This window comes from Alnus glutinosa, chromosome 4 (assembly GCF_958979055.1).
Source record: "Alnus glutinosa chromosome 4, dhAlnGlut1.1, whole genome shotgun sequence".
In the NCBI taxonomy this organism is placed as follows: domain Eukaryota; kingdom Viridiplantae; phylum Streptophyta; class Magnoliopsida; order Fagales; family Betulaceae; genus Alnus; species Alnus glutinosa.
The window spans coordinates 6016522-6157166 of NC_084889.1; the positions used below are offsets into that span (position 1 = coordinate 6016522).

The 140645-nt window shown below is 35.4% G+C and overlaps 14 protein-coding genes and 2 non-coding genes across 23 annotated transcripts; 10 read left to right on the forward strand and 6 right to left on the reverse strand.

Moving 5' to 3' along the window:
• Positions 1-10884: 10884 nt before the first annotated feature.
• On the forward strand, positions 10885-18543 carry LOC133865757 (tubby-like F-box protein 8). Of its 2 annotated transcripts, XM_062302226.1 has the most exons (6): positions 10888-11043; positions 11492-11581; positions 12242-12706; positions 12955-13042; positions 14566-14698; positions 17505-18543. In XM_062302226.1, exons 3-6 carry the CDS (start codon positions 12359-12361, stop codon positions 18205-18207), a joined length of 1272 nt encoding a protein of 423 aa, XP_062158210.1. In that variant the 5' UTR covers positions 10888-11043; positions 11492-11581; positions 12242-12358; the 3' UTR covers positions 18208-18543. The 2 variants fall into 2 exon arrangements, with proteins under 2 accessions (XP_062158209.1, XP_062158210.1); XM_062302225.1 differs by lacking the exon at positions 11492-11581 and having other exon boundaries at positions 10885-11043.
• An 8206-nt stretch (positions 18544-26749) lies between these two features.
• Positions 26750-31694, reverse strand: LOC133866742 (uncharacterized). 6 transcript variants are annotated; one of them, XM_062303367.1, is made up of 3 exons: positions 31557-31694; positions 30096-30194; positions 26750-28141 (listed from the first exon to the last, which is right to left on the reverse strand). In XM_062303367.1, exon 3 carries the CDS (start codon positions 27860-27862, stop codon positions 27233-27235), a length of 630 nt encoding a protein of 209 aa, XP_062159351.1. In that variant the 5' UTR covers positions 27863-28141; positions 30096-30194; positions 31557-31694; the 3' UTR covers positions 26750-27232. The 6 variants fall into 6 exon arrangements, with proteins under 6 accessions (XP_062159351.1, XP_062159352.1, XP_062159349.1 ...); XM_062303368.1 differs by lacking the exon at positions 31557-31694 and adding an exon at positions 31056-31537; XM_062303365.1 differs by lacking the exon at positions 31557-31694 and adding an exon at positions 31056-31537 and having other exon boundaries at positions 30096-30573.
• Positions 29600-29685, reverse strand: LOC133867550 (small nucleolar RNA snoR118). The gene has a single exon (XR_009900105.1). It is a non-coding gene; the product is annotated as a small nucleolar RNA snoR118 (small nucleolar RNA).
• Positions 30814-30899, reverse strand: LOC133867549 (small nucleolar RNA snoR118). The gene has a single exon (XR_009900104.1). It is a non-coding gene; the product is annotated as a small nucleolar RNA snoR118 (small nucleolar RNA).
• An 893-nt stretch (positions 31695-32587) lies between the features above and the next one.
• Positions 32588-41610, forward strand: LOC133866794 (uncharacterized). The gene is made up of 13 exons (XM_062303436.1): positions 32588-32746; positions 32824-32889; positions 33358-33423; positions 33572-33647; positions 35394-35471; positions 36278-36375; positions 37365-37438; positions 37776-37863; positions 37975-38132; positions 38399-38441; positions 39355-39420; positions 40300-40377; positions 41050-41610. The coding sequence occupies exons 1-13, from the start codon at positions 32648-32650 to the stop codon at positions 41167-41169; spliced, it is 1110 nt and encodes a 369-aa protein (XP_062159420.1). The 5' UTR covers positions 32588-32647; the 3' UTR covers positions 41170-41610.
• A 5494-nt stretch (positions 41611-47104) lies between these two features.
• Positions 47105-48864, forward strand: LOC133865417 (protein BYPASS1-LIKE). The gene has a single exon (XM_062301823.1). It carries the CDS (start codon positions 47343-47345, stop codon positions 48549-48551), a length of 1209 nt encoding a protein of 402 aa, XP_062157807.1. The 5' UTR covers positions 47105-47342; the 3' UTR covers positions 48552-48864.
• A 3425-nt stretch (positions 48865-52289) lies between these two features.
• On the reverse strand, positions 52290-54321 carry LOC133865416 (uncharacterized). Its single transcript, XM_062301822.1, has 2 exons — positions 53834-54321; positions 52290-53731 (listed from the first exon to the last, which is right to left on the reverse strand). Exons 1-2 carry the CDS (start codon positions 53979-53981, stop codon positions 52467-52469), a joined length of 1413 nt encoding a protein of 470 aa, XP_062157806.1. The 5' UTR covers positions 53982-54321; the 3' UTR covers positions 52290-52466.
• A 2638-nt stretch (positions 54322-56959) lies between these two features.
• LOC133866569 (classical arabinogalactan protein 9) lies at positions 56960-58802 on the reverse strand. Its single transcript, XM_062303127.1, has 4 exons — positions 58414-58802; positions 58185-58300; positions 57624-58022; positions 56960-57268 (listed from the first exon to the last, which is right to left on the reverse strand). Exons 1-4 carry the CDS (start codon positions 58544-58546, stop codon positions 57203-57205), a joined length of 714 nt encoding a protein of 237 aa, XP_062159111.1. The 5' UTR covers positions 58547-58802; the 3' UTR covers positions 56960-57202.
• A 4475-nt stretch (positions 58803-63277) lies between these two features.
• LOC133866434 (G-box-binding factor 4-like) lies at positions 63278-68858 on the reverse strand. The gene is made up of 4 exons (XM_062302963.1): positions 67742-68858; positions 67582-67653; positions 64507-64536; positions 63278-63752 (listed from the first exon to the last, which is right to left on the reverse strand). Exons 1-4 carry the CDS (start codon positions 68441-68443, stop codon positions 63672-63674), a joined length of 885 nt encoding a protein of 294 aa, XP_062158947.1. The 5' UTR covers positions 68444-68858; the 3' UTR covers positions 63278-63671.
• A 4698-nt stretch (positions 68859-73556) lies between these two features.
• Positions 73557-75110, forward strand: LOC133866069 (UPF0496 protein At1g20180-like). The gene is made up of 2 exons (XM_062302631.1): positions 73557-73593; positions 74071-75110. Exons 1-2 carry the CDS (start codon positions 73557-73559, stop codon positions 75108-75110), a joined length of 1077 nt encoding a protein of 358 aa, XP_062158615.1.
• Positions 75111-76544: 1434 nt separating this feature from the next.
• LOC133865753 (sterol 3-beta-glucosyltransferase UGT80B1) lies at positions 76545-98418 on the forward strand. 2 transcript variants are annotated; one of them, XM_062302217.1, is made up of 14 exons: positions 76545-77717; positions 80341-80489; positions 81034-81276; positions 82204-82315; positions 82862-83032; positions 84026-84089; positions 84654-84711; positions 85413-85590; positions 87369-87499; positions 88638-88740; positions 89929-90005; positions 90567-90614; positions 90891-91040; positions 97953-98418. In XM_062302217.1, exons 1-14 carry the CDS (start codon positions 77468-77470, stop codon positions 98151-98153), a joined length of 1935 nt encoding a protein of 644 aa, XP_062158201.1. In that variant the 5' UTR covers positions 76545-77467; the 3' UTR covers positions 98154-98418. The 2 variants fall into 2 exon arrangements, with proteins under 2 accessions (XP_062158201.1, XP_062158203.1); XM_062302219.1 differs by having other exon boundaries at positions 77582-77717; positions 80420-80489.
• Positions 98419-103164: 4746 nt separating this feature from the next.
• On the forward strand, positions 103165-109124 carry LOC133866624 (disease resistance protein RUN1-like). The gene is made up of 5 exons (XM_062303211.1): positions 103165-103715; positions 104506-105610; positions 106357-106629; positions 106715-107863; positions 107956-109124. Exons 1-5 carry the CDS (start codon positions 103225-103227, stop codon positions 108433-108435), a joined length of 3498 nt encoding a protein of 1165 aa, XP_062159195.1. The 5' UTR covers positions 103165-103224; the 3' UTR covers positions 108436-109124.
• A 4786-nt stretch (positions 109125-113910) lies between these two features.
• Positions 113911-117606, forward strand: LOC133867280 (protein PHLOEM UNLOADING MODULATOR). Its single transcript, XM_062303998.1, has 4 exons — positions 113911-114310; positions 115538-115932; positions 116670-116863; positions 116959-117606. Exons 1-4 carry the CDS (start codon positions 114024-114026, stop codon positions 117355-117357), a joined length of 1275 nt encoding a protein of 424 aa, XP_062159982.1. The 5' UTR covers positions 113911-114023; the 3' UTR covers positions 117358-117606.
• A 748-nt stretch (positions 117607-118354) lies between these two features.
• On the forward strand, positions 118355-121584 carry LOC133865425 (thioredoxin Y1, chloroplastic). Its single transcript, XM_062301833.1, has 5 exons — positions 118355-118690; positions 120039-120127; positions 120493-120670; positions 121115-121185; positions 121325-121584. Exons 1-4 carry the CDS (start codon positions 118502-118504, stop codon positions 121178-121180), a joined length of 522 nt encoding a protein of 173 aa, XP_062157817.1. The 5' UTR covers positions 118355-118501; the 3' UTR covers positions 121181-121185; positions 121325-121584.
• An 841-nt stretch (positions 121585-122425) lies between these two features.
• Positions 122426-127060, forward strand: LOC133867390 (protein SET DOMAIN GROUP 41). The gene is made up of 5 exons (XM_062304132.1): positions 122426-123199; positions 123296-123335; positions 123433-123539; positions 124940-125038; positions 125831-127060. The coding sequence occupies exons 1-5, from the start codon at positions 122477-122479 to the stop codon at positions 126848-126850; spliced, it is 1989 nt and encodes a 662-aa protein (XP_062160116.1). The 5' UTR covers positions 122426-122476; the 3' UTR covers positions 126851-127060.
• A 7704-nt stretch (positions 127061-134764) lies between these two features.
• Positions 134765-135843, forward strand: LOC133865677 (abscisic stress-ripening protein 5-like). The gene is made up of 2 exons (XM_062302107.1): positions 134765-135204; positions 135365-135843. The coding sequence occupies exons 1-2, from the start codon at positions 134845-134847 to the stop codon at positions 135548-135550; spliced, it is 546 nt and encodes a 181-aa protein (XP_062158091.1). The 5' UTR covers positions 134765-134844; the 3' UTR covers positions 135551-135843.
• The last annotated feature ends 4802 nt before the right edge of the window (positions 135844-140645 follow it).

A 140645-nucleotide genomic window follows, 5' to 3' on the forward strand; every position in this document is an offset into this window, starting at 1 on the left:
AAAAACAACTATCCGCATATGCGGATAGCGGTTTTTAGTGTGTGCGGATGTCGTTAATAATGGCATCCGCACACCCTTTATATATAATCTATATAAAAACGTCTTTTTGATTGTTAATACCAAAATGACATTGTTTTGAATTAGGTATAGGTTATGTTTACGTTGATTTGGTTGGTTGTGTTACTTTCTCGTGTAACACGTAGATAAAAAGACAAAAATAATGTAAAATCAATATAATTTCAAAAGATTAGAACTTAAAATAATAATAATAATAATAAAATTAAAACAAGCCAAAAATACTAAAAAATGGACATAAATTATTTTCAAAATCATTTAAAATAGGCCCTAATAGAGACCCAAAAAAGGCCCAAAATGTCCATTACTTAATATGCAAATAGCAGATAATAACCACACTTAATAACTGTAATGACCATGATAATGCGATTAGTAAAACCATTGTGTGGATGTGGCTGCAGATATCTAAAAGTAATATCTGCACTTTACGGATGCGGCTACGGATATTACAAATAACCGCATCTCCATCTGCATGTACACCCTTACTGTTAAAGATGCTACCAATCATGCCAAAGAAAAATGTTTTCCCCATTCCCGATTGTATAATGCAAAAAAGGCTTTGCAATCTTCTTGAGTTTCAGAATTTTCTTCCGACCCCAAGAATTATTAGAAGATTGTTTAGTAGTGCAGAATATCTTTCCTTGAATGTATTTTCTTTAAGGGTTAAACACTTTTTTAGTCCCTGAGTTTTGACAACTTTATTTTTTAGTTCCTGAGTTTCAATTCGCATCACAGATGATACATCAATTTTGGAAAATGACCAAATTAGTACTTCGGTTAACTTCTCCGTCCAAAAACTAACGGTCGGCCACGTGTCAACCTCAGAAGTTGACACGTGGCACTATATAAAAAAATTAAAAATAAAAAATAAAAAATCTTTAAAAATCAATTAAAAAATTAAAAAAAAAAATTGAAAAAACTAAAAAAAAAAGGGGGTGGCTCTCAGCCACCCCCTTGGCGACCCCCATTTTGGCCAGGGAGGTGGCCGGCCTGTCTGGGGTGGCCGAACCACCCCCATGCGGTGGTTCGGCCACCCCCAGACAGAAAGAAAAAAAAAAAAAATTCGGGTTTTCCGTTTTGCCCTTGGGGGTGGCCGAGCCACCCCCAAGGGGCACGGGGGTGGTTCGGCCACCCCAAGGGCAAAACAGAAAAATTCTTTTTAGGGTTTTTTTTTTTTTTTTGGCCCTTGGGGGTGGCCGAACCACCCCTAAGGGAGCCACCCCCAAGGGCAAAACGGAAAACCCGATTTTTTATTTTTTATTTTTTTCTTTCTGTCCAGGGGGTGGCCGAACCACCGCATGGGGGTGGTTCGGCCACCCCAAACCGGCCGGCCACCTCCCTAGCCAAAATGGGGGTGGCCAGCCACCCCCATGGTGGCCAAGGGGGTGGCTGAGAGCCACCCCTTTTTTTTTTTTTTAGTTTTTTCAATTTTTTTTTTAATTTTTTAATTGACTTTTAAAGATTTTTTATTTTTTATTTTTAATTTTTTTATATAGTGCCACGTGTCAACTTCTGAGGTTGACACGTGGCGAACCGTTAGTTTTTAGAAGGATAAGTTAACCGAGGTACTAATTTGGTCATTTTCCAAAATTGATGTATCATCTGTGATGCGAATTGAAACTCAGGGACTAAAAAATAAAGTTGTCAAAACTCAGGGACTAAAAAGGTGTTTAACCCTTTCTTTAATCCAAGCAACTCGCAAAGAACCTGTTTTGAGTTCCGTATGTGATTCAATATGGCTGCTTTATTCTAATCCTCAGTTCTCTTTAACCCTAAACTACTTTCTTTTTTAAGAACACAAATAATTGATTGCCAATGCACCTTTGCTCCTATAGCAAACATATTGGACCCATTTACAAAAAACTACTAAATTTTTGTTAAATCTCCTTGATAATAGTTTTAGTGACCAATAAACTTGAATACTAAAAAGAACGGAAGTTAGCAACTGGGGTCTTCCTGCAAATTATCATTTCTTAGAGGCCCAAGAATTTAGTCGAGTTGTAATTCTATCGAGCAATGCCTTACAAGAGTAAGAGGAACTCTCAAGTATCTAAACGACAATGAACTCTCTAAAGGACAATGATCAACCCACAACGATATAATATTGTTCGTTTTTTGTTTTCATGAACTACCTGTTGGAAGCCACACATGAAGGGCCTAGACAATGAGATCTGCATGCGCTTTCTCAAGTTATGACTCAAATCTGACTTAAGTCATAACTTGACACAACCCCATCAATGCACCAATAAGAACCAAGGTAGTTTACACTAATCAGGTGTGGAGTTCTGATAGGTTCATGATCATCACGACTTTAAAATGCATTGTGTCAAGAAGAGTACAAATATACATATAAGCATACCTACATTTTCATACCCAGACGATGTAGAATGTCACAAAACATTTGTTGTCAGTCTTATTAGCCTTTTAAACCGATCAAGCACTTCAACAATAAAAACTATAAAGTTTACAATTTAAACAAACTTGCTCGATCCGGCCTTTACTGCCTCACTCATCAACTTTGTTAGACCCTCCAATATTGCTATCACAAAGAGATAAGGTGCATGGCAATGAATTACAGTGTCTGAAACCACTATTTTTCCTTTGAAGAAACTACCAAGACTTCCATTAATTACTTTCATATATAATTAGACAAATTACATCTACTTTCACATACTCTTTATCCTTAAATCAAGTCTAGCTAGGCCCAAAATGCTACTAATTAACTAGCCAGTCAGGAGCTCCATTAATTAATTCTACTATCCGTAGTGCTTGTCAACATGCTCTTGTAAAGTGAACAAGATAATTAATCCGCAGGAAAGAAAAAAACAAAGGAAAAAAGACAAACAAAACAAACACGTACAACCTTGTTGGGAGTTTGAGAATTTTAACAAACTAAAGCTGTACGTGCTCTCAATACTAATCATTTTGGAAGGTCAGAATTCAAAGGCAAGATTCCTATTCTTACTTGGCATACAGAAATGCGGAATTTGTGCTCAATTAATCACACCATTTCAACGATCCACCTTTATTCTTTTTACTTTCCAATCTCCATGCTAATTGCTTGCTATCACAATAATTATCGTATATCCCATTAACAGATCGACAATACTATTAATTTATTTGCCTCAATTGCTTCATCCTACCAGTTTGATGTAACACGTCACTTTTTACCCACTCAATCTATCTTTTTCTTTCAAAAATCAATTTCCCAATATCTTTGATTAGAAAAATATAATAATAATAATAATAATTTCCCATCTAGCTTTCTCCTCCTTTTTAATAGTTGTGATTATGTAACAAGTGTAACGAGAGACATGCTATATAATCTTAATTATTATAATTGGCTTTACAAACTATTATAAGATTTTTTTTTTTTTTTTTTTTTTATTTTTTTAGGTGTATCCAGTATCAGAGAGGAAAGTTGGGTGGAACAAAGATTCGATCGATCGAGAGGTTTTTATTTTGAGCAAAAGGGTCCTCTCACAATATAATGCTCTTATTATTGCTTATATATGTTCCCTCTTTTTTCTTTGGGGCAGAAAATTAAATAATAAGAGATTCGAATCAAATTGGGTGCCCCCAATCGATCATGCATGCAATCTCAAGTATTATATACGAAATGAGTGGTGATGATCGATGAATACACGCTTCAACAACTCATTTTTAGTTGACTCCAACTCCAAGCCAGTATATGTCTTAATTAAGAGAGTTCGCTAATTATATCCACTGCATATTCTTTAATTACATGTTAAGCATTGATTGGATAAAATATATATTGGGGAAAAAATAAAAAATAAATAAAATCTTGAGTATAATCTACACCTCAAAGAAGCCACAAATTTTCACCACAGCATGCAAGCTAACTACAGATTGCCACGTACGTACGTTACACCAATTAAATAACAACTAACATCCATGCAGTATGTTTTAAGTAACTAATTAATAGCATTGTTATGTACGTGTCACTTAACTAATTAAGATGCGTTGTAAATCAAATAATGCTACTAGTTTCTTGGAGAACAAAACTCGTAATCTTCCACTTAAATTATGCCACGTGCATGTGATGCTTCATTAACCTCTCACGACCCCACCCCATAAATATAGGTGTCTCAAAAAAAAAAAAATTAAAAACAAAAAACATATACACTTCATTGACCAATTTCTTAACTTTTGTTTATATTTTTGCGCTGTTATATTTCGTTTTGAATTTGTTGTTGGAGAGTCTACTCCTTTTTGGTTTAGAAGATCGATCGCCCGGCCACCTTCTTTAACTTCCTTCTCTGATCATAAATGTGAAGGAATATTCTTCAATGTAACTATTATCCTTATTTAATTATAAAAAGAAAAATAAAAGAAGAAGAAGAAGGGTAAAGAGGGATCAGGATCCCCTCAAATTCTTTGCCCGAATTTGATACAATTCGGGCAGGTTGTTGTGAGTAAGCATTTATGAGATTCACCTGACCGGATAAGCAGTTGGGCAGCCCAACTTTTATTTGGTCAAGTGGGTCTCATAAATGCTAACTCACAACTACCTGCCTGAATTCTATCAAATTCGGACAAAGAATTTGAGGGGATCTTAATTCAGGTAAAGAGAGTGTCGGTACGTATCCTCGATCGTCGTTGTTGCATGTTTTGTAACAATTGGAAAATTATGGTGCTTGGCTTTAATTGAATTATCATGAGAACTACCACGAGATGTAAAAGGTTTCCAGATGTGGATGGCCATGAGCATGAAGGTTATAATTACGTGAAAACGATCGATGCTGGAAAAGTATGTCCAATAAATATGCATGCATATCATATGATTCATATGTCCATTCATGGAAGGTGATTTCTTAATTTATCTTTTACTTTCTTAGATTTTAAAATTATGGGGAAGGTCTAGAAAAAAGAAAACTGTGAAAAGAGAGTGAGATAATCATGCATGTATCAAGATGTTAATTCCCAAACAAATTTGGAAGTATTTTCCGATCGATGCTAATATAAAGATAATATAATGCATTTGACAAATAAATATAAAGCATAAATAAAGACAAAAAACTAATTACGTGGTTTAATATATGATCTACGCCTACAAGATAAAACTCAAATTGCTACATTTTTCTCTTATTTCTTTGATTATGCAATATAACATATTCATATTTATAAAAGAATTATGGTAGATGAGAATAATATAAGTAAATTTCAACTACAATTATATGATAGTCTTCAACTGCAATTAAGTGATAAACTTCGATTATAGGTAAATCACAATTTTCAACTGTAATTAGATAATAATCTTTAACTATAATTAATTAAATTACGGTATTCAATTATATGTAGCTTGAATTCACGAACTCATAATATACTCAAACGTACAGATGAGGACAAGTTTTTCTGTCACTAGGAAAAGCCTTTTAAGAAAATAATTAAAGAGAGGTGTTAAATTAAATTAAAAGATAGACGTTCAAATGTCATGCATGATCTACATATCCCCCATTTTTAACTCTTCATATCTATTCCCAAAGGCAAAAAGTCACCTACCTGCTTCAATACATGCCTTGTAGGTGGCCAATACGTCAATTTCAGATCAAATTATGTGGCTTCGATCAACTTGCTTATGATAGACAGTTCAGCAAAATTATGCAGAATAAAATCCATCCTAAAATTTCAAAGTTCAGAAATACTTTTTCTACTTAATGACTTTTTTAGAGCTTTTTTTTTTTTTAATAATTCTTTTCAAATTAGCATTCTTCTACTCCGCCAAAAAGAGATTTAAGCATGTCCTCGATTCAGCTGAGAATTTGTTGCATTTAAGTGTCGGAATCGAGCGCCTGCGTAGAGTGAGGGGTTGTAGTGCTTACCTGTTCAGGTAGGTAAAAACTACTCGGGACAAGTGAACCCTACAACTCTCTTTTTTATGAGATAATTTCTAAATTACTAATAATTCAAACACCTTAAACAATTCGAACATTAATCTAAGAAAGAGGATCGGGATTGACGTTGAATATTTAATTGAAATTATAGGTGAATAATTGAGACAAAGTTCAAACTCTAAACTTTTAACTCTTATACAAACCGTACCATATTAAATCTTTATTTGTTTTAAAAATTTAAACTAATAAAAAAAATTAATTTTATTTAATTAATATTTTAACTATAATCCCTTATTAAATTCTTCCATTACTCTTATGACCGGTGACCTGTATGACTACAAACGCGTGGGCATCTGGCATGCATCATGCATGCACTGTGAAAATGGGGTTAATTTGGTCATATTACAGCGCTTTATCTGGGTTCCATCATGACGGCGTGCCTGTGTCATAATTTTTCTCACATGAACGCACCGCACGTTCCCACTAAACAAACAAATCATACCCCTTCACGCCTCCTCCCAAATTATAATTTTTTATTTTTTTTTTAAAGCATAATGATATTTAAAAGACTTTTTATGGCTGTGAAAATTAACAATTAATTTTAAATTAAAATAATAAATTATTAAAGCAAATTGTAGCACTGCCGTGCAAATAATAGTATTTCTACGAAATAGGAACTTACAACTAAATGCACAAGTGTTCTAAAAAAAAAGCATTAATAACTTAAAAACACTTTAATTTAGGGGAGCGATGGCCTCGGGCTCCCTTTTTTTTTTTTTTTTTTTTTTTTTTTTTTTTTTTTTTGGTCCTTAATAATACATGTGAGAATTATATGTTTAATTAAAAATGCATGGCAAAAATTGAATTTATTTTTGATACATGTCAGTTTAATAAATTAAGGTGAAGGAATTTCTTCCGACCACAATTTAAAAGAAAATTTTGTCCTAAACAATCAGCCATATATGGCATATAACGAAAAAAGGTTTCTTCCAAATCGAGTAGGAAGAACTTCCTCTAAACTCAATATATAAATATGATATGTGCCCTTTTTTAAGATATTTTCAAGTGTCATTCTTGTAAAATTTGTATTTCTGCTTAGACAGCTGTTTTATTAAGCCAGATCCTCTGGCTTAGAGAATATGGGGGTCTTGTCCCTTATTTTGCAATATCAATGATAGCATGTGTTTCCTGTTCAAAAAAAAAACACATGGGTTTTTCACCTCTTGAGTGGAAGGAAGTTATTCCTCTCACCAAAAGATATGCCTTTTTGGTGAGATGTGTCGGATTAAGTTTGTAAACTCGTATGAAAACCTCTTGTTCTCTCACTTGGTTGTGTTGATTTATCCCCCATCCCCATTATCCCAAATTCAAAAAAAAATAAATAAATAAATAAAATGAGGAAAACTCTGCCCAGCGTATAATGAAACAATGTACTGTAAATGTAGTACACCACCACATAGATAAAGATCCCATGCAATTTGACTATTCAAATGCATGCAGTTCGAGTAGCCCCACATAGAGGAGTTTGCATTAAAAATGCATGTGAAAATTACATGCTCCATTAAAAATGTATGTAAGAATCATATGTCTATTAAAAATGCAAGTAAAAATCACAAAACATTTTAAACATATGTCAGTTTAATAGGTTGAGTTGATTTTATTTTTTTTTATCAAACCCAGTTTTAAGGAAAACTTTATCCTAAACAATTAACAATAAATAGCACAAAATGAAACCATATACAAGAGTCTCTAACGTAATGTACGTAATACACCATCACGCGGACAAGGATTCCTTGCAATTTGATTGTTCGAATTGCACACAATTCAGGTTGTTCCATAAAGAGAGTAACTGTAGGGCCCAGTTGCTTCGGGCAGTCCGAGGTGCAAGGCCTACCTGCTCAAAGCAAGTAAGCCCTACAACCCCTTCTCACGCAATCCAAACAACTAATTACAAAGAATTCCAAACCCTACTACACATATGAGTTTGCCAAGTAAGGTGATGACTCTAATAGTGTATGTCATAATTTTCTCTAACTTGCTCATATTCCTTGGAAATGTTGCTTAGAGTATTCATATTCGGCTAGCTACTTTAGCCAAAAAAAAAATTGTGAGCTGCTACACCAAATTTGGTGAGCATTGTAGATCACCAAGCATAATAGAAAATTAGAAATGCTAGAGGTACCAAATCTTTTATCAAGAGATGGGTACCAAGATGATGTAGAGCTTGTTCATTGAAAATTGTATCGTTTCTTTTATTAATTGTTTTGATTTTTTCCGATGAATAAACTCCATATCATCTTGGTACGCATCTCATACTATTTAAATTACCCAACCCATATGAATTTGATCAACAAGCCCATATCGATTCTACAAGCCATGCTGTAGGAGTGATTGGGGTTACCTCGCTAAGTTGACTATGAATTGACTATTTACCTTGGGTTTCTTCTTTCCTGACTTTAATTAAGAAGAAACTTTTATCAACTTTGATAAATTCTGGGGCGATTTAGTACTCATCTCTTAGTAAAAGATTTGACACTCTTAGCATTTTTTATAAAAAAAAATTTGCTTGACTTTTGATAAGACATGCACGTGACGAATGTAGGTGGTTAAAAAAATGATACTTATATAGAATAATGAAAAGTAAATAGCTAAAATAAAGAATGACATATAGATACTAAACTTTATATGGATGCTAAAATTACACACGACAGGAGACATATAGATTAGATTTTACCACACCTCACATAAGGACTCGTGGTATAAGTTGTTAATCCCCTTTTTGAAATTACTTAAACAAAAAACATTAATGATAAATAAATTATTGGTACTAGCTAATTACATAAAATGTGTGTTTTGAGAGTATTTTTTATTTTTGTGAAAAAAGAAAAATAGGTTCAAATGTGTAATAAAGTGCTTTGGGCTTAATTTCTCAAGTACATGACGAATAGAATAAGAGTAGTTCGAAGATCTCAAATAGCCGTCAAATCAATTATAAAGCAGAATAATATTAATCTTTGCGTAATTATATTAAAGAAATTATAGTGTCTTTAAATAGACACTTACATTACATAGTAGAAGTAAAAGTCTAACTAGAATAAACCACTTCTAATGTTATCAATAATGATAACATATTATCTATAACATTTAAATCATAATTCTAATGTTATCGATAAAGATAACTTATAATCTCTAAGTTATTATAGTCTTAAATTCATAATGAAATTATACATTCTTATTATAAATTAAAAGAGTTTTGCTACTATAAAACTTATTCTGCCATAAGATGTAGATCCGTAACATAAAAGTAAAAATTGTTGTTATATTTTTAGAAGTATTTTGTGTTTTGAGTTGTTTATTAATATATTTAACTTGAAAACATAAAACAAAAATACGTTTTATAATGTATGTCATTTGTTCCGATGCTTGTTGTTTGGAAAGCCGCTTACTTTCCATTGGTGAGTTTCCCGTTTGCTCTAATTAACGAAATTTGTAAGAAATTTTTGCCCGTAAAGGTATCACTTCAATTTATTTTGATCCTATTTAGTTTAAAAAAAAAAAAAAAAATTGGTCCAAAATACACGCCTGCTAAATTGTGATTAATTCATATTAAAAAATTAGACATGTATTTTAAAATTTCATAATTCATTCCAATAGGAAATTGTAAAGCAACTAAATTCGATTAGGATAGCCACATGGGGGTAAATCTAGAGAAGACAAGGGCCAAGATGGCAAAAGAGTAGCCCTATCGAGTAGGGATAGAAGCCCCAGAGGAGCAATAGTCAAAAGGTCTAAAACAGGGGTTTGGCACAACGAAAGGGTTAGAGTGGGTGAAGGATGGTAAATTGGGAAGGTTTTAAATGCACAAAGAGTGGAAAAAAGAAAAAGAAAAAAAACATAGAGACTAGAGAGCTTGGAATGCCCTAGCCCTAGAGGTCTAGGAGGAAGAGGGGAGTTTGGGTGTGGTCATGGAGGGCCGAAGGATGATTGAAAAGGATATAATCAAGGGTGTGGCTTTTGCTTCACCAACTATGAAGATTGAAGACCCTTTGACTGCCCAAGTAGGAAGGAAGGAAGGAAGGAACTAGGAACCTCTACTATCTCAAACCATAACAATGACTGCATGCTTATCTCTTATAACCATGTCAAAGTTTCTTATAGAAATTTTGAGGAGAGTCTAATTCAACGAGTGACCACTAAATTTGGTACGTGAGGATTAGGCAATGAGCGACGCTACTATTAACGTCAATTTATCATTTATGTCAATTTATTATATCGGTTAATGTGACATGTTTTAAGTAATTTTTTTTTTATTAATCACTAAAAAAATAAAATAAAAGAAAGGCTATTTAGATAATAAAATCCTGTCTGAAATTGCGTTAAAGACCTTAAAATAGGTTCATTTGGTACAAACTTTAAAAATATTTTTTTCTCTAAAAAAAAGTCTAAAACTGTGTTATGGAGAAACTTAAATATGATGTTTTTTTCTTCTAAAAAGCTATTTCACAATTTTTCTGAACATAAATCTAAATATTTTCTAAAACACGTAACATCACCCAATAGAAAATAAACATGAAAAGAATAATCGGGTGCTCCATGCAAGTCTTGCAAACTTGATTGGGTAGCTTGGCCTTGATGCTTCCGTAGTGCTTGAATTTCTCACCGTCCAAACAGTATCCATAACTATTTATAACCCGAAAAAAAAAAAGAAAAAAAAAGAAAGAAAAAAAGGCCCGCCAAATGCGAACAGAACAGGCAATCTAAAAAAAGACAGTAGAACGCACGGCCGGTCGGTTACCGTAACGGAAGTTAAAGAAACGGAAGGGTCAACCGTTAAGGGTAAAACAGTAATTCAAGATATGAAAGTCTATGGCTCCAGTGGGCATTAAACAAAAATTGAAAGATAATGATGTGGTATTAACTATTCCTTTATAAGGGCTAAAATAATTAAGCAGCTTTTTCATGCTAGTTCGTGAGTTGGATTTAATAAAGGATTCAAGTCCGAGTCTCTGAGAGAGAGAGAGAGAGTAAGTGTGGTAAAAAGCGAGAAGCATCTGGGTGTGCGTGTCTGAGCACAGAGAAGAAGATGGTGAACTATCTGTGATCTTCATTTTGGGTACGTTAATCTCTGGTTTTCCAAAACCTTTTCTGGGTTCTGTGATTTTTTGTTTGGTTCTTGGGAAAGTTTCTGGAACTCGGTTTTATTTCTCTGATGGGTAGGTGGTTTTGCATAGAACTCGCAAAAGGGTCTTAAAGTTTTGGTATTTGAAAGCTTTTGATGGGATTTTCTCAGCTGATGATGAGTGTGAATCTTCTCAGTGATATACCCATAATTCTGAAAAATCGCGTTTTTTTCCCCCTTCGAGGTGCTTGAAGCATCACATTTCAATTTGTGTTGTGCAACTTTTGGTACATAACATTCTTGGCTTTTTTTACTTTTGACTGAAATTTTAATTATTTTTTACCTTTTTCTTCTTGAAATTTCTGGTTTTGTGCTTACTTAGGAAAACTTTCATGCATTTTTTGTTGTCACATTTCTAATATTACAGTTTGTATTTATGCAGACTTGTACCTAAAAGCGTTGATCTTTGCATGTTATTCACCGATCTCTGAGAGCCTTTGGGTGAAAGAACGGATCTTTGATCAGTTTCTAGGCATGCTCACCTAGTCTATTGGCTCTGTAATTTTGATGCTTTTTTTGTTCTTTTTATTTTTATTTATTTATTCATATCTCATAAGGTCTCTTTTCTGACCTTGTCATGCTAATAAACCGCCGGTCTGAGGATATGAAGCAATTTAATTCAGTGTCCTTCCAGAACTGATAAAGATTTCTCACACGTTATTGAATTGTAGATATATTAAGCCTGCATTATTATTATTTTTTTTTAAAAAAAATAAGTTCTTTTATTTTTCTTTACCTCTTTGCTGCTGTGAAGGTTTTGCATTTAAGAATTATGTACATGGTTCAGAAAATGCTACTTTTAATTTGTGGATGCTTTTTGGTTAGGGAAAATTTGCATCTGGCTTTACCATGTGAGCATAATTCCTTTTGTTAAATTATTTATTTAAGTAGATTGTACCAAATGGGAAATTTTGTTTGAATTAATGATCATTTGGATGGGGTTTAAAACCCGCCAAAAGATGTTTCTGATAAAAGTCTGGTGTTTTAGACTGCTTTAGGCCCATGTGAACCTTCTTTTTTGAGAATCTTCTTTTCTTGCTATGTGCTTTTCCCTATCTGTGGTCTTTTCTCTTTTCTTTCTTTGTTATTAAGCATAGTGATTGGAATTTGAATAAATGAATTTGATTTGCAGTTGTACTTGAACTTAAGGGTTTGTGGTCACTGGTCATCCTTTAACATAAGGGGAATATATTTATTCAGCCACACTGAAAGTATATTAAAATCTGGGGCTATCAGTGCATTGGAGTAAATGTCGTTCCGAAGTATAGTTCGTGATGTAAGGGATGGACTAGGAAGCTTATCAAGGCGGAGTTTTGAGGTGAGGCTGCCTGGTCATCACAGGGGGAAATCACATAGCTCAGTCCATGAGTTGCATGAACCGTCTTTAGTAATCCAGAACAGCCGTTGGGCTAGCCTCCCACCTGAGCTTTTGCGTGATGTGATCAAAAGATTGGAGGCAAGTGAGAGTGCGTGGCCTGCTCGGAAGCATGTTGTTGCATGTGCTGCTGTCTGCAGGACATGGAGGGAAATGTGCAAAGAAATTGTCAGAAGTCCTGAATTCTCTGGGAAGATCACCTTCCCTGTCTCCCTGAAGCAGGTGAGATCTTTATGATCTTTTAACTTTCTTATGAAATAAAGATTGATATGATTGCATGAAGATCCCCTTCTTAATGTAGTTATTTGGTTTCTATATCTGGAAAAATAGTATCTTTTTTCCTGGGCAGTATATGGAAAATTGGTTCAGTGTATGTACATTAGACTTGTATTTACTTCATTTTTAGATAAGAGATCATCTATCATAGTGGGGTGGCAACTGACAAGGTTCTAATTGTTTTTTATTTACAGCCGGGGCCTCGGGATGGAACCATTCAATGCTTCATTAAGAGGGACAAATCAAATTTAACTTACCATCTTTCCCTTTGTCTTAGCCCTGGTAAGCTCATCTTCCAACACTTTGATTGCGTCATATATATATATATAAGTTTGCATGAACTGCCTTGTTTTGTGGGATCTTAAAGTGATGCCAGCTGTTAACATACTTGGCTCTCTGTTACGTCAACATAATTGGCTCACATTTATATGGTTTTCTTATTTGTTAAGAGCATTTGCAAAACTTATTTTGAATTACAATTAAACATTCTTTTTGTGTGTGATATTAATATCGATATACTGCTTATACATTTTAATGGCCTCAGATAATTCATTTCTGCAGCATTAGTATTACCCTTCTCACTTATGCCACAACGGGGAGCTTCATATTATTATTGTGGCATTACTGGGAAACATGATTCTTGGTGAATAAGTAAAATGATTTCCTCTATGTAATGATGATACCAAAATGTTTGTTGGAAATAGAAGTGGCTTCCTCCAAGTATTTGAAATGCTAAATTGACATGCATGCTTGTTCTGTGGGTGTACTGATATGAATGTTATGTTTCAGTATCCACCTAGAACTTTCCATAAATGAGAGTCTCCTTGTGGCAATGATGTCAATGACTTAATATAGGCATTTAATAGGCTTTATTAGACATATATGTGACATCTCTAGCTATGGCTATCTTCTTTCATTTGTTGCAAGTTCCAGCCTTACCATACATCAAATGCCTATTTCTAACTTTCTTGGTCATATGGTACTATTGCATGACTTTTAAGTTCCCCGAAATTACATGTAGGTTCAGTGTCACTGAAGTAAATGTTTGGTCCTGTTTTGGCAAGTAGCAAATTTTGGCTCACGAGTTATGAATTCAAACCGGTGCCTTAAAAAAATCGGTTTGGCAAAGACATGCTGATTCATGTCTCTTTAGGACAATTTTCATAATGTTTAATTTATTGCTAGTGACAAATTTTGGGTCGTGACTTGAGGACTCTAATCCAATTCCTTTCAATATCTGTTTGATGAATGAGTAGTGATCCATATGTCCTCGGGAAATCCTTCCGTATGTATTGATTTAATCAACTATTGATTCCTAGTAAACAGGGCTGTGGGATTGGATATACTGCCTGCTTGTCCCATCCATATGGGCTCCCTAACAGCCAGACGTTGAGCCACCCTAGGTTAATGAAAACTTGAAAGCTTTTTAGCCGCGCATTTGTGTCAGCCGAATTTTCTATGGGCTGTGCAGACTTGCAGTGCTCTTGTGCTGCATTGATTTGAATGTCTACTACATTTGATTAGGTTTAGTGCATATATCAGCCATCTATGCCCTGTGATTGCATCTTTATTTGGGTAGCATGCTGGCAACCTTTTCTAATTCTGAAGGACAATTTTTTCCTCTAGCATTATTGGATTGATATAAAGATCCTTCTAGCTGTTCAAAACTAAGTAGTTTCCAAATTTGATATAATGCTTATATTGTATACCAGACCAATATATATATAATCAGCATTTTCCATTACCCATTAGTGGTTATCATTTTACCTGGGTGTGTGCTCCTAACCAATGTATGGCTCCTGCAGCTTTGCTTGTTGAGAGTGGGAAATTTCTTCTCTCTGCAAAACGGACCCGACGAACAACTTGCACAGAGTATGTGATATCTATGGATGCAGACAACATTTCAAGATCAAACAGCACTTACATTGGAAAACTGAGGTAGGTCTTGTTCAAATTCTGAATTCTTATATGCAATTCCCTGAAATATCTAATACTGGGAGAAAAGGGAAAAAGTATAAGAGAGATATTCAAGTTAAGAACTAAGAAAATATGCAACATTGGAAAGAATTATATGGGCAGTGGACACTTGAGGGAGGTAGACCTGTATTTGATGATTCTTGGATGCATTTGCCTCTTCTCCCTTCCGGAGGTCCTCCAGGACATGAGATCTACTGGGCAAGTAACCGATTAAATAAGTGCCCAGCAAAAGTACTAGCCTTATTAGCAAACAAGACACATTGGCTATGTTTGTCTATGTATTTTGTATTTTGTTTTCTGTATTCACCCGCGTAAAACAAATACATTAATAAACAATTCAAATACACATTGGTTACTTTGTTGTAGGAATATTTTGATAAAATAAGTGCCTAACTTTTACAGGAATAGAAGCTAACCTTTTTTTTTTTTTTTTAAAAAAAAGAAATTTAAAATAAAAATAGTTGGAGGGGCCGCGTGGCTACCCCCATGTGGAGGGGTGACCACTGGCACTTTCTTTTTCTTTTTTTTAAAAAAATAAAAATAAAAATAATAAGGTTATGCATCTCTTTTGGTTTTCTCAAAATAAGCAGGTCTACTCTATAGAAAATACCTGACTTTGTTTCATTTGCTCCTTCGGACCCTTCTCAAATGTGAACCCCACCAGAATACACTTCTTAAAAGTGTATTCATCTATATGTCACATCAAAACGCTTTTTCAAACCAAAAATACGAAACACTCCCCAAAATACGTTAGCAAACATAGCCTTCTTTCCATGGCTAATAGTACTTATGTTTTAGAGTTCTTTTTTCCTCATTGAGATTATACCTATATGTTTGTGTATATTACAGTAATTTTTGTAGATATTTGTATCTCATACAAATGAATATTGGATTATTCAAAAAGTAAGTTAGTTTTAGTTTTTTACTACTTAAACCTATCATTAAAAGTTATTGTTTAAATGAGCTTCTCAACATGAATAGAGGAGTGCTGAATTACAACTATGGATTTGGTTTATGTAATGGTTGTTTTCTATTAACCACAAGTTGTGCCTTAAGGATTTTGAAGAAGGAACTCAATAAATCTATTTCCTTCTGGATAGCATAAGCTGCAATGTTTTGATATAAACTGTAACTTCTCCAGCATAAAATCTCATATAGAACTAACTATAGACATTGGGGCCTCTTTAAGCTGTACTATAAAATGATTGATTGCATAGCTTATGTACCTTTGGAGATTTTGGTTGCAAGTTTAGCTACATGACAATTGCAGGCAGACAAGGACCGTTCTTCCCAATACCTTAATCTCTTCTACTTGCGGTAATTTAGACAAATCCTTTTTCACTATTCATTTTTATCCAGTAAAGTAATAGTCAAACGTGTAATTTTCATAGCCTGGACTTCCATTCTAATATTGTCCATGTAGCCCATAAATATCCCATTCTTCAACCAATTTAAACCCCCCCCCCCCCCCCCCCCCCCCCCAAAAAAAAAAAAAAAGAAAAAAAGAAGAAGAAGAAGTCATTTTTGAGGTTAGTATTTTTTATAAAGTGCTCTCATGTGCTTCCCCCAAGTCCCCAACGTTTATTTGTTTGTCCCCCAACATCACAGTTTGATTTTTAAAATAAACAAGTTCTCTACTCCTACATCAAATCATGATGAGAGAGCGGCTTGTTCTGTTACTTCTCATGATGAGAAGTCCTTCATTCCAGTGAGGTTTTAGCCTATGAAGAGGGAAACCGACTGACACACAGAAAAGAGAGCTAAGACAAACAGAAGAAAAACAGCCAAAGAACCAAAGTGCTTAGATAAACTCGAGTAACAATACATAAACTAATCTGACAGTGAAGGGAAAATGGGTACACTGAGAGTGCCTTATGTGGTTCCTTCTGTAGACCAAGACTGTGAAAGACTCAAGATTCAAGAAAGCTTTTGATGTTGTGTGACTGTGTCTTTGTGTGTATGTTAGTGAGTGGCCTCATTCATTAAAAAACACTCAGGTGAGGAAAGAGCACTCATAACTCAAGAATCGTCTATTCCTTTTTCCTTTTTCTTTTTTTCCTGACGAACAAGCTCCTATTCTTATCTATGGGTTTGAATTGATTGATTTCTTTGCTATTCTTTTGCTTGTTAATGGTAATATAAAAACTATACTGAATAAAAATTCTAACAAAATTTTTATAGTTCTAGGTACTTTTCAGGTTAATTCTTGATTCATAATTTTTTCTTAAAGCTTAGAGAAATATGGGGACATACATATATAGAGAGAGACTATCTATGTGCTTATGCATTTACGAAGGTTGCCCCCACACAAAAATTCCTAGTTCCACCCCTGCTGCAGCTAAATAGTATTTGTTGCATATCACATGTAAACCATATTAGATGAACTTATCTTGGTGCATCCGTTATTGGTGTTACTTCAAATTTCTCAATAATGTATTGATTATTGTGTAACATGTCTTGCCTCTTGGATATGCTCCTTTATTAGTTTATTGGACATATTTCTTGACTTTTAGCATTTACACCATTGGAGACGGCTTGAAATAGTTAATGCTCCAGGAAGATATACTTATCAGCGATATTCTCTAATTATCAAAGAATGTGTTTCCACCTAAATGTTTTTCTTATCACCAGGGCCTACCATATTAGGCAAAGAAAATTCATCCTTTTGCGCTAGTCTGCATTTTATAATTCAAGCCTATGATAAGGTTGATAGTATAAGTGTGTGCATCAATCTCTTCTAATAAATGCATACCGTGCCTTGTTTCAGGTCGAATTTTCTTGGCACCAAATTCTTAATTTATGATACACAACCTCCCTACAACAATGGGCAGCTGTCCCCTCCTGGCCGAAGCCGTAGGTTTTACTCAAAAAGGGTTTCTCCCAAGGTCCCAACTGGCAGCTACAACATTGCCCAGGTCATATATGAGCTCAATGTGCTAGGTACTAGGGGCCCACGCAGGATGCAGTGCACAATGCACTCAATCCCTGCTGCATCGCTTGAGCCAGGTGGCACTGTTCCTGGCCAACCTGAGCTCCTCCCTCGCTCCCTCGAAGACTCGTTCCGAAGTATTTCCTTTTCAAAATCAATTGATAACTCAACCGATTTTAGCAGCTCCAGGTTCTCTGATATTATTGGGTCCCGTGATGAAGATGAAGGAAAAGAGAGACCCTTGGTTCTCCGAAACAAGGCACCAAGATGGCATGAGCAGTTGCAGTGTTGGTGCCTCAATTTCCGTGGGAGGGTGACTGTTGCCTCCGTCAAGAACTTTCAGCTAATTGCTGCAACACAGCCTGCTGCTGGCGCACCAACACCATCACAGCCAGCCCCATCTGATCATGACAAGATAATTCTGCAGTTTGGTAAGGTTGGCAAGGATATGTTCACCATGGATTACCGATATCCTCTGTCTGCATTTCAGGCTTTTGCCATTTGCTTGAGCAGCTTTGACACTAAGTTGGCATGTGAATAGAAGACACGAGTAATTATGGTGAGAAATAGAAATTCTAGTTGATAAAATCTTTTTCCTTCTTTTCTCTTTTCTAGGTTTTTTTTTTTTTTTTTATAGGATGGAGAGGTTATATGCCATCATTTGTAAAACTCAATGCCCCTCCAACATGAACAATACTAGTTCACATCGGACCCTTCTTTTCCTTTTTCTTTTTTTCCTTATTCGTTGTTTTATCCTTGTCAGTTTGCTTTGTATGGTTCCTTTGTCTGTGTCTTTTGTTGTTAGAACTTACACTTCAACTTACAATTATCCTAAGTGCTTTGAAAAGAACAATTTAGTCTTGGCGCTTCTGTGGAATTTGTGATGTTATGTGCTTCTATGGAATTTGAACTTTCAGCCAGACATTTATTCAGTTTTTTTCCCCCTTTTGATTAGAAAGATGTTTCGTTCAACCAAGAGAAAGTAATACAAACTGCTTTGTGCAGCACAGTAGTTGTAACTGTACTGCACACCTGAAAGCAAAACAAGAACCAAGATGAACTCAAGAGAAAGCTAATATATTGTAAAAGATGCGTCAAATATACAGAGGATCCCTTTCTTAATCGAGTTCTGAGATGTATCCCTTTCATTGTAGCAAGTTTGACTCTTTGCGGTAAACTTAAAGCTCCTCTCCTTCAAAGAATTTATTGCCCAGTGAAGCTCAAAATTAATTTTGTTCCTTTATTTCTCTTCTAGTTCAAGATTTCTCTTTCTTGCAACGGATCGCAGGATTTGGTTACGAGTAATGTTACTCTCCACATTCATTTTGCATCGACTAACGTAACGTTTTTGTTTTTTTTCTTAAGTGGTTGACATAAGAAGCCATTTAAATTACAAAACTTAAGCCAGTGCGAAATGCGTGATAAATTGGTGTGAGAGTAATATTACTCTTTTATTAAAGTAAAACTTCACGCTCTTTCAGTTTTTTTGGCTGACATGTGTGATAAATTGGATGGACAAATAAATCGAAATGCTTGTACAACATAATTACACCTCATTAACTTTTTGTTGTTTTGGCGACAAAGTATTAATTAAATGTTTAAATTTACTATTTTCAATCAACTTAAAACTTTGGAATAAGTAACAATTTAACTTGATATTAAATCAACGGTCTTGATTTTGAATTTCGACTCTACAATTTACCTCTCATTTCAATTAAATATTTCACACAAATTTTTGGAGAATAAATGGCGATTTAGCCCCGCAAAACTCAATTCAAAAGAATTTGTGTAAATTGTGATAATAAGGTAATTCTTTCCCATCCTCTTTCTCTGCAATCCCTTAATCACAAGAATACAGAGAGGAGGAACAATTATATTGTAATAGTCCCCATTCATCCCATACCACGATATATAAATCATACATACATCCAAGAAGTGGCATGCATGCCTCTGGCGTGGCTGAAGAGGAGAGAAGAAAAATTAATTAGGTGGCCCTTTATAACGGTAAACTAGCAGAATCAAGTAATGCATACCTTTGCGTAATTCACCAATATATATATATATGGTGGTGAAAGAACTTCAAAACACTCCTCTTATATTATATTATCAGAGCTCAAACACTCTTTAAATTGCAATAGTATTAAAACTGACCCAGAAAAGAAAAAGAAAAAGAAATCCTATAAAATTAGAACCAAAAGAACCCTTCAAAGAGCCTGCAGGTTTGTACTTGTCAATACGCAGTGGTAAATGAAGTATAAAACTTTTGAAATTCCATTATGCAGCAAACATGATGCTAGCTATAGACAAATAGTTACGAGGATATATATATATATATATATATAACAGTACTTACAAAGGCAATGGATTAATTTAATTATTGTCTCACAGAAAAGGCACAAAAACAGTGGTGATTGAGCCTTGGGGCTGAACCCCCGTTGACAGAGTTACGAGAAGTGAGCACTGTTTGCCATCCTAGCTGATGTACGCTAGTGCCAAGCTGAACTTCAGAAGCTTCTCATGGAGGCATATATACCCTCCTGCCTCTGTGGACTAGGTGGCCTGCTGTAACTCCGACCATTTGGGTCGTCTGAGAAGTACTCTCCAAGTGGAATATATAGGACAACTCCAAACATGTCGAGAAGGATGAGGAGCTCTCTCTCTCTCTCTCTCTCTCTCTCTCTCTCTCTCTCTCTCTCTCAGACGCACACAAACACAGAGAGACAGAAGATATAAATACCATAATATACATGGTACGTAATGTCAGTTGTCAGATAAATCTTTCACCAAAAGTAGGTAGGCTAATTAAACCAGTCAGTTGATCCTGAGAGGCTGTGAAGGTGCAATGCACTATATCTATATATCCGCGTCTATCGCTTAAGCATGTGTTGTTCTTTTCCTTTTTTTTTAATGCCTATATATATATATAAAGAAAAAAAAAAAAAAAAAAGGACACAATGTTCTAATGTTGTTGTGGTTTTTTTGGTTCAGATTGTAAAAGAATCTGGTAGGGTCTAAGAGATATGGGTTTTCTCATTAGACCGCGGACACCTAGTACTCATGATCATCATCAAATGATCATGAAGCAATTAACTTGCTTTCAAAGGATCATCTTTCTCTAGCTTGCACAAAAAGGTGAATCTTCTGGACCTAACTCAGAAGATTGCCAACCAATGGGCCACCATAGTGCCTATCTTTTGCGCATGTCATTGAGAGAGAGAGAGAGAGAGAGAGAGAGAGAGAGAGAGAGAGAGAGATTGTCTTTATATATTGTGATGGTTGGTGGAGGCTGTGGAGCACTAAATCTGATAGATTGAAGAAAGCATTTATAGATATAGAAATATGGACGTGGAACAATGGATTGCAAATGGACTCACATATATAGTGGTCACTAGTGCAACTTTCTAGAAGATAAAGCACTTCCAATTTTAAATTGGGCCTCCTTTTTGACGGCTACTACTACCTGGTAGGTAAGCATAGAAAATGGGGTGTTATTCTTGTGTTATTTTTACAAGTATAGATATTTTAAGAAATTTGATTGAAATTTGCTGATTTAATTCTAGTTAGAAAAGTTGGTCATTCATGCGTTGTCACTAAACCAATGAATATGAGTACATAGTTTTTTTTTTTTTTTTTTCATTCCAACTTCTTGTATTCTAAATAATAATATTAATTTCTATTCACAACTAATCATCATCGTGCTCTTATAAATGCCTTGGCCAGGTCAATTATATATCTAAGTTTAAAGGAAAATATGAATGCGTTTGTTAAGTGGGAAAGACCCACCTTTGTAACTGTGAATTTTTTATTTTTTATTTTCCATTGAAAAAAGAAAGAAAGAACAACCGAAGCATATTCTAAGGATTGGATTGCTTTTTGGGTATGAGCAAGTTGTTCCATCAAACTTTTGAGGTTAAAAATCAATGCACTTTGTTAGAATATCTCAACCACAACCCCACTGGTCTCAAGACTCTCAACTTTTCCATCCTTGCTAATGTTTCCTACGTTGGCATCCTTGTTGGACTTCCATAAAAAAAAAAAAACAAAATAATTTCATCATTGTTTGGAGTGGGTACACAAGATAACATAACCAAATAATTAGGGTTGTACACACGGGAGGATGTTGACCGCAACTATATACAGATGGGGTTAATTAGCATAAACCACTATCAGAATATGCGGATGCGGATATCGATGTTAGAGTATGTGAATGCGGTTAACAATTTACATACCCTTTATATATAATATATTTTTAGTAAATTCACCAAAAGACATCGTTTTGGATTTGGTGTAGGGTTCTGTTTAGGTTTTTTTTTTCTTTTCTCTCATCTTCTATCTCATATACTCACGCCAAGCTAGGACGCTAGGGCTTTAAATAAAACACTAAACTATGCTCAGAACACAAAATTAGGCCCAAACACTAGCAAGGTTGGTTATTCACGTCAAGGTGCAATTTAGAAATATAAAAAGTAGGTGATTTATGACTGGTAAAGGCCATTAATTTAATGCAGACAATCACACTATCCAAACCTAACACTAGACGAATAGTTTAGCAAAAGTTGCAAGTAAAATATCTTACCATGCAAGTTATATTTAAAAATTTGCTTCACATGTCATAAATTGCTATGCATATTCTACTCATGATCATCTCTGAGACCTGTGATTTGAATATGTTCATATATGCATTATATTGAGTTTTGCATTGTTTAAAGAAAAAAGGAATTTCCTAGAAAATGGATTTTGAAGGAAAAATGAGTATTGAAAGGAACTATTTCAAAATAAAGTATGATTTCCGAAAAATGGGAAGATCGAATTTAAAGGGTCTTTCTGAAAATGTTTTTGTCAGATCTATCGACCCATGGATAAGCGGGGGATTAAACGCTTATCGATTTTGATCCAGTGATGAGTGGAAGAGTTAAAAACTTATCAATTTTGATCCAATGTTTAGTGGGGATTAGATGTTTATCAATTCTTATATGGTGATGAAAGATTTATATATTTCAAGTCAATCCAAAATTTTCTGTTCAAAAAAAAAAAAAAAAAGTCGATCCAAAATTTTAGTGGGAAACCCAAAATTTTGAAGTGAAGGGAGAAAAGTTTGTCCCAAATTGGCTATATACAAAGAAGTTAATTAGTTTATAAAGAATCCTCCCCACTTAATAATAAATTGGGTGATAGAAAAGAGAGCTAGTCACCTAGCAACTACAATGCCGTTCGCAACACGAGCTTGGGTAATGGACTTTGACGCGTGCGCATCTCTGAGCAATTAAAGAGCTCTAATCAATTTTAAAAATTAAAAAGTTGACAAAGACTGCAGGACCCAATTGACAGAGCTTGATGCATCACAACCACATACAAAAACCCAAGAGCCTTGTAAGAAGCTAATGTGTCCAAAATCACTATAAATATAACCCTTTGGTCACATGCATATACACACAACAATAACTTATCTTGTCTCCTACATTTTTTATTTTTTTGGTTCAATTCTCTTTACGAGGGTATTTTCTCATTACTTTATAAAGTAGTAATTTAGAATAACATTTGACCTTTATTGTATCTTGAAAAAAAATTTGTGCACTTAAAAAGAGATAAAATACGTTCTAAAACTATCGTCGTTGCGATCCCATTGAAAGTACCAATTTTATTTGTCTTCATAAATTTCCATAATTTTTCCAACACCTCCATCTCTTCTACCATTTGCAAATTGCCAACTCCTGTAAAGAAATTCATATAAATATCTCAATTTTTTATAAAAAAAAAAGAAGAAGAAAGAAGCATTGGCTAAAAAAAGAAAAGAAAAGCATATAAAAAAGCTACACTTTCTAATTACGCTAACATGATAATTAAATAATTAAATCTTCATTTTCACATCAATTTACACTTTTGAAACAACTCATCATTGAACATTATATCAAAATAATAATCCTACTTAAATGAAATATTATAGGAAAACAAATTAATTATAAAAATTTAGACGAAGTCAACTCATCGGAGCAAAGACAAAACAAAATAACTCCCGAGGCCCATGGCCAGTGAGCTTGACAGAATTTATACTGGCCCCCGCTGACTTTTCTACCCTTCACAGACGGCTTCGGATATAAATGTGAGTCATGTGACTTGAATTCTTTCGGCTCAACGGTGATGCTCAATGAATTATGACGGTGAGTATTTAATACAATACTTCCAGAAAAAACTAGCTGCATAGCCTTTCAGACTTGCAGTAAATTATAAATAAATTTCTTTTAAAGTTGGTTCAAATAATTACAGTATATAAAAAATAAAACTGTCACCTATCTCTTAATTATTAACGTGAGAACAATTATTTAAAAAAAAAAAAAAGAAAGTAAGTCAAACAAGAAAAAGAAAGACTTTTCTTTATAGAATTACACGTGAATGGCATGCAGCTGGCCAAAAGGGTCATCAGGGGAAACTTGAAATCAACCTGCACTGATGCTTCTTGGGCAACGCACTTCACTACCTCTTTCGCTCTTTCGCAGGCGACTTAACAAACAAATTTTTTATTATTCCATCAAACACACGAGCAATAATAATTTCAGCCATTTTGGCCCCCACCCCCAAACCAGCGGGTTTTGAAACCCCTTAATTCTTACTCGTGGCCCTTCCCATTTACAGTGTAACCACAGGGTTGTGGTTTGAGGGGAGGGGTTGTGGGGCAGGTGAAAAATTGAGGGGAAAGATTGCAGCTTGAGAAATCAAGAAAGTCAGATTAAACACCTAGAAGGCTAGAAACATGAGAAACCAAGCAACCCTCACCAACTTTCTCGTTTTCTCAAAATTTCCCAACAACCAAACAAATGGTATCAACAGAGAAACCATGTTCTGTGGACTGTGGGTCAGACCGGGGTAGTTTGTGCGGGCCAGATCGGGTTCTGCAGGTATTACCCACCCCTAGTGATTATCCTTGTTTCAATGCCTGCTGTGCAGTGAGCCTGAGTAGTTGAAGCAATTTTCTGAGGAGCAGCTTGATGGGATAGTCATTGTGAATTTTATAGTGAATATCCTTGTTTATTTTGTTCTGTTTTACTTCTTTTTTGTCATTTTCCTTTGTTTGTAGTGGGATCAGGGTAACATGTTATTTGGTGATTTGGGCGTTTGGTTCATAATGATATTCATTATTCGAACGGGGTTTTTATTCAAAAACCCATATCCGGATCCAAGTTGAATAAAACCCATGGTCACTTGAATAAAGTTTGAATAGTTTGAATAAACCCATTATATATATTTTTTAATTATTTTTTACCATACCAATCATTATACACAATTTTTCATACAATCCAATCATTTCCAATCATTTTATATTATTATAAAACACTTTTTTAAAACCCATCATATATTTTTTATTATTATTTTTTACCATACCAATCATTATACACAACTTTTCATACAATCCAATCATTTTCAATCACTTTATACTATTATAAAACACTTTTTTCCAATCTTTCAAATTCAACATCCAAACACATATTTAAAAGAATCTAAATTATATTCAACATTCAAACACATTTTTATTACCTTGAAAGCAGTGATCAAATTCTGAATATTATTCCTATTCGAAATATTGAATACTCAAAATATTACTCCGAACCCATTCTGGATACCATCCATCAGAGTCTCTGACTCGACGGTGACAGTTAATTGCAATAATACCATTCATCAGAAAAAGTCAGTGAATTTAACGACTTTCCAACATTGGGCGGGGCAGAGCGGACCCCAAGTTATTGAACACCCAGCCCTAAATGTGCTGCGTGTCACTCCAAGGGGCCACAACAATGAAGGAAACTGACAATAATATTGAAAAAGACCTGCAGAAAAGACACGGGCTTCATGACCAATAAGAGTCAAATTGATCATAGACCTTTTCAAACCACCAAATTATAAACACACACACACACAGAATCAAACAGAAATGGCTGGGGCAAAAAGTGAACCCTTTGGTGCAAATCAATAAATCCAAGGGCTACTCACAAACCTAATATCAACTGGAAGTGCTCGAGTGGATTAGCCACTAGGCAAAGATATACTCTATGGCTTTATACAAATGGCATTCATCAAAAAGCCTTTGCACACATACATAAAACATATTATAAAGATAATGGAGAAGAGAAGGTGGTGGTGGTGTGTAGAGACTAAGATATATTGAAACCATGCAACCACTCAATAAAGATGAGTTATCCATCATTTGGGCGAGATTGATACGTTGGGTGCACCATAACACAAGTTGGAGACTCGATCATCATGGGACTCGAGAAAAAACCAAGGTCAACAAAAGGCAAAATAATGAAATATGAAGCTGTACTTATCCTAATTACTATGAAGAATTGATCTCTGATAGGAACCCGAGGGTTCTATCCCTTTAAAATCACAAAATAAATGTAAAAACAAATTAAAAGATAAGATTATCAATAGCTTCAAGGGGATCGGGCCTCCAATTAATCCTCTCTTCTTCTTCTTCTTCTTCTCCTTCTTTTATATATATATATATATATAAGTAGGTCTCCAATTAATCTTTTTGAGGGGATCAACGTCCAAATATGCCCAAGGCAAATTGTATTTTTCTTTAATAGCTTTGCCATTAGACATCTATGACCTTAAATAGAGAAATAAAGACGATAACAGAAATACAATAAGGAGATAAATGAAAATGTAATCAATAAATAAATGGTAAACATTGGGTTTACCAACTTTTTTTTTTAAAGTAAATGAAATTAATAAGTGCAAAAACACAACCCAAGTACAAATAAAGTAAACATCAGAAACACCTAACCAAAAAAACAAACTCCTTAAGTATATAGTGTACCCGTCCGACCAGTATGCCTAAGAGTGCAATATCCAAAAACTAAAGTGATCCGTCGTCTGATCCAGGCTCAATAGACTAATGAAACTCCAATTACGAAGGATGGGAACATGTAGGAACAGTTTGGCCTCATAATGGACTTTTTTCTCTCATTTTAATCATCACCCGAAAAACACAATTCAAACAGCACATAATTCTCGATATGTTGGTTATTCTTATGAAGGAATAAAAAGCTAGTAGTGTTGAGCAATCACAATAATGGATTTAAGATATATATATATATATTTTTTACAAGTAATAAATTGATCTTATTAGAAGCTTAAGGTACCCTTAAGCACACCGGAAATATACAAGAGGATGCACCTAGCTAAAAAGCTAAAAATGAAACAGCCCACAAAAAGAAAGAAACTCAACAACCCCTCAAACCTGAACCCTCGAACCGAAACCTACAAAGAGCACTCAAAGCTATAGGAACGAAGCCCAAACAAACCCACAAAAACTAAAGCCCTTAAACCCAAATCCCACAAGGAACACTCAATGCTCCCTCTTCCCTTTGAACTACATACGCGCACCATTTTTAACCCGATGGAGCTCCTCTTCAATGGCACTTCCAACCCCATCCGACATCCAATCCAAGGACATGTCGGGATGACAAACACTCGAGGGGTAAAAAACCATCTCCCCAGACGGGCCGAAACCAACCAGCCACTTTTGAGAATGAGTTGAGCCATCCGATCCGATATTCGCCCCCTTTTCAGCAAAAGGAGCAGCGCAACCATTCCAAGGGGAAGGAGCATAACCAACCACACCCGTTTTGCAAGTCCCTCGAAGACAGAGAGATCAGCGGCATACGACGTGCCGCGGAGTCGACGCCTTCTTGAAATTCAGTACCTTTAGATTTCTCAGGACTGGTCGGAGGCCGTTGAAGATCGGATGTAGACCCAAGACCCAAAGAGCACTCAAGACCCGCATCCACAACCAAGGAAGACTCCAAAACAAGACTAGAGGAGGTCGGGATAGAACCTGACCCAGCCATCGACGATGCTGAGACTGAAGTCGCAGACAACAATGCTGAACCGAAAGCTACCACATGATATTCTTGCCCAGAAGATGCCGAAACATGTCCAGGGGAAGGACCATCGGCAGCCACTGGCGACGACGGACCAGGAGTCACACAAGTAACAAAAACCCTCCCAACAGCCGCTCCAAAACCCGACGAAGCCACCAAGCCTGAAACCACAACAATGCCTCTGGGACCGACCATCAAACAAGGCCCAACATCTTTGGGAAAAAAGGAGAACTCAACACTAGTCGGAACAGACAACCCAGAATTCGAAGGGTGCCCTTGACCGGTATCCTCAATCCACTTCTTTGCTTTAGGCATCGCCAAAAATCGGCCCAAACGAAAACTTTTGAATCTGAGATCGGGTCTAAGACCCAACCCAAACCCAGACGAGCGACCCAATAACAAACAAACGACCTGATCCACCAAACTCAGTAGAAGGTTCCCCCACGTCTGCAACTTCAAATGAGGCAACGGCTTCCTCGCTGATCCTAGTGTGCCTTGGGCAGAGGGGAGACGTGCTGCATGTTCTTTGCTCTGCAGATTCAACAACCTGTCCTTACCCAACGGTTCCTTCTCCAACACTAACAACGGTTCCTTCTTAAAAAGTCATTTTCCAAATTTGAAGATATTCAATGTATTGATAAGAAACCATAAAACAAAATTTCGAAAATAAAAAACAGATAAAATTTAAAAAAACAAATAAATAGTATCTAAAAAAGGTCTAGCAAACTGGGAGAACTAAAAAAGTAATGGGATATTTAACAACCATAATCATATGAAACAAAGGGTTACATACACGTTAGAACAGGCACTGAACGTTAGAACAGGCACTGAAATATGGGGACTCATCAGTAGTCCAGACATAAACATAAAAAATGCACAAAATTAATATCCATATTGAGAACATGTGTATGACTAAAGTTACAGTCAGAATGGAATGCAAAAATATGATGATATTCGTAAGTACTCAATGTTTGAAGTTTCCAAAACTTAAATGGAAAACTTCAGTATGTTCGCATTGCAATAAGTAATTACATGTGAAAACAATTTAATTGGCGGGGGTAACCCCTTTTCAAATTCGCCACTACTGTCAATGAACAAATCAGTCATTGCAATGAGATATGTAGCAAAGTAAAAATCACGCAAAGTGAGTCACATGGTCAGTCCAGGCATGGACAATTTTTTGCTACTCCCAAACTATTCTGAAGAAACAATTCAAACAAGATCAGATACGAATCAGAATAACGGATAGGCAACAAGCCACCAACTTTATAGTAGAAGAACCCATTAAACAACAAGAGTGTATCAAAGGTATCACAAAAGATGAAGTCAGCTAGTGGACTACTAATGAAATTTGAACATTCAAGATTTAGAAATTCACATTTAATAGATTTTACTTTTTTATTAAAAAAAAGGATCAAGGGACAATCAAGATATCCTAGAGAAGAAAAATCTGATATTCAAACAGCATGACATAGATGTAAATTTCTTAGAAAAAGCCCTCAGATCTCATAGCTATTTGGGTCATCGACAGCATAACCATCAGATTTTCACCAAGAGCCTTTCCACATCAAACACCGTGATAAGAAAGGGGGAAAGAAAGAAATTGAGACAGAGCAGAGAGAGAGATAGAGATAGATGGATAGATAGATAGATAGATAGAGAGAGAGAGAGAGAGAGAGAGAGAGAGAGAGAGAGAGAGAGAGAGAGAGAGAGAGAGGTGATAAAATGTGGTGTATTGCATTTCTCTTAGGAAAATGCTCAAGATACTAAAGGCTCGTAGTGAAAACCCATGTAACCGCTCCATACAATGAGTTTTCCATCATGGGGCAAATGTAAATGCATATGCAAATACAATTAGTCCTTGGACTACTTAGGGATCAACAACTGTTGCGAAGAACCAAAACAACAGTTTAACTAAACAAATCCATCACTATGGCTCAGCGGAGTAACTCTAATTACCAATAGAATGTAACCCCACATCAGATAATTCAAAAAACATGACATCTAAAACATAAACAAAATACACTACAAAGTGTTTAAAAAAAAAAAAACTGGTCAGATATAGCTTTCTAGGCTGCATTTCCATCAATAATGCAGCAAACAACTGCTCAGAGCCCAGTGCGTTTATCATCATTCACTACATAAATATAACCAAACTCAAACCCCAAAAATCCATGGCGAAAAACTTGTGTAAACCATTCAGATACCATTGACAGTAAAACCATTAAAAAAAAAAAACAACAACAACAACAAACAAACAAACAAACAAAAAATGAAGCGAAATTGAACTAACCAAGACGGCCAAACTGGCTTTGCAACACATGCATGTGAAATTAATATCAATGTATGTTTTCTTATAAGTAATCGACAAATATCATTAAATGCGTAAAGGTGCCCCTAAGTACATAAAAAGTATAAAAGAGGAAGCATCTAGCTAGAAGGAGCAAAAAAAACAAAGAAATCACTATAACTAATTGTCAGAGGAGAAACATAAGCAACTGTCTAAATATACAAAGTTTTGAATTAAAAAAAAAAGGGACTTAATTACCTCCAAATCGGTCCTCAAAACTTCTGTTATTCATTTCCCTCCATAAACACCATAAAAGGCACATACGCACTATCTTGATGTTTGAGAACAGGTGTATAACTAATCATTATGAACATGCGTATGACAAATTAGATTTTAAAAAAACAATAAAAAAAAGAAGGATAAATGGACCATCAAGTTAACGCATAGAAGAAAAATCTGACATTCAAACAGCATGAAATAGATGTAAATATCTTAGAAAAGCCCTCAGATCTCATAGCTATTTGGATCATCGACAGCATAACCATCAGATTTTCACCAAGAGCCTTTCCACATCAACCGCCGCAATAAGAAAGGGAGACAAAAAGAAATAGAGAGAGAATTAGGGTGGGAATAAAGTGTGGTGTATAGCACTACACTCTTAGGAGAATGCTGACGATGACAGTAAAGGCTCGTAGTGAAAACCCATGTAACCGCTCCATACAAAGAGTTTTCCATCCTGGGGCAAATGAAAATCCATATGCAAATACAATTAGAGTCCTTAGACAACTTAAGGATCAACAACTACTGCAAAGAAGTAAAACAACAGTACGACTATATTTCCTCACACTAATCCATCACTATGGCTCAGTGCCCATATGTGAGCGGAGTAACTCATTACCAATAGAATGTAACCCCACATCAGACAATTCAGATAAAGCATAAACAAAATACTCTACAAAATGTGTAAAAGAAAAACTGGTCAGATATAGCTTTCTAGGCTGCATTTCCATCAATAATGCAGTGAAAAACTGCTCAGAGCCCAGTGCATTTATCATCATTCACTACATAAATATAACCCAACTCAAACCCCAAAAACCCATTACGAAAAGCTTGTGTAAACCACTTACAGATATCATTGACAGAACAACCAAAAAACAAAACAAAAATGAAGCGAAATTGAATTCAACAAGAGGGCCAAACTGGTTTTGCAACACATACATGTGAAAACCAAATCAATGCATGTAAAAGCCCTCAGATCTCATAGCTTCAAAATGAATCATCCACGGTCTTTCAATGCAATGGCATTCATCAGAAGCCTTTATAAACCACCACCACAAAATATGAGTGTATATGTGTGCATGCATGTACAAAGAAAGAGTAAAGCTACTCTTCACAGGATTTGGCTTAGGTGCTCTAAAACAAATCCCTCTTGACACCCATTTATCACACATATACATTCATATAAAGAAGAGGTGGTGGTGAGTAAAGGCTAGTAATGAATGAAAACCACGCGAACCGCTCAATACAGTAAGAGTTGTACATCATCGGGCAAATTAGGGCTCGTTGGTCGGCGCTAAATGCAAGCCACGGCGCCCTTTAGCATAACCACACCCAATAAAATCAACCAAAACCAAAGGAATACAAAAATTGATACTTTGCATAAGATCCGAAACAGAGAAAGAGAACAGAGAGCAAAGGATTAAGAGAGAAGAAGCTCACTAGGGTTTCGCGGCGATTCCTGAACTTAATAGGGATGTGATTTCCCAAAATATCCTTTTTCTGGTCCCAATTTCCGACAGCATCCTATTGTATTTCTCTTGTGGAGTGTTTGGGATGGCGATTTGTTAAATAATAAGTGCATTTTAAATCAAATAGTAAAATTTAAATCGTTTGAAAACTGTATTTTTTAAAATTGCGATTAAAAATGTAAAAAATTTATTTTTTCAAATAGCAGGTAATATGGTATTTTTTTGAAAACTCAAAATTTTAAATGCTACTTTGTGATTTTAAAGGTAAAACTGTGATTTTGCCAAAACGCTTAACTGTATTTTTAAAAATCAATTTTTTAAATTGCACATTTTAAAATCGGTATTTTAAATCGCAAACCCAAATGAACCTTTAACTCTTTAGGCCATTGTTTCACTGTTTACCTCCGATTAATCTATCCAAATTGAAATTTTTTTTCCATATTAATAAAATGATTAAATACATTATTAGTATTTGAGTTTTGAAAACTTTATTTTTTGATACCTGAGTTTTAAAATATATCGCAAATGGCACCTGAGTTTTGCGAAAAGACAAACTTGTTATTTCTGTCCATATTTCAGTCTAAAATTTAACATTACCAATTGTCAACCCTTAGGAATTGACACGAGTTACAATATAAAAAAACTACAAAAATATAAAATAAAAATCTTTAAGAATTAATTAAAAAAGGGCCACCCCTATTTTGGTCTTTTTCTTCTTCTTTTTTTTTTCAATTTTTTTAAGTTTTTAATATTTTTTTAATTTTTAATTTTTAATTTTTTTATACTAAAACACGTGTCAAACACCATGGCATTAAATTTTAGATGAAAAAATAAACAAAAATACCTTAGGTGAAAAAAATAACAGAAGTACCAAGTTCATCTTTTTCACAAAATTCAAATACAATCTGCTATACATTTTGAAATTCACGAACTAAAAAAAAAAAAAAAGAGTTTCAAAAGGTAATAATAAGATATTTAACCTTAATAAAAATACGCTAAAAAAAATCATAACTGACCTGCCCGCCACAAACACACGCACATAGTTTGGAGACAGACAGAACGATGCTGGAGGCGAAGAGTCTGAGGAAGGCGGTGGTGCCCTCCACACTGATAGAGCATCCCTCTCCGGGAAATCTTCAGTCCACTCGTCTCGCCCTCCATGTACCATCTTCTCTTTGTTTTCTCGATAGTCGGTGCTATTGTTTGATATAATCTAATTTTGTTTCTTCCATTGCCAGGCTAGTGAGGACGGTTCTTCTTGTTGGGCCTACGTCGCCTCCAGTTGCCACGTTTACAAAATCCAGGTACACACACGGATGCTGCGCGGGTGTTTATTATGTATAGTTGTGCCCGCATTCTTTTGCTCAAGCATGAAGTAGACTTAACTGTTAACTGTTTTTCGTAGTGATTAATCAATCTGCCGTTTGAAAAAATGTTTACTTGAATTTGGGTGTGCACAATTAAAGAAAAAGAGTTAAATTACTACTTATCCAACCAGCTTAATTCGATGGGAAATTATGAATTTAATCATTTAGTTAATACTTTTAACAAAAAAATGATATAAGGAAGTGCTTGCATTATATGTTGTGCAAAACAGAAAAAAAAGAAATGGGGTTCTTAGTTCTTATGGGCATTTAGTTTTGTGCATGACTCCGTTAACCTGAATGTGTTTTTTTTTTCACATGTTTCAAGTAATTTCTTTTGTTTGGTGTGTCAAGCGAGGAAGCTGTTATAATAATAATTGCTATGGGAATGATTTAATATTCTTTTAGATTCCACTGGAAGATTCTTTCATGAGCAAAGGAAAAGAAAGCCTCCTGATCCCTGTACAGACTCAGGTATGAAATCATGGGCTATTGTCCATTTGCATAGAGTCTTGATCTTGTTTGACGTGTGACATACATGTGACTCCGAATCTGTTTGTTTTAATGTTTGACTCTATTGATTATGTGTTAACCCTGTCATCTGTGATCTGACTTCTTGAAGGTTACGGACTCTTTCATAGTCAACCGCTGTCCTCATCGTTCAGAGATTCAGAGTATAGTGCTAACAGAAGCTGAGAGTAAGTGGCTGTTGCATTGGTACTTGGATTTTTTACTTTGCTAGGCCATAGTTAATATTGTATTAGTGCAATGTAACACTTCAGTCCCACATTGAAAAGATGAATAATCCATATAGAATAAGTATATTATAAAGGCATTTATGAGTACTAAGTCTCACATTGGTTCCTTACTAGATGAGACTGGGCTGTATAAGTGATTCTAAGGAAGCTCCAACTTCACTAGTTCTTTTGGAGTGATAGCGCAAATGTAGTTAGTGCTTTTCCTAGATCGTTACATGCAATGTTGTCAAGTAAAATTTAGTATAGTTTGCTGGTAGGTCAAGGGGATAGCATCTCTTATAATCTCCCCCTCCCCTTTTAACAATGGTGTTGGCAGATAGGTATAATGCTAGTATGCTACTCAGATTTTGGAATAAAAATAAGCTTTTTCTTAAATTTGATAAGTTCCAAGGGAGATTGAGTTGCTTTAATAACTCCCTGGATGATCAAAACAGTTGAACCTTTTTCGTCCCCCCCCCCCCCCCCCTTCTTTGCTGTTATTTTCTGTTAAGCAATAATAGCGGAATTTTTTTTATATAATTTTATTCTGGCCCTTGCTAAGTGAAACAAGGAAAACATTCTTCTTTTAAAAACATCGGGACCAACAATGACCAGTTTCAACTTAATTGTCTCTGATATTTTGATCTTCTTAAGACATTAGCTGGGTTTGGAAGGTCACCTGGAACATTTATGGGTCCTTACCTCTGATTGGACTCTAAATGAAATTTTTGGGAGTTATAATCAAGTCTGAATAACGTCTCATTCCTTCTTGCTACTGTAAACTCATGAATGTTATGGCGTGGTTTGGTTTGATAATAATTTGTCTCAGATGCATGCTCATAAATTTGGCTAACCAAGCAGCATTTGCAGTGTGTTGGTCAATCTTTTTCTCTTTTAGTAAGGTCATTTTGTTTATGCTTTCTTCCTTTGGCAAAACTTTGCATTCTTTACATTGAAAATCATAATTACGTTTATTTTCTTTTATAGAAGTTAGCTGAGCGATTTCAAGGCAAATTATAAATTACCTTCCTGTGGTTAGAGATAAATTACCTCATTGTCTTTTGAAAATCATCATTGAACCTCCCTATGGTTTAGAGTCATCATATTTTTTAGCTCAATTAACGGATTCTCCCATTGATGTACATGTGTCGAATGAAACATGAAAATTAGCCCTTAGTTGGCCTTTAAGATGGGCGGAAACAAAGCTGTTCTATTTCCAAATCCAAGAAAAGAGCTGTCTGCTTCCTCTTCCATGAAGCGTCATGCCTCATTTAGTGTCAATTCATGTTTCAAGCAACACTGGATGTCATGTGGGAGAATCCGTCAATTGGCATGGAAAATTTGATGATTTCTTTTGCTTTGAACCACAAAGAGGTTTAAAGACGGTTAGGAAGGAAATTTGTAATTATCCCTAACTTCGTGGAGGTAATTTGTAATTTATGATAGATTTCACAAACCTGTTTTTTTTATCAAATCAATTAAATATGACAAATATCATGGTTGGAGAATTTGGAAACATTTTTTGATTGCCAAAAAAACCTATAGGGATGTTTTGATTGGGCTAGTAATTGATATCATTTTCAGGTAATCTTATCACGACTTTTCATTTTACTATTATCTTCTATTGTTTAAGAAATATTAATGTATTAGCAGCTCTTGGCATCGATTCAATTGTAAATACTTATTGACTGGATGTGATATTTTCAGGCACTGGCTACTTAATGTTGGGAAGCGTAGATTCATATGGTCACCTTATTGTATCTAAACTAGATACTGCTGGTAAAGGTAGTTTCTCTTTGTAATTAATCATCATGATGTTAATACATCTCCTAATGAAGATTCGATAGTAAAATTTTGCAGCATTTGTTTATTTTAATTGAAAGATTAAGAAATTTGGAAGTGCTTCTCCCTCTTGAACTTTTCTAGTTGGGATAATTTATTCAACCTCTCCCTTTCTCTCTCCCTTTTTTTTTAGCTTTATAAGTAGCACACCTACATTGCTAACCTAGGAGTGAGCAGATATATCTAGTTTTCTTTTACAGAAGGTAAAGGTTGATTGATTACTGATGATAAGCTGGTAGTGGTGGTATACAGGCTGGTGGGACCTTCCTCAGTTTAGCACCCACCTTTTCCAGCGAGCAGACCAAAATTATTTTAAATTTAAATATACCAATTTCTTTTGTAGCAGCAGCTCCCTACCCCTCTTTTTTTCCTCTCTTTGTGCTGGTATTTTGTAAGTGACTTGAGCTAATGTACCAGTTATGTACCTAGGGTTTCCTCAGTGCTTGCTAGTTTTGGGTTAACTTTGATCATTAATATACCATTATGTCAAAAAAGTAGTCAGTATTCCGTCCTTTCTTATTAATGCATTGGTGGATATGCTGACTCCATTTGAGCTTTTCCCTCGTGTAATTCTTAGTATACCAGGATTATGAATGCTTTTGTCATGCTGTAAATTGAATTACAATGCAATAGATAAAGCTCTATGTTTACTAGTTGTTTTGCTGTTGGCTTCCACTTTGTTTCTATTTCTGGCTTTGCACTTTTAATGGATAGAATCGACTTATTTTTGATACTGCTGAAATTTTCAGATGTTAACAGGCTCACATATTCCGTATTGCCTCGAGATAATGGTGTTGGCGAAGGCAGTTGGGCAGGGCTCTGTTTCAGTCCAAGTCAATGGTCTATGGTACCTCATTTCTCTTGTTAACTTATTTGGTCTATAAGATGCTTAATCTGGCATACATCTATGTCTTTCAGATTTATATTCATGCATCAGTTAGCAGGAAACGGGAACTACTGAAGGTTAACCTTGTTGAAATATGAAGTTGTGTTGTCTCCATTTTTCCTGATTATAATAATTATTTACATTTTGATGGTTTCCTATCTGAAAGGATATTATAAATTTAGCATCTTGCATGTCAATTGGTAAAATCGTACTTGGAGGCATTGCGATGGGCCTGATTCGCACCACCATATTTGGCCCCAATATTTTCTCAAGAGATGGATCCGGATCTCACTGTCCAATGGCGAGATCCAGATCTCACCATCCAAAATTTAACTTCAATTTCAGGTTTTGAAACCTATTCTAACTGAATTCTGTAAATAGTATGTAATTTGGATTAGGTGCCTGGTTTGGTTTTTTAATGTGTCTTCTGCGGATTAAACTGGTCAACTACTGATATTTTGTGGTGATAGGCCAGAGCTGACAGATCCATTTATTTATAGTGGTAGTTTTTCGCTTTAGTGGATATTTGTTAAGGGTGCACTTCTTTAGCTCCTTTACCGTAGCAACATCCAACTGGAAAGCAATTTGGTATAGGAGGCAAATTTTCTTTATGGAATATATTGTGTTTTCCATAAAATTCAATTGGAAACATGTCTGTGATCAACTCATAAATTGTTTATCTTTCCATTTTATTTAGTTTACTAAAGATGAATGAGATTATAATTATTGCTAGTCTACAACAATTGGTAATGTATGGGAGAGGTCAAAGCTAAAATAATTCCTTTAAATAAAGGAATAAAAGAAAATTGTAGCAAAAAGAGAATAGGTTCTTTTTTCTATCCTTTTAGTTTTTGAACATTTAGCTCCATTTCTACTTTAAAGTTGTGTGCTTCTTGTTCTTTCCCACCCTTAAATAGGGTGTCCCTGTTGTGCTGACTGTTCTCTTCCAGGCTGCTGTAGCACGTAGCTTCTGCAAAACTGTTGATGTTTATGACCAGGATATCCATGTCCGGACATTACGTACGTAAGTAATACGTCTAGTGTTTAAATGTTCTCTTTTATTTCCCTTAATAGAAGTCAGCGTCACTCTTGCCTCTTCCTCTTTTTTTTTTTTTGGTTTGAATTAACTACATCCATATGATCGCTTTAGTTAACTGACATTAACCTTGATGAGCATAGAAGTGAAAATTCTGAACAACTAGCCCTGGACTATCTTGCCACTTCCATATAATGGTATACCATCTCATAGGTTGAAAAGTTCTTTAATGAGTACATCACAGAATTATGGACTTGGTTTACCCCTAAATTTGAACTGTTTTGCTTGTTCCTGGACATCCTTCATTATTGATGTGGCCTTGCAGACTCTCGTATCCATCCTCGTTGAACTTTATACAAAATCCGTGTCTTGTGAATGAAAGTTCTATATTAGCCGTCACTGAAGGCTTCCAGGTACAATTTTGTGCTTTTATAGTTTTTTAATTTCTTCAGTGTCATGATGAGCTCTTCTCCTCCATTTTACTTGCATGTATTACATTACTTCATCTGTTGGCATAACTGCAGCTGACTATATGGGACTTGAGAATGAAAGAAAACGGCGGTTGTATACAGCGAGTCTGTGGTACCCCTGGTGATATCTTGTATGCTGTCTGCAGTTCTTCAACTGGTAATATTGCTGTGGGTGGAGCTGATCGTACTGTGACCATCTATGATCCTCGCAGGTTGGTCACCATTAGACTGTTTTTAAAGCAAAAAGGCATTGGTTAACTAAGTGTGGCCCATTCTTTGTACTTTCTGTCAGTAGTACATCGCACTTATTGATGATGTACGGGACTAGCAAATCATTTTTGTTCTGCATGTTAGTTTTTTTTTCTCTCCCCTGTGCTCCACTGTTGCCCAGGATATGGATGAACAGAAATTGGTGTGCTAAAAATTTTCACCTTGCTCAAAACGAGACCCTGATTTGTCTTTTACATCTTGTATGTAGATGGTCAGCATTATCAAGATGGGTGCACTGCTCAAAATATGAGGTCAGTCAATATATAAATGACTTGTTCTGCCCTGGTACTTGTCATTGTTTGGGCCCTTTTCTACAATATACTATTGAAGCATATCTGTGGAACTGCGAAGATACAAGGAATGTTTTAGTTTGTACTGCATTTTTATTGGAATTGACTTGTTCGATTAGAAAAGGAACAGGTATTCTATTATAATATATCTATCTATTCTGTGCAGGAGCATTTCTGGAGAAGTTTACTTGATTATGCAATATATTTGTCCTACTCTTTTTTTCTACAAAATCAGTGTTGTTATCAATAAACATTGTTGTTTTTTGAAGTTACAAGTTCAAAATTTATAGATGGAAGCTGTGAATATGTCATTTAATTTCACCTTTTTTTTGGGGGGGGGGGGGGTGTTGGTTTCAAGGATTTCGATGCTGTACAGAGCTGCTTTAGATATTTTTCCTTGTTAATGTTTTTTATTATGTAAAACTGGCACATTCAAAGAAATTCTGTGACCATGAAGAATTCTTAATTCTTTCTTTCTGGTCCCATGGGTGACAAGGACCCCAAGGACCTCAAATTATCCTGCCAGTATCTTATTCTGTATTGAGCAAGTTTATGTACCCAAACCCCATTGAGTTTTTCATTCCCGGAAAATGCTTGCAATTACAAAACTTGGGTCTTCACGATGTTCTTCTAATCTACTTGAATAGATATTTCAGACCCCTTGCTCCTACTTTCACGTATAAAGGACTAACAACTTTAGGATAGGCATGCAAACAGTTCACACCAGTTGCCTTCATGGTGCAAAGTCTGTTGTTTCCAAGCTCAAGTAAATTTCCAGTGTTATTGTATCAAGCTAAAGAAGTTCACTAGATTTGCATGTCTTTTGAATTTGATATCAAAGGTAGAGATAACTTTGATGTCATTGTTACTGCAGATAACCGGGCTTGCTTTTTCATCAATTGATCCTGATCATATCTTTATACAAGGGGTTGACTATGAGGTGATTTCCTTCAAAACTACTAGAGCTTAAATCATTTCTCATTTCCTTGCTCCTTTGTCTTCAGATGTGGATGACCTATTAGCTTCAAGTAGTTCTTTCTTCTTTTGATCCCATCTAATGAAATGTTTGTTTATTTAGTACTGTTTGCTTTTGTTTTCTTGTTTTCTGCCATTTGTTCTTGGAAAACAGAAATTGCTTTGATGTATTTTCCATTTTTTAAGGAAGATTTGGTGCTTAATTAATCTGGTTTCTTCTTATTTGATTTGCGAGGCTATACGAATGGCTGGTTTTTCAGTACTTTTGGCCATAAATAAGCATCTTTAAGTAGAGAACTCCCTGTCACGATCCAAAATACTACCCGCTAGCATGCATATTCATTACATGATTTTTTCTTCATATAGATAGATACCCATGGAGCAATTACTTAGAAGCATGTTTTGTGTAAGAGCCCTTCCAATCTGATAGAAAAGGATCTCATGATCATGAACCACTTACTTGGGATTGGAAATTCTAAGTTTGTCTATGAAAAGCATATCTAATTATATTAGAGGCTATAATTGTTTTTGTGTAATACTAATCAATAAGACCTCATTGGTAAGTGTTACAAGATCTCGTACATTAGAACTCTGAGTAATGTTATATACTGGACAAGTATCTACCTTCCATCCACCAAAAGGGTTATAAGTTTAGAGCCACTAGCATTTCTTCTTTATATGGACTTGCAAGGTATCTGGCAAAGTAAACGTAATAGGGGATTGGTCCAGTAGCTTAGTAGACGCAATCACACGGAACATCTTCTGAATGGGTGACTCTGTAATAGTTCCTCTTCCTTCTCCTTGTGCTCTATAACTTTAAAATAACAAATGTATTATTTTGCAGGTTTTTTGCGGACACTGGAAAGAAAGCAACAAGTTGTTTTCATTTAGAGGAGATTCAAACTGGCTTGGGTTTAGCAAGGTACTGTGTACTTCTGAAACTCTCCATGCTAGCACACACATGCATGCACACATACAAAGAAGGCTGGCCAAATATTACTCTTGCATATTTCTAAAAGTCAGCAGTTAGCATGCAACTCAGTTTGAACGAACTGGTTGAACCAACTATGTCAAGATTCCTTATCAAAAAAAAAAAAAACTATGTCAAGATTCATTCGTTGATGAAGATTGAATGTACAGATGTGAGGAATTGACCAAGCCAACTTAAGTGGTGATTGGTTCTCATTCCTGAGCTCCCTGCATTTAACATGTTATTTTCTCCTTTTATTTTAAGATTTTTTATGGGTGCTTCTATTTTAAGAGTTGACTTGGAAGTGTGTCAACCCACATTTTGAAATTAAATTTGAGTTTGTGTTATGAAGGAAATCTATATAATGCCTACATACATGCATGCTTTTGTTTCTTTGAGTGAGTATGTAGCATCTTGATACTCTACACTTGTCTGTGATTTCAAACTGTACAATACTCTGCCTGAGCAAAGTTAACAAGAATCAACTTTTTAGTTGGGTTGCTCTGTTAGCTTTTGGTCTGCATGAAATTAAGTTGCCCTTCTAGTCAATATAAGTGCAGCTTGCTGTCATAATATAAGAATGCCCATGTCATCTCACAGTTTCACGTTTAACCCGTCTTGCAGTGCTCCAAAAGGGATGTTTTAGGTGGATGGTGCGACTCTGGTAGCATCTTTGTGGCTGATGTTGTAGCTAAAGAGAGTGAAACAAACACATTGAAAGGTTTTGTCAATGGGTTTCCCTAGTATTCAGTCTTCTCATCTATTTACATGGGACTTACTAGCATGATTTTAAACTTATACGAATCCTGTTAAATCGACTTCCGCATTATATCTGCAAGCAGTCATTTCAAGCAGCCACCACTGCTCCAGTCAAGCTGTTTGAAAAAATGATCCATTTTTTCCTTGCAACATGTATTTTAAGCAGTGTATATTTATTCTGCAATTTTGACTTTGACAAAGAAAAGCATACGCTCTTGGCATGCTTGTCTACATCACAGCAAGGCTAAGTCCTTTGTATCTTATTATTTCCACAGAATTCACCATTGAAATGTCTAGATAGTAAAATTAAATTTAAATTAATGGCTGAGTCAACTAGGGAATTCTTTGGATTCAGCTTTTGTAATTATTCAATCAGAAGAAATCTATCTCTGCCTGGAGAAGTCCAGGGCTTTCTTGCTTTGGTTAGAGTTTGCACCCTTTTTAACTTTCATGTGGCCCATGCTTGTGAGCTTTCATCATTTCCACAGATCAAGGGTTTTCTTTTCTTTTACTTGACCTAAAAAAATTAATTGAAATTATAGTTTTAGTAAATAAACAAAGTGAGTTAAGGAGTTGTGGTGGAGTCATGTGGAGTGGGACATTAGATATGAATCTTTCGAAGTCAATGTGAAGATGGCTGCCAAGCGCCAAAGGAATAATAGATGTGGGTGCTCAGCTCTGTTGTTAGGATGTCCTACTTTTTAGATCAGCATTTCAATCAAGCAGCTCACCAACTGCCAATTGAATGGTATCACATTTCCAAGTTATCAAACACCACCTTATCTTAGAAACTGACCAGACCAAATTAATATTATTTTATAAAACACCCACCTTCCAGTCAAAAGCTAGTTATAATGCATTCATACAAAAAATAAATAAATTAGATATTTTGAAAGTACGTCTGTTCTAAAGAATCTACCTAATTAGGGTTTTTTTTTTTTAAAAAAAAAAAAATTTAGGATTTATTTAAAAATTTTAAATAATGTTTCGATTTATTCACCATTATATCTACATAATTTAATTTGAACCATGAAATAGATATTCTTTATCCCCTCCCCCCCTTTTTTTTTCTTTTTTGGAATGAGAACAAGATGTTGATGTATTGTAATAATATTAATCAATAAATAATTAAATGTCATATCTTGACAATAATAGAGATTAAAGTTGGTTGGAAAATAACAAGATGTGAGAGTTTCCTTTTTTTTTTTAATGGAGGGTTAATGCTTTATACCTTGACTTCCCATCTTTAACTTTAGAAACTCGAATAATTAATTTAATAATTCCCTATCATGTTGGTGAAATGGGTCATAATATAATTATTAATTTCGGAGAGGTCTACACGTCCCACGCCTCACCACCAACAAGCACCTAATTTATAACAACTCGTAGGAAAGGTGAATGTGAGTCCCTTAAGACTCACATCATTATAAATATATAAATACAGAATTTACGAAAATTATTTGTTCGAATTGTTAGTAATTTTTTTTTTTTTTAATAATACTTTGAATTTTATTAAACTAATAAAGATAGAGGAAGTTACGGATACATTTAGGGATGTCTTCAATCCATACATGTTCTATAGCTTGTTTAACAGTTGTTTTGACTAAACTATGAACAGTAGAATTTACATCTCTACTAACATGAACAATTCGCCAACTTTACATCCAATTGAGTACCCCACCCATGTATGTAATAAATAATATGTCAATACCTACCCCAATTTCAACCATGAGATTTGACATTATTCACTACTTGGACCGAATTACTTTCTAAGAAAATCTTCCGTAGACCTAAATCTCTGTTGAATTCTATGCATAAAGAGCCATCCATGCCTCAGCCGCGTTAAGCTCTAAATTCTCCAATTTTGTTAGGCTTTCACAGGTAACGTAAGAGACTTCATATAGAATTCACATGTTCGGGTTACGGGTAGGTAATCGGACAACTCAAAATTTATTAATCTGCTTAAATTACTAGCCATTCAAATAGATAATTTATATAATTCCCAAACCCATAAATACAAGCCTGCTACTATTCTCCTTTTGAACAAATTTTTGTGAACATGGGGGGAGGAATAAGAAAATGGGTATTTTCATTTAAAAAAAAAGTTAAATGTTTTGATTGGGTAAAAAGAGGTTTTATTTCTTTTAATGGGGCCAACGACAAATTCCTAATCTGAATGGACACATATTAGTGAGACCCCACGTTGTGGGTCCTTGAGGCTTAAGACTTGAGAGGCCAAGGATTCAACAACTGGACCATTAACAAGAGGTTGCCTTCTATTTAAGGTCCACATTTTGTACATTGAGCCAACAAAAAACAAAAGAAAGTCTGGGTCATGTACTCATGTTGATAGTTTCTTTATAATTTTTACTAAATAAATAAGATAACATCTATCTGCCTGCCCCTATCAACCATGTGAAGTCATTCTTGAAACTTGGAAACTAGTGATTACAATTTCTTGGAGAACAAAATTGCCACGTGTACTAGGATCTTTCCCTTCAAATCCTGATAGACCCAACATTTTTTATGGTCTTATCAAATTTTACTGGTTAAAATAATTAAATTTTTTTTTTTTAATTTTAGTTTTTAATTTTTTTTAAAGCACTTCCAGTAGTCTAATCATTTTAGTTATCTACTATTAAATAATATTTTTTTATTCTTTTTCTATAATTTTTTTTTAAATGTTTATCTTTTTCTAATGGTCGTATTTTTAAAATTTTGTTTTTTTCTTAATGGTCATGTGTTATGAATACGAAAATGTACTCTCATATTAGAATTTTTCAGAACATTTCTGTTTGGATGTTAATAAAACATGGGAAAAAGCCATCAAACTAACTAAAACGACCCAAAACCTCAAAAACTGTAAGATAAAAAAAAAAAATTCAAGTTTTTATTAATTTTCTCATCAAGCCATTACTCAGCAATCAACATTACAAGAAATATGACTGAAGAAAATGGGCAGCGTGTGAGATAAACGAAAAAATAAAAAACAAATGGAGAGAAAAAACGAATTTAATGATATTTTCTTCGTTTGGTAAGTGAACAATAGTCACTGTTGTTGGTGAGTACTGTTTAGAGCATTCCGTGTGCATGTGCATGAGTATGATCTAAAATCAATTGAATCATGTTTTATTTTCTTTGCTTCCTTTATTTTGGATGATCAGTGTATTAATACAAACAGATACATATTTAAATTTGTGCTTGTGCAAGAATTTAGTTATTAATTGTTATAAATACTTGTTATATATATAATATTGAATTTTTAATGTTAAGTAAGGAAGGAAAAGAATAGCACAAAAATAAAATAGTGTAAAAAGGAATTTTGTGTCCCCTATCATTGATTTTTGTTTTTTTTTTTTTTTTGTTTATTTGTGGAAAATCACATTCTTCTGATGTTGCAGTCATGTTGATAATTAGCTCCAAACCCCTAGGGAGTAGCAACCCACACGTGAGTTCAGTTTCTTAATTAATCCCCTTTTCCTATATTCTTGTCTCCATCTTCAAATTAAATGTAAAGATAAGCTCTTGGCAATGGCAGCTATTTATTTATTTATTTTTTTTTTATTTTTTTCCCTTTTAATTATTTGGAGAGTTGTTTTTCCAAAGTTGATCTGTTGCTTTCGCTGCAAGTATGCAAAGAATTTTATTTCTATACTTTTAATCTAATTTATTCATTTTATCTCTTTAAATTTTTTTAAGCTTAAACATTTAAAATAAATAATAATTTAGAATATTATCAAAATAAAAACCTTCAATTCAAACTTTATCTTCGCAGCTTATTTTATATTTTAATTAAATTTTCACATGCTTTTAGACTCATTTAATTAAATTATATATATAATTTGAAACAAAACACATTTTCTGTTATCAAAGCACCGACTAGCTGAGACCTGTCACAGTCAACACAACAATGCGAGTTGGTTACCCATCATCTCCAAATATAACATTGACACGTCATGACAGTCATACTATTTCTATCAAATTGTTTGTATTTTTCTTTTTAAGAAATTAATAAAAGGGGTCCTGACCCCACAAAACTTATAGCTAATTAATTTGAATCTAAAATATTCTCTTAGAAAGAGAGGAAAATATGACTTGATTTATAAACCTGATGATATCACACTATTAAATTAATTAATTTTTATCTATTTTCTTTGTCTCTACTTTTTTAGATTTCTTTGCTTGGCTTTTATTTGGGTTCACATTTGGAAGTGTTAAGAACCCATTACTATACAATTATAAGATAATTCCTCCTCTCTACATTGTTAAAGCTTTTTCTTTTTTTAATTTTTTATTTAAGAAAATTATACCATTGGTTATTGTGGTTAGTTTAAATTACAAATCGCTTAATTTGGTGTCAAAATTAATTCAGAGATCCTTGTGATTGACTTAATTTACAAATCGCTCCCTAGAGTTTAATTTGTTAAAATTTTTAACAGATTCTGTTAAGCGTCATGGTAAAAAAAAAATAAAAAAATAAAATCAAATTTGTAAGTTTTATTTATTTTATTTTAAATAGATTTATATTTATTTTATTAATACCGACACGTGTCACCATCTTATTGGCGCTGATGTGATGCCTAACGGAACATGCCAAATTTTTTAATGGAATTTGACTCAAGAGAACGATTTGTAAATTAAGTCGATCACGAAAATCTTTAAATTAATTTTAATACTAGAAAGAGTGATTTATAATTTAAGTTAACCACGTAAACTAATATTGCAATTATTATTATTTTTTTTTAAAAAAATAAATAAATATTAAGAAACAATTCAAATAAAAAATAAAAAATCTCCAAATTAACTCCTGAATTTAACAAAAAAAACCCTCTCCAAATGAAAGGATAAAAAATTGTCACGTCATTTAAAAGAATTTGCATCTTTCATTTTCACCTGTTGCCTCATATTTGATGGCTCCATTCGTTTTGCTTTCAATCAATCCTTCTGATATAGACATGAGAATGGTTTTAAAAAAAATATTTATTGGATAATTATCTGCAAAGTGAACCAAAAAAATTATTATGCCCAGATGATTATAATCACATGCAAAAAGCCTAAAGCCTAAAGCCTCTCACCTAACAGCAGCCTCGAAAAGAAAAGGTCTTGTTTTACCATATAATATATTTGTGTTTTTTTAATTTGCTTTCACACCTGTATTTTTTTTTCCTTACCATTTTTATAATCAGCGGGGTCCACTCTACCCTATGCTCGTCATGTGTCCTGACAAGTGTTGTTCTTTTATTTTATTTTTTATTTTTTATTTTTTAAAAAAAGTATTCTTCTTTCTTCATATAAATTATAAAATTATTTATTAATATTTTTATTCTGAAAAGAATAAACCAAAAGACAAGCTTGGCTATGTTTGGTAACATGTTTTAGAATGTGATTTTTATTTTTGGTTTAAAAAATTATTTTGATTTGACATAATTTTTGAGAAAAGAAACAAAAATTTTAACAAAATCAGACTTTAGTCTCTTTCAGGGGGTTCCGTTCCACCCACCACGGAAAAGCCCATTGTGCACCCCCCGGATTGACACATTCCTCCCCTCTGGAGGGGCATTGTGGTCATTGCAGCGAAACTGGATCTGATCCCTTCTGGAAGAAGAAGCAGACCAAGTCCCTCTGCAGTTTACGCGCCAACGAAGACCCAGTTATGCCCTCCACGTGTGAGCCCGTCACGACGTCTCCTCACAGAACCCCACCGGTTACAACCGTAGATTGAATCCAACGGCACAGATGTAATTGGGACGGATGATTCCGAATCTGTTTAAGGAGCGAGCGCCCTTTGGATTTAGGAAGAGGCGTGTCCAGGACGCGTGTGGTGCGTGTAAAACAGAGAGAGAGAGAGAGAGAAAAGAACTAGTTAACTGATTAGTGCTTAAGAAGGTTAATTAGTTTGCTAATAATGGTAAAATCAAGCCCCCCTAAAACGCGGTCCAAAAATTCCCCCAATAAAATCCTCCCCTTCCCTCTAGGACCTCCACATCCACGCCAACATCTCTCTCTCCTCTCTATCTCTCTCTCTCACTCTCTCTCTAAAACAGCTCTCAAGTTATAATAGTTTGATTTTCAGAACTCTTTAATTCAAATTTCTCGAGGATTTGGGGAATTTGGGGGTTAGGGTTTTTGGTTGAGCTTTGTTAGAGGTCCATGTGAGAATGCCCGCTACGGACTATCAAGGTTCTTCAGCCGCATTCAGTATTGGGCGTTCGATCATGAGCCTCCGACGAGATCAGGTGGTGCAGTCGATGGAGGCGACGCACGAGGCCACGAGCTTGGAGATGGAGCTTGATGGATTCCAGAGGCAGGTCACGGACCGCTTCGCCGGTTTGTCGTCGGCAGGTGCCGAGGACTTGCTCTCCTTGGGCTGGGTGCGAAAGCTTCTGGACGCGTTTCTCTGTTCCCAGGAAGAATTTAGGGTTATTCTGTTCAATCACAGAGCTCTGGTCCTACGGCCCCAGACGTATCGGCTGGTGTCGGAGTACTTGGAGCGGAGCGTGAAGGCTCTCGACGTGTGCAACGCTGTGCGCGATGGGATCGAGCAGATCCGGCAATGGCAGAAGCTGATGGAGATTGTCCTCTGCGCTCTGGACGGCCACAAAACCCTCGGAGAGGGTCAGTTCCGGCGCGCCAAGAAGGCGCTCATCGACCTTGCCATCGCCATGCTCGACGAGAAGGACTCCAGCGCCGCCGCGATCGCCCACCGGAACCGCTCGTTCGGACGGAGCAACAACAACGGCTCCTCCGCGTCGAGAGATCACCAGCACCACCACAACCAGCGTTCGCTGGGGCACTTCCGCTCGCTCTCGTGGAGCGTGTCGCGGTCGTGGTCCGCGGCGCGCCAGCTCCAGGCGATCGCAAACAACCTGACGGCGCCGAAAGCGAACGAGCTAGTGGCCACCAACGGGCTCTCCGCCGCGGTCTTCACGATGAACTCGGTGCTGTTGTTCGTAATGTGGGCTCTGGTGGCGGCGCTTCCTTGCCAGGACCGTGGCTTGCAGGTCCACTTCAACGTGCCGAGGCAGTTGGGGTGGGCGGGGCCAGTGCTTTCGCTGTACGAGCGGATTCTCGAGGAGTCGAAGAGGCGGGACCGGAGGAACGCGTGCGGGCTGCTGAGGGAGATCCATCAAATGGATCGGTGCTCGAGGGTGCTGAACGAATTGGCCGATTCGGTTCAGTTCCCATTGGCGGAGGAAAAGGAAGGGGAGGTGAGGCAGAGAGTGGAGGAGCTCTCGCGGGTCTGCGAGGCTCTGAAGGAGGGATTGGACCCGCTGGAACGGCAAGTGAGAGACGTGTTCCATAGGATCGTGCGGAGCCGAACGGAGGGGCTCGATTCTTTGGGTGGAAGGTACAACAATCCTGAGTAGTGCTACTGATTCCAAATGTATTGGAGAATCTGATGATGAGGATTGAGGAACAAGAAGACGGCTATGATTCGATTGAGAAGAATGTGTAATTGAGGTGAGTGCTGTGCCAAAGAATAAATTTTGGGGGTCTTTGTATTTATCACCATATATTTTGTGTAAAGAGAGGGAAAAAAAAAAATTAGGGTATGGAATGGAAATGGACCTCCGCGGTCGTCTCTTTGGCTTTTGTTGTTGCTACATTGTATAATCAAATTGCTGAGAAAGGTCATGTTGTAGCTGATTCTTGTTGTTATATATGTTTCTCTTTTGGTCCTCCCCTTATTCTCCAATTCAATTTTGCTCATTCTTCTATATAATTTCAAACGCTTTAATGAAAGTGAAAATTGAAGAAAAATTCATCAATATCACGCTCGCAAGTTTTAACTCCATGGACAACCTGAAACTCTGTCCTCGAATGCGTGAAAAGTTCCATTTGGGACCCTCGGAACATTCTGAAAAAAGAAAGGGGATTTTCGTTTCAGCTTTTTTAGGTATATATATATATATATTTTATTTTTTTTGTTCAAGCTCCAGCTGTTGATAATGGAGGTTTGACCGTGACCTGGTCTACCTGAAGCTTTACAAGTTGGTGTATTTTCGACCCTTGAAAGTTCTTGCAACAAGAATAGAATATTGTTGGCAACATGAAGGTGGGATTAGCGTCTTGTTTCTTGACCATGACTCAATGGATGTCCCTCCCTAATAAGTGGTATAACCTTGACTTTTTTATATGTTTGTTTTTGTTCTATTGGATGCAACAATTACGTCACAAGTCTTCCAACGATGCTTTCCCTATTTGACTTCTCCTCAGTTTTTTGGTAAACTGTTTGCTTTTCTGCCTCCAACCTTGCTTGCTTTGACCGTTTCAGAAGGGGGATGTAGTGGGAGACAAGAGTTAAAAGTGTCCGATTCCAATTAGGTAATTTTGTTTTGTTTATTTTGATCGGTTACATTTTGACTGCTTTGGATTCCTCATGTTTGTTTGAAAAAGTCGTGCTTTTTGAAGCTTCACTCTTTCTTTGATACATCCATCTCCTGCTTGGTTGGTCTCTGTTTTCCATCGTCTTTTCCCATCAGGCCATTCTCTCATCCAAATCTCTCTCCCCCCTCTCTCCTTTGTCCTTCATAGATTTTCAATTTCCTATGACTACCGTCTAATTAGGACTGTTTGATGTGGCGCTGTAACATCGTCCAGACTGCAGATTAGCCTTTTGCAGAACCAACCCAAGAAATTGAAGAGGCTGCCATCTGCCAAGGCAGTCGCCCTCCTCATAGCATTAAATGCCAAAAGCTTCTTTTGTCTCTTGCTGGTTGGAGTTAAATTCAGCATGTGAAGGTCTTTTCTCTTGGAAGGTAACCCGGTAACTTGGTTTACTCTATGTATGAGATTGACTGGCAATCTGGCATAGTGTTACATTTGAAAAAGTCAAATTGATGTTTATGGAATCACTAATAATCTTTTTACAAGGTTAAGCTAAGAAAAAATGATAAATTTTTTTAGGAAGAACTTCACTTGTAACTAATAAATTTTCACTCCTTTTGAAAGAAGGTATGTAAATTTTAAAATGTCTCAATTTAGGGTATCTATTTTTCAGAAAGTTTCAATCTCAGTCATCCGTTAGAATTTTTCGTTAAATCTTGTCAAAATTCTCATGTGTTTATTTTTTTTAAAAAAAAATTATAAATTTTTTCAAAGATTCAGGCATGGGTATTTTTGCAAATTCCGTTAAATTCTAATTAATACTTAAATCCTAGCCATTTTTTTTCCTAAAAAAAAAAGAATGGGTATTTTGAAAATTTTGACAAGATTTAACAGAAAGTTCTAACGGGGGACTGAGATTGAAAGTTTTTGAAAAATGGATACTCTAAATTGAAACGTTTTAAAGTTTAGGTATACCTTCTTTCAAAAATAGTGAAAGTTCAAGAGTTATAAGTGAAGTTCTCTCAATTTTTTAATAAGTTAATTTATATTCTAACACTTTCTCTTACGTGTAGGCTCAAACTCCCCCTTAATAAGTTATGCTCAACACATTAGATATTTAATTGAAATGAGAGGTGAATAACAAGAATAAGGTTCGAATTTACGACATTTTGCTCTAATATCTTGTTAAATCACAACTAATCTCAAAAGTTTATGCTCATTATAAATGGTAATTTTAATAATTTAATTTATATTTTAACACTTTAAGTGGAATTTCTCCTGACAACCCGGAAATAAATAAAAGAAGGAAAAAGAAAGAAAAAAAATAAGAGTATTTGAACAGGCTCTGTGCCCATTCCTCTGGCTGTGGAAGTAGGACTGCAGTATAAAATGAAAACATGGCAAGTGTTGAAGTTTCTCATCACAATGAATCCTACTGAATGGGCCTCTGAGCAGTAGCTAGATTTGAAATCCAACTTCTGCCCATCTACTACATCCAATGTGGTCATGCTAGTCCAGTTGACTTACAGCATGGTCTATGAACATGTCCTTTGAGTTTGATGCAGAGGTAAAGGACAACTTGGTTCCATGACTCCTTGAGGTTCTGAATTTTATTTTCTTATATGAGTTAAAGTCTTAATCTGTAGGAAAACAGAAAAGGAAAGAAGAGAAAGCTTATTTGATCGCCTCCAAATGTGGAGATTTTGCCTTTGAATGTGAAAGTTGTTTGTACTGCTTACTACTATTACAGATACTATTTCATCAATCCCATGATATGCTGTTTATGGAAGATTGACTCAGATCAATGTGAGCACAACAGGTTGGTAAATGTTGGGAGGACTTCCAGGTAAATGTTCTGGAAGATCTCTTTGTTCTGTAGGCAGTGGTTGTAAAGCCCATCCCCCACCCACTTTTCTCTTTTTTCCCTTTTAGTTTCCGAATGTAGTTGAGGCAATTTATGTAAGATTATGAACCTAATAAGATCATCAATAGGAACAGTGGGTTATTGGTTTTTCCCGTTTATTTTGCTTCTTGTTTGCCACTTTATCTTAGGATGCCAGTAGGACTCGAGGTACATCAGTGGTGCAGCCATCTTTTTCCTTTCCCCCTTTCCCCTTAACTTCTTCCTCATTCTCTATGCAGGAAACTGAAGCTGAGGATGAAAAACAAATAAACTCAAAAAGAAAATTCTGAAAAGGAAAAAATGTAAGAGGGAGATGGTAACTGGAAATTGTGAAGAGCTATACTTCCTATTCCATTTTGCTTATAGAGGATAGGCAAACACTAAGCTGATCAGCTGATGTATCTAACTAAGTCTTCTCCGCAACTTCTTATATCCTTTAAGATAGCTACTTGTTATTATAAATCTTAGTTACAGGGCACCTTTTGGACCAGTTTCTGATCAGCCTTTTTGCATGAGAACGAAGAAATTGGCGAAGTAGCTGCACCATCCTGATCAGCCTTTTCTGTCCTTTCCTTTGTTTGATGGAGTTAAATTCTCTAAATGTTTGAAGAGTATATATTTTGGAAGGTATGTTAGAATAGCCACTAACTAGGCTTTGTGAAAATGACTGGCATAATGTGACATTCAAAAAGGTCAGAACGATTTTCTCTGTATTCTCTCTTTTAAGCAAACCTAAATGAATAAATACATAGAAGAAAAAGTTGGGGGGATCTAAACCTATATCAGTGTGACATGTCTATTTTCTAAGCAGAAGTATGCAAAGAAAAAGTTGATCTTCTGGACCTTTGTACTAGCATTATATCGAAGATTGGATTTGTCATTTCACCTTTGAAATGGTACTCACTTTACCTCAAGTTCACCTTATGTGCTTTTAAGGTTATTCATTCTATCTCTGTCACACCATGAAATTCTCCTTAATGGCACATGAACTTTAATACAATTGTTAATTTATACACTTAATAACAAAGAAATAAAGCAGCTTATGCACAAATTACTCATTTTTCTTAGCTCTAATCTTGTGAATGACAAAAACTATGAGAGAGACCAAAAAGGCTGATCCTGCAATAACACAGGGAGCACCTAGCTTACACATTTTTGAATCTGACTGATTCTCTCGAGTTTCTTGCTCACCAAGATCATTCTTTTTCCCTGCTTCTGATGATTCACCTTCTTTCTCTTGAGAACTTCTTTCTTTACTTGCCTCTTGAACAACTTCATTTTGTACAACATGAGTTTCTTCTCGTTCCTTAACTTCCTCTTTGTCATGGTTTTCAACAGGGCGCTCCGGTTGAAGAGTTTCTGCTTGTACGGGTTCTTGATCAGGTTTGGATTTTGTTGACTCTCGAACATCTGTATGTGACTCCTGATTTTGTGGTTCTTGAGGCATTTCATGTTCTGCTTGACGAAATTCTCCCTTTGTGCCTTTTTCTTCGACTTCAGTTCGGTGACTTGATGGTTGGTGTGGTATTTCTGGTTGTTGACTCACTTGATCCACTACAGTATGTGATGGTTCAGCCCTCTCTGGGCCGTGAAGGTGTTCTTCCTCCAGTCCTTTTTCTTGTACTTCTTCCTTTGGAATGTCCCGTTTCTTTGTCGGCTCAGACAATTCCGGAAGCTCTTTGCTCCAAGTTTCTTCAGTCGTAGGTTTCATTGTCGCCACTTCTGGATGTTTAGTGGCTCCTTCTAATTCTCTATGATGCTCAATCTTTTGTGCTTCTTCCGGTGTCTCTGCCACCTGCTGAGTTTCTTCTGTAATTTTACTCTCAGGCTCTCGCGTTTCTCTCTCTCTTTTAGGCTCTTTATCAGCTACAGTTTGCACTGCTTCTGGTTTCCCTCTCCCAACCTTTTCTTTCACAACCCCATCAGTCTCGGGGTTGTTAGATTCTTCCTGAAGTTTCATTCCGACGTTGTCTCTTTCAAGAACCGCATCAGCTACAGCTTGCTCTCTTTCTGGTTTTGCTGTCTCTCTCTCAACCTCCTCTTCCTTCACTTCCTCAATCCCAACCCTACGAATTCCCTTTTCCCGTTTAGGCATGACAATTGTCAAGCTAGCTTCTTCATCAAACTTGGCTTTGATCCGATCCAACACCACCCCATCAGGAATTTTGAAAACCTTTCTAAAACCCCTGAGTTCCACTCTTTTCTTGTATACCATCCAATCTATCATCACCATTTCCTGCACCGGCTTCTCCACACTGACTGTTATCCGCGTCCCATCTTCATTTATCTTGATATCAATGTTCTCTTTCCTGAAACCTGCATTTGTACAAACATTATAATTGTAACATCTCAAACCCCTCCCACCCCACCCCCTCCCCACCTCAAAAAAAAAAAAAAAAAAACCAATGAAAATTTTACCTCTGAGATATGCAGTGAGGATGAACATGCTGTCATGTTCTTTAGACAAGAAAACAGGACCTGCTCGGTCTTTGGCAATCATAACATCAGCGGTGGAAGCGAGATCATCTCTGGTTTTGGTGATCTTGAGTCCCAATTCAAGCTCCATAGATGATTTTTTTTTTTTTTTCCCCCTTCTATTTGCCTTTTCTTGTTTATCTTTTGGTGAATTAATTTTGAGTTAATAAAATGAGAAATAGGCTCATGGTTTACTGGTGAGAGGGATGTTAATGGAGAAACAATAATGTTGTCAAGTGTCAGCAATTGAGTAAAGCACATATTCATTGCTTCTTAAAACAGTTAAAAGTCGGTTGCTTTTTCATCGTATATTTTTCCTTGGCGGGAAGCTACGGTTTCCTTGGATACCAAAACATGAATCACCCCAGGTCGGGCCCAATAAGAGAAATTGAATCACAGCATTTCTTGGTAGAGACTAGGGATCTTTTAATTCATAATAAACATTTTATTTGTATATGCCTTTTTATTAATTTTTTTCTTCTTCTAAAAATACAAAAAGAGTATGTGCACCATTTATTTATTATTATTAATTTTTTTTTTTTTTATAGCTGAATACCATTTTGAGGAATTGAAAAATGAAATGGATGCACAAAGGGCCATTAATTAATTAATTTATTTGTTAAGCCTAAGGGTCATCAGAAATGGTTTTTTATTTTTATTTTTATTTTTAGTTTAGGAAGTGTTTTAATGTGATTTAAAGGTGAGAAGTGTTTTATAATAATGTTCTGCGTTTTAAATTATTTGTTAATAATTTTTTAAAAAGTGTGTTTCTGGCCATTACTAAGCGAGCCCAAAAGGCAAATCCCATGGCAAGAAAACTATTCGACATGTCAAGTCCTATTGGAGCCTATTATTTAAAAAATTATAGCACCGTTTGTCAAACTATTCCAAAAATTCAAACTAAAAATATTCATACTTTTTTAAATCACATCAATCAATATTTTTTTTATTTATTTACTCAAAAAATAAATGAAAAAACATAATTTTTTTACTTTTCCTTACAAAAAAATAAAAAAAAAAATTTACTATTTTTTTTTCCTACTTTATATCACATCAATCAATTTTTACTATTATTCCAACAAAAATTTCAATACAAAATGTTTACTAAACATACCCTATAATTTTACATAAATCCCTTGGTTTGTAGAGTGATGTTATTTATGTTTCATGTGAAATGTAGGAATCTCACCTTTTTGGAGGGGGAAAGCCGTGAAACTAAAATAATAAACTATAATGACAAGATTTTTTTATTTTTTTTCCTGTTTATATGCTATATTTCCATTATATATATATAAAAATATATATATGATAAACACAAATCAAAAAATTAAATATTTTATTACACAATGTCTATCACGAAAAGTAAATTTATCAAACTTCATAAATATATGCCAAAATTGATATATTAATAAGGTAACATATGGGCACTAGTACCAAAAAAAAAAAAAAAAAAACTAATTTTAAGTCGCTTGAAACTCATATTGTGCCTCCAATAATGATGAGATTATGCAACATGGAGTTCCTCCTAAACTAATTTTAAGGCACTTGTTTATCGCCCTACTCGAGAGTAGAGACTAATATTTTTTCATTTTCTTAAAGTTGATGTGGCTTTTAAAATCACCATAGGATTAAAATTTAATAGTGATCCATCATAAATCTATCGATAATTTTAAAAGTCACATCAAATTTAAAAAGATAAATAGAGGACAAAAAATAATTCATTTCATTATTCTTCAAAAAGAGTATATAAAATGGTCCCAAATATGGGTTATTGCATGGTATGATGGTAAGACTTAAAAAGAGTATATAAAATGAGTAATGTTATTTAGAAGACTCATATACAACTATTATACAACTGGAATAATGAAACAGTTAAAATAAACTATTAATTTCTTTCTTTCTTTCTTTATTTCTTATAAATGTTGATCTAGTGGCTAATTTTTTGACGGCCACATCATTCAATTGTATATTTCTCGTATTGGGCCTCAAATAATTAAATTGTTATTTCTTATCCGTTTAAGCTTTTGCAATAAGCTATAGTTTAAACTTTAAATAGAACACCGAGTTAACCTTATAATAAAGTGTTTAAGGAAAATAAAGCTCACAATCAATCTCAGAGAATGAAATGTTTTCCAGAAAAAGACAGTCATTTTTTCAATCATTGAGTTAAATATTTATTGTTATAATACCCCGGTCTCATATTAAGAAGAGATGAATAGTTCACATAAAGTGAATGATTTATAAATATACTCATAGGTGTTAAGTCGCACATTGCCTAGTTATTAGGTGAAACTCGGCTTTATAAGGGATTCTAAGAAAGTTCTAAATTGACTAGTCATTTTGGGGTGATAGCACAGATGTGGCTAGCATTTTTTCCTGGGTCGTTACAAATAGTATCAGAGCCACCTAATAATGCCAAGTCATTTGGTATTGGAGCACCACATGATGTGGCCCCGACGAGAACGTCAGGGGTTTAAGGGAGGGAATTTGTATTACCCCGATCCTATATTGAAAGGAGATGAATAACTCACATAAAGTGAGTAGTTTATAAAGATACTCATAGGTGTTAAGTCTCACATTGTCTAGTTACTTTGTGAAATTGAGCTTTATAAGGAATGCTAGAAAAGCTCCAAATTGACTAACTGTTTTAAGGTGATAGCGCAGATATGACTAGCGCTTTTTCCCGCGTCGTTACACTCGTACCGGGCCTTTGACATGCTGCCTTGTAACCATTCTATTGCACCATTGAGTTATTGAACGGGGACAATATGGCGTGTATCTTGTTGATGGCATTGATCACAAACACCCTAGCAATTTATCCAACCACATTTGTTGACCTACCAATGGAGCACAGATAGTGGCTAATAGGCTGTCGGTCAGGAGACATCAAAGTTTTCATCAAAACACCAATATAAACTATTCATTTTCATAGGGTCCTGTATATCTCACCCCTTCTTCCCATGCACCAAAATGCTTTGTACCACAATGACAAAGGATTTACCTGCCCAAAAGGTTCTCTTGGAAGTTCAAATTTGTTTTTTCAGAATATAAAAAAGGAGGAAAAGAGAGTGAAAAAAAGAAAAAGTAGTGCTTGATGATTGCATGGCAAAACTAAAGACCAAAAAAGTGCCAATGATTCCAAAGCAAGGGTCTTAACAGCATCACAAATACAACAATACATGGTATAATCATCACCCCTAAAGCTACTTTAGACTCAAACCAACACTACTACTACTACTACTACTACTACATGGTGCTCATATATTTTACACAGACCTCTCTCTCTCTCTCTCTCTCTCTCTCTCTCTCTCTTTACAGCAGCATCAGCAAAACTGCACAAAATACAGCCGTTTGAACTGCAAATAACCCCACCATCACCTGCATTCCCACCGAAATACAAAATGAATGAATACCCCAATCAACACTCACATCAGAACAAATGGAAAAGAGAAGCAATTCAGAGTTAATGCTCTTTAGAAAGGATTTTTTTTTTCTTTCAAAAAAAGTATTATGTGAGTGATTGATTGTTTGTTGATATTTTTGTTTTGAGAAGAGAAAACAAATGGCTTTTTGTTATGCATAATGACACAATAAAGTTTGCACCCCCCTTCCACCTCCATGCGGAGTGCATAAGACTAAAAGTGAGGGGTTGTATAAATACATGTATAGACGTATATATACGTATAAATGTAGAGAGAGAGAGAGAGAGAGAGAGAGAGAGAGATTTGCATGCCTGTCCTCCCTGGCCAGAGGTGGGTAAAGGACGAATAGTAGCAGAGTCGACTTCACCAGTAGGCAGAGGAACCGCAGGATTACTGTTGATAAATGGCATACCACCACCTGTATCAGGCACCAGGGACGGCACAGTCACCGGAGAGCTTGCAGTCGGTGCCGGGCTCGGTGAAGCCGCTTGGTGAGGGTGAAACGGCCAAGGGAATGCCGGAGAGGACGACACGACTCCACCAGAAGAGGGCGCTGGAGCTGCCACTGGAGGAAGTTCCGGAGGCATAGGGGAAGCTTCAGGTGGCGGTGTGGAAGAGACCTTCATGGAAAGCTTTTCAGTGGCTTGGCATGCTTTCAGAGACCCATTGCTGAAGGCAAAGTAGAAGAAGCCCGGCCGTGATGGGTGCCACTTAGATATGTAAGAACAAATTGGTTAGAGCCTCAAGATTTTTGAGCCATTTCTCAAGTACCCAGATAAAAGATCAGAGAAATCAATTTCTTTTAAGCCATTTTTAGATTACCCAGATGAAGAGAGAGAGAGAGAGAGAGAGAGAGAGAGAGAGAGACATACCGTGTAGGATGTGGAATTGGGTTTATTGAGAAGTGTGGCTTGAGTGAAATCGCAGAGATTGAAGGCTCTTTGGTTCTGGAAAATGTAGAGATTGTAGTGATTCTTGTGTTTAAAAACTGAGAAGGTATAAAAGACAAAGCAGAGGTATGTTAGTTGGTATATATAAAATAAAAAAATCATCCCTTTTTTTAAAAAAGAATTAAGCTGAGTGTGGATATGCAATACTTACTGATGGAGTCTCCTATATGAACAGGGTTCTTCCATTCTGAAACTCCATCTATTAGAATTGTGGTGGAGTGAGAAGCCTGGAAGAGTGAAAATAGAAGAGAGAGGAAGAAGATGAGCATGGAGGAGACCTTCATCCGCCGTTTCTGCTTTTGCTTCGTGAAGGGAAAAGATAAGAGAGGTTTATTAGTCCTATGTAGCTTTAGCTTTTATCTCTGGCCCCTGCCCTCTGGGAACATTTAGAAAGAAAGAAAGCAAAGGGCGTTTTGAAAAATGTGTGCTTCTGTCCCTGTTTGCGATGTGTGTATATGTGTGTGTGAGAGAGAGAAAGCAGAGAAAGCTTGTGGGAGGAAGAGTGAGAGAGACTGTTAAAATGTCAGTAGTGTTTGGCTTTTCACGGGGAGGATTTTGAATGGGTGACAGACATAGATAGATATTGGAGAATGTGTGATTTATTATTTTAAACAGTAAAAGTTGGAATGATTTTGTTCGTGGAAAAATATTGCCTCAAGATTTTAAGAAAAGCTGATGATTCAAAATGGTGCTGCAGAACAGGGGAAGGATAATTTGGGTGGCTCTGATGGATGATGATGGGGATTATTATTCAAAAATGATTAGAGTTCTGTGCTTACAGCCTGTTATGTCTCTATTTTTGGATTAAATAATATTTTCTTGGGAGATGGGGAATCCAGATTTAACTTTCTTTTTATGAAGACTTTACCTTTTCATGTAATCCTTACTCCCTTTACTTTGTAAAATGTAATGATGCTCATACTTTGATGCACAAGGGACTAATAAGATTTTTCTAAAGAAATAAATAGTACTAGTAGTTTAGGAAAAAAGAATAAAAGAAAGAAAAAAATTGATTATAGTAAACCAGATCAGAAATGTGGTAATGGTCTAAAAGGAATTGAAGAGGGTTTTCTTTATTGTTTTCTAAAGGAGACAGGTTCTAATGTATAATCTTGTGACCCATTTATCATTCGTCTCTTATTATTATACTGGTTGTTCTTCCATGAATTATCAACTACAGGGTTCCTTTTCTGATACTAAATATCTAAAAAAGCTTTTTTCAGAGACAACAGAGCACTTATTGTAAGAGATTATCAAGATGTTTTTCTCATCTTGCAAATAGAGACACTACTCCAACTTAGGTATTCGATGGAGGGTAGGGACCATCTGTACTTCTATTGTGATACCCCTACTTTGAATAAAGATTATAAGCATTTGTTTCTGTCACACAAATCTTGTCACACAAATTTTGGAGGTTGAGACTTTGAATAAATATTCTATGTGTTGGAATAAATATTATACATGTTGGACCTCACTTATTAAGGGAGAGTTTGAGCTCACACGTGAGGGATTATTATTAAATAAAGATTAAATCAACAATTTCTTATTAGTTAAGCTTATAGAATAATAGGCGATTTAATACTCGGTGTTATAGTGTACAAGATTTTTCCTTGTTTTCTATGTTCTTTTTTAAAAAATAAAAAAATAAAAAAATGCTTAATAAATCATCCTTTCATGCCTCTGAGGAATGAAATTTTCATCAAACCCTAAAGTCAGTACCCCATGTTGATATGTTCTCTGTTTTGTTGATCTCTACTTTACATACATTAATCATCTTTCTTAGTATAGAAATCTAAAACATAAAAATGAATGCTATTAAAGTGTGTGAAGAAGTTATTTGTCCCAACCAATTTTGATTAATTGGTATGCATTGGGTTATAGTAAACACTTTTTCATGATACAATGTAGTCCATTAAACCTCTAAAGTTTGGTTGCACTTTGCACAAAATAAAACCAAATTAGAACACCCTCAAAGTTTATATTCTAGCAAGGAGAAGGAGAGTAAGAGAGAGAAATTTAAAATTGCAGAATGATTTTTAGAGAGACATAAGAAAACAATGTATTTTAAATTGGTCTGCAATGGACAATATAGTGTCAATTTGACATGTAATTTGGAAATTAACATAAAATAATAGCTAATTAATGATTTGATCGCTCCAAGCTCCAAAGATTCGTGCTAAGTGTGCCACAAAAATGCCACTGGCGCCCTACAACCCACTGTCAAGCATGCGCATGCGCTGCGTGTCTGATGCTCCACACCATAGTAAAAGGGGTTGAACTAGGATTTCAGATGTGGAGGGATGAATTTTATTTTATTTTTAAAAAATAAAAAAATAAAGTGGTAAAAATTTTGATTTAAAAAGAAAAACATAGAGGTATTTTTTTTAAAAAATTAGAGAACATTTTGGGGGGCCCTACTACTCTAGCCCTTGTATGCACACAACACATAAGTATTGTTTTTTTTTTTTTTTTTTTGACATGTTCACACGAGAGGGGGGAGGGGGGATTCAAACTAGAGACCTCCGTTTCATAAGACGTGATCCCTAATCGATTGAGCTATCCCTTGGGAACTAACACCTAAGTATTGTTTTAAAGCAATAGCTTGGTGTGAGTTAAGCATTATAAATGTCTCATTTAATTTATTTTTTTTTTCTCATGTGAGACTTGCCTCTTCCAAGACTCTTTAAATACATTCCAATATAAAATGTTCTCAAACCATAAATATAGGCAGACATACATAATAATATTAATTTTGAAAACCTTTTAACAATTCCCCACCATTTTCAAAATTAAAACACAACATTATTAGAATAGGAAAACTCGTGCATAAATGAATGAGTCTTGAGGACTTAAACGGTTAAACCTTTACTTAGTGATAATATGTCAAAGCTAATCAGGATATCATGGTAGACAAGTTTTGAACCATTTATCCTATTTGGCTAGCCGGACATATCTCACATGTGTTTTTCTTCTATTTAGGTAGTTCTATAAGCTAACACGTGGATTGACGTGTTTATATCCCAGTTTCATGAGTACTCTAGAGATAAAACCTTAGTCTCACAAAATGCGACACCACCGCCACCGGAGATAACTCTTCCACCAAGAATGAAATCCACCTTTTGGTTGATCTATGATCATTGTTTTTCGCGATCCAACTAGCATTTGTGTATTATTACAAGACTGTAGGATACCCGCCGTATCATATACAATAACTTATGGTTTTATTTAAATATTGAAGAATTTTGTGTACAGCATTCCAACACAAAATTTTCCTTTGACCTGCGGTTTGGGAGAAGAGAGGACAAAACGATAAAAAAAAAAAAAAAAACCAGGACAAGGAATGCGGATACACGAGAGATGCCAAATTGGAGGTGCTTTTGTGACCCAACTGCCAAGCCTAAATCCTTAGGTTAGGTCAGGAGGCAATATAATAGTCGTGAAGAAAAAACCAAGAGAAATGGCATTATGAATTTATGGCAGCTTGTTTTTGTCTGTGAAGAGTGATCGACATTTACCTACACTCCACTCCTGCAAATATCATTACCATTGTACTATCCTACCAGACGCAATATTCAATTCAGTTTTCTTAACTTATTATATATTTCTCCAATTCTGATTCTCAATGCGGCCAGATTCCTACAAACAAAAGAGAGATGGACTGTATAAATACAATACTAGAAAGACAAAAGGAACAGTTAAAAAGGGCTTCCAAGTTCCCAAAGGTCTTAGAAATCAATTAAATATTTTTTTGAAAGGATTTTAATAAATTATCTTTTTATATATAAGGCGAAAAAGAATAAAAAAAGAAGAAGCTGCTTTTTAGCCTTTTACTTTTACCAATACTTTTAGTCTTCTATGCTCTTTCTGCTAAAACAAATCTGCCAAAATGCACACTTAATAAACAACCACGTCCTCATGCGCTTTCTCGACGCTAGCTATCGTGGCTGCCTCATGAATTTTCACATTATTATTTATTACTAGTAAATTTTGAAGAATTTTTATGAAACTCGAGTATTTAAGATTTACTCAAACGGGTAAGCTTCATAAAAATTCTTTTATATTTATTGGCTAAATTGTTAACAATCCAAACAAAAAAATTGTTAGAATCTGATACATAGGTTTTCGCCTTGGTTGCTTTAATATTCGAGTCACTGATTGAATTATAGGGTTTATCGTGCATTATCTATACTTATTGACACCCTCGGCAATTGCTGTGACATTGTAGGGATTGCAATTCTTCCAATTCACTGTGACTTTGTAATCCCCAGATTTGAGCATTTTCACTCTTTGGTCAAATCGTATTCAATGAGCGCTGCAGAATGAGATGTGTTTTCAGCACACTTCTCAAAGAAAGATTTTTGGTCACAAACTACTTCTCTTCGCCAATCACGGCCCCTCTCTCTCTCTCTCATCCTCTTCAACTCGGCAATGCTGACAAGATCTCACGCCTGAGATCCGATGCATGTCGCTTGAGAGTCAACAATAACCAAGCCAGCAGTGACAACTCCGACGACTTATTGAGCTATAGCAACGGCTTTTAGAGGCTGTGGGGGGTTGAACCTTCAAGCCTTTTTGGGTTCATGTGACACAGAGGTGGTGATCTTGTGGATTTTGAATCTAGGCTTTCCATTTTCAGTGGTTTTGCATGGGATTTATATGAGGTGAAAAACATAGCCATTACAATCACCACTTGGAGACGCCGTGAGACTAACACCATAAATCCCCATGCCGAGTGGCTGTGAGGCGAGATGGGCAAAAGGGACAAATGCTTTAAGGTTTCCTACTTTTCACATGGATTGCTAACATGGCACATTTTCAGCCGCCGATTACAAGGTAATGGCCTAGATTTGAGGAATTGCAATTCCTGCAATACTCTATTCCAGGGATCTATAAAACAAACACTGATTCCACTGCAATAAAGTGGCCATTAGAACAGCGCACAGGTCAGTCCTCTCAGTTCCAAACCTATCTTCAAAGTCAGGTCTCACGGCAAGACAATCACAAAGCACGCCTGCTTAAGTATAAATAGAACCTCATTTCTATTTTGGCCAAAAGCTGTCAAAACATAGATAATAGACTACACCAGCCCAGAAACCTCTATTCCATTTCCCCCCTTGGTCATTTATGTGAGACACTCACTAACTACATAATTCACTACTTCAGATTTCTGCGTTTCACTCCCTTCAATAAAACTCCTGTTTTCTTCAGCTATAAGGAATTTCCCTTCCAGACTCAGGTTCCAATCCCTCTGTCTTCTGTAATCAGAAAAAACCACGATCGCTCTTATAGACGAACCATCGGGTTGAAATATCTAACTTAAAAGATGATTAATTTCCAGTTACAATATTTTCTTTCCCCCCCCCTATGTCAGTGAACGGTGTTTCTCTCCACCCCTCAAGCATATAAAATCTACCACTGCAAGGATCGAACTCTTCGGAGGACACGTGGTTGTCTGCACTTCTCCTCAACTGGGATAATTTTTTCCATGATCTGCAGGGAAAAGAAAAAAAACTTAACTTTGAAGTTATTTAATAGACCCTTGTAGTTCCTGTTCTACTCCCCAACTTCCTCCTATCATGTAAATTGTTGCAGAGTTGTGCAAAAACTGCTGCTCAAAGGTCATATCATGAACCACTAAAGCTCCATAAAGTAAAATTTGAGTTGACAACATTTGTTAATAATAATAAAGTAGAAATTTCACTATTATCTAGGAATAAAGCATTTAAGGTGTCAATAATTATCAATAAAATTTAGAACAAACAAAAAACAAGGTGAAATGAAATTCCAGTCGTTCTTGTTTTTCAAATACTACAAAAAAAATTTCAACATAGAAGTCCTCCTCATCTATTAACTAGAGGTGAGACACCATCAACCACCATTTAATGGTAGACAAATGAACTGTAAATCCAAAGAAGACTAAAGCCTCAAATAGCAATATTTCACAAGGTTATTTCTTCTTTCACTGTTTAACAATATTATCAAAGTTACTAATAAAAAAAGAAGAAGAAGAAAGAAAACAATATTATCAAATTTTCCAACATGCATTAAGTCATTATCAACCAATAATTTCCATACACAGCATAACATCAAACTGGAAAACGAGAATATAATTTAAAAGCAGGGAGTTTTCAGTTTCAAATGTTTTGCCCTCAAATCAATCACATCAACTCCACAACAACTTCTATTAATCAAATACTGACATTTTCCATATTCATAAAAGAATACTATAAAGAAAAATCAGTACCTGCTTAAACCTTTCCTTAGTTCTCTCAGCCTGCAAAAGAAAAACTTTTGTCACTATGAACTCTTAAGGTGACAAGAAAGTACAAATGAAAACCAATACAAAGTGAATCAAAATCAAACAAAAGCTCAAAGAGTAAATCTTTGCCTGAGTATGTATTCACAAGCCTAGTCATCATATTAATTACATTAGATGAAATTAGATCTCGTAAACCAAGATGTGTGACCAAAAAGTAAAGCAATCATATTTATTAGCAGTAATAATTTTTAATTTTTTTTAAATGTAGTACTTACTTCACTACCAAGCTACATGACAGAGGATAATAATTCAAAGGAGTGAACTTTGAATCATAACTGGTATAGATTATAAATACGTGATGCTAGCAAATATGGATTAGATTTAATCACAGCTAATAAATTCTCACCGAGCACCAAGTTCCATAATTGAGCACGAAAAATCAACAGCCCAGTATGGATATGTGACAAAATATATGTAATAAAACCCTGGTAAAACGCCATGCATCATCATCGATGTAGTGTGAGAATTATAGAAACTTTAAGAGAAAAGCTTGCTAATTGAAAAATGCATTAGGTAGAAATCAAGGTTCAACCTTGTGCATGCAACATGCAACATTGGTTACAAAAAACATGTGAAAGAACAGGCCTGTCTGAGATCTGATTTGATGAGCAAAAAAGTAGAGTAGAGGAACATACCCAAAAAAAGAAAAGAAAAGAAAAGGCAAACCAAGAGTCAGCAGTTAGCATGGAAATGCAAATGGACAAAAAGATCAGAACATTGAGAGAGTCTTATAATTAAATTAAAATATTTTGTTCTAAAGATAATGACAAAACTATTAGCATACTTATCAGTTTTTTACCACGTCTATTTACATGTATAACACATATCATCAATTCATGCAAAACTGAAAACTCAATTTATTCACACGTATATTAAGAGGAAACAGGTGTAAGCTGTACGCTGGCTTAACTTCTCTAACCAGTAATTTAATAATGATTTGCCATTTTCTTCCATACTAAATTCTGAAGTTTGACAAGTTAACTGAATTAAAATTTATTAAAGCATAATTAACCAACATTGCATTCAAAGGAAAATGAATCAAATGTAGCATCTACATTCATAAATGAAATGAAAGGTCAAACAGAGTTGATTATTTTGCAGAGCAAGTTTTGAGCAGTTGGAATGCAAGGCTTTTTCGTCTAGTCACTGCTGCTATCAAGGTTATTGCAATTGGATCTGCAGAGATCTAACAACTGTTTGGACAAGAATGTTCATTTGTCCAACAAAGGAGTCTATAAAAAAATAAACTAGAGAACAATTTAGTAAACTACCTTTTCACATGTAAATGATATTCAAGAACAAAATAGAGTAGTATGAAGGGAACAATAACATGGTAAACAATATTCATTAGACAAGATAAATCTAAGGCAATTAGAATGTCAAGACAAAAACACAGACATGAAATCAAACACTGATATATGGTTGACGGTTACTCACTGTCAGAAGATATTTCCAAGCATTTGTCTTCTTAGACCTTGACCCACTCTTAATGTGAAAGTGAGAGCTAGGGGAACATCCATATTTACATATATATACTCAGCAGGCTAAGCCCTGTGAACTGTCTCTAGAGTACTATATTACTCGTGCTTCCCAAGGAAACTTGATAGAAATATAATTGGTTAAATTTCAGTCCCTAAACTGTGTATCAAATACAATTTTGTCTCTGAATTACTGATTGTTTTATTTTAGTTGTTGAAGTTCTCAAAACGTCTCCATGTAGCATTTAATATTCCGGCTTACTATCACTATGCGAATTACTAAGGGGCTCTTTTGCATACTTCCTGTGTACTAGGGTTGCGCCCCTTTGCGTTTTTTAATGAATTATTACTTATAAAAATAAAATAAAATACTAACTTGGCAAGTTAAACTACATGCTGGTGTCACAAAATGAGGATCTATGAAAATAGAGAATTAAATTCTTAAAAAAAATAGTAAAATAAATAGAAAACAATGGGTGTCATGTGTTTTTGACTTACAGACCACATGTAAACAAGTCAGGTCAACAGCATAAAGACAAGTGTACAACAAAAAATCACATCCACAATTGATGTTCGTATAGTAACAGTAAGGCAGGATAAGAATAACATTAAGGTGTTTACAAAAGTTCATGCAATAAATTGAAACAATCAATAGTTCAAGGCCCAAATTAAAACTTGACAGAGTCCTAAGGACCAAAATCGTATTTTGGCCAATATTATATATGTACAACCAACTGACCTCTATACAATAGAATGTCAGGCAAGAAGTAACATATTCATGGCATGCATTTGCCTGCCATGAATAGCATTGATACAAGGATGAAAGGTTAATGCCTAATAATACAAGAGCAATGAGATTGCAAATGAACATTTGAAAATGAAAAAACAGAATACTAGAGCAATGAGATTGAGAATGTACGTTTACAATAAAACATAACAACACTAGAGCAATGAGATTGCAATTGACACCCAAGGGACGACAAGTAAAAAGTATCATATACACTGATCAAGAACACAACTTTTGACAACTGAAACAACCATTGGACACAATTGCTGCCAGCCTCGGATAATTGGAAATGAAAGTTGATTAAAAAAGTTTTAAGGTTTTCAGCTAAATTATACTTATAAAAAAAAAAAAAGGTTTTCAGCTAAATTATGAAACACCAAATATTTAACACACATACAGTTTAGATCAAACTATTCCATCAAACCTTATTACTCAGAAGACTTCCAAGCAAAACGTTGTAACTAATACCTCCATAACACCAACGAAGAGGTAACCTGATTGCACCATTGTGCTCCAATTTTTGATAAACCACATAGTTCAACATAGTATAACACGATATAACCCACAAAATAGAATCATTTCCAGCAACATAGTTCCACATAACACGAACTGTCCACAATATTAACTATAGCATTACTCTTTCGTAAGAGGGGAAAAATGAGAAATTTTTACAGTCTCATTCCCAAATAAATAAAACATCCAACATTTTTAAAAGCAATAAACTGAACCTAATACCTTCTCTTTCAACAGTTGCTCATTCTCCTCTTCTAGTCTCACCGCTAACGACTCTAATTCAACTTGGTACGCCTATAATCCAAAACACAAAACCTCATTACACTAATATACATACACAAAAGAAATCATTCAAACTCAACAATGGTAAGAAACACAATACCTGCTTTCTCTCCCTGGACCTTGCGGCGGACTCCCGGTTCTTGATCATCCGCCGTTGCCTCTGCTGAGCCGCCTTATCCAACGGCTCCATGACCACGCGGCTCCTCTTCCCTCTCCCTGTACCCGCACCTGCTCCTGCAATCACCTCTACTCCATTTCCGAACCCTACAATGGCTCCTTCAATGCTGTCTAAAGCCGCGAACTGGCTCGTCGGGACGGGGTCGAACGAGAAGACCCCTCCGCTCATGCGCTCGGTGGGCTCGGCCTTCATGTCCTCATCTTCCACAGACCCGGCCTGTGCCAGAAAGTCCTCCAGAGTCATCATCTCGTCCTCCGGCGCCTCCTCCTTGCACTCCCTCCGGTCGCCGGAGACGATCTCCCGCCACACTTCGTCCACGGTCTTCTGCACATTGGGTTTGGGCTCGGAGAGACCCTGGGTTGAGACTGGGGTGTCAATCACGGTGATTTGGGCATCGAGGAGGGTGGACTCGGTGGCAGAGGGTTTTGAGTCGTAAACGGTGCGTAGAAGGCCATCGACGGTCATCGAGGAGGATCCAAGAGTGCCGCGGTTGGCGTTGGCGAAAGAGCTTTTGGTTTGATCGGGGAGCGATTGGGGCTTTGTAGCGGAGGAAGAAGCGCGTCGAGGTAGATCCGATTTCCTCGAACCCGAGTTCGGTGATGTCATCACCTTCGACGACGCCATTTTCGCCGATTCTATGGGGCTTCTTCTCAGTCACACGCACACTCTCTCTCTCTCTCTCAGAGCCAGTCGGTCACTGTTTCTTGCTCTATAAATTTTCCTCTCAGTGGATTTGGGGAGGGGTGGGGTTGGAAATTGGAATAATTGGTTTGTTATTCAGTTGGGATCGCGGAGAGAGAAAGAGAGAGAGAGAGAGAGAGATTTATGTTGTGAGTATAGGGAACCGGGAGACCGGGAGGGGGGAGGGCCGGTTGCCGGTGACCGGTTGACCGATTATTTGGGGTTTGTTACTTGGGGATTTTTGTTACGGGCGGCTGTGCTGGCTGTGAGTGTTGGTGGCGTATCACACCGTGGATTAGGAATTGTGGGTTGGGTTGAGTGACGGTCTGGGTCTCTGAGATGGCACCGACGGTCTGTGATTTTTGTCGCTCAAAATGGTTATGATGGGGATGGGTGTGTTGTCGTGTAGAGATAGGTCAATGATGCTCTGATTACTGCACCTACTTGTCCAATCGTGGCATGTCGGAGCGCGGACCATCTTTGTCCATTTTTGACAACGGCCCAAGAACAAATATGGCCTATCATATTCTCTCTCTCTCTCTCTCTCTCTTAATTTCATGGATAGTCCATACTACTATTTGATCTTTATCAAAACTAACCTTATTATAAAATCATTTATTAATAAATGACAGTAAGATACCCAAAAAAAAATCTAATTTAAAAACAAATGAGAAAAGCCCACTTGCCCTCACAAACTACAATCAAATTGATAATTAATGTCATTTTTCAAACTTTTAATTTGAATAATATTCTTCTAGAACTATCAAAAAAATATGTTAATGTCCATCCAATAATAAAAATACTCTTAATAAAATAAAGATAATAGCCACCTTTGGCCAAATGATTTCAATTTCAAGATGGAATATGGTCTTATGACGAGGAAGATGCATTTGTTGGAGATGCATTGAATATGCATTGAATATGGTCAACAGTACGTAGGAGAATCAAGAGGAACAAATTAATTCAGTGTTAGGAATATGCATTGGAATAGAAGTACTAGATGGAGATGCAGAACTAAAATCATTAGAAATAAAGTTAGGAAAAACAAAACAAATTCAAATAACTTGTAACCTTTGATTTCGTAAGAATATCCTATAAACATTCAAGGTTTAACACAGGGATCAAATTTGGTCCGATTTCTGGCGAGAATAGATGGATAACATAAACACCCAAAGACACGGAGACGAGAATATTTAGGAGTGATGAAAAAAAGTATCTCATAATGAGATTTGTTAATAATATTAGGAGTTTGAATTTGATTGATAAAATTAGCAGCAGTAAGTACGCAATCACCCTACAAAAATAAAGAAAGATGACCTTAAAATCTCAAAGTTCTTGCTACACTCAACAAATGTTGATGTTTATGTTCAACAATAGCATTTTATCGAGGTGTTTCAATTTAACTTTGATGATGAATAAGGGAACGAGTTTGAGATTTGGTTTACACCAAATGGAGCCAAGTAAAATGATTATAATCATCAAATTGTAAGAAAGAAACTAGAAGCAATATTTGTGGACTTGACAAAGAAAGGCCCCCATATATCACACTATATCAAATAAAAAACAGATTTTGAAACCGATCTGCTAATAGGAAAAGGCAATCGATGTTGCCTAACTAAAGGGTAGATTGTACAAAGATTAATTATTTGATTCACACAAAATATAAGGAATTAATTAATGCAACAATTTTATTCAAGAATGTGATAAATGGCTTAGTCTATAATGCCAAATATCAGCAAAAGCATTCTTTATGGAAGCACAAAAAACTTTAAATGAAGTTGCCTTTGACGCTGGTTTATAAAGTAAATGAAACAAGCATCATTGTTGTCTATCTACTCCGATCGTCTTCCAATTATATAGATTTTGTATAAAGTAAATATCAATGTAAAAAGAGCAACAATTGTTAGTTTTAATGAGTTTGCTGGCATAGATTAAATTGAAAGAAAGGAAGGCACAAAAAGTATTTTAGTGAGAATGAGATTTCTAACATTTTTACTCTGTCAGCATTATTAACAGCAACAAATTCACCATTTGGAAATTTGACAAAAGTTGAAATTATAGTAGTAATAGAGGTAAAATATATAAGATATGGAACTGATCATATGATCGGTAGTCGTTATACTATCAATAATCCAAGGATTATCAATATGTTTATTACTGGAAACACCAATTGACGAATGGAAGAATCACTTGTCATATTCCAAAAAAGGTGAACTTGAGTAGCAAGGAAGTATTATTTACTTGATGAGCATAATAAAGCCTTTGTTGAATTTGTAACCAGGTAGATACCCGTCTAGTTTATAACATTATTTTTTAATGACATGTCCAATAACACCACAATGACTACATTTTAAATGATATTTACAAGATATATTGTGTTTAGCATATTGGTTTGGAGGTGTTGAAACAACCTTCTTCATTAATGCAGCAGTATCATGTGTTAAAGATCCAACCGATGAAGAAATTTATCTATTTCGTTCTTCATGAAGAATTAGAGAGAACACTTTGTTGATTGATGATAGATGATCAATGGGAAGAATTTGTCTTCTAATATGGGAGATATAATCATTCAGTCCCATAAGAAAATGTAAAACATATTCTTGTTGATGATAATCAATAAGTGTTTTCAAAGCTCCACAAGAGAACATATGTAGGTATAGGATGATAGTTACTCAATTCATCCCACAATCCTTTAATATGAGTATAGTAATTACTCATTGATGTATTATCTTGTGAAAGAGATCGATGAAATGACCTTTTGCAGCTGAAAATTTATTGGACCATTTATTTAAGAAAAGCGCTCTTTTAAGTCAATCCATATTCACAGCAATCTTCAAAACCAAGTTTAAAATCCATGATAAAACCATGTTATTACACTTGATCCATGTGTGATACACATCATCAAGAATTTGATGGTTTTGTAAGAGTACCATTAATAAAACTACTTTGTTCATGGTTGTTAATGCCATGATCGATCATATTTCGGTTTCAATTGATGATTCTCATCATGAACTGCACCTTTTTATTTTTATTTTTATAGACCACTTTAATTGAATATTGTTATTTGTTTTCATATTTCATGGCATAGAACAACTCGCATACGGCAAAACAATTTAGATTACCCATCACTGCAACACAATTCGCAACACAGACGCGGTAAAAAAATACTCAACGCAAGTCACAACTTTTGAGGTTAGTTTTCTAAGCTCAATGCATGCACAAAGTTAAGAAGAATGTATGAACTTTAATTAGCCCTCTTATTTTATTACATTTTTCATTCATGCATGCATATATGCTTTAGCCCATTCCTTAAAAATGTTTGGGTCGTACGTCCTGCTTGTTTTGTTATTAATTAATTTCATTTGGAAGGAGAGAGAAAGAGAGAGCTAGAGAGCTAGAGAGAGAGAGAGAGAGAATATTGGAAGAAAGACAAAGCTAATAAGAGAAGGATGTCAATTGGCAAATGAAATGAATGAGCTAGACATACATAATCCCGCGTGATCAGATAGAAGTTGAACTCTAAGCTAATAAGAGAAGGATGTCAATTGGCAAATGAAATGAATAAGCTAGACAGATAGAAGTTGAACTCTTCACGCATTTGCGCACCTCTTTCTCTCTCTCAAGAAATTTCGAAGGGGTGGGTTGAGTACTACGTACGTATCTTGAGTATATGGGACTACGTACAAGAGGCTTTCTTGCATGCATCGGTTTCTTTTATCCTTCAACCAGCTGCTTTGCCTTATAGTATGTGACACATATGGGCACTCCACGTGTACGTGCATGGAAAAAGCCTTCAGTTGGCAGCACAAAAACATGAAATTTGTTAGGAGAACCGCCCTTTTCAGGTTTGCCTGCCAACCTGCCTTGCTTAAGCCTCAACTTTTCCTAACCACAATAACTTGCCAACCATATCTCTTACTCTACTTTCATACACGTACATGTGTAATTGTACAAATCTACAATCAATGTGCTTCTCAAGAAGAGGATATCGATCGAACCAGGTTGAGAAGGCACGCAGGTCTTTGAGACAATTATTGTGATTGAGCGATTATATATACACTAGATCGAGCAATTTGTTGAAGAATTGAATTATTCATTAATTTATCAGGTCTATAAATCTCAGGCAGTGTTCAAGAAACTGACATTTGCCGAATAAAAGAGTGCATATATGCAACACGAACGAATTAATTAATTAAGGTAATGCTTACAATAACGAGAATGCATGATAATTAATGTCGGATAGAAGGAGATACAAAAAAGAAAATATTGATTACTGGCCTAATAGCTATAGATTGGGTTTTGATTTGAAGCTTATATATATGACTTGTTTTTAATGTACGTGTGCACGTGATTTTTACAAGTATTTTTATGAGAATTGTATACTCTCAAAACAGATTTCGGTTAATTAATTAATATATATATACAAATTATTATTCCTAAAACCCAAATTAGAGAAAAACTTTGTCGGTTCAAATAGCATAATACTCTCTTTAAGGTACGTATATAGCTGCCATAACTTAAATTATAATTAATTAGCTAAATGCTTTAAAAAAAGAAGAAGAAAGTAGCAAGATATATAACAATATCATACGTACGTACCCGGCCATTGTGTAAGGTTATAATAGTCATTGCCCTACGTCAAGGGTATGTTGTTGTACTTCTAAAGCAAGGCTAGGGTCGATGATAATCCTCAAGTTTTACGATTGTGTACGTAAGGACAAGATATATATAATTAACTACCTGCAGATGGAATAAAGGTCGGTCGATCGATCGTCCCAAAGAATTAAGGGAGGCTCTTCAGCAAATGTAGCCTAAAAGATTGCAAACAAATTGGAGAAGTAACTCTTTTCTCTCTTGATAAGATTAGAGTTCCCAAAAATAATAACGTGAAATACAATCATCCTAAAGCTTTTTTAGAGGCCTGCTTTTTAAAGCCAAAAAAATGTATCAATTCGAACAAACTCACCAAGCAAATTCTTTCCTAACCCCAAAAACTCAGTTTAGAATATCTCTCTTTCTTCAATTAAGGTGAAATTCTAAAAAGATTTTCCTCAAGATGTGGGCTAAATCTAGAGCTTCTACGACCAAAAAAGGTATGTTCTTATAATATAATCTTCTGCTTTTATTATTTTTCCTTCTTTTTTCTTTTCCTATATATTAATGAGATGGAGATTTTTTTTTTCTTCAAATATATATATATATATACACGGGTACGTATGATCATGCTTTCTGTTTTATTTTACAATATATAAGAACAAAAAAGCTGATTGATTTTTTACAAAAGTGTATATATTAATAACTTGTATATATCTATAAATGGGCTAAGAGAAAAAGATCATAGCAATTCCACCATTTAAGAGAAAGTGGAAGTTCTTATTGAAAGTTTACGCTTCTTTAACGAGGCAAAGAGAAAATTCCTGTTTAATTCCTTTTCATATTATATATATATATATATCCCTAGCTCACAAAGCGAAAGATTGCATGCAAATGTACAATAAAATAGCATTTTTTTTTTTTAATCATTCTACAGGTTAATATTTAATTATCTATATTTTTTCATTGGTTTTCAGATGGTAAGGAATTGAGAGATGCTCGTAAAAGCTTGAGCGTCAACGAGGAGTACCTTAGTGCACTAAGAACCAAATCGTACGCAGAATTCTTCACCAAAGTTGAATTACTTGTAAACCAGCCATCCTCTTCATCATACTCCAGCCATCAGGAGTTGTCTGAAATTCTTCTTGAACAGAGTCAAGACACGATTCCAGCTATTCTTGACTCTGCAATTCTTTCCTCAAACATACCTGAACTCAAAGGCCTTATGCTCAACTACTTTGACATCAGTGCCGAGGCTTCAAACTTCTGTAGCCACCTCCTCAAAAGCATCAAACAGATCCAATCCAGCTACCACTTCATTCACCACACGCTTGACACTGTCGATGATCATGATCATTACTATTCTCCAGACCAAGTCAAGCTGATTATTTCAGAGCTAAACTCGTTCGTTATCCTCAACAAACATGAATTTAAGCTGATACGCGACAAGTACTCGTTAGTATTGCACCGCCTGAAGTCAATGAGAAAAAAGGTGGCAAGAAAACTTAAGCTGATTAAATATTTGAAGAAGGCATTTGGGATTTGCGTCGCGGCAGCTTGTGGGTTGGTAGCCATCGCAGCCATTGTCCTAGCAACGCACACTCTCAGCGCGCTTGTCTTGGCGCCAACACTTTTCAGCTCCCCCATGAAGCGCTTAAAGAAGAAGTGTTTAAGCTTTCGGTTCTTGAGAAGTGGGCTTCTCAGCAAAGTAGGGAAGCAGATCGATGTGGCGGCAAAGGGAACTTATATCTTGAACAGAGATTTTGATACGATTAGTCGGCTTGTGGCTAGGCTTAACGATGAGGTTGAGCACAGAAAGGCAATGTTACGATTCTGTTTGGAGAGGAGGGAGGATAAGTTTTCTTTGCAAGTAATGAAGGAGATTAAGAAGAGCGATATTGGGTTCAGGAAGCAAGTTCAGGATCTTGAAGAGCATGTGTACTTGTGCCTTGTAACCATTAACAGGGCTAGAGCTTTGGTCATTAAGGAGATGACTTCATGCTGTGTAGAGAAATAAGGAGCCATGAGTTCTTGCGTTTCTACAGTGTAATATATATAGATTTTTGTGTATATCGTCAATGACTTCTCAGAAGATTAGGCTGTTCAAAAACTATTCATTTATTTAGTTCTCAACTATTTTAGGAATACTATTCAATTATTTTTAGAATAACACAATAAAGTTTTTTTTTTTTCCCAATCCAAACGTTATATATATAAATTCTTATTATTCTAGGGGATGGCTGGCCACCCATATTATGATTATTTTTCTTTTCTTCCAATTTTTGGGTTAAAAAAAAATAAAAAATGATATTTTTTTGGAAAATAATTTTTGGGGCTTGGATATTTTTTAAATTTTAATTCAATTTGAGTGAGAACACCATGCGTTGTCACTAAACAAAAGAATATAAATTGTCATTTCATTCTATTTTTTTGTATTCCCAGTAATACACATTCCTATTATCCTAAAGAAATGATCATTCTGTATATCAAATACGTGTATCTTAAAGTTCACTTAATTATTTGTAATAAGAGAGATAAGTAAAATGAGTTCAAGAACTTGCAAAGCCTTTTGACAAACTATTGTTACCATATTTGTACATAGGGACAAAGCAAACATTTGGGATTTGGAGGGGCAAAATTGAAAGAAAATTTTTTTTAAAGGAACAAAACTAAAAAAATAAATAATTTAAGGGTAAAATTTTAACTTTAATTTATTTTTTATTTTTAGAAAAAACATGGTAGCTTGGGGCCAATGTAGCTCCGCCCGTGTTTGTGCCATAATTGATTGACGACTATACCAGAAATAATTGGCTTTTTCATTATATTTTCAGCATATTATGGTAATATTTCTTATCCACCACCATATTGGCTCTCCCTAATTATTGTAAATCAATTAGTTTGGCCACGCCGTCACATTGTTGCACGCACCACTACGCGTCACTGGTGGTTTTGGGCATTAGATTTACACGCCTAACATGTTGTGACTTGATTAAGTTAAATCGAATGGTCAGTTCGAGTTTTTGACTCAAATCCACACTTAATTTGTACTTGTGAACTGAATGTACCAGTACCTTTTTCTAATTGCTACTCTAGATCGCAATTTTCCGGTGTCACGCCCGATTTTAATTTAGCATATACACATTATTAAAAAAAAAAAAAAAAAAAAGGAGAAAAAAAAAAAGAAAAAGAAAAAGAAAAAAGGAGAGAATATGCTTCCATAGAATATTCATGTTCAATCTCAATTATTTTAGTTTAAAATATGTTTTTTTAAATAGGTTTGAGTCGTTTGACCCCGCTGAAACTCGGGATGCCAGTAACAGTAAGCCAACAAAGCCACCGCTGTTCAAGATTCCATTACCCCTTAAATTCTTTGGATTTTTTTTATTTTTTATTATTATTTTAACCTTTTCCACTACCCTTTCCAATTTCTTGTCTCTCATTTTCCAATCCGGAAAGCAATCAAAATATGAAAATTTACGATTGTTACAGCCTTTACAGTTTACAATTCTTTCCTTAGGATTTTCCAATCATGTGCTTCTTCAACACCAGACAGTGCGAACTTTCTTAGTTCCTCCAAAGCCTCTGTTCAACGGTTCAACCCCACCAACAATCTTAAACCCCCACAATTTCTCGTTGTATATTTTCACTTGTATTTTCGTTAAATTCTATGTACTGGTAGGACAACTCCCAGGATTGCTGAAGTAGCTGATTGCTTGGCTCTTCTTTCGTTTGAAGTGACACCTTGTGCCTGCAGTTAGAGTTTGTGAAGTACCCATCATTGCGGTGCGTGTTCTTTGCCTTCAGTTTCAACCCCTTGATCTGCTTAACGTTAACTTCGCCTTGATTCTTGTATTGGGTTGAGGGTAAAGAAGCTTTAAACTTTAACAACTTTGCTCACCAAACGTTCAACGCGTTTTATTGACTGGTTGGTTGGTTTTGTGTGTTTGCTAAGCACATTGAGCATCGGAGGGCTTAAATTATAGTTTCTTTTGGACTTGGAAGTCTGCCTATATTGTCTTTCCTACCTTCTTCAGCACATACAGTGCCAATTTTCGCGGAAAAATTGATTATTTGAATGCTGGGAATTGTTGTTCAAGATTTTTTAAGTGGTGTGTCTGGTGAGGTTTGCTTGTGGATTATGTTTTGTGCATTTCTGGGCCCTAGTCTGTAGTGATTGTGAGAATTTGGATATTGGGATCTCTATTAAATGGTTTGAATTTCTGGGGCTGGTGAGTTTTACTTGTTGATGTGTTACTATACATCTTCAGCTTTAATTATCGGTGATTCAAGAATTTGGATATTGGAGATTGATATTAGGTTCTGGGAGTTGTGGGTTCAGTGTGTTTCAGTTTTTGAAGCTGTGCACTAGGCCAAATGGGAAGTAATGGGGTTGATCATTTGTCAAAAGATTTAGTAGAAGAAGGTGTTAGCAACCAAGAAGTTGATATGGATTCTGGGCAGACTCGTAGTGTTGATGAATCAGTGTCGGAAAAGGAGTCTGCGGATGAACGGTCTAATGCAGGTTCTTTTCAGGAGGCAGATGATCAGAACAATTCAGTGCGGCAGTCGGCTTTAGAGATTTCTCAGTCGAAAGAACTGAATGTTTGTTCTTCACCTCGAAGAGGTTAGTGTGGCATCCTCAAGTGGTTTCTTTTGGTTACTTGATATAATTTCCTAATTGCTTGAAAGAATATTAGTTTCTCCTGTTGTTATTTTTGCATTTGGGAACTAAGAATTAAGCTTGGTAATGAAGATAGTTGAAAAGGGTCTAGTGTTAACTGATATCTAAGCTCCTGAATGCCTTCTAGTTAACACGGTATACTATCTTCTTCACTGTGAGCTATTTGCCGAGATATTTTGTATCACCAAATCGTTAGAGTCTTTTTTTTTTTTTTTTGATGCAATGAACATAAGAGTTCTCTATCTTGCCTAAGCTTTGTTTGGTTGTGGTAGGCCCAAGGTTCAATTATTGGACCATATAGTTCTACTTGGAATGTCTATCTTGGCTCTGCAGTTTTGTACTAAGCATCCATTTAAATAAGCCACTCTCGGGAGTTGTGCCTGTCAGATAGATATTCAGATTGAAGTAGTAGAGTAGAATGACATGTAATAAAAGGAAGGACTGGTTTGTGCTGCACGCCTAGTTTTGATTGCTTTATCTGTAGATTTGATTTTACTCTGTCTATACTAAATTCTTTTCATTTAATAGCGTCTAAATTGTTGAACTTCACACTAATAACTTAAGCACTGAGCCCCTCCGCTTCTTTTCAGATTTTTTTTTTGTTAGAATTGTGGCCAACCTGTGGCATAAATAAAGTTCCTGGAAACAATCAGCCAAATTATTGGTTCCTTACATCCAAAGGCATTCTAATATACCTAGGTTTTGTGCGCTAATAAAACAGGAAGAATAGAGAAAAACAAGTAAAGCCATCCACGTTAACTAGAAGCAAAATATTTGTGTGGTACTAGGAAAGTCCCAAGGAAATCAGGTTGGCAGTTTATTTCAGAATACAGAGAAGCTTCCTTTTATAACTCCAAGTTCTACTAGCATTACTCCATCTGGTAACACAGTGAACTTGCTCATATCGCTCTGGCACAACAGCAACAAAGCAGTTATGGTTACTGCCTCATATACATTATGTCTCTGTAGTTACACCAGGAGTTGAGAGAACTCTCTCAGACCTTAATTCATCAACTCTTCTTTCTTAGATATATTGCAGTTTTATCCAATTTTGGGATTTTTTTCAAAAGGAATCATCGAAAATGGAGATGTGAATTCACTGAATAAAGAATAAAGACATGGGGCGATTATTATAGTTATCCATGAACCCAACATTGATTAGCATATTGCTATCAAGGTACTAGAGAACAATCATAGGCTAGCAATAATTATATATGTATAGAGGGGGCAAGGAGTTTTAGTCACTGTGAAATGTTTGCCTCTGGTAAAAACAGCTGTATTATGAGACAAGAAAAATAAGTATTTTAACTAATAATTTGGAGGTTTCTTATCATATATTGCATTCCACTATTTTGGTTTAAGCTTTAAAATCAAGCTAATTACTAAGGTGACCCTCTGTCCTACCAAAGCAACCATCACTTTGAAATCGAACCACACAATGCATCACACTTCGTTACTGTTAATGTGTTAACGAAATTATATATATATATATATATATATATATATATTTTTTTTTTTTTACATCATAGTACTTTTTCTTATCATTACAAATTATGTGATTAGGCATTTCCAGCTTCATTGTTCTTTGAACATTTGCAATTTATATTCTTTGTTTATTTTTTTTATTTTTTGTTGTTGCTTGTGGTTGAGATACTATGGTCAAAGTGAACAGCTTTTTACCAATTTTAGTACATACGTTTATCTACAGCCTTGCTGTGCTCATTTCATATCTAAGATGAAAAATGTTTTTACGTGGTTTATGAATGCACATGATGTAGGACAGCAACCTCCCTTTTTGGGTGCAAGCAGTGGAAGTATAAAATGAAAGAATTTTCACCGAATTTCAAGACTGCAACCGATTTTTCATCCCAACTTCTTGTCAAATGGCAATTTTATTAATTCCCATGATAGACTAGGAATTTTCAATTTTAGTTTGAATTGCCTTCTTTAGAGATTAGATTCCATATTAGTTGAAGTCGTCGAACTTCTTTTCTTTTATCAAATACTACCGCTACGTCAGAACAGATAGTAAAAGTACTAATTATATTCTGAAAATGTGATAGTATACTCTACCAAAGAAAGCCTTAATTCCTAATATATAATGTCGCTGTTTTCCCCAGCCATTTGATGAGCTCTTGCTCAAGTGGCATCTCTTCCCTCCCCTTGTCGGAGCGGTGGGAGTGGATTCATGGGCTCAAGACTTATTGGCTATGTGCGTGTAACTTACCAATAAAAATAAAGCTATTTTTATAGTGTTCATATGTTCTGAAATTCCTAAGTTCAAAAATCTGAGCAAAATATCAGCTGAAAATAGATATTTCATCAGTTAAAATAAATATTTCATCTTGAATTTTGATCAGCATGGGTTTAGGAATGTTTCAACTTCATTTATTTATTCAAGTTTTTGGGTCAATTGTGAGAATTGAACCTAGGACACCATGCCAACCACCACAAATGTCTTTAGTCCATACCATTATGCTAGGACCAAATGGGTGAAGGTTTTAATTTTGTTTGTTGTAAAACTTATTCCATATGTTGACTGACGTCAAAGCATCTATTCTTGAAGGCCTGGATTATTGTATCACTGCACCTATCAGCATTAACAGAAATCTGCTAATTGATGACAATGAGGTTTCATTCTCTAGATCCATGACGGAGAAGAAGGAGGCTCCAAGGCATGATATAAAGTTGGATAGACTGTCAGAGCGTGAAAAGGTAGAGAACGGAATCATGCATTGCAAGTTTCCATACTAGTTCCTATGTGAGATTGGCATTGATTATGCATCCAAAGCATGCATAACCAACATGATTTTGTCCTCGCTGTTCCATGCTGATTAGGTGGATCTTAAGTGCTGTCTCTGTTCTATCTATAGGGAACAACATAGTCTCTGTTTTATGGCATTCTATATTGTATTTACTTCTATGCTTAAGAGTTAAAAAAGAACAATGGCATCATAACTTTCATCATTATTATTATCTAGTGATATAATGGCTACAATGGTTGAGGCTGCTAGGTATCCACCCCACCTCTTTCATCAACAAAATTTTAAATCATTAATGTTTTACTTGCTCTGTTACTCTTTCTACCAGTCATCCTGGCATTTTGATGACCCATTATCTGTTGAGTGTTTTGATGAGAAAATCATAACAATTCAGGTTCTTTGTTCTTATTTTTCCTCGTCCAGAGTTCTTGTTTTTGTGGTCCATGTATGATTTTTCTGTTTACTGATCACGATTACTTCTTGTGTTGTTCTTTTAGAAAAAGCTAATTGTGAACCTAGTCAAGATACAAAATGATGGGACAGTAGAAGTTGATATCACTAAAGGTGCACCTGTTGCTTCAGAGTTGTTGGAGCTTCACACTGCTGAAAGGGCACCCATAAATGTTGTTGATCTCACTTCTGAATCGAATAAATCAATTCCCAGGTTGAAAATTGCCATTCTTGTGGTTGGAACAAGAGGAGATGTACAGCCTTTCCTATCTATAGCAAAGAGACTTCAGGTATTCACTATCATTGCTAATTTACCTTGTTGCATTGTCTTGTCAAGATAACTCTGTTCTCAAGTCACTAATTCCCGTGTCTTATGCACATACCCCTAGGTATTTATAGCTTTAGTATCATGACATGGTTTTCATTAGTGAGTTAGGTTCTTCTAAAATTTAAATTAATGATCAAAGCAGTTAAAGGTTACAGTGACAATCCACTAACATGCCATGGAAAATTTGCCTTTTGTGTAAGGGTTCGTTTGGGTTTGCGATTTCAAAAAGTGCGATTTAAAATAACGATTTTAAAATGTGCGATTTGAAAAAAGTGATTTTTAAAAACGCAGTTAAGCGTTTGGCAAAATCGCAGTTTGGCCTTTAAAATCGCGAATTTACCTTTAAAATTCTGCGTTTTCAAAAAAGCATCATCTTATCTGCGATTTGAAAAAGCAGATTTTCTGCGTTTTCAAATCGCAATTTTTAAAAACGCAGTTCCCAAACGATCTATGTTCTGCGATTTGGTTTAAAATCGCACTTATTGTCTACGAAATCGCAATCCCAAACGCACCCTAAGTAGTCTCTATCTTATTCATTGTGAACTTGTGTTGGTTTTTCATTTGTATTTCTCATGGTAACACACAGAGTTATACTGTTGCTGTACATGAGTGCATGCAAAAATTTAATCTCTCAACTGCAACTTCTGTATTCTGCTGCATTTCACATTTTTCAAATTTAGGGCTAGCGTGATGGTGGAAAGCTAACAACTATAACCTTGTCAAATTGAAACTGGTCTGATATTATTACACTGGGCTAGGCACAATAAATCTATGATGTGACAGTATCATGCTTCCCTCCCTAATTTACAGGAATACCAGATGGTAATTTCTTCTCTGCATTATTTTTAATCAATTGATATGTTATTGAAAAGATTGTGTCTACTTGCAGGAGTTTGGTCATCATGTAAGGTTGGCTACTCACGCTAACTTCAGCACATTTGTAAGGTCGGCTGGGGTGGACTTCTATCCTTTAGGTGGTGATCCTCGGGTTTTGGCAGGATGTAAGAGATCCCTAATATGGAAATTTCTGTTATATAAATGTTATATTGCAATTTTGTTTTTGGTGGTAAATTTGTTAATCGATTGCTTTGTACACCCTTTCCTTTTGTTTTACCCTGTTTTCTTCCTAGTTTTCTATGGCCTTTAGGAGTCTATAAAGAAGCATTAACATCTTGTTGGCAAACGTATTTCATTTCTTTCTTCTTAATATTATGAAAGGGCCAAATTTATTATTTCTTTTGAGACCGCTTTTTTTTTTGGCTTGCTAAATTCATTCATCAACCCAAGGGGTTTTGAACCCTGACCATGACTACCACTGCGTATGTATGGGGGATGGAAGTGCAATTTAGCCCAAAGGCCATTGTCTACTTCTCTAGAGGCTTGTTCAAAGATAGTATCTTCTCTTGGAACTCCCATTAACCCTCAATACTTGCCCCGTTTTTAACTTGTCCAAATGTGTTTGGTACTGTCAAGTGCATTCATTTTTTTTTTCTTCTATGATACAAAATTTGTATTTCTTACTAAATGTGAGTGATTTTTAACTTTAGATATGGCCAGAAATAAAGGTTTCATACCATCTGGACCAGGAGAAATATCCATACAAAGGAAGCAACTGAAGGCCATTATTGAATCTCTCCTTCCAGCATGCACAGAACCAGATTTGGAAACTAGTGTCCCTTTTAAAGCTCAGGCAATTATTGGAAACCCTCCGGCTTATGGTGAGTTCATACAAAGTGAATATTTTGTCTCTTGATTTAACCATCTTGCCCTTACACCTTGTGTCTGTTGGTTTTTGTAAAAGTTGACCGTATTATTTTATGGAGGCAGAATTATTGTGTCTTAATGATATTCGCTGGTTTTGTGTCTTCTATTAGAACCTCTGCAATTGGTTCTGGATAGCCATGTGAGATGTTAGCAATTCTTAATGTTTATGATATAAAGCTGAAAAAGAAGAAGAATGAAGGCAGTGGGATAACAGATCTTGTAACTATAAAATCTTCTAACTATGATGGCTTTCATTTTCAGTTGTTTATGGAACCAAAAGCTAGGTAATAAAACATCTTAGGAAAATCCCACTTATAACCCCTGATCTTTTATTACTTTTGAAAAAAGATATTTTAACTTTTAAAAAATGTCAATTTAGGGTATTCATCTTTTAAATTTTTTTTTTAATTTCAACCTTCTGTTAGAATTTTCCGCTAAAGCATATCAAAATTCCCAAAATACCCGTTTTTTTTTTCGAAAAAAAAAAATTAGAAATTTTTTTAAAGATTCAGGCATGGGTATTTTTGCAAATTTTGTTAAATTCTAACCAACACCTAAATCCTACCAATATTTTTTTTTTCCTAAAAAAAGGAGGACTATTTTGAAAATTTTAATAGGATTGAACGGAAAATTCTAACGGAGGGTTGAAATTGAAAAATGATGAAGTTATAAGTGAAGTTCTCCCAACATCTTACCTGAACGTATTGAAGTTTAATGACTTTCATCGCCAATTGTTGACAATTAACAGATTCTTTTAGTAGTAAACTGTAAGTGATACTGACTATTATAGGTGAATTATAGATGACCTGCTGTCTATCAGCAATTCATAACAGCACTATGGATTTACCCTTCAACTTTCTATCTTTTCTTGCAGTAAAGGACACTCTTTCAATCATACATTTCCATAATATTGAACATCAGATTTTAACATGAGTTTTGGTTTGCAGGACATGCACATATTGCTGAAGCTCTTGGTGTACCCCTTCACATTTTCTTCACAATGCCTTGGACGTGAGTTTATACTTTTTCTAATTTACTTGTGTCAAAATATAGAGTGTTTTGAACATCTCACATTTTCAACTTATTCATCCAATTGTAATACGTTCTACCTGCCTTAAAGGATGGGATCCCTTTTCATTTATTTTTCTTCTTCAAATTTGTGTGACATGACTTTGATAATTTATTTTTTACTTGAATAAATAAAAAAAGAGCCCACTTTCGCTTTTTAACACAAGTTTTGTTCCTGGTGTATAATGCATCCATGGATTCACTTGGAAAACATCCAGGCATTTTGTGTCAATGATAATGATATGATGAAAGCATTAGACACAACAATCTTTAACAATAGGAGTCCAACATTGTATGAGGGAGTGGGGTTGCCATGTTTGGCATAAGGAAAAGATAGAAGCAGGGTTCTTTGTTACATAGCTTGGATTGCTGTTTTGAGACTGAAATGAATGAAAATCAAAAGAGTGATTTTGAACTTCAAAACATGTTATATTCTTGTGTGCTAGTTTATTTTGTCTTAATCTATATCTTAAGTTATACCTTCTTACGTCTATTTTCAATAGGCAGGCCGACTTATGAATTCCCTCACCCATTGGCACGTGTACCTCAAAGCGCTGGTTATTGGGTATGTTTCTAGTTACTTACCACAATTTCATTTAGGTTGTGTTTGGATGAATAATTTGAAAACTTTTTAGAATTTTCGAAATGAATTTTTCTTTATTTAGATTAGTGTATTTAAAAATTAGGAAATTAAAGTATTTAATGGTCAAACAATGATGAGAATGGGGTGACAATGATTTGTTGGTGGTGGTAGTATGGTGTTGGTAGTGTAGCTGTGGGGGGTGAAGGTGGTTGCGGTGCTGGTGCTGGTGGTACCACCAACATTTGCAGGGGTGGCGATCGTGATGATGGTACTGATGGCAGCAGAGCATGGAGGTGGTTGTGGTGGTACCATTGACTGCTGCAGCATTGGCGCTGATGACGACAATAATAGTGGTGGTGGTGGTAGTGTGAACAGTAATGGTGGTAGTATGAGAATTGTAGTTTTGTTAGAATTTACGTAATGATACATTCCCCACTGTAAATTGAATTTGAAATTTGGATGCTTGAAAATGCCTAAATCTCTAGTTCAAAATTACACTACATTTTTTGATGAACTTTCTTGTTATCTCAAACAAGAAAACCAACATTAATTTTTGAAAATTACATTTTCAAGTAACGTTTCTCCTTAATATCTCTCATCTAAACACATCATTAATTTCATTGAATTAACCGTTGGACTGATTTCACCAACAACCTATTTCCATTTGTCCTTGCTGTATCCAGCTTTCATATATTGTTGTGGATTTACTGATTTGGTGGGGCATAAGGGGATATATTAACGACTTCAGGAAACGGAAGTTGAAGCTTGCTCCTATTGCATACTTCAGTACGTACCATGGGTCAATATCTCATTTGCCAACAGGCTATATGTGGAGTCCCCATCTAGTGCCAAAGCCAAAAGGTAGGGGTCTTCTTGTTTGTACAAGAATGTATGATAATCATTGCATATTAGATGATACTCTTTTGGTTTGGTCATTTCATTCCATTGAAGTATGTTAAATGGTTGTTAAGTGTCATTTTGCATACCATGCAAGGATGGATCTTTAGTCAACCACCTCATGGTTACTGAATCGTATTGTAACTATCATCTAGTTATCTTGTAGTATTATGGTTTTACCATGTCCTTGGTTTCTTTTTAGCCCTTAGAGGTATAGTGGGTTGAAAAAACTTATTTCCTCTCCAGTATTATGGTTTTACTATGTCTTTGATTCCTTTCTAGCTCTGAGAGTTATATATCGGTTGAAAAAACTTATCCTTTCCAAATATGTTGGCCTTGTTTGGTAAGGGAGTGGGAATTGGGGGTGGTAGTAAGAAGTGATAGATGTGATATAAAGCAAAAAGAATTGTATGAAAAAGCAAAAAAATTTTGTATTGTAGTGAATTTTTTTTATTTAAATAGTAATAAAAAATTATTAGTGTGATATAAAGTTAGAATGTTTTGAAGTTGATTGTTTTTGAAAAAAGTGAAGAGGGGAAGGGAGAATTTTCTCTCTCTTGCCAAACAAGGTCGTTATGTTCTCTTATTCTATTTGGTTGTTCAAATATGTGGTTTTTTCTTATTTAATATGGACCATTTTACCATAATGGAAATTGGACTTCCATATTTTTGCACAAGTTGCTTTATGAGATGCACCGGTCACACTCCCAAAATCCTATTTATGTATCATACATCAGTTCTTTCACCCATAATTGTAGTTACTAATATTAATATTGGTTCCCTAATATGGGTATTGTGTAGTTGGTGGAGTAACTAAATGTAAAAGAGGTCTTATCTCCACCCTACCCAAATATCAGTTCTTTTTGTTTAGTCGAGCTAGGTCATAGCTCGGTAATTAAATAAATTTCTTCCCCATTACCCTGCACTTCTTCAAAACAAGATGACAACTTGTATGTACCAAACATAGTTGCTAGCCATTTTTCTCTTCAAACTTTTATTGAATTGAAGCTTTTATCAGTCTTCTCCACTCCTTCCAAAGCATTTTTTTTTTTTTAAAAAAAAGGAATAATAAAAAATTGGGGGTTCCATAACTTGCAGTGTCCTTCAAAATTTTCTATAGATGAACATATCAAATCAACTAGGTTAAGTTCGATGCCTCTGAAAATTTGTATTTACTTGCAACACCGAAATAATAACACAGTGGGCCACTATCCAAGCAGTGAACTTCATATTTGATATTAATGTTGGTATCGTTGTTAGAGACCTAGTTGACATGTTAGGTGAATGACAGAAACTTTAGCTATACACATGGACCGTAGTCACTTGGTGATCTTATAATTTCTTCATTTTGAGATGGGTCTCACTGGCAATACTCCCGCTAGGCGTCTCTAAGGAAATAAATCAAGAGATCTAACAATAGTTTTATTTTTCATTTTTTATATTATATATATGATGGATAAGAACCTAAAAATAGTAAACACATATTATCCATGATACATTTTACCCTAAATTTTACTTCAAAGTTTTTTTTTGGGTAAGTACCTCCTACTTCATGACAGTGTATGAACATACTCAGTTGCACGTACTCATATATCGTCATTTATGAGTTTTTTTTTTTTTTAAAGCTAAACTTCTTAGTACTTATGGTGTTAGTAATATATATTTGGAATGCCTGACATGAATGTTTATGCTTTATATTATGGCAAACTTAATAGAGGGTGACTTCACTAACTGCTTTGCAGATTGGGGCCCTTTAGTTGATGTTGTTGGTTATTGTTTCTTGAACCTTGGGTCGAAGTATCAACCTCAAGATGAGTTTGTTCAATGGATTCAAAAAGGATCTGAACCGATATATATTGGATTTGGGAGCATGGTATGGTGAACTCTCTAAACTGTCGGTGAATTGCTTTATATTTCCATGTGTCATTTTTCCTTGTCATTTGTAGGAGTGTGTTCTTTCCCTGGATATGATCATTTAATGAAACAGTTCCCTGTCACCTGCTATGCCTTGGCCAAATCAGCAATTTATATATTGTCTAGATAATCTGTAGTATATCTTTTTAATGTTTTTATTAATTCTAAATGATGTGACTTTACTTTTGGACCTCAAATGCATCAGTTACATTCTGAATTGGTCCAGACCTTTCAATTTATGTATGAATGAGACCTGGACAGGGCTTGACTTATATTCCCTGGGGCTAGATTCCGTACATTTCATTTATACTTTCTTGGTTACACTGGCTAAAACAACTGACATTATAGAGGACCAGTGCAATAAACATGTAGGATCAAGGTCACTTTCAACTAAGGTTGCTATAAGTACTTGTATGTAAAAATCAGATGTGAGCTGGTTAGATAACTTAGCAAGGCCTAAACTTGTATGTTCTTTTACCTGAGTGTAGTGTTAGTAACTCAAGATAATTCCACTCGAAATTGTTGAGAGATACTTCCCCTTGTTATATTAACCTTATAACTCAAGATCCTTGATGTGAGATGTATTAGCGGAAGTCCTGATACCTGAAAAGTAATTTCATTAATACACGTATTACTCTATGGGAAAATTTAATATGAAATGAATTACTGATTGTAACTTGTATAAAGACTGTTTATCCTCAAGACTATTATCATTGTTTCTTGTAGTTGTTTGTACCCATGGAGTGATATTTCAAGTTGCCTTGCATCATATTCCATACCTTAACTGGAATAGTAGATTGTGATTCTTCTTGTAGTTTGTGCTCATATAAGAGTCCTGCAGCTGTTTGAATTCCAGTAACTTTGGATCGGTCTGGGTGACTTTTATATTTTGTGGCAGATGGGTTCCAATTTTTTTTTTTTTCTAGTTTTTTTTTTTTTTTGCAGGCCTATAAATGTTGTATAAGAATCTTATTCTAAACTTTTAATGGCATGCATTAGTTTATATTATTGGCTGTGTAGATGAGATTTTTTTTTTTTTTTTTTTCGTGAATTTTTTGAGAGACTATAATCGATAATGCTTTTGTCTGTTAATTAAGCCTCTCGAAGATCCCAAGAAAACGACAGATATTGTATTGGAGGCATTAAAAGATACAAGGCAAAGAGGAATAATAGACCGAGGCTGGGGAGGTCTTGGGAATCGTAAGTAATTCCATTATGGTTGAATTATATTCTTTTTCTCACCTGTAAACGACATCCAAATTCTCACTATTTGGTTAGAAGAACAAAGTCTTGATTATAGATTGAAATTATCCTAAGACCTAGAGTGAAGGAGTTTTTATTGTCTCCACTATGTGGGAGGACAGATAACAAAGTAACCTTTTCTATGGAAGCAGATTCTAAATTATATCTACTCTAGAGCAATCTCATAAATAGAACACTTACCATATAAAGAATGGAAGTGGATAATATTCCAAAACTAAATTGATTTTTAATTTGAAAGAAATGAAGAATCAGTTTTTCTAATTTTATCAGTCCATAGTGGAAGAGCAAAGAAAAAAGTTACAGCGCATTCTTAGTAGAAAATGCGAACTCCATACTTACCCACCACTTGGCCTGTAGTCAATTTTTAGTCTTGTCCATTATTGATGTAGACAAGATGTCTGCTAGCAAAGTAAACATGGAAAGGATGGAATCTACCCGTTGATGTCTTGAACCACCCCATATTTTTAGGATGCTCTAAACAGTGAATTTCTGTAGAAGATGTATTGATGACATGATAATTCAGCATATTACTGCCCCTGATCTTCATAGCATTAAGGTCTTCTGAAGCTTTTGAGTCTCAAATATTGTATCCATGCCATAGAAAGAGCTTCAGTTTTTTCTTTGTTATATTTTTGCTTCTTAATGATAAATGGATTTGTTATTTCTACATCACATTACCCTACATCAATTCTACACTAAGACACATTGGGTGTGGTCCCACACTCTATGTGTCTTGGTGTAGAATTGATGTAGGGTAACGTGATGTAGAAAAATCATTTTCCTAATGACAAATTATACTATTTTTTATGAAAAGACTATAGTATCCAAATTTTGAATTATTTTTAAGATAGTTTTCTTTACACTACCCCATAGTTCTTTATATTTTTGTTTAAAAAACCTATGCTTCACATTTTTTCTCCTTAGAAAATTAAAAAACTTAATTTATGTGTATCGAAAGAAAGACTAATCAATGTTACTTTGTATGTCTATGCATATTATACATGCTTGTTACTGAGTGACAAATTTTGGGAATTTGTTTGTAAATTATTGTATTTTAGACAGTTTTGGTTGTGCACTTTTTAAGTGATAAACATGCATAATTACTCTCATATATGTCTGTTGCAGTTACAGAGGTTCCTGACAGTATTTTCCTCATAGAGGAATGCCCTCACGATTGGTTATTTCCCCAGTGTTCTGCCGTGGTGAGTTTCACTTTATGTTTACTTAAGCTAACTTTTTGATGTAGGTAAATGTAAGTAATGGACTGTGATTATTTAGAATTTAATGAATTTTACACACTTGCCAGTATATAGCACCATTAGAAAAATATGTCATAATTACTACCTTCAGAGCAACTGGACAATTTCTACGTGACGATCATTGTTAGTTTAAATTTTGGAATAAGTAGTAATTTATCATAGTATCAAAATAAATGACACTAACATTGAAACTTATTTCCACTCTACCTCCCGCTTTAAAGTAAAAAATTATGTGTTGAGCCTCATTTATTAAGAGAGAATTTAAGCCCACACATGTAAGGGAATGTTAGAATATTAATCATATTATTAAATTCACTCATTCCTATTCATTAAAGCTTTGGGGATAAATGGTAATTTGTCAATCATTTAAAAATGTGTAATTGCATCACCTAACTGTATGGATATAGTATAATGATGGAGTTTCTGATGTAATCTTCTGTTATTATGAAGTGTATGTCTGTAAAAGAGAAAGTAACTGGAAGCTGAATTGCCATGAATATGCAGGTTCATCATGGTGGTGCTGGAACCACGGCTACAGGGCTAAAAGCCGGGGTAATGTACTTTTGAAGTAGTGTTTCTCTAAGGTTTCTGATGGTGTCTGACATTGGAATTATATGAATGTTTCAATACCTTTGAGATATTATTGTCATTAAAATTTTGAAAGACACTATGTGAATGAGTCAAATTATATGATGTAATGGGAGATAGAAGTGAGTTATATATATGATTGCTTGCCTATTCCTGAGATGCATGATCTAACTTCAATTAGAATCAAATTCATTTCTTATTTTTTCTGGGTGTATCTAATACCTAACTTATGAATTGCAGTGTCCGACAACCATAGTTCCATTCTTTGGAGATCAGTTCTTCTGGGGCGATAGAATATATCAAAAAGAGCTGGGACCTGCACCAATTCCAATATCTCAGCTCAGTGTCGAGAGCCTTTCAAATGCTATAAATTTCATGCTCCATCCAGAGGTATCTCTTGTAAACCATATCATCTCCACCTCAGCATGTCTAGATAAATCTGAAGCATCTCGTACAGATTCGTGTGAAGATTCCTCTCTTGTGCAGAACTCTAATCACACCTAACTAGATAGGATAGGATTCTGTATGTTTAAATTAGAAAGTTTGAATTCTGTTCAAACTCTAGGTAAGATTATGTTTGTAATTCAAATGTTAGATAGGTTTACCTAACTGATCCGAAGATCATGTATTTACTCGCTCTATATATACGTTACTACATATCAATACAAATCATTGAAATTCAAAGTCTATTATGGTATCAGAGCGTTAAACTGCTCACGCATAATTTTTCGATCTTTTCTACATTTCCGCTTCTTTTTTCTTCTTTCACTATCTCAATGGCGTCCAATTCTGCTGTCCAATTGTTCCGCCTAATATTGGCCAGCTTATGACCTTCAAATTGGAAGGACCCAACTACATCATGTGGTCCAACCAAGTCACTCCTATTTTGAAGACCAACGACTTGATGGGTTTCGTAGATGGTTCTGAACCATGCCCTCCCAAGTACGTTCTGGATGACCAAGGGAAAGCTACTGCTACCCTTCGTCCAACTTTTCTACTTTGTACTAAGGAAGATCAATTCGTTCTTTCTTGGCTTAATGCCACTCTCACTGAGAAAGTGATGTCAACCACTTTTGGTGTTACCAGCGCTCAACAAATCTGGGATTCCCTCTCCAGCTGGTTTGCTTCTCATTCCAAGACCCGGATCTCTCATCTTCAGCGCCAGCTTCAGAGTCTTCATCAAGGATCTAAAGGATGCTCTGAATATATTGAAGCTGCAAAGCAGTTTTCTGCACAACTTGCAGCTGTGGGTCAGCCGGTTGCTGAGGATGCTCTGTTGGTTACGTGGTTGGTGGCCTGCATCCGTCCTTCAACCCTGTGGTTACATCACTGTCTGTGGCTTCACGCTACAAATCTCTCACTTTTAGTGAATTTCAAGATGAATTGCTCTCTTATGAGCTTCTTTTGGATAGCCAATCTGCTTCCAATACTGCCGACAGTCACCAGTTTGCTATGTTCTCCTCCAAGCTTCCTGCCAACAACTACAACCGCAAGGCTAAAACTTCTGGCAAGTGTTGGAATGGTCCGAAGAATACATCTTCTTCACCGAAGTATTAGCCTACTTCATCCTCTCTCCCTGCCAGACCCTCATGTCAAATAAGTGGGAAGTTGAGTCACCAAGTGTTGGATTGCTTTCATAGGATGGATCATGCCTTCCAAGGCTGTCATCCTCCTGTTCAACTGTCTGCAATGGTTGCTATGTCCAATCACGGTGCTGAGAATGGTTCCTGGTATGCTGACAGTGCTGCGAATCAGCACATTACTGCCAACCTTGAGAATCTGTCCTTACAACAGCCTTACTCGGGTTCTGCTGATGTAGCTGTGAGCATTCAAAACACTGGTTCTATGAGTTTTCATACTCCTAAGTCTTCCTTTCATCTTTCTAAAGTTTCATATTGTCCTCGAGCTTATGCTAATCTTCTTTCCATCAATCAATTTTGTCGTGATAATGACTGTTTTTTTCTCCTCAATGTTTCCCATTACTTTGTTAAGGACAACCGCATGGGAATCACTCTACTGGACGGCCAGAGTGAAGGCGGTCTCTACCCTCTTTATTTGCAGTCCTTCTCGATCAATAAGCAGCATGCCTTGACTGCTTTCTTAGGTGTCAAGACTTTTACAGCTGTGTGGCATTCTCGTCTAGGTCATGCCTCTCAGCCCGTAATTTCTCATTTGGTTCAGCAATTTTCACTTCCGGTCAGTGGGGTTAAGCATTTGAATGGTGTCTGCGAACCTTGTCAACTTGGCAAAAGCAAGCAGCTCCCCTTTCAACCTTCTTCCTGTGTCTCTTTATGTCCTTTAGATCTCATCCATTCGGATGTTTGGTCGTGTTCTACAAAGTCTTTAGGTGGTTGTTTGTATTACGTTTTATTCATCAATGATTTTTTCAGGTTTACCTGATTGTATCCCATCCATAATAAATCAGATGTGTTTCGGGTTTTTGTCCAATTTAAGTCTCTTGTGGAAAATCAATTCTCCTCTTCCATCAAACAATTTCAATGTGATGGTGGTGGTGAATACATGTCTAATCAATTTAAGAATTTTTTGGTCACTCATGGCATACTCCACCGTATCTTTGTCCTCATACACCACAACAAAATGGTGTGGCCGAGCGTAAGCATCGTCGTATCATGGAAATGGATCTCTCTTTGCCTGCTTAGTCACATCTTTCTTCACTTTTTTGGGTTGATGCTTTTGTCACATCTGTCTTTATCATCAACCGCCTTCCTTCTTCCGTTCTTGGAGACATTTCACCGTTTTTTAAACTTTATAACAAAGGTCCGGATTATTCCCTGTTTTGTTCCTTTGGGTGTTCCTATTTTCCTCTGTTACGTCCTTACTCCACTCACAAATTAATGTTTAGGAGTAAACATTGTATCTTTTTAGGATACAGCTCTAATCAACGTGGGTATTGTTGTCTAGATCCTATTTCTCGTAAGGTGTATGTGTCAAGGCATGTTGTGTTTGATGAAACTCACTTTCCTGCCAAAGAGGATAACTTATCTCCTCTTGCCCTTGTTGACTCTGTTCCTTTTCCTGCTATTCCTAGCTTCACCTCATCTTCTTCAGTGCAGCTTTCTTCTATTCCCAGTGCTGTTTCTTCTGCACAGCCGGATTCTAAGTCAGCTCTCCCTATTTCCAATGTTGTTTCTTCTGCATTGCAGGATCCTCACCCACCTCTACCGAGCTCTCCTTCATCCTCTCCTCACCTTGATGTTTCCCCACCTCTCGGATCCATTGATCCTATTATTCCTCCTTTGTCTGTGGCTTCCCCAGCTCTTTCTTCTCATCCTATGGTCACACGGTCCAAGACCGGTACTTTAAGGTCTCGTTCCTTTCCTAATTACACCTCATTCTTCTCCACTAAACATCCGTTATGTGCACTCTCCAGCATATCTCTTCCTCTTGAACCTACATGCTACTCCCAAGCCGAAAAGTCCTCTGAATGGTGTGCTGCCATGGGAGATGAATTTGATGCTCTGCTAGCTAATGAAACGTGGTCCTTATGTCCTTGTCCTTCTCAGCATAATATCATCCGGAATGAATGGGTGTACAAGATCAAGCAGAAACAAGATGGTTCTATTGATCGGTATAAGGCAAGGTTGGTTGCTAAGGGTTTTGATCAAGAGAGTGGAGTGGCCTTCACAGAAACTTTGAGTCCAATGGTTAAAACTTCTACAATCCGGGTTATTTTGACTCTTGCAGTCCGGTTTAATTGGAGTATTCGCCAATTGGACGTGTCTAATGCTTTTCTCCATGGATTCTTGCTGAAAGAAGTTTACATTGAACAACCTAGAAGGTTCATTGATGCTCAGTTTCCCTCTTACGTTTGCAGATTGCACTAGTCCTTGTATGGACTTAAACAAGCACCCCGTGCTTGGTTTACCCGCTTCTCTCAGACATTACTGGAGCTTGGGTTTGTTTCCTCCATTGTTGATAGCTCTTTATTTGTGTTTCATCAGGGCAGCATCCATCTTTACATCTTAATATATGTAGATGACATCTTGTTCACCGGAACTTCTAGCTCCCATATTGCTTCTGTTATTGCTAAGCTTCAGCAGGTTTTTAAACTCAAGGATCTCTGCAACTTAAGTTATTTCTTAGGCACCCAAGCGCTTCGGTCCTCTCAAGGTTTACATCTTCGGCAAGCCAAGTATATTTCTGACCTGCTGTCCAGATCCAAAATGATGGGTGCTAAGCCATTCTCTTCTCCCTGCCTTGCTGGTTCCAAGATGTCAACTAAAGGTGGTGTTCCTTTATCTCCATAAGATACTATTCTCTATCGCCAAACAGTGGGTGCTTTGCAATATTGTACCTTAACACGTCCGGATATAGCTTTTTCTGTAAATCAGTTATGTCAGTACATGCATACTCCTACTCTTCACTGGACAGCAGCTAAACGGGTTCTTTGCTATCTTAAAGGGACTATTGACCATGGCTTATGGTACACCAAAGGTTCATTGCATCTTCAGGCCTTTTGTGACTCTGACTGGGCAGGTAATCCGGATGATCGTCGTTCTACAACGGGTATTGGTATTGTTTTGGGATCCTCTCTAATCTCTTGGACTACTAAGAAACAATCCGTGGTTGCACGTTCAAGTACAAAGGCTGAATATCGTGCCATGGCCCTTGCAACTACTGATCTATTTTGGTTGCGCATGTTATTTAAGGATCTTGGTATTCCTTTGTTTTCAACTCCTCGCCTATGGTGTGATAACATTGGGGCTCTTGCTCTTGCTTCTAACCCCGTTTATCATGTTAGGACTAAACATATTGAAGTCGACTACCATTTTATTCGTGAGATGGTGTTAAATGGTGATATCTCTATCAAATATATTAGCACTCATGATTAGCTTGCGGATATTTTCACTAAGGGTCTAAGTTCTGCTCGGTTTTCATTTTTACGTGACAAGCTTATGGTTTGTTCCGTCCCCATTAGCTTGCGGGGGGACTGTAAACCGTATCATCTCCACCTCAGCATGGCTAGATAAATCTGAAGCATCTCGTACAGATTCGTGTGAAGATTCCTCTCTTGTGCAGAACTCTAATCACGCCTAACTAGATAGGATAGGATTCTGTATGTTTAAACTATTGAGTTTGAATTCTGTTCAAACTCTAGATAAGATTATGTTTGTAATTCAAATGTTAGATAGGTTTACCTAACTAATCCGAAGATCATGTATTTACTCTCTATATATATACGTTACTACATATCAATACAAATCATTGAAATTCAAAGTCTATTATCTATGATGTCTATGGTTGCATCATTCCCTGAAGGATCACATCTATAATTATAAAGTATTACAGGAGCGTTTGTCATCTGAAATTAGTCATTTATTGTGCAATGGTGTACATAGCCAGACTTTCTACATAGTATCATCCTGCTCTTTTACTTTCTCAAGGAAACGCCTTTAAAATTCATGATTTACATAATATTTATTTATCAAATGATCTGTCCAACCACCCCCTATCCTCCTCACCAATTGACGTGAAATGCAAACTGTCTATCCTTAGTCTCCAATCAACAGTTTCTTTGTAAAGTTTGCCATAGAACCGGACAATCCCATCCTTCAGTTCTGTCTCCTCAGAAAACGTAGTGATGCGGATTTATGATGAATTAAGAAAACAGTTTTGTTCCTATGAGGTGTGACTCCTCTCTTCTTTCTTGGTGGTGAAACTCTGCCAAGGCCAGTGAAACGCTGATTTATTCTATCGTCTTCGTTAATTTGGTGAGACTCTGAATTAACGTAGATTTATTTTTATTTTATGTTCTTTTGTTATTCCTCCTGCATCATGTAGAGTCATCAATCTCTAACTCCACGATAAAATTTGCATTTATGTGGGAATTCACTAGTCTTAAAAACTTGTGTTATCATCCCCTTCGTTAAGCAGCACTGCGCTAGATTTTGGCTGCCACAAGATCTCCAACTAGGCAAACCTGTCTGACTCAACTTCCAAATTTTCTCTTATAAGCCATTTTTAATGGGATAAATCCAGTCCCCCTTCATTCATAGCTAGATTATGAATCTCAACAAGAGAGCTACTCTTGTTAATGCCTAACGCACCAAAAACCAGCTCATTCCATATTATCAGATCCTTATTCAATGCCTTAAACTTCTTCACTAGCCATAACTAGGACAACCTCTAAACTCATAACTCTTCCACCTCTTCATCACTCTCTTCACAAAACCCTCTTTCAACCTCATGGTGTTCAATTTAAAAGAAGTCTTTCCCTTTATTAAATCCCTGCAGTCAAGAAAAAGAGTGCAATGGTCGGAAACAGTTCAAGGTAGCCACCGCTGCCTAGCATCTGCAAAGAATTCCTCCGGAGTGTACTTAAAGGTAGAGTGAGGACAAAAACAAAATGGGTTGAAGAAGTGAAGAAGGATCATGCTAACTAGGAGTACGATCTTAAATAAGACAGAGTACAGAATGACTGAAAATTTTACATGTGGCCCATGCTGATATGTTGAGAAAGGATCCATGAAGTGGACCCCAATTTAATTTGGATTAAGGCTTAGTTGGATTTTTTTGAGTTGAGTAATCAATTATCATATATGAATTTAATGCGAAAGCTTTGATTTTTCATCTTTAGCACTCAAATTCTCCAAAGAGAGATGTTAGCTAAACTAACATTTTGCGCATATGTTAATTCCACCACTGACAGAAATTTTAAAGTTGAAGAATATGCATTGTTATGTGGCTATATCCTACTTAACTTTGGCAGCAAACCAGCCACAGGTTTATCTTTGTAGAGCTGGATGAGATTCCAAATTTTTTTTCTTTCTTTCATAACCTCTTTCCCCTAAATATGTCTGTTTCAGTTTTATGGTTTGCAAAAAGAACAAGAAAAAATAGTGAAAGACAAAATAACTGGTTTGCATGATAAATTTGGTTGGCAAAAATGTGTCACTGCTAAGATATATTGCATTTCTGCCTTTTGGTGACTGTCAACCGTTGCAAGGAACTTGAGTCCAGATTTTCTCTTCATCCTTTTACCAGAAGTGAATAGAGATATCAGGACAAATATAGAGCCAGATGGGATGGTATCTTGATCTCTTGAGTTTAAAAGAGAGGCTTCATTAATTATTTTTGTTAGTAAGGAGAGACATGAAACACAGCGATAATAATCGGGAGAGAGAGTCTAGTTATTGAGGACTCGCTCATCCCCTGTTTGCTTATTGTATGACTATCCTCAGTTTGTTCCTTTATTCTTGTCCCGCACATATACTTCCATGGCGAGTTAGAGTGCTAGTCTGAGACATGTTTTGGTTCTTAATTAGATTTTAACATTTCCAGGTTAAATCTCGAGCAATGGAACTGGCGAAGTTGATAGAGAATGAAGATGGTGTTGCGGCTGCAGTTGATGCATTTCACCGGCATTTACCTTCAGAGTTACCCATTCCTACTGCATCATTTGAGGAAGATGAACAACTAAACCCTCTGCAATGGTTTTTTCTACAAATTGGAAAGTTGTGCTGCCTGCCCTGTGGTTGGTAGAGTTCTTGCTGTATTTTGTAGTGTTTGTATAGTTGTGTCCCATTTTTTATTTTTCAAGTCATTTATATCATTTTTCCTTCAATTTCATTCATTTCATTCAAGGGCTTCCCTTAGGGTTTGAGTTAACGAAAATTTAGATATGAGTGATATTACAGGATAGCATAGATTTTTCTCCCAGCTTGCCTAGCAGTGTTTGGCTTCTTTCTTGATGTAGAATAGATATATATATGAGTTAACTTTGGTCATATAAGACCATTTTGTGGGCTGTCCTCACCTTTTATCATTTGCTTTATAGGATATTCAGATATTTAATATTTACTTATAAAACAAAATAAAAAAAATTCATCGTCCGTACTTATTTTTCTTCTTTGGTTGTGGGGGAGATGGTTTAACTTCAAATTCTAAATGTTGCCTTTATTTATGTGGGATGCTGGTCTGACATCTGCATAGAAGTATTATTAAATATATAGTCTATGGGAACCGGTTCTTGTGAACCGCTTAAATGCACAGCTCAATTCGGGTAGACTATTATTGACCTCTTTAATAAACGGGTCAAACAAGGGTTACCTGTTTGACCCTTATACCAAAATCATTTTTTTTTTATTTTTATTTTTAATAAAAAAAAAAACTAGAAGTAAAGTAAACAGGTTATGCAGGTCGGATCCAACTGATCATTCTGTTATTTGAGTTAGTTTTCAAATAACGGGTCAAACGGGTTGTATCATGTCACCTGTTTATTTAAATGTATCGTGCCAGGATTGAGAGGTTTGACCAATTAACTAAACAGGTCGTGTCAAAGTTGACACTTATCAAGTTGGCGGGTTAATCGACCTGACATGCCAACTTGAGTTACCAGCCACCTTCTACACGCATATTGATTAGAATTCAAGAAAGTTTTTGGCTGGTAATGTGGAGAGAGAGAGAGAGCTTACACCTATATATATTTCAATGTGTGGCGTAGTCAGGCTGTCACGCTTGAAGGGCTTGTCATTGTTGTAGACCTATAAGGTCCGAACTCCATTTTTGTAAGTCTAACGATCCTCTTGGGGTACATTATATGGTTTCTCCTGCACCTCATCCTACATGGCATCCTTCTTTCATTTTATTTTTTTGTGAATTTTTTGGAATGTAATCAAATCTTTATATTGATTTTTTTATTTATTTACTATTAAGTAATAAAATTATATATGTAAACTTTTATATTTGGATTACTCTTTTAAATTAATGTGTTGACAAATATATAAATTTATATATATTTAGTGTAAGAAAAATAAAACTGCACTTACTTGAGATTATGAAGAATAATGATTATATTGAGCCCTAGTCAAATCTTAAACGAACTTGTGTCAAGACAGATTTAGTGAATTTACTAGCAAATCTTTTAGTATTATATGAAATATATAATTGTAGTTTTGTTGAAATGTTTATTTATTTTGTGTTCTATATTATTTATTTTAAAAATTTTAACTCTTCTTTTAAATTTCTCCATTGTGAATCAAATCCTAACTTTACCATGAGAAATGATAGACATCTCAAAATTTTTTTTTTCCAAAATTTGGTTCCAACATGACGTGTTACATCCTATAAGATTGTGTCACATTTTTCAAAATGATAGATCTCATAGAATTGTGACACATCATGTTGGAACGAATTTTGAAAAAAAATATTGGTATGTCTAACATTTTTCAAAATGTTGTCTAACATTCCTCCTTGACCATTGATAACAGTACACATTTTAGTAGTGATGTGATAAGTATCATGCGACATCCATATTTCAGTGCGGATGTAATGAGTGCCACGTCAATTACCCAACAACATTTTTTTTTAATATTATAAAAATTTATTAAAATGAGTTACTATATTGAATAATCAATAATCTCAAATTGGGTGAAACTTAATGTGGATGCTATAGAGATACATGTAGAGCATATAATCTTATAGTAAAGATGAGAAAATGTTTAGTGTAATTACTCTCTCTCTCTCTCTCTCTACAATAATCATGAAAGCACCCAATCTTTTGAAATAAATTAAAGAATGACGATTTTAGACCCCTCGTTTCAATAACCCTTGGCAATTCTTTGAACAATCTTTAGAACGGCATATTCCAGCTGCGACAATGAGTGTTTCTATTTGTGTGTGTGATTTTGAAGGGTCAAATAGTGTTGGTAGGGGCTTTATACCTTCAGAAAGATCTAAAAAAGAGAGGCCAAGGAAATTGAGCGTTGTTGGTCAGACAAGCTCAAGCTACGAAGGCTATGAAATGGGTTACAATGTGTCTGACAGAGAAGATGAGCTTCGTATACAAGAACCGTCTATGAGTAATGGCTCTAGCAAGAGATTTAAGATTTCCAAAAAGGTAGACAATTTTGATGAGTGGAAGTTCTTAATTATTGTTCATGCTCCTTGATTGTCGCTTTTTAACCTTTGTTGTACAGTTTTTTGATGATTGCAATGACGTTGATCATGCCTCTGTTCCGAGAAAGCTATGATCAGGTGTGTGGTTTATGAATCAAAACCCGAAAGATTTTGGTCAGGTTTTATTTTTTAGTATAAAATCTAGTGTTTTCTTGACTACTGTTTAGTGTGCGGTTTAATGATGTGTCAATATTTTATTGGAAAATGCTAAAAAAATAACAATTACACAATTCTTACACATCCATCACTCACATGGAGTGTGCCTATGTGGTGGTAAGCCCCATCTCATGTGAGTGATTGTTGCATACAAGTGTAATTGTTATTTTTCTATCACTATCCTATTTTATTATTGGCTGTAAACGTTAAATTTTACAATCCATCCTTATCGAATAAGCTCTCATATATTATATTATGTGAATCATGAAATTGGATAAGATCGACACCTTTCCTTACCAGCTCTCATATATTATAGCACGTGAATCATGAAATTGGATAAGACCAACACCTTTCCTTAACAGTGGCAGTTGCCATCCGAGCCCAACGGCTACGGCACGGGCTTTGACCCTTATACTTGCCTCCAATTGGCTGTACTTTTCTCTTTGTTCACATGATCAAGAAGAAAAACATAATTCTTGATCAGCTTCTTGGAAAAAGCCCCCAGAATGACATGACAAATGACAATCACTCGAATGTAAATTTGGAGACATTAATATTAGTGCTCCATTGTTTTAAGATATCTAGTAATCATGTATTATTATTAGCTAATTAACTAAATTTGTAATGCACATAAAGTTCTCTTTGAGATAATGATTTTTATCTAACAAATAACTCGATCCGATCGTGTCCTAATCATTTCAAATGGAGAAGATATATACAATCATTTTAGGTAGATTCACATAATTATTCTCTCTTTGTTTTTTATTTTTTATTTGAAAAAAGTAATTCAATATTATGACATAAAGGAAAAAGTAGTATTGAGTATTTTGTTTTTGAGTTGTCTGTAAATATTTTTATTTTAAAAGAAAAAAAGTTAGAAGGGAAATGAATATATTAACAAATAAATCGTGTTTTCAATAATAATTCTCTGAAAACAGTTTAAACAAACACGTTTTGTAACGTATTTTTTCATTATTTTTTTGGTTGTGGTCATATAATTAAAACAGAAAAGTATTTTTCAAAGTATGGAACCAATTAAGAAATTCCTTATTAACGTCTAATATAGAGACAAATAATCTTCTATTTAGCCAAAGAAAAACTAAACGAGAACATGCAAGCAACAATTAGTCCTCTATTAGTCTCCAACGGTAGCTCAATCGGCTTGGGACCACGTCTCATGAATCGTAAGTCACTAATTCGAATTCCTCCTCCCCTTCTTGTGTGGACATGTTAAAAAAAAAAACTATTAATCCTCTATTTTAGAGGGACTAGATCCTCTCTTGAAAGCAACTGGAGATGAACCGGTTCTTTAGAGTAATTCTAGACTTTAGGTCCGTTTGGGTTTGCGATTTCAAAAAGTATGATTTAAAAATAGCGATTTTAAAATGTGCGATTTGAAAAAGTGTTTTTTAAAAACGCAGTTAAACGTTTGGCAAAATTGCAGTTTGGCTTTTAAAATCGCAGGTTAGTCTTTTAAAATTCTGTATTTTTTTTAAAAAAACCCCATTGCCTGCGATTTGAAAATGTGATTTTTTGCGTTTTCAAATCGCAATTTTTTAAAACCGCAATTTCCAAACGGTTCATTTTCTGTGATTTGGTTTAAAGTCATATTTTTTGTTTAGAAAATCGCAATCCCAAACGCACCCGTTATACTTACATTTCTTTTGTGTCTCTTTAATAATGATGTGACTTTTAAAATTACCATGTGATTAAATTTCAATAATGACCAATCACAAATTCAACGGCAATTTTAAAAGCCATATCATTATTAGAGAGACCAAAAAAATAAAAATAAAAATGAGTATGACGTCTAGAATTACTCGGTTCCTTATAACATGAGGGTAGAATTTTAATTTTATTTAGACAATTCTACCCTCATGTCATAAGAAATGGCTTCTCTCTAATTGCTTTCAACGGGAGAGAATCCTAGTCTATTTAGCAAGAAATTCCTTATTGACATCTAATATAGAAAAAAGTAACCCTCTATTTAGCAGAAAAAGAAAAGAAAAGAAAAGAAATTTAGATAATTGTATTTCAGATATTAGTTTAGTCTTATTTTCTTTTCATAGCTGGAATGCCTTGAAAGTGTCTCGTAGTGCTAATTTTCGGACACATTATTTAGCTAAATGGGCCGCTTCCAATCATGTTTTTGGAAGCATTCCCATAGGATTTTCTATCTTCTCTTCCATTAAGATAAGAAGCGAGAAAATTCAACCTTGTAACCTTTTTTCCATATTCATTTAGAAAAAAAAAATTAGCAGGTTTGTCGTTTGCTGCAGAAAACTCGATCTAATCTGGTCAAAGTCCATCTTTTTTAATCGCATAATCCAATTCACTGGATCTGGAATATGGTCCCCAGCTAGCTAGCTGTTCGACAATGTATGGCAGCAGGTAAGGCAACACGGCATTGACATTTCTATATATATTTAAGGAGCTATTCCGGTTCTGCAGCTCTCTTTCTCAATTTTCTCTACTAAGTACTTGTCTCGCAACTTCTTCCATGGCCTTCCACGGAGCTTCTCCGTCGTCATCTTCCATTTCCCGGTGTGCTTACGATGTATTCTTGAGCTTTAGAGGCGAAGATACTCGCAAAGCTTTTACTGCTCATCTATACGAAGCTTTACGTCGAAACGGAATCAACACCTTCTTGGACGACAAACTTAGAAGCGGAGATGAGATTTCACCAGCACTTATCAAAGCCATTGAAGAGTCAGAGATTTCCATTATTGTACTCTCTAAAAACTACGCATCATCCCGATGGTGCTTGGACGAGCTAATGAAGATCCTCGAGTGTAAAAAAACAAGGAGGCAACAGGTTCTACCATTGTTCTATCATGTAGATCCGTCAGAAGTACGGAATCAAACCAATAGTTTTGGAAAAGCATTTGCTGAAATTAAAGAAAGGTTTAAGGATGATGAAATGAAGGTGCACAGATGGAAGATAGCTTTAACAGAAGTGGCCAATTTGTCCGGAAGGCCTTTGGGGAACAAGTATTTCTAACCACTCTTGTGCCTAGCTTCTTTGTAGATTATACTAGATTATTTTAATTTTTTTTTAGGGAACTTAGACCTTAGATTCTAGGGAACCTAGGCCTTTTAGATTTTAAGAGAACATAGACATTTTCAAACACAAAATTTGTGATTAATTCTACTTACTTTTTATTAATTGATCACACTTTAGATAAGAGATTACATAACTACACAATTCAAATTGAATCAAACTAAAAGACTTTGATAAACTCTGACAAGGAATAATAGAAACCTACTACTAAATGACTTTTGCACCGTGGTGCTATAAATAATTAAAAGACTCTGATTTAGAAAGATAACAATAACTATCTTTATAAGATACAGGAAAGATAACTGCAAGCTATCCTTATAAGATACAGAAAAGATAACTACAAGAGTTTCATAGGATATGTGCTTGTAAATCATGCCAACGTCTTCTATCTGCTGTAGAATTCTATTTTCATAACAAAGTACAAGTGCGTGAACTATTATTTTACATTTAAAAATGTCTACTTGTAATTAATCTTTTAAATGATTTGTTCAAGAATTAAACTCAGCCGATTCTTTTATTTTAGACGGTATAATTTGCTTAAATAACTTATTCATGACTTAATAATTGAAAATGAGCTTTCCATTAATTTGTTGCGGTATATATAGTTTTTGTACTACTAACTTTTCTTTCTAGTCCTATATATTTAATACATAATTAATTTCTTTTCTTTTAATGTGAAAGTAACTCATTAGATGTTTTGTTATCTTTTTGTATTGTTAGGAATGAACCTGAATTTATTCACGAAATCATTGAATGGGTGAATTCGATATTTGTAAACAAGGCATACTTTCAAGTTGCCCAGTATCCTGTTGGAATAGAGTCTCGTGTACAAGATGTGAAGTCACTTTTAGATATAGAGAAGAAGGACACTACATGCATGGTAGGGATTATCGGAATTGGTGGAATTGGTAAGACAACTATTGCCAAAGCCATCTACAACTCAGTTGCTTCTCAGTTTGAAGGTAGTTGTTTTCTTGAAAACATTAGAGAAACTTCCGCCCAAAAAGGTCTGATCCATTTGCAAAATAAACTTATTTCTACGATCTTAAGAGGTTCAAGTCTAATGGTTGACAATGTTGATCAAGGAATTACCTTGATAAAGAAGAGGCTTCGCCTAATAAAGTTACTTTTAGTTCTTGATGACGTGGATCAGTCAGTCCAATTAGAAAAGTTAGTTGGAAAAGGTGATTGGTTTGGCTTAGGAAGTAGAATCATCATAACAACAAAAGATAACCATTTACTTAGTGCACATGGAGTTGATTTAGCATATCGGATGAATGTGTTGGATCACAATGAAGCTATTCAGCTCTTTAGTTGGAATGCCTTTAAAAGTGATAAACCTAACGACGATTTTATGGAACTCACAGAACATGTAATAGGTTATGCTGGGGGCCTTCCACTGGCTTTAGTAGTGCTGGGTTCAGATCTGTATGGTAAAGGCTTGCATGAATGGAAAAGTGCATTAGATAGGTATAAAACAATTCCAAATAAAAAAGTTCAAGAAATACTCAGAATAAGTTATGATGGGTTGGAGGACACTGTTAAGGATATTTTTCTTGACATTGCATGTTTTTTCAAAGGAGAAAAAGTAGGTTATGTCAGTAAAATACTAGACAAGTGTGGTTTCTTTCCAGATTATGGTATAAAAGTGCTTGTGGATAGGTCTCTCGTATCTATTGATAAGGACTTTGAGACATTAATTATGCATGACTTGCTACAAGAAGTGGGTAGAGAAATTGTTCGACAGGAATCACCCAAAGAACCTGGCAAACGTAGTAGATTGTGGTTTCATGAAGATGTTCGTCATGTTCTAAAAGAAAACTCGGTAAGACTTATGTTAAAAATCCTTTATAATTTACATTTGTTTCTTTTTCATAAGTTAAGCTACTAGAAAAATATTCAATTTTTGCATTAAAAAATGCAGAAAAAATTACATGCAGATATATGTTTGTGTATACATATATGTTACACAGAACAATTAAATAAATATAATGAATTTAATTTAAAAAACCAAATTAAAATTATACCATAATTACAATAGAGTCTGCCTGTTAAATTGGTTGTGTTTTCATAAAAACATTTGTAAAATTTTGTTTTCAAGTAACAGGAAATTTATCACAACCTCTCTTGAGAATTAAAAAAATAAAAATTTTGCTTGAAGTTAGATGTTTATGGTTCTTCAAGGGTTTAATATTCATGTAAAATAGTGACGCTCATAATAAAAGGAGAACATGTGAGGTTAATCCCACATTGTGGGAAAAAAAAAAAAAATCAATTATAACTTTTAAATATTACAAAGTTTAAATTAAATTTTTGGAAAATATAGTTTTTTCAATAAAAACACATTTTTCAAAAAAAAAAAACCCACAAAATATTTTACAAAAAATAAAGTACAAAACTCTTTATAGAAAACATCCTACACCTACGTAATGGAATGTTTTGAAAATACATGGTCACTTTTTCAAGCGTGGAGGATGGTCTTATATATATAGAGAGAGAACATATGAGAATATATATATATATATTACGATTTTGCTGGTACACTTGACTATGTATACATTGTTTTGTTAGGGAACAAACAAAATTGAGGGCATATTGATCGATTTGCCTAAACAAGACTTGATACACTTGAGTTCCAAGGCCTTCAAGAAGATGAAAAGGCTGAGACTACTTATAAGTCGTAATGCATGCTTTTCTGAAGAGCCTAATTTTCTTTCTAATGAGTTAAGACTGCTTGATTGGCCTGAATATCCTGGAGAATCTTTTCCATCCAATTTTTGTGGAAAAAACCTTGTTGAGTTAAGTATGCCTCATAGTCACCTCAAGACGTTGGAGGGAGTCCAGGTAGAATTATTATTTTTAATGTTCCTTCCTTCAAGTTATGTTGTAAACTTTTTTAGAACTAATTTATTTCTTATTTTTCTTTCAGAATTTCCAAAACATGACATTTATGGATTTCAATGATTGTAAGTTTCTAAGAAAAATTCCTGACGTTTCAAGGATTCCAAATTTAGAGAAATTGACTCTTGATGGTTGCAAAAATTTAGTTGAGGTTCATCATTCTGTTGGATTCCTTGATAAGCTTGTTGTTTTGAGTCTTAAGAGATGCTCTAATCTTAGGAGTTTTCCGAGAAGCCTCAAGATGAGATCTCTCAAATTTCTTTTCCTTTCGGGTTGCTCAAGGCTTAAGAACTTTCCTGAAATTGAGTGTCAAATGGAATGTTTAGATTACGTTGACTTTCGAGATACTGGTATAGAGGAATTGCCTTCATCCATTGGGTACCTCACTGGGGCTAGCTATTTATATCTTAGCGGCTGCACAAACCTTACGAATCTTCCGGATAGCATTTATCAATTGCAAGATTTAAAGTATCTTTTTCTCGACGGTTGTTCAAAGGTTAATTTTCTAAAAATGGTAGAGGACAACAGACAATTCATGCCCACTATTGTATCCATAGAGGAATCTACAATTTCATCAGGGGCAGAATTACTCCAATTGTTGCCTTCGGCGAGTTCAAGCAATTCTAATGACGGTTGTTCCTCGGTAGCATTTCCGAAACTTCGACAATTGTACCTTGGTAGTTGTGCCCTATCAGAATCAAATTTCTTTAGGAAAGTTGATTGTGGCTCCGCATTGAACGTTTTAGATCTATCAGGAAGTGATATTGTTACCCTTCCTCCATGCATCGGAAGATTTGTTGGATTGAAGTCCCTTACTCTAAAAAATTGCAAGCAACTTCGAGAAATTCTAGGACTTCCACCAAATGTAGAATATGTGAATGCTAGCGGATGTGTGTCATTGGCAATATTTTTAGAAGAAGCTAGAAAATCTCATGAATTGATTCAACGTGATTGCCCTTCTAGTTTGGAATATCTATATCTATCAAATAGCGCTATTGTTAGCCTTCCTGCATGGTTCAACAGATTTGTTGGATTGAAGCGCCTTGCCTTGGATAATTGCAAGCAACTTCGAGAAATTTCAGAACTTCCACCAACTCTTGGATGGATTGACTTGTCTGATTGCCATGAACTACGAGAAAATATGGGGAATGATCTGCAAATTCGTTTATTGAGTGAGGTACCTCTCTTTTCACATATATATTTGTTAGTGAGTGCCTTGATTTGTGGGTCTTAATGATCACTAAAAATTTGCCATTATCTGTGTAATAGGGACAACTCGAAGACCATAAATTTGGTTGTATGTTTCCAGGAAATAAGATTCCAGACTGGTTCAGCAATCATAAAGAGGTTTTAAATAGTAATTCATGCAAAATAGATGTTAATGAGCCTGCACATTTGGATGATGATGAGGAGATCACAAGAGTTGCTTTCTCTGCTGTTATTGGAACAAAAGCAAATATCCCTGATGTACAAGATGAAGGTACTTTTGAAATTATCTTTGAAGTCATCAGTGATGGTGTAACAATATATTCTTCCATGGAAGATATCCCTGGTCGATTTCACTCAGATCATGTATGGTTGCATTACGATGTTCCAGAATCTTCAGAGCTAAAGGGGGATAATCTTCGAGTTACATTTAAGCTAAGCTCAACGTCAATGTTCTTTAAAAGTTGCGGATTCCATCTAGTACGACATAGATATGAAGAGAAAGCGGTAGATTTAATGCATGGATGCTATTCAACTTTCTAAGGGACATCGTGATGATGATGATGATTATGGCAACTTGGAATCCGATTGGCACCCACAACAAAAGAGGCATTCTTCAACCTTGGGCATTAGAAATATTTCAGATGCAGAGGATATGCCATATTGCCATTGGGAGAATCACAACTACACTAATTAAATAACCTTTGGCACTTCAACTCGCCACCTTCTTTTCACTTTTTTTTTTTCCTCTCTCTCTCTCTCTCTCTCTCTCTAAGTACCTAATAATGTTTGTTAATTTTGTTTTGGGTTGACTCTTGAATTGGCTTTAAGGGTCCTCATATATGATATTAAACGTACTATCATCACATTTTCATTTACACTTCCGACCTTTAAAAAGTGACATCATGGTCCTCTGAATTAGCACCGCGTGTCAAATTAGACATTTTAGCTTTTTTTCCCAGAATACCCTTGAAGTTATTAAAAAATAAGTATTTGAAAAAAAATATATATTAAGGGACTAATATGAAAAGAGCCACCCCTTTTCGGTATTTTTAGTTTTTTCCCCCTTTTTTTGGTTTAATGTTTTTCAAATGGCATTTTTCAAAAAAGTTTAAGGGTATTTTGGAAAAGTGTTTAATTTGACATGCTGTGGTAGTACGGGGCCCCAATGTCACTTTTTTAAGTTTGAAAGTGTAAATGAAAATGTGATAGTAGTTCCCGAGGTTAAAGTATGTTCTCCTCTTTTCTTTTTTTTTGTTTGTTTGTTTGTGAAAAAGTGTTTTAATATGAATTAAAGGGGAAAGAAGTTTTGAGTTTTTGGTGGTTAATAGTATCACACCAAAACCGTGTAAACTCCTATTTAATTTGGTTTGTTTTTAGACCTGTTTTTCTTTTAATTTGTGTGTTAACAGTAATATAGAAGGCGTGTTGGGGGAAGAAGATCGAGTACACCAAAGCTCTGAAATAATTTTGAAGATATTTAAGACTAAAAAGGAGAGCAATTTTGAGACACATTTATGTGTATAAAAAGGTCATGTAAACTTCTGTAGATTTATATATCTACCAATAGGGTCGTTTCTTGGATAGGCCTAGGGTTGATTAACCAAAACAAACAATGGCCAATTGGGTTGCTCGGTTCTCGGTTTATATTAAGGGGAGTGATCCTTACACTCACACTACACAACAATGACACAACACCAATGTTAGAATCTAAATGTGTTTGCTTTATTTTGAGGAGAGTAAAAAGAATACAAATTAAATAATGCGATAAATGTTGTAGAATATGCAGATGGGTTGCATGCATGCAAGACATCAAAGTAAACTAAACCCCAGAAGCAATATCTTTCTATATATATATCATTGCCATTGACATGATGGCTAGCTAGGAACTAAGTAGTGCATGCATGATTCTGTCAAACTTGGTATTGGGAACGTACGTACCTTTTGAAACACATCAATATTACAGTGAAAAGTCATCTGGTTCCCTTTGGGAGTTTGGGTGATCGTTCGTTAGAATCCCCTCCTGGCCTCCTAGGGCTTTTTTAAAATGGTTAGATGGTGGCCGCTAGCTTGTACTTACAAGTTAAAAACTAGAGAGGTCAATGAAGGAGAAGCTTATGCCCACTAATTAAGTTAGCTTCCACTCTAATTGGGTTCAAATCTCTACTTTTAGAAGGGATTCTCTCCTTACAATTATGGGCCACTTGTTACTATAAGAATTGAAATCTTTATCATAAATAAGGATTGGAATTTGGATTGGGTTACCCTAAGTGAATGAATTTGATTATAATCAAATTAGATCACATTTGAATAACGTAATAGAGTCTTGTAACAATCATATTAAAAATAAATAAATATTAAAGCACAATGTAACCCTATTGAGCTAGCTAGTCCCTATATATTGGTGTACATAAGTGTCTAACAGTACTGAATCACCCGTAAATCATTTGTCTCTATTTTAATTTATTTCTTTTGCGTTTCTAGCCACTACAAAAAAACATGCAATTAGCCACGTGGCTACCGTAGCCGTTACTGTAGCCACGTGGCCAATTAGCCACGTGTATTAATTACACGTGGCCAATTAGCCACGTGTAATAAATACACGTGGCTAGATGACAGTTAGCCACGTGTATTAATTACACGTGGCTAATTGGCCACGTGTAATTAATACACGTGGCTAAAATATTTATTTATTTTTTTTATAATTTTTTATATTTATATTTGTAATTGGCCACGTGTATTAATATTCGTGGCCAAGTAGCCACGTGTAATAAATACGCGTGGCTAAAATATTCATATTTTTTTAATAATTTTTTATATTTATATTTGCAATTGGCCACGTGTATTAAATACATGTGGCCAATTGTTTTTGAAAATATATTTAAAATATAAATATAAAATAAATAAATAAATAAATATATATATATATATATATATATATATATATATATATATATATATATATAAAATAAAAATATATTTAAAATGTAAATAAAAAAGAATTTGTGCAGGTAGGTGCGCGGGAGTTGTCCCGCGCGCCTACCTGCACCAGTTTTGAAATATATATATATTCTCTCAAGCTCTCAATTCTCTCTCTTTCCGTTCTCTCTCTCTCTCTCTCTCTCAGTGTTCTCTCTCTCTCCCTCTTGCTCGTTCCGTTCTCTCTGTTCTCTCTCTCTCTCTCAGTGTTCTCTCTCTCTCTCTCTCCCTCTCGCTCTCTCTCTCAGTGTTCTCTCTCTCCCTCTCACTCGCTCTCTCTCTCTCTCTCCCTCTCTCTCTCTCTCTCTCTCTGTATTGCTCTCTCTCTCCGTCAGACGCGCACCACCAGCCAACTCTCCGTCAGGCGCGCACCACCGGCTAGCTCCCCGACCACCGTGTGGCCGGCCTTCCCGACGTCGACGTCTCTCTCTTTGTCTCTAATACCTCTCTCTCTCTGTCTCTCTCACTCTCTGTCTGTCTCACTCTCTATATCTCTCTCTCACTCTCTGTATCTCTCTCACTCTGTCTCACTCTCTGTTCTCTGTATCTCTCTCACTCTCGACGTCGAAGGAAAAAAAAAAAAGAAAAAAAAGAAGACTCCAGAATATTAAGTATATGTGGCCCAAAAAAATATAATTTTTTTTTTAAAAAAAAAAAAAAAAAATACATTTAGCCGCGTGTATTTTAATACACGCGGCTAACCCAAAAAATATAATTTTTTTTTTAAAAAAAAAAAAAATACATTTAGCCGCGTGTATTAAAATACACGCTGCCAATTGTTAACCACGTGTATTTTAATACACGCGGCCAACTGTGCAGTTAGTGTTACCCGGATCCGCCACGTGTATTTACGTGGCCACTTGCACGTGGCCAACAGTTCGCCACGTGTACAGTGACCGTACACGTGGCGAACTGCAAGTGACAAAAAACAATTTTTTTGTAGTGAACTAATTAATTTCTCATTTTATTATGAATTTCTTTATGGTATCAAAGCGCCATCTACTAACACTAGTCTTTGAACCATTATGGCCATCTGGATTCTTGTTTTTCTTCGAATTTTTTACCTCGGATTCTTATCTTGAAGAATCCTATCAAGCTTTTGCTCATATCAACCAAAAAATCATTGGCCGATCAACACAACGCTACAAAAATTAACCAAATGTGATGTTGTACGCACCCACATGAGCCACCAAAAGCTTCTGCCAATCATGCCACAAGCCTCGATGCACTGGTACCTTCATCCTTCTCTGTTCATGTTGTTTAGAACAGACAAGAATGAAGGTACCAGCACGTGGAGGCTATAATTGACATGTCGTTTAAGTGGGTCAAAAACCCCTAAATGATTGGTCGTTTAGCTCCTACAAAAAAAAAAAAAAAAAGATTTTCTTCTTCTTGTTTAGGCGATTCAACAAATTTGACCCCTCACTTATTTTAAAAGCTTAAACTAATAAAATATAAGAAGATAAATTTAATTATTCGACTTAATATATTTCTACTTTACGTGTCATACATGATACATGGTTATGCTCAGGAGTCCATTGGTTCTTTTTTTATTGAGTTAAAGGTGAGGTGACCCATTATTACCTTTTCTTTTTATCATTGATTTAGATGTATTCCCTCGTCTTATTCTACAAGGGGAGAAGATAAAAGCCCTTCATGACATAAAAATTACTCCTTATAGATGATTTGGTAATTTTCAATCCAGCCAAAAAGGACGAGCTGCATATTGGAGGACCATATTCCATACTGTCGGGTGCTTGAGGCCTGATAGCTTAGAAAGCCTAATGAGACTTGAAAGATGTTCATACCAGCATAGTGGAAGGCCATATACACATACACTCTTTTACCCCTTTCGGCTAGCTTTTCTCTCCCTCCTCATGGCTTTAGTGATTTGGGTGTCATGGTGCTTTTGCTTCCCGTTTCAAGATCGACGGCCTTCTGATCACTCATACCCTATTTTGCAGGAGGAGCTCCACTGAGACGAGGCTTGAAGTCATTATGGAGGTTCCTTTAATTTGCACCAACATATGTATCATCAAATCCTAAATCCTTACTATAAAATTACTAGTATATTTTCTTGAGGGCCATGAACAAATGAAAGCTTTCAAAAAAAATTAAAGCAGGAAATAAATGTCCCTTATAAATGAACACATGGAAAAATCTCAGCCAACAAACTAATAACAATATATATATATATATATATATATATATCAGTATTAGAGGTGCACATGCGGATGCGAACGGGTTAGCAAAAATACTATCCACAAATGCGAATGCGGATATCGAGTTTGAGATATGCAGATGCCGTTATTAACCGCATATGCATACCCTTTATATGTAATATAGTTTAATAAATTCGTCAAAACAACTTTGTTTTTCTGTTTAATAACAAAATGATGTTATTTTGAATTAGGTATAGGTTATGTTTACATTAGTTTGGTTGGATGTGTTGCTTTCCCCTTTAACACTTAGGCAAAAAAGTAAAAGTAATGTTAAATCAATATATTTTCAAAAGATTAAGACTTTAAAAAATAAAAATAAAACAAACAAAAAATACTAAAAATCGACTTAAATTATTTTCAATTTTTTTTTTTTTTTTTTAAATAGGCAATATTAGATTCCTAAAGAATGCCTAAAAGATTAAAATAAGCCCAAAATGCCCATTACATAATACGCGAATATCGGATAATAACCACAACTGTGCAGATGCGGTTAATAAAAATATTATGCGAATATGTAAAAGTAATATTCGCATTTTGTAAACACAGTTGCGATTATTGTAAATAATTGCATCTGCATGTATACCCTAATTAGTATCTCCAAAGCTTTTAAGAATACTTCATTTGTTAATGTTTTTTTAGAGGGTATTTTTTATTTTTGAAAAATATTTTAATGTGATATCAAAATGAAAATAGGTTTATGTATTTTATATTTTTAATTGTTTCTTAATATTTTTATTTTGAAATTGAGAAAATAGAAAGAGAAAAGAAAGAAAGATTCACACAAACCAGAAAAAATAAAAAAACAAAAACAAAAAATTAACCTCCGCCAACAACACTCACTCTCTTTCTCAGACAAACTATTACTATTACCTCCAACTACCACTTTCCTTAAACAACACTCACTCTCTTTCTCTCTCCTCTGACTGCACTATGCGGTGGCCGGCGCCGCCAGGTCTCGGCGTCGCCGCCATGTCCTACGTGGCGATCGACTACCTCCGCCATATATCGCCCGCATGGCACGAGCGTCTTCAGCCAGCACTCTGGTCCCTACTTGCTCTAATCGCCGTCATTCGCGTCCCTTTCTACAAGCACTGGTCCTCTGAGTTTCGCGCGGCCATACCCTTCGTCGCTTCCATGATCTTCATGCTCTCAGCTCTCCTCTTCGAGGCTCTCTGCGTGCGCTTCGTCACCGCCGTACTCGGCCTCGATTGGCAACGGTAAGCAGTTGCATTCCCGTGTGTATCTCTGCTGGTATATATGTTTTGTTTTTGAGCTCGAAAGAGGGCGACCCAGATGATAAATCAGTGAAAATCTGAAGCTCAGTTTGTTGTGGGTTTTTCATTGCGTGAAATTATGTGGGCCAAGTTACTGTTGTTCCTTACCTTTTGTTTTATTTATGGTCGCTCAAGCTTAAATTGTGTTCTTCTACTGCATTTTGTTAGATTATGAGGTTCTGTGAAATATGAACATGGGATTCAGATTTGATTTCTAGCCAAGTTTGTGGACAATTGGGTATAAGGAATTGTTTGAACTTTTGTAGGATTTGATCTGATCAGATATATTTGGAAAATGGTTGGGATCAGAAATGCTAGATTAGGATAAAGCATTAATAAAGACGATGACTACATTATTCACTGACGGAAATAAATGTTGTTATTAATTACTCTTATAGGAACCGTGTCTCTGTTAGATTTTGTTGCTATAACAATAGCAAGTGATTAAGGGTAACGGATTTGGTATGCAAACACCTGTTTCAGGTCCGGGATATTTTGCTTCTTTCCATTTTTGGGTTAGTCAGCCATAGCCTCAAAGTTAGATAGCAGAGTATCATCTAAGTATGACTACTTCAATTAAGGTAAGATAGCATCGTCATTGGACTTCTTCTGACATTATGTGCGAAATATTGAAGATAGACTGTTTATTGTAACTTCTTTTGGATTTTACTGGCAATTGCTTTGTTGGTTGGGGATCCCACCTCATAACGTGGACGTCATTATTTCGAATCTCCCCGGCTTTTGGGACCAAACTCACTCATCCAAAAAAAAAAAAAATTTAATTTTTTTTGTGGCCAATCATGCAATGAATGCACATGCATGTCTTAGAGGATTTTGATGTGAGGTTCAAGATCTTGTTGACTCAAATGCTTAAGTGATGTTTTGCACCATGTATAGATCACAGTCACTTACGAGCTTATTGGAGAACATCACGAATGTGAGATTTCCCAATTGCACATTTCACGAGTTCTAATGTGAAAGTTAATGCTTTCTGCCAACTTGTCGCTCGTATATCAGGGAATTCTAGGGACGACACCTTTAATTTCCCATGCTATTGCTGCGTTAGCTATTAGCTAAAAGTTAAACAATGATATTATTATTATTATTATTATTATTATTTGTTTTGAAGTGAACAATGGGAATATTGACAGGCTTCTTAACATTTTACAGTGATACACCTCCTCTTCCTGACACTGGCCAGTGGTTACTCCTGGCACTGAACGAGAAACTTCCTCATCGCATAGTTGAGATACTGAGAGCTCGTATTATTGGACTGCACCATTTCCTGATGCTGTTTATGATGCTGGCTTTCTCTGTACTGTTTGACTCTGTAAAAGCTCCTGGCCTTGGGCTAGGTGCAAGATACATGTTCACCATGGCAATTGGCCGTCTTCTTCGAGCCATAACTTTTGTATCTACCATTCTGCCATCAGCCAGGCCTTGGTGTGCTACTGCTCGGTTTAGAGTTCCTGGATATCCTCATCGTTGGGCTCAGAAATATTATGTCCCTTACGCTTCAGATGCTAATTCTATTCGTCAGTTAATACAAATGGATTTAGCTTATGGTATGTTCTGTGTATTAAGTTCATTTGCTTCTGTAGATTTTGCATGGTTGGAATCTTATTTACTTGACCCTCTAACTCGGATTTGGTGTGCGCTGTGTGTTGATTTTATTTTTCTACCTACTTTATGTTGACCGAATTTTATGAATTAGTAACACTCTGTATGCCTTGTTTAATGTCACTAAGCTTTACTGTGTGGCATCAGATCATCCAGATTCATAAGAAAATATTAAGATTTAAATGAAATATATTTTCGCGACTTTCTTAATGGGTCCTCACTATGTGCCCATGTCTGCAGTAATGAGGCACCTCATATACCTCTTTTTGTACCAATTCAAAACACGCCATTCAATATTCTGCCAGCGGCTTCCTCACACCTCAAACTAATTTACCAAAAAAAAAAAAAAAAAAAAAAGAAAGAAGAAGAAGAAAAGATCCCAGTTATCCTTTAGTTATAGGTCTGAGATTACTCAGCAAACCACAAGTTATGGGAGGTTTTTTTAGGTATGGTGAGTCAAGATTTCTGATTGTGTAATTCTTTATAATTATGTTCTTTTATTGGGATTAATATTTGTAGAAAGGTCTTGAAGCATTTCTATAAGTTGGATTTTTGTGTTGGGAATGTGATGATACTGTATATTTTAGACTATTTTCTTCATGATCCTATAGATTTTCCTCTATAGCCATGTTTCGCTGTAGTGGAAGTGGTGCATGTTAACATTTCTTTTCTTCTATTGCAGCTGATACTGGAGGATACCCTAGTGAGTACCAACCAGATTGGGGTTCAATGAGCTTCCTAATTGATTTCCTGCGCCCAACTGCCTCAGAGGGATCTTCATGGTTCAGTCTGCTAAAGAAAGCTGGAGGCGGCTGCAATGACCTCATATACAGTGGCCACATGCTTGTTGCCGTACTGACGGCTATGGCTTGGACGGTAGAATTTATAATATGTTGTATTGTCACCAGTTTAAAAGGACTGAGGAGTTACTGATTCTTCTCGGCCTCTTTATATCTTATACACGGTTGCAGGAAGCTTATGGAGGTTTTAGCTCAGCTCTTATATGGCTTCTTGTAGCGCACAGCGCCCAGAGAGAGATACGAGAGCGTCACCATTACACTGTTGACTGTATTGTGGCCATATACGTAGGCTTCCTCCTCTGGAAAATGACAGGTTTTATCTGGCCTCCCAAGGATGTTTCCCGAGTAAGAAGGCTAACTAGGCTAGAGAAAATTCAAGGTAGACTAATCCAAGCTGCCAAGGACTCGGACATGGAGAAAGTGAGGGAGCTTCTCGAAGAGGTGGAGATAGGCAGTGAAGAGAGTCAGAACAAAGGCCCAAGCAGGGCTATGTTGGTGCTTGCTTGTGCAATCATTTTCTCTGCTCTAACCATTGTTCTTCTGGCCTTAACATGGACGAGCGATGGATGATTTTCTTTAAACATAATTGCCATGCTTCAGCACTGTACTTCTATTTTGTGTAAACCCTTTCTTCTATTTTGTGATAGCTATTTTTGTAGGGTATTCGTATTTGAGGCTCTTCTGTGTACTGAATTCTTGTCGGGGGTTTCATAAGCTTTATTTGTTTTTTCTCCACTTTTAGAAATATTTTGTCTGTTGGGTAGGGACTAGTGTCCTCTCCAATTAAGGAACCAATTTAATGAATTTCATTTTACAGCATTTAATTGTCTATATTTTGTGGCCGAATCTAATCTGGATTATTAATTTGAGGGGAAATTTTACTTCATATTCTTGAACTTTCATTACTTTTGTAATTTTCGTTCTGAAGTTAAAAAAATTCTTAATTTAATATATCAAATTTTCAATTTTTTGTAATCTCATCATTCTCGTTACGGTTTGGAATTAAATCATACGGTCAAATGGTAAAATGACCGTCATATTCCTATAAATTTTATATTTTACAAATTACTCTTAAATTACAATTAATTTGTTTTAAATATATATATTGGAAATTTTTCACCTCTCTATTAGGATTTTACGGAAAATCTTAACAGAAAGTGATGTTGTAAATTTTTTAAAATTTGATACACTAAATTTTAATTTTTTTAACTTTAGATCGAAGATTATAAAAGTGATGAAAGTTTAAGTGAATTTTTTCCTTATTTTTAACTAGGAAGTAGATTCCACGCTTTTAAAGACGCCTGGGATAAACATTCTCCGTGAAGATGGGAGGAACAACCTACTGTCATCGAATCTAATCTTCTTCAACGCCACGTAACAACCAATTTTCTTCATCACACATCGGATGGTCAGGTCAACCTCTGCCTCACTACCAAAAATTTTCCAGCCGTAGGATCTAAATAATATACTTGTCCTAATAATCCAACGGTCACCAATGCAGTCGTCCTAAGAAAATCTAACGCCAAGGAGAGTGCTAGATAGTGTATGTTGCTTGCGCACGCTCTCGCTCGCTCGCTCGCTCCCTTTATTTGTTTCTTTTCTCGGATATCAGTTTCCCCTCTAAACAGACAGATATTTTCGTTTCGTTTTGTTTCCGATTATCCAAACGGTAGCCAAGTTTTTCCGTGGAGATTCTTCTTGAGCTCTGCTTCAAATGGCGGTTTCAGTTTCGGCATCTACGATTGCTTCGTTGAATTCGGGGCTCTCTAATCGTTTGGCGACTTCGTCTTACTCGTCGAACTTATCTTCGTCGTCCTCTCTCCAGTTTCCTCTACAGCTCCGGCGAGTTCGAATCGGGACCGCGGGGCTGTGCTCTCCCTCGGGGGCTCGAGTCCTTCCTCTGGTAACGATTTCGAGTTTTGTGGACCTTATGTTCTGTTTGTTTCCCTAGAAAATTCGAAAGAGTAACGGATAGTTTATAATCCTTCTATTTCTGGAAAACTACGGGATGCTTCTTCCTTTTCATTTTTGCGATTCGTATTTCGTTGTAGTTATGCTGAATTCTTGTATTCCTTTGGCTAAAATATGCCAGATCGAGCTGTTCTTTGGTTGGAAAATTTTATGGCAATGGGCCTTGTTACTTTATAAGCTCATTTGGGATTCTTACATATATGTTCTTGTTGCCCGGGTTCTAAGAATACGAGGATGCCAACTTAATTGAGGAAAATAACTGCTCACTAGTTCAAGTTAATGTTCTCGGAAACAAGAAGCGAAATAAGTGTATGGTTGAAATTAAGGTGACATTTAAGCGAGTTGCGTTTGCTTGGATATAAATGAGAGCTAACAGCTTGATACTTTGTGATTTGAGATGTTTATCAACTAATGCCTCTGCAATCTTGATGCTATGAATTGGACATGATACTGTATGATGAAGTGGAGTTAGCCTCAGACATCCATTCCAGATTTGATATTGCATGACATGCATGATTCCAGACCAAAGAATTTTATCAAAACCCTTTGACTGGTTTTTCAGGTTCTTAATACTTGCAGAGAAGGCTTTTTCTGTGGCTATATTTTGGTACTTAGTAAAAAAAAATCTTCATTTGTTTTGAAATTTGCTGGTCTAATATATTAGTTTGTCTAAGCAATGATGCATACAAATATTCTTTAGCTTTCTTTCTAGGAAGTACTGAATCTTGTTTTGACTCATAATGTAGTTTTTCCTAATAAATTCCCAATTATTCAGTTAGAGGCAGTTCCAGTTAACTTGTCTAGATCTCATGGCCATAGGGTTAGGGATCATTTAACTGGTAATCAGCTGTCAAAAGTCAACAATCAGAAGTGTTTCGACACTTTTAGAATGTCAATTCTGATATGAATTTTTCTTTTTCATGTTTCTCATTCTTCATTTGTCTTACAGGTACCGAAGTTTTTGAAAAGATATTTGATGGTTGTTTTAGACGCCCCTATATAAGGGAATTCGCACATTTAGTGCAAACTTTTATCACTTGAATGACTCTCATTTTTCTATGTATGGCTATGATTGGTCGGTTAATGCTCATTTAATCCTTTTTTTTTTCTTTTTTGAATTATCCAGTTCTTGAAAATTGTAGGAAACCTTTTCTTGTACTGATACGAAATTTTATAGATATCAGTATATTGGATGCAACAAAGCAGTTATTTTAACTGTAAGTTTGAACTGCTCTTCTGAAACAACAATTGACATATGCAGCCACAAATTTTTCCTGTAGGTCAAAGCCAAGAACCAAACATTTTCCTCCCTTGATGATTTGCTTTCTAATTCTGACAAACCTGTATTGGTTGACTTCTATGCAACCTGGTATGTTCTTCCCCGCTTATCTGTACTTTCCTTTTGTTCTGTTTGCATATTTGCCAAAGAAGGATCATAAGCTGAGATGGTATCTGACCATGTTGCCAACCTATCTTATGACCTGAAATGATAATGTTCAAAATCACTTAATTTGAAAGTTTTATAAGCTTTTGCACCCTAACTCTAATACTATGGTTGTCTTGTGAGTGAACCATGATTCCTGACGAAGGTAGTAATTTTTCTCCCAATAGGCTACTGAATTGGGTGAAGCTCTGAGTCAGAATTCATTATTCTGAGTGACCTCTAGGCTAGCAAATATTGATCAGGAGAATATGATTAAACTGAAAATGAGTAATTCAAGCTCTGGTTTCCAGGTGTGGTCCTTGTCAATTCATGGCTCCTGTCCTCAATGAAGTCGCTTCTCAGCTGAAAGATAAGATCCAGGTGGTGAAGATCGACACCGAGAAGTACCCTAGCATTGCTGATAAATACCGAATAGAAGCTTTGCCTACTTTCATCATATTTAAGGACGGAGAACCATGTGATCGCTTTGTGAGTTGAATTTGCATCTCTCTTGCTCAGTTGCTCTCATGTGGGAGTCTAACTTTTTCCACCCTAGGATGTTTGTGCTCTAACTTATGACAATGCATAGAAATCTCATCTTTTTTTAATGGGCCACGAAAGTCTCATCTTACACTAGTAAAAGGCCCCCTTTTTTCAGATATTTTAATTTTATATTTATTTGGTCCCATTAGAGTAACTGTGTAATTGCTTTTAATAGTCGAGTTTGGACAAATCAAGGGTCTGTTGCTTAGCAACGATTTCTTTCCTTTATGCGGTAGGTTAAGTTGTTGAGAATATTTGGTATTACATGCCAATTTTTAGTTTAAGCCACTGATAAAATAAGTTGGCACCATTTAACTCAAATACCCCCCTCTCTTTTTCTGTCTTTATATATGTTGATTGTGAACCAGAGTATTGGTTTAATTTTTTCAGGAGGGCGCTTTGGCTGCAGATCAGCTCATCCAACGCATTGAGAACTCTCTGAAAGTTAAGCAATAGTTGAGGTGAACCTTTTTTTTTTCTTTCCCGCTTTTGTCAAGCTTACATTCCGAATGACACTATATAGTTAATCTGTTCTTTTTGTCTCATCACTGTTCTTCTCTGTGTTCTTTCTTTTTCTCATTCTCTTTCTCCCCCCCTTAGATTGGAATATTGGATTTGATAAATGAAGAATGCACAGGAAATTGCTAGCCTTCTTTGAGCGCTCCCTCTCCAATTTTTTGTATCTGTCGTTGTAACCAAAAAATGTGACGTGTAAGGGCCTTGTTATGTTACCCTGGATTATGTTAAATTAAGCCAAGTCAAACAAACATTGATTACAGATTGTTTGGACTACAAGGGATCTGCACAAAAGTTGCGTACGTATTGAAATTTTGATGAGAAAATTTAAAATTTTTCTTTTTGATGGTAGCGAAAATTTACGTATTACATCTTAGCATGATTAATGATCTCCGGGTCCTCAGTGTTATTACTTGGCTATGAGCCTATGATGATTTTTGCTAATTGTAGTTTGGATGCTGCTAATCTAGTGAGTACTGACTCCACCAATCAGAGTTTACTCGCACTATGATAGCCTGATTGGCCGTCAAAAGAGCTTCTTTTTGCAACGAGGTGCCAAGTTATTTACATTTTACAAAGCAAACGAAGGACGTAAATTTTTTTCCGAGATGGGAGGGATTTTCTCCAACTCGGTCTAATTCTTTGAGAATGTGAAAAACACATAATTTTCTCATATGCTAATTAAAAAGTTGTGTTTTATTTTTTATTTTTTTTAACCTAGTTTAGAGGAAATTTTTGTCCGAAAATAAATTAGATTAATCACCAAATTACCAATGAGGAAACATTGTTAAGCTTGGCATTGAGCTTATAGAGCGTCCGGTTGTTGGACGTTAAATGATTGTTAATGACTCTGTCTATAAACGATGCCCTTACCAATGTTGTTTACTACTTTTACTATAATTTTTTTTATTTTACAAATTACCGTGACAAATTAGTTTTTATTAACTATGACTCAGTATAAGCTTTTAGTAGCCAAAAAAACACAAACCAAAGAAAGCAATTAATCTTTTCGGTTTTTTTTTATTATTATTTTTTTTATTTTTCCTTAAAAAATAGCTCAATTGGCGGAGAATTACGCTTTATTTAAATAGGAGGTCACCGACTCACATCTCCATCTCCTCGACGTGTCAAAAAATAAAATAAATAAATAAACCAGACAATGGCAATTTGGGCTGGCCTTAATGGTTCGGCATATCACATATGCAAGTAAAGACGTACGCGTGAGAAAGCGGAGAAATGGAAGTGGAGATGGAAATGAGGATGAGGGCGAGCGAAGACATGGAAATGGGGGAAGACATAACCCCGCCACTCCCTCCTCTCACGTACTCCCTCCACGATGCCTTCCTCCTCTCTCACTGCTCCTCCTGCTTCTCCCCTCTCCCCTATCCCCCTCTTCTCCCCACCAATTCCCTCCTCTACTGCTCCCCTCTCTGCTCCTCTTCCTCTCTTCACGTCTCCACCGCCGAACTCCACCTCCTCCGATCCCGCTCCTCAGCCACCGCAGACACCTCCGACCTCCGCGCCGCCCTCCGCCTCCTCCAATCCCTCCCCGCAGCGTCTCGCACCCTCCGCGACGGACGGATCGCCGGCTTGCTCACTAACCGCGATAAACTCCTTGCGACGACCGGAGATAACGAGTTCGTCGGAAGAATCCGCGAGGGCGCTGCGGCCATGGCGGCAGCGACGAAGATGCGAGACGGCCACGAGGCCGAGGCCTGGGAACTGGACGGCGTCGCTCTGGAGGCGGCGCTGTGCTTGGTGCTAACGAACGCCGTGGAGGTGCAGGATAACACCGGGCGCACCCTCGGCATTGCCCTGTACGGCCCGAGCTTCTGCTGGATCAACCACAGCTGCTCTCCCAACGCTTGTTACCGTATTTCGCTGCATTCTCCGCCGGCCTGTTGCGCCCAGGCAAGCCTTCGGATTGTCCCCTGCGCTGGCCACCGCCGAGAGGCTCAAGTAAGGAGCTGAGCTCTTACCGATTCTTCAACCATTTTGTGGATGAATTGAGAGGTGTGAGTGAGCTTTGATTGGTTTTTTGATATTTTGTTGCAGATAGAGAGTGGTGTTTGTAGCATTAGTGAATTAACGAAAGGTGTTTCTTTATTTTTCTTTTTTTTTTTTTTTCCCAACTCTAGGGCTTGTAAATTTTATACCTGTATTACTGAATTTTGGTGTGTGCATTGTTGTAGATGAGGTTTGCGAGAATAATGGTCCAAGAATTGTTGTTAGGAGCATTAAGAGGATTAATAAAGGGGAGGAAGTTACTGTTGCCTACACCGACTTGTTGCAGCCTACGGTATGCTTTTTTCTTCCATTTCATGACCTGCATTTTTAGATATCATTAAGCTTGAATGCATAAAATGACGCGCTTTGCTTGATTTCTTAAACATTTCATCTTGTGTTTTTGCTCCTCCTTTTATGCTTGTCTGAAATTTTAATTATGCATGTGAGCCCTAAAAGCCTTGAACTGCATGATGCTTCAATGTGGTTGAGACTTGAGTTTGTAAAATCATAGGAAAAATATCAAAATAGCTCCATATGGTTTTGCCTTTTATCAATTTTTCCTTTGGTTTCTAATTTTGTCAATTAGATCCATGCTCCGTCCCTATTCCATCAATCTTCTGATGGATTACTCAGTGAAATTTCCTTTTAATCCTAAACAAAAAATTACCGAAAAAAGGGTAAAAAAAAAAAAAAAAAAAAAAAAAAGATCCATCGCCATCTATGACAAGTCTCCATGGCCATGGAAGTCTTTTTTTTTCCTATATTTTTTGGGATTTTTTTTTTTTGGGAGCATAATGAATATTTCACAAGCAAGCCTTTAGAAAATTTAACAAAACAGGGAAAGAGAGACTTATTTGATACCGCCTCAAATCTTATGGATGTAATCAATAAAATGGAAAAGCCATGGAGCTAATTCATAAAAGCTCAAACCACAGGGGGCTATTTTGATATTTTCCAATAAATCATAAATAGGATTCGATTAATGATGATACCCATCAGTGTATATTCTTCAAAAAATATTAAATATTCTGCTAAATTTCAATAAGGATAGACTTCCTTCTTTTGGAAAATCATAGTAAAGCTAATAGCTAATGCTGCATTTCACTTGAAAAAATTTTCTGGACTCATTTGGGAGATTGTTACGTCTCTTACGATGAAGTTGCCAAATAAAGAAACAATAAAAAAATGTGTATTCACATGCCCCCAACTATTGCGGTTTTACCATTTTCAACCACTAATGCAATTATGTATCCTACAGATTATGTTATTGGATCTCCAGTGCAAATCATTATATTTGAATGACAACATTTTTACTTAATTTGTGCAAAAAATAATGTTTTGCTTCAATACTTAAACTATTGTATAAGAAATGGCTTAGGTGGAAATCACATCTTATTTCTTTTAACATCATTTTATTTTATATATACAATTACCTTACTTGAGATTCACTTGAAGTTAAACATCTATCATCAAGCACATCATGTGGGATGTTTCTAGTTCTTTTCTTTTTTGTCATTTTCATTCAATTTTTTCATTAATTTGTTGGGATTTGACATTATTCCGTGCACACACACAACAACCCACACCCCCCCCCCCCTCCCGCGGGCGGGTAGGAAGTCCTTTTAAAATCTATTTATTATCTAAATCACTAAGTTCTTTCATTCTAATCTTCTATGCACATTGTTTCCCCAGGCAGTGAGGCAATCAGAGTTATGGTCAAAGTATCGGTTCATCTGTTGTTGTACGCGATGTAATGCTTCACCCCTGACTTGTGTTGATCATACTCTGCAAGTAAGATTTCGGGCAAAAAGGTGTACTGTCTATTTGTCTGAACTTTTAGATGTCTTTGGATTCAATCTAGGACCTTGTAGCTGCAACCCAATGATATATTTCCATTTCTCTTATTCCTATTTTACTTATTGATCCTATTTGTTTCAAGTTTTTTGTGTATGTTTTCGACCCTTTGGCCAGGATTTATTTATTTATTTTTTGTGGAGAAGGAATCACAGGCCAATTAGCCAACATTTCCCTGACCATTACCTAATTTCTTACAATTGAACCCCAACACAGGCCAATACTGACATTAGATTTAGATTCTCATTCATGTATTCCTCAGTTGTTTAATGGTCTCATTTTAACTCTACTTCTTTGAGGATATTTCTAAAAAACATTATACATAATTTTCAAAATTTTCCCTGGTTACTCTGATTGCTGCATAACTTATTCTAACAGTTCATGTTAGTTACTCTCTTTATCACATCTCTTGTGCCCTCATAGAGCTGCATAGTATTGCAACTTGAGAAATTATTGGTTTGTTATCAATAAATATTCACATTTTTTCCAGTTTTTTCTATTATTTCCCTTTCATAGTTCTGGTAACTTTTCTAAGATGAACATCTTTCAACCTTGAACAGTGTACTATTGCAAGTTTTAACCGTCTACTCACTTTCACTTTTCACCTCTCTGAACCTCACATCATCTGACTGAGAATTACTTTTTTTTTTTTGAAAATATGGAAATTTCTGAGCTCTGTGAAAGATTATTTTCAACTTATGTTAAAGTTTTGTGTTAGTTCCTCTCCAGGAAATTTCTGCTGCAACTCTCGACTCTTCCAGTTTGGGTTCTGATCACAACTTCTATAGTGACAACGCAATTAGAAGGTTGACTGATTACGTTGATGATGTTATAACTGAATATCTGTCAGTTGGTGATCCGGAATTGTGTTGCAAGAAGCTTGAGGACATCCTCAGTCGAGGTCTCCTTTATAAGCAGCAGCTAGAAGGTAGGGAAGTAAAATCACAGCCAACCTTTAAGTTGCATCCCCTGCACTACCTCTCTCTAAATGCCTATACAACCCTGGCTTCAGCATATAAAGTCCATGCAAGTGACTTGTTGGCGCTATATTCCGAAGTGGATGGGCATCTGTTGGAAGCTCTAGACTTGAAAAGGACCAGTGCAGCATACTCATTATTGCTTGCAGGTGCAACTCACCATCTGTTTCAGTCCGAATCTTCTCTGATTGCATCTACTGCAAATTTCTGGACAAGTGCCGGGGAGTCCTTATTAACTCTTGCTAGAAGCTCAGTATGGAGTGATTTTGGAAAAAAGGGTCTGCCTGTAGCAAACCTTTCTTCTCTCTCAAAATACATATGTTCTAAGTGCTCATTGATGGAAAACTTTAAAGGCATTCTATATCATAGGCAACCTCAAAATGCAGATTTTGAGGGCATATCTAGTGAGTTCCTTGATTGTGTCACTAATATTACACAAAAGGTCTGGAGTTTCCTGATTCACGGTTGCCAGTTTTTGAGAGTCTTTAAAGATCCCATTGACTTCGGCTGGCTTGGAACTATGAAATATTCCGGTACGAGTGTTGAACCCCATCTTAGCAGCACTGCTGTTGATTCTTATCGTGGCACTGAGGGAAGTGTTTCTATATGTGAAGCACATATGTATATCTTTCAGCTTGGTGTCCATTGCTTACTGTATGGAGGGTATTTAGCAAGCATATGTTACGGTCGGCATTCCCATTTGACTGATCACACCCGAAGTATTCTAGACTGTGAAGAGTTTTTGATAAACTGTTCTCATGCAACAAATTGAGCTCTGAAACTGTGAAACTTACGAGAAATTTATGCGTTGTCTGAGTAGTACTGATTAACTTGAGGTGGTTGCTCAGAGACTGCATGAGAGCCATTTATCTAAGGCTATTGTTGAAGAGTACATTATCATGGAAGGTTTTGTGAGGAGATTTGTGACCCAAGTGCCTAACCATGCAAGTTTTATCAATGTGGCTTCTGATTAAACAGCCCACTTAAGTTTAACGTCTCAGGAACCAATTTGTCTTCTGACTAAACACTGTCGAAGAATTCTCCCTTATTTCTTTTTTTTTTTTTTTTTTCTTTTTTTTTTTTTTCAAATCTATTAGAAAAACCAATCTGTCAACATGATTTGATTTGATGTTTCTTTATTTTGGTGGTTGGAGGATACGTGAAAATGATGACATGATTTATTGGGCTTGTTTGTCGAGCAACAATACAGTACAATACAGGAATAGCAACTGGTCATGTACTTTTTTTTTATATTTTTCACTACTAATCAACATCAAAATATTATCACTTTTTATATCACATCAATTATTTTTTATTACTATTCAAATAAAAAAATTCACTATAATACAAATTTTTTTTACTTTTTTATACAAATTCTTTTTATTTTATATCACATCATTACTTTTTACTAATTTTAAAATTAACAACCTATTATTTTGTTCTGTTTTGTACATATCTTTATAACAAATCTATTAAGACAGGTACAACTTGTTGGATGCCTTGGCCTGGGCTTGCTTTTTGTTTCAACTGGGCAGCCCAGCTTATCAGCACTTTTGAATGAAAGAGTGAGAGAAGGTTATATATATAGTACAGGGTACTGAGGAGTGAGGGCAGTCTTCCCCCTCTCTCATATGGCATTTCCTACCAATAACATGAATTGAATCTAAGATCGTCTCTTTATTAAAGCAAAAGAAATACCCTTTTACTTGCAGGAACTAGTTGTGAATTAATTATAAAGGAGCTGTTGAAGAAACTATTTTCAGGTGCACAACATTTAGATGTTCATTCAAACTAATCGTTTTTTTTTTTAGCCATTCAAACTCTCGCTGGTGGAAATATGATTTCATAATTAATTAATTTATTGATATATGACAACTATTAAAGCATCAAAACTTTACTGGGTTTTAAAAAAAAATAAAATAAAAAATAAAAAAAGGATCACGGTCCTCTATAATTTAAAAATAAAAAAATAAAATTAGATTCTCAAATTACACAATTTAAGCCATTTTTAGGTATCGAAACGCTTGAAAAATACCACCTATTAAAAATATGACATGTTATCGAGATAATAAAAAATAATTTCCCTTTGAAAATGCTTCATCTTCACTTTTGCAGATAAACTTCTTATTCATAAAATCAAAATATAGTTTTTTACTCAAATTTTTATCAGTAAAAACTTGATAAAAATATACTCATTTATCAATTGTAACATGCTATTTTTTTAATTTGTGACATTTTTCAAGCATTTTGATGCCTATAAACAACCTAAATTGCAAAATTTGAATTTTTTTTATTTTTATTATTATTATTTTTTTTGTAAGGGGTAGAAGAGTGTCATATTGCAACATTCAAGTAAAGTCCACGAAAGGAAACCAAGAACCTATAAACTATAAAGTGTCTGTCTGTCTGTCTGTCTGACCGACCAGTAGATTAGAAAAAACCTGGAATAGTAGGTTACATACATAAACAATAATGCTACAATGAAGCCCAACCAGCGGTCTAAGCTGTCTAACCACACAAAAATGATTGAGGATTGAGGTGGCCCCTATATTCCTATGATATCTCTCCCTTTCTTGTTGGCATGGGGCAAACCGGAAACGTGGCCACACGATCGTGGTTCAATGGGACCCGTTGCCCTAATCGGCTAATCCAAATCCAGCCACGTCCATGCCGACAGCTACACCCCATCCTACAAAATATATGCCAACAGAGACTCTTCTTATCCAAACACGCATCTCACGCGGCTCTAGTTTTTATATGTTCGGATTCCGCTTCCGCAGCAAAAAAAAAAAGAATATTTAATTGTTTCTTTCCAATTAAATATTAATCTTTTTTGCATTAAAAAATGTGATATATTAGGTACTCTCAAAAACCATTATAAAAAAAATACTTTCTTTTTGCCTTTTTAATACTTGATAACATTTTTTTTTTTTTTTTTTTTTTTAATTTGACGTGATTTTTAGCATTACTATTAGATTAAAACCAATAATAATTCATCACAAATCCAATTATAATTTTAAAAGTCTTACCAACCATTGGGCCTTAGAGATTTTATTCCTTATCAGAAGCAAGATGCTTAGGGAAATGTTTTGGCCATATTTGTTAAGGACTTTGTTTTTTTGTCTATTTTTTTTTTTTAAAAAAAAAAATTACTTTCTCATTTTATATTACATTAGATTATTTTTTTTGGGATTTGATTCATACACAACACCATCACAACAGTCACACAACAACCCCTCACATGAGGGTGGGTCTCAATGCGTGAGGTCCACCCTCATGTGAGGGGTTGTTGTGTAATTATTGTGTTGGTGTTGTAAATTTAATATTTTCTATTTTGTTTTAATAATTAAAAAAAAAAAACAGAAAACACACTCTAAAAAGTATTAAGAAACTCAAAACATAAAAATTGTTTTTTCCTTTATGCCAAGTCAAAACATTTCCCTTTTAAAAGAAACAAAAAAAAAAAAAAAAAAAATCCCCCCAAAACGGATTAGTAATCATATCCAAAGGTTAAAGGTTAGGAATTTATGGGAGCAACAGAGAGAAAACATGAGTGGGGGACGGATTTGGTCCTCTTATTCTTATAGTCTTATATACATAAAAGAACATGGGTGGGGGGACGGAGGGGTGGTTCTTTATCTTTTTGGCTTTTACTTTTTCGCCTTGTCTGATTGTGGTGTTTTTTCAGGTTTTTGGTCACATCAAATGTCAAAACGCCGTTTTGTTCACTTGGATTTAAACTCTCAACCTATCCTTTTAGGTTACAAAGATATTGAACGTGCCAAACATTTTTCATTATTTTTATTTATTTATTTTTTTTCACTTTTTCACATTTTTTTTTTAATAACAATTCATATCAAAACATTTTCATATTTTTTTTTTTTTACTTTTTATATCACATCAATAATTTTATTATTATTATTCAAATAAAAAAAATTCACTACAATACAAAATCTTTTCACTTTTCTATATAAATATTTTTTATTTTATATCATATTATTACTTTTTACTAATTCTAAAATTAACAACTCACTATTCTATTCCGTACAAACATTTGGCAAACATACTCATTAATTTGGATATTTGCTTAAAACTTGATCTTAGGTTACTTGTTTTGTACTATTTTCAAGATTGAAAATATATCATTTCTTTTTATTTTAATTAATTTTAAAAATATTAAGCTAACTCATATTTAAAGCCAAAGGAAATATATATATATATATATATATATATATATATATATATATATGTGGGAGGGTTGACCCTCAGGGGTTAGAGGTAACTCTTCATATTGTTTTTATTAAATTAGTTGGGGGCTTTACGGTTAATAAATAAAATGTAGCTTGAGTTCAACTATTCAAACCTTGTGTTTAATGAGACCTAGCTAGGATCCTCTAATATCCTATCATTTTATTCTCTTTTTAGTAAAATAGGCAACAAGAAGATGTGAGATCCTCCGTCTTTTCCTGTTGAAAGGAGAGTGACATGCTTAGTTATGAATTCTTGTAACAAAGAACAAAGGGATTATGTTATCCTAATTAAGCTTACTACAACCTATATATATATATTCTTAAATCAACCTACTCATTTAGAATCTAGGATTCAATGCATGTAGTAGTCTTATATGAGCTCAAATACTTTTGCTTCCCAAACCCCAGCTCATGGCTAAGAACATCAATTAGTGAATGTAGGATAAAAACAAGGTCCTAGAAATGGAGTATTCATAGGAACTCATCTGCCCATTTGATTAGTATTGTAAAAGTGCTTTTTCTTGTTTACTTCAATAAAATTAATTGAAGTAGATAGTTCCTCAAAATGTAATAATGAGTTCTTCCTATATACCATTATACTAATAAAATGATACCTCAAAATTGGTCTATGCCATAGTGCATTAAAAAAAAAAAAGGAATTAGTTTCATTACTTAAACAATTGTAAGAGTAACAACAAAATGTTTTATATCTATAAAATTGCCACCTAATTAAACATAATTCAACAATCACATTATCATTTTTTTTTTTAATTTTAATTTAACCAAATGTGATAATATATTATGTAGTGTGTAAGTAAGGAAGATAACTGATCGAACACCTTCTCTTTTCATATTTCTTCCTCTCTTTGAGATCTACTTTAATTATTAATAATTAATGGATGAGATGTACAAGCAAACTACAAGAAAAGAGGTGTTGCACAACTTGCCCTGAAGTGACTATTTTTATTTATTTATTTATTTATTATTATTATTAATATTATTAATAATAAAGAGGGTGCGGAGGAAGTGATCAAGAAGATCGATGGGTCATGTAATTGATTATGTTCACATTTTGAGGGGAAGAAAATGAATGAGGGAGTGAGGATCTTGATGTGAATATGCTCTTGCCGACACATGCCCATATTCTAATGGGTCCCTTCCACCGGCCATTATCTAGTGCTCGTAATCAAAGGGAGCAATTTCAGCCTTTACTTTCTTGGCCCCGCCCCCTTTCCCCGGACAAAAATTTTAAAAATAAAATAAATAAAATAAAATCTGCTCGAAATGAAATCCTTGTTCTGTGGAAGGGTCACTTGCACATTAAATTATTGGGGTGGGGGGGAGGTCATCCGGCCAATGATATCAGCCGACACATGTAGCATTCTTATTTGCCACGCCCCTTATCCACTAAAACCCCACTTTAGGATAATGTTAATCATTTAATCCCCCTCCAAAAAAAAAAAAACCCTAAAAACTTGGTTTTTTATAAATAATTCAAAAAAGTCTCATATTGGGGCAAATCAAAAAATCCCATTAAGAAGGAAGTCATAAACTATATATATATATATATATGGTCAATAATGTTATTATTTGGTAGCATATATGTACATAGAGGGACGGAATTAGGAGGTCGGCCAAGTAATAACTCCCCGATTTTGAATTTTTCCATTGGAATATTTATATATAATTAATTATATATATTTGAGCCCTCCAACGAAAAATCCGTGTATGTATACATTGACACATACTTACTGTTATAATTTATTGACCTAATCCGCGCGCGCGCACATATATATATATATATTGATCAAGGGGCATATATGTGGAGCATTTTACTCCATTGAGGTGCAATTAGTATATTGATCAAGGGGCATATATGTGGAGCATTTTACTCCATTGAGGTGCAATTAGTTGTATCAATTTATTTCAGTTTGGACCATTTTTAATGAAAAAAGTAGGTATGTGTGGGAGGTAAGATCGAGGTTGACACCTAACGGTATACGAGAATTAATTAATGGAGAAATTATATATGGTAGTTTGCCTGCATGGAAGTCACTTTATTACTTTTTCCTTGTCAATCTCACTTTATTGTATTCACAAGATAAAGCCTGGAAATTTTGAAAAATAGCAAATCCTGTTTTAAACAAATTTAAAGGAGGCTAATTAATTATAATATATATATATATATATATATATATATATATATATATATATATATATATATGATCAAAGTATATCTTTTTTAATAAATAGTAATTAAGCTACCAAAGTATAAATTAGAGCATTTTGTTCATTTGAAAAATGTTTTTGTTTTCTGTAATTTGGTTTCCAACTACACTAACACTTTCCTTTCGAGTTAAGCAAGAGGTCTTGAAGCAACGTGGTTCATTAAAAGATTAAGACATGTGAAATCCCTATTATTAAGCAAGTAATTAATTGTAATATGATCACGTGGTAACACCTTTTGAATCTCATACTATATAGAATTAAGTAATGCTATGTACTCAACTCTTATTTCGTTAATGTGACAGTGTTCATCAGCCGTTAAAAAAATTCAAAGACTGATGAGCACTGTCACATTAGTCTATCGAAATAGGAGTGAGTTTATATAGACAATATATACACCATTAAATGCTAAAATATGTAATCTAAACTATGAAATTAATGATCATCTCGGTTATGGACCTTTTATTTGACTCTTCGACCACAAAATTTTTAAAAAAATATTAAAATTCATTTTAGTGTTATTCTGATACCCATCTGGATGGACGTAATTGAGCAAAGTGCTTGAAAACAAGTTGATAATTACCTGCATGTTGATCATCGGTGCCGACCTTTATCACATGCAAATTCCAATAAATAAAAGAAAAAGAAAATAAGATTCAGTTTAGCAAGAATGTCGGCGAGGTGATATCTGGTAACGTATAAACTAAAACAACGACTATATATATATATATATAGTAGTCCTAATCTAATCTCATCAACTGATCTAACCGATCACTTAAACTCACCGTAAAACGGTAATAATCTAATTAAGGGGGATCTCTTTGACATTTCAAAAAGAGCTCGCATGTTTGATCCAATAATGGGAAATAATTATATATATCTACCCTCTGGCGTAGGGTAGAGGGAATAATACCAAATTAATGCATAATCTGAAAGTTACTTTTTGTTTCTTACACAATTTCAAAGTTACTTAATTAAATAATAACCCCTTTTCTTTTTTTTCTTTTTTTTTTGGGGGGGGGGGGTCTTATTCCTGCTCTCCTCTACTCTTCCGGACATCAAAGCTTTTCTTTGAGCTTTTTTTTGCTGTTTATTTGTTTATGTAATTTCATGCTACATGGGTTATTGTCTCCCTTTAGGGATGATTCTTGTATCTGGGTTGTGTTGATATCATGCCTCTCTATTATGCAATCTCATATTCAAACTTTAACATTGCTTTTACTGCTTCAGTCTCTTTCTGATGGGTGTCGCAGTTCTCAAGTGGGAGTACAAATAGGCTTGCCTTAATCTGTATCCTCTTAGCTTCTGTATCCGCCTTGTGCCGCTTCTTGAGAGGACCGGGTTACAAATTTGACTAATTTGCATTGTTGTTAGGATAATGATGATATGGTAAAGAAACATATACATATATATATAATTAGCATCTCTTTGAATGCTTTTCTGGTGCATAACGCTCTTTGAATGGTATCGTGTTCCATCCTGGTTCATATATAAATCTTTTTTAATTTAATGCATGGGCCGGGTCTTGTGATCGAGTTTGGTTTAATTTCTTCGATCGATCATTTAATTCAGAAGAGAAAAACTCATAAATATTATCCTTCAATTCTTATGTGTCAATCTGAAGAACAAATAACCATCATTTCATGAATTATTCATGTGCTTAATTAGGAATTTAGGATGATTACATTTGATCCTTACAGGATTTATCTAGCTAGAGTACTAATTAATAGATAATTCATATATACTTAAAAATTAAAGACAATATTATTTCATCAACCCTAATCAAATATCTCACCATATATATATGATATCATGCTCCATCAAATACTAGATCAATGGTTTATTTTTATGATTACAATTAATGTGAGATTTAATCTCCTTCACACTCCTAAATTTTATATATACTTTAATTTCCACACTTTCTTAAAGAGTCTTTAGTTTACTTTACGTTGGGTTATATGTATTATGTATATATATATGCTAAGAATTCTTTTCTCAAAAGAGATAAATACCGGAATTTCAAATCTGAAAAAAGATTTATTAACCCAAATTTTATATACATAAAGTAGAAAATAAAGAAGACCTGTGAACCCACATGAATCCTGACCGTCCATCACGACATTATGGCCACCCACGATGGCGAAGGATCAGCGAATGAGTCTCTGGCAATTGGCCACCATCCCTGGCCTATAAATGCCACCCCTCTCCCAAACTGATCTCTCACAGAATCACCCACCCATCAATCATATACATCTTTTCCACACTTCAAGACTTAACCACCACCACCACCATGGCTGAAGAGAAGCACCACCACGGCCACTTCCACCACAAGAAGGACGATGAAGAAAGGCCTTATGACACTGTCTACTCCGACCAAAGGCCTTCTGACACTGTCTACTCCGACCAAAGGCCTTCTGACACTGTCTATTCCGACCCTCCTTATTCCACCGAAACTGCTTATTCCTCCGAGACCACCTACTCCTCCGGCGGCAAGGGAGGGTACGGCTCCGGTGGCCCGGGTGGGTACGCAGTTGATACCACAGAAGTGATCACCGAGTCTGGCCCTGACTACGAGAAGGAAGAGAAGCACCACAAGCATCTAGAGCACGTCGGCGAGTTTGGCGCTGCCGCTGCCGGTGCTTATGCCTTGGTACGTAGTTATATACTTATACTCTAACTTTTCCGTTTTTTTGGGTAAAAGAATGATGTTATTTAGTGTGCTGTTATACAAGTTTATACCAGTCTGTCATGATCAAAATCGCAAACACCTTGTTATAAATTTGGCTATTTTTTTGTGATGATAATATCAGTACGAGAAGCACAAGTCATCGAAGGACCCAGAGCATGCCCACAGGCACAAGATAGAGGAGGAGGTTGCAGCTGCGGCTGCAGTTGGAGCAGGCGGATTTGCCTTCCATGAGCATCATGAGAAGAAAGAGACAAAGGAAGAAGAGGAGGAGTCTCAGGGAAAGAAGCACCACCATCTTTTCGGATGAAAAGAGAAGACCCGGCCCCAACCATGGATGGATCTCTTCCGATCGAGTGTCTTTATTAATTAATTAACTACGTGTTTTCTCTGTGTTACGTTGTACGTGATTATACCACCAGTAAGCAGCTACCCTAAATAATACTTTGTGCGTGAGTGAGTGAGCTTGTGAATGCTGCCTTGGTTGGTACATGTCCTTGTTAATTAAGGGTGTCATCACTCATCTGATGGCTGATGCTCTTATTTAATTTCTCTTTTTTATCTTTTGGCGATGTTAATAATAATATGCAGGTTCCTTTTTCATTTAAGTCTTCTACATTTCATTTAATTAATTAAGGAACTGGTCGTCTTTAATATTATTTTTCATGTTATCAATTTTTTGTTCTCACAAATCAACTAAAAAATTGTCATGATCATTTTATGACTTTAATTATCTACCATTTCCATATATTAGGTGTGTTTTGACTTTCTTTTTCTATTTTTTCTTAACGTGAAATTAATCAATAAGAGTACCTTCTCTTTTTTCTTTTTCTTTTTTTCCTGTGATTAGTCAAATCATTAGACCAGTAGTGTCGTGAGATTTCGTTGAAATTTGGTTTAGAAGAATATAGATCAGGTCATGGTTTGGGCTGCTTGGCAGATCTTATAAAATAAAATTAGGCGAATTAACCGTCTGAACTGCAATCATATTTGAAATTATTTCTCTAAACTTCATATTTTTTTAATTTAGTGTATTTATCTTTTAATTTTTTTTTTTTTTCAATTTCACCCGTCCGTTATGATTTTCGGTAAAATCCTAACGGATGGGTGTCAAAAAATTTGAAAATACATGCCCCTCTTTTTCTTTTTTAAGGAAATAGAGAAAAAAATTACAAAGATTATATTTAGGTTGCAAAAATATTGATGCCTTAATCTTTGATTTTATATATATATATATATAGTATTTTAGGAATTTTAACGGGATTTAACGGGAAATTGAAAAAAAAAATATAAAATTAAAATATTGATACACTAAATTAAGATTTTTTTAAGTTTATGGGGTAATTGCAAAAGCAGCGACAATTCAGAAAGATTAAGTGAAATTTTCCAAAAAAAAAACCATGTTAATGGCCGTTATGAAAACTTAAGTTTTTGTTAAAATCTCCTCAAAGTTATGCCTATCAACGGTCCCAACTAACAAAATTTAATGAGAACTATATATTACATATCATCTTTTGTCTATCTTTTTTGCAAATTTATCATTGAATCTGTGGAACTACAAATTCAATAATGGATTTGTCCATCTATTTTACAGAGATAGACAAAAGATGAAAACTAAATATTTCTCAAATTTAATATGTTTTCTTACATGATGTATATGGTCCGTTATAATTAGAAAAATGCTCAGATTTGCAACTCTTTTACAACTTAGTGATGTGATTGAAGGGTCTTAAAAGAAAATTGTAGGTGATGTAGTTACTCCAATTACATGCTGGCATGTGTCAACGTGTCTAACATTATTCTTATAATTACTATGAATTATGTTAATTTGACTGTATGTTAAGTACCATGAATCATACATGGTAAAGACGAAGAGAATTATTGCCCTTTGTGCTAGGTAAAGTGTAAGCCAGCTTTAATTTTAGGCTAAAACATTAAAAATTGAAATGGGATTTGAACTTGGGCTAGCTTAATTGGGAAATTTCAAGGCGTAGAGAATCTTTTCAATAAAATGCTGCATTATTAGTAATGTTAGAAATCACGATGTATAAGAAAAGTAGTATCAATTAAAAGAGAAGAAAATAAAAAGACATACGAATTTAAAGATTTTTTTTCCCACTAATATCAAGAGAAAATACAATAATTTTAGCCTCTCTCTCTCTCTCTCTCTCTCTCTCTCTCTCTCTCTCGTGATGGCTTGTGTTCGATCGGTAACATATGCAGTGATGGTGAATGGGAACCAAGTGGGTCACATAAAGCCCACGAGAGATATCCGCTAAGGTGATCCACTATCTCCATATCTGTTCTTAATCTGTGCAAAGGCTCTTAGTTTGTTACTATACCAGGCGGAGCGCATAGGGAGTATTACAGGGGTACCATGCAACCTCTAAAAATGTGCCAAGGATATATTAGCCACATTTTCTTTGCAGATGATAGTTTGCTCTTTTGTAAGGCCAACTTTGTTGAAAGACTACTAAGAATCTTCGGTATCTATGAAGCTGCGTTGAGGCAAAAGCTAAATCTACAAAAAACTTTTATTTTCTTCAGTCGCAACACGAGTCATGCAAAGCGGCAAGAAATACTATGTCTATAAGGTTTACAAAAGGCACAACGGTATGATACTTATCTTGGCTTACCTTCGTTGGTTGGGAAATCCAGAGTTTAGTCTTTCCACAGTATAAAGGACAAGGTTTGGAACCGTTTGAATAATTGGAAAGTGAAATTCATATCCCAAGTTAGGAAAGAAGTACTTTTGAAAGCTGTGGTTCAAGCGATTCCCACTTACAGTATGAGTATGTTTCAACTTCCGATCTCGCTATGCAAAGAGATAAATAGCATGATGCAGAAATTCTAGTGAGGGCACATGGAGAATAATTCTAAAATTCACTGGATCAGCTAGGAGAAGATGGGACACCCCAAAAATAAAGGTGGAATGGGTTTTAGGAACTTAGTAATTTTCAACCAAGACCTCCTAGCGAAGCAATTCTGGAGATTACTCCAGACCCCATCATCCCTGACTGTGAGAATCATCAAAGCCAAGTATTATCCTCATTCTTCGATCATGGAAGCTTCTCTAAGGAATAGACCTAATTTTGCATGGAGGAGTATCCTATCTTCTCGAACCCTGTTACAACAAGGGATGGTTTGGAGAGTGGGCGATGGGAGAAGTATTCAGGTATTGGGGGGATAGGTGGCTTCCCACACCCATCTCTTTCTTTGTACAATCCCCTAGATGAATCCTAGATGAGAATGCCACGGTAGCCAATCTTATAGACCAAAACACAAAGGGGTGGAAAACTGAGTTGATTAGGGAGGTATTTCACATTGAAGAAGCTCATGTAACATCCAACATTCCTTTGAGCTCACTACAACCACATGACCGAATGATATGGAGTGGTACTACCAATGGTATTTTTTTCTGTTTGTAGCGCCTACCATCTGGAGAAGGAAATATAGGCACGCAACAGGGGTGGGAGCTCACAAGTTGTGATGGAATAGAGATGTGGAAGGCAGTGTGGAGCCTTAAAGTACAGAACAAGATCAAACAATTCATGTGGAGAGCTTGCAATAATCTACTACCTACAAAGGTGAATCTATTTCGGAGAGGTATTGTTGACGATAAGTTGTGCCCACTTTGTGGAAGGGATGAAGAGTATGTCCTCCACATCTTATGGAGTTGCCCTGTGGCGCAAGAGGTATGGCGATGTGGTCCAATCATTTTCCAAGAAAGGAGTACTTCGGGAGAGAGTTTTATGCAAGTGTTTGAAATTCTACTTGAACACTGCAATAAGAAACAATTGGATCTTATGGCTGTCATGGCGCCGAATATGGTTTCGCAAGAACTTGATGGTATTTGAAGGTGACTTTACCCATCCAACTCAAGTCTTCCGTGAGGCGGTAGTGTCAATTGAAGAGTACAAAAGATGTCATAAGAAGGAGACCCAAATTGTTTTGGTGGAGGGGCAAGCGGCCAATATGCAACCAATTTCTTGGAAGCCCCCACCCCCAGGTTTGATTAAGGTTAATTGGGATGTTGGGGCCAATAAAAAGAACGGATGCATTGGTATTGAAACTATTGCTCATGATAGTGCAGGTTGTTTTTTGGGAGCCCACAGCTCTACTCAAAAACTTGTAGTGCACCCAAAGGTAACTGAAGTTATAGCAGCCCTCTCTGCACTAATGTTTAATAAAGAGGTGGGTTTTTTTAATGTAATCTTTGAAAGTGATGCATTGCAGATCGTTCAAGAGGTTAACTCAGATATTCCGCCCATGAACCGAATTGGTCACTTTGTGGAAGGCATTAAACAAGGGTTGAGTTTCTTTAGATCTTCATGTGTTGTCCATGTTAGCAGTGAAGCTAATTCAGCGGCTCATACCCTTGCAAGGGAGGTAGCCACTCATGTAATAGATTTTGTCTAGTTGGAAGATATTCAAAGTGGCATCCGTGATATTGTAAGTAATGTGTTTGTCCCTAGATCCGGTGTCTGGATCATTCTATTTTATTCTATAAGAAGGGGTTTTGTTCAAAAATAATAATAATAAGTTAGAAAGAAGATCTACCGTAGACTTTACAATCCTTTAAAAATTGACTAGGTTTCTAATCCTAAAATAACTAATTGACATTTTGATATAATTCTCTCGTTTGGAAGACTAGCTAGTTTCAAGAATAGCACAATTAACATGTTGGCAATGTCACAATGAATTGTCACTTTATTTTGCTTGACATTTAATTCACCAAGCAATCTTTTCAAATAAACAATTTTTTTACATACTTTTGTAGATTATAAGTATTTTGTTTATGTAGTTAACAAAGCCACCACAAATTGCAATTTTGACATCCAACTAACAACATCATCAACCAAGTTGAAAAAAACAAATCTAGCAATTAATTAACTCTCACTTATTATGATCACCTGAAAAATCTACATCTACATAACCAACCAAGTCAATATTCTGATCAACATAACAAATAATAGTACTAGTGATGTCTTTCAAATAAGGACTAATCTACTTAACACTATCCCAATTAACTTTTTTTGTACACGTGGTCTACTGCAGCCATAGCAAACATCAAACATTAGGCTCCCTACCATAGAAGAATATGGAACATGAGACATATCTACTTTCTCTACTTCAGTTGTTGGAAATTGATCAAAAGACAGAAATTTCTATGAATTTTGATAGGATTAAACAGAAAATCTAACGGATGATTAAAGTTGAAAAAAATTGAAAGAATAATACCCTAAATTGACACTTTTTAAATTTTGGGTACTTTTTTCAAAAGTGATAAAAGATCCAAGGTTATAAGTGAAATTCTTCCAAATTTTTAGTTGATTAAGAGAATGTATAAATATTTCAGGAATACGGGACTCCATAGAACTTAAAAGCCATGACATAACCATTTG

What these genes read in the sequence shown, in the direction of transcription:
- LOC133866624 (XM_062303211.1), top strand. Translation starts at nt 103,225, where the DNA reads ATGGCCTTCCACGGAGCTTCTCCGTCGTCATCTTCCATTTCCCGGTGT. An exon ending in ATGTTCTAAAAGAAAACTCG is followed by an intron (nt 105,611 to 106,356) that starts GTAAGACTTATG and finishes TTGTTTTGTTAG; the next exon opens with GGAACAAACAAAATTGAGGG. An exon ending in AAATTCGTTTATTGAGTGAG is followed by an intron (nt 107,864 to 107,955) that starts GTACCTCTCTTT and finishes TCTGTGTAATAG; the next exon opens with GGACAACTCGAAGACCATAA.
- LOC133865416 (XM_062301822.1), bottom strand. Translation starts at nt 53,981, where the DNA reads ATGGAGCTTGAATTGGGACTCAAGATCACCAAAACCAGAGATGATCTC. An exon ending in CCTCACTGCATATCTCAGAG is followed by an intron (nt 53,732 to 53,833) that starts GTAAAATTTTCA and finishes GTACAAATGCAG; the next exon opens with GTTTCAGGAAAGAGAACATT.
- LOC133866569 (XM_062303127.1), bottom strand. Translation starts at nt 58,546, where the DNA reads ATGAAGGTCTCCTCCATGCTCATCTTCTTCCTCTCTCTTCTATTTTCA. An exon ending in CCAATTCCACATCCTACACG is followed by an intron (nt 58,023 to 58,184) that starts GTATGTCTCTCT and finishes TACATATCTAAG; the next exon opens with TGGCACCCATCACGGCCGGG. An exon ending in CCTCTGGCCAGGGAGGACAG is followed by an intron (nt 57,269 to 57,623) that starts GCATGCAAATCT and finishes GTGGGAATGCAG; the next exon opens with GTGATGGTGGGGTTATTTGC.
- LOC133866069 (XM_062302631.1), top strand. Translation starts at nt 73,557, where the DNA reads ATGTGGGCTAAATCTAGAGCTTCTACGACCAAAAAAG. An exon ending in AGCTTCTACGACCAAAAAAG is followed by an intron (nt 73,594 to 74,070) that starts GTATGTTCTTAT and finishes ATTGGTTTTCAG; the next exon opens with ATGGTAAGGAATTGAGAGAT.
- LOC133865425 (XM_062301833.1), top strand. Translation starts at nt 118,502, where the DNA reads ATGGCGGTTTCAGTTTCGGCATCTACGATTGCTTCGTTGAATTCGGGG. An exon ending in GGGCTCGAGTCCTTCCTCTG is followed by an intron (nt 118,691 to 120,038) that starts GTAACGATTTCG and finishes TTTTTCCTGTAG; the next exon opens with GTCAAAGCCAAGAACCAAAC. An exon ending in GTTGACTTCTATGCAACCTG is followed by an intron (nt 120,128 to 120,492) that starts GTATGTTCTTCC and finishes TCTGGTTTCCAG; the next exon opens with GTGTGGTCCTTGTCAATTCA.
- LOC133867280 (XM_062303998.1), top strand. Translation starts at nt 114,024, where the DNA reads ATGCGGTGGCCGGCGCCGCCAGGTCTCGGCGTCGCCGCCATGTCCTAC. An exon ending in ACAAATGGATTTAGCTTATG is followed by an intron (nt 115,933 to 116,669) that starts GTATGTTCTGTG and finishes CTTCTATTGCAG; the next exon opens with CTGATACTGGAGGATACCCT. An exon ending in TGACGGCTATGGCTTGGACG is followed by an intron (nt 116,864 to 116,958) that starts GTAGAATTTATA and finishes ACACGGTTGCAG; the next exon opens with GAAGCTTATGGAGGTTTTAG.
- LOC133867390 (XM_062304132.1), top strand. Translation starts at nt 122,477, where the DNA reads ATGGAAGTGGAGATGGAAATGAGGATGAGGGCGAGCGAAGACATGGAA. An exon ending in CATTAGTGAATTAACGAAAG is followed by an intron (nt 123,336 to 123,432) that starts GTGTTTCTTTAT and finishes GCATTGTTGTAG; the next exon opens with ATGAGGTTTGCGAGAATAAT. An exon ending in CCGACTTGTTGCAGCCTACG is followed by an intron (nt 123,540 to 124,939) that starts GTATGCTTTTTT and finishes TTGTTTCCCCAG; the next exon opens with GCAGTGAGGCAATCAGAGTT.
- LOC133865417 (XM_062301823.1), top strand. Translation starts at nt 47,343, where the DNA reads ATGCCCGCTACGGACTATCAAGGTTCTTCAGCCGCATTCAGTATTGGG.
- LOC133866794 (XM_062303436.1), top strand. Translation starts at nt 32,648, where the DNA reads ATGCTGGAGGCGAAGAGTCTGAGGAAGGCGGTGGTGCCCTCCACACTG. An exon ending in AGTGCTAACAGAAGCTGAGA is followed by an intron (nt 33,648 to 35,393) that starts GTAAGTGGCTGT and finishes TGATATTTTCAG; the next exon opens with GCACTGGCTACTTAATGTTG. An exon ending in TACAAGGGGTTGACTATGAG is followed by an intron (nt 39,421 to 40,299) that starts GTGATTTCCTTC and finishes ATTATTTTGCAG; the next exon opens with GTTTTTTGCGGACACTGGAA.
- LOC133865677 (XM_062302107.1), top strand. Translation starts at nt 134,845, where the DNA reads ATGGCTGAAGAGAAGCACCACCACGGCCACTTCCACCACAAGAAGGAC. An exon ending in CTGCCGGTGCTTATGCCTTG is followed by an intron (nt 135,205 to 135,364) that starts GTACGTAGTTAT and finishes TGATAATATCAG; the next exon opens with TACGAGAAGCACAAGTCATC.
- LOC133866742 (XM_062303370.1), bottom strand. Translation starts at nt 27,862, where the DNA reads ATGCCTAAAGCAAAGAAGTGGATTGAGGATACCGGTCAAGGGCACCCT.
- LOC133865753 (XM_062302217.1), top strand. Translation starts at nt 77,468, where the DNA reads ATGGGAAGTAATGGGGTTGATCATTTGTCAAAAGATTTAGTAGAAGAA. An exon ending in CTATAGCAAAGAGACTTCAG is followed by an intron (nt 81,277 to 82,203) that starts GTATTCACTATC and finishes GTCTACTTGCAG; the next exon opens with GAGTTTGGTCATCATGTAAG. An exon ending in TTCCCCAGTGTTCTGCCGTG is followed by an intron (nt 90,006 to 90,566) that starts GTGAGTTTCACT and finishes ATGAATATGCAG; the next exon opens with GTTCATCATGGTGGTGCTGG.
- LOC133865757 (XM_062302225.1), top strand. Translation starts at nt 12,359, where the DNA reads ATGTCGTTCCGAAGTATAGTTCGTGATGTAAGGGATGGACTAGGAAGC. An exon ending in TCCCTGTCTCCCTGAAGCAG is followed by an intron (nt 12,707 to 12,954) that starts GTGAGATCTTTA and finishes TTTTATTTACAG; the next exon opens with CCGGGGCCTCGGGATGGAAC. An exon ending in TTCCCTTTGTCTTAGCCCTG is followed by an intron (nt 13,043 to 14,565) that starts GTAAGCTCATCT and finishes TGGCTCCTGCAG; the next exon opens with CTTTGCTTGTTGAGAGTGGG.
- LOC133866434 (XM_062302963.1), bottom strand. Translation starts at nt 68,443, where the DNA reads ATGGCGTCGTCGAAGGTGATGACATCACCGAACTCGGGTTCGAGGAAA. An exon ending in GGTCCAGGGAGAGAAAGCAG is followed by an intron (nt 67,654 to 67,741) that starts GTATTGTGTTTC and finishes TTTGGATTATAG; the next exon opens with GCGTACCAAGTTGAATTAGA. An exon ending in CTAAGGAAAGGTTTAAGCAG is followed by an intron (nt 63,753 to 64,506) that starts GTACTGATTTTT and finishes TTTTCCCTGCAG; the next exon opens with ATCATGGAAAAAATTATCCC.